This window comes from Leopardus geoffroyi, chromosome D4 (assembly GCF_018350155.1).
Source record: "Leopardus geoffroyi isolate Oge1 chromosome D4, O.geoffroyi_Oge1_pat1.0, whole genome shotgun sequence".
Taxonomy (NCBI): domain Eukaryota; kingdom Metazoa; phylum Chordata; class Mammalia; order Carnivora; family Felidae; genus Leopardus; species Leopardus geoffroyi.
In genome coordinates, this window is record NC_059342.1 from 69,291,237 (window position 1) to 69,435,415 (window position 144,179).

Consider the following 144,179-nt stretch of genomic DNA (forward strand, 5'->3'; position numbering starts at 1 on the left):
TAACACCTCTGTGCATGGAAGGTACTGTTCTTAAAATCATCCTACGAGAAAAGACACCATGACCTAGAGAACTCAAGTAACTTAACCAAGTTTGTATAATAATGCAACCAGGACTCAAGCCCAAGAATTCAGATGGCAGGAGCCAAACTCTTAATAAGCCCTGCCCTATATTATTACCTGGCTAGCCATGACATATTAAGGGGAAAAATGCAAATTTCAAAACAGCACATATACAAGGATCTTTAGTGTGATATATATTTCCTTGGTGTATGTGGACATATTTTATATATATATATATATATACATATATATATATGCATATATATGCATATATATATGCATATATGGGTATATGTATATATATACATATATAAGATATATGTGTATATATGTATGTATATTTTGATATAATATAAACATCAAATATGAGAGTTATTAGTACTTTCTGTAGTAAGCACTTCCTTTTGCTAGATGTTTCATATGCATTATATCATTTCTTCTCACAATAACCCATTAACATGGGCACTATTATCTCCCCCATTTTACAGATGAAGACAAGCTCAGAAAAGTAAAGAAATTTAACCAAGGTCAGAAAGCTAGCAAGTGGTTAAGTATCAACAATATAATGATACACACACACACACACACACACACACACACACACACTATACATGGATGTATATACACATACATATACATGCATGCATACACATATGTATACATGCATATATACATTTTTTTAATAAAAAAGGGACCTTCAACTAACATAGCTTGAAATATCCTTTCCCATTACAAAATGAGCTTCAAAAAATTAAGTTCCAATATGTGATCTTCACTGGCCAAGATCGCCCTTTCCTGAGTCACTTAGGAATGGGCACTGTCCCTGAATGCCTCATGAGACTCCTTTGTTTCCTTTGACCAGATCCTCTTCAGACAGGCACATACATTTTTCACTACATGGTGATAGTACTTTCAGTTAGATCACTATAAGGTCTTATGGACTGAGAGATATTTTATTTCTTTCTGGTGAACAACACACCTCTATTTCAGGGGTCAGCAAATTAGAGCTTTAGGTGTTTGTTTTGTACAGCCCATGAAGTAAGAATGGTTTTTGCTTTTTTTTAAATAGTTAAAAAATTAAAAGAACATATTTCATGACATATGAAAATGATATGAAATTCAAATTTCAATGTTCATAAATAAACGATCATTGGAACACAGCCATGCCCATTCATTTGTGTATTGTCTAAGGCTGCTTTTGTACTACAGTGGCGGAGTTGAGTAGCTGCAACAGAGACCATATGGCTTGCAAAGTCTAAAATATTTACTATCTGGCCCTTTACAGAAAATGCTTGCCAACCCCTGCTCTAGTCTAATGCATTGTGTGTTTATTTAAAGTTCAACTTTCTGGAAGCTTCTCTTCTTTCCAGATTCATTCAGGACACCTCACTATTGCCCCATGTCCTCCTTTAATCCCTCAAGGATAAGCTACTTTCAAACAAGCCTTTTCTAAAAAAAAATTTTTTTATGTTTTATTTATTTTTGAGAGCAAGAGCATGAGCAGGGGAGGAGCAGAGAGAGATGGGGAGACACAGAATCTGAAACAGGCTCCCCGCTCTCAGCTGTCAGCACAGAGCCTGGAGCCTGCTTCGGATTCTGTGTCTCCCTCTCTCTCTGCCCCTTCCATGCTCATGCTCTCTCTCGCTCTCAAAATTATTTAACCCTCTCTCAAAAATAATTTTAAAAAATTTAAAAAAAGAAAAGAAAACCTGGATATAATACAGTAGGCCATAGGTGGAGAGCCCAATTACAATCTTCCATCTCTCTGGGCCTCCGTTTTCTCATCTGTACAATGAGTGCCTTGGACTAGATCGCTGAGATGATTACTCAGCTGTTACTATGATATCCTGTACTGCAACAGTTCAAAAAATCAACACTGACTGAACATCAACCAAATGCAGGTAAGAAAAGTGAATGTAAACAGAGTCCCTGCTTTCAGTGACCTCACAGCCTAGCACCTGTCTGGACTGCCAAAATATTAGCTACCCAGGTATACTAGGTAGAATAATGCTTACCACCACCACCATACTGCTCCCAGATATCTATGCCCTAATTCCCAGAACCTGTGAATATATTATCCAAGTCACCTTGTTGACTACTATCCTATACTATCCTACCCATCTGGCCCCTGTGCATATTTGGATGTGCCATTTCTGGTATTATCTAATGCATTCAACTGAAAATTGTACTGAAGTCTGGGCACTTAGGTACTCAGAGGTAGATATGGATCCAAGAGAAATATCCCATCTATTTAACGAACATTTATTGAGTAGCTATCATGTTCAAGGCTCTGCTGCTGCCCAGTGTGTGATTCTCCCATTCCACTCCATCAATTGTTCCTAATACCCAAGACTTGGCTCACTTGTCCCCATAGCATGATAATGCTTTGAATGATTTCCTCTACCAGGGAAATAAATATGTAAAAATTCATCTTCCTCTTACTAACATCATACAAAAAATTCAGAACTACTGAACTGATAAATTCCCCTTCTAAGTATGGGAAAGCACACAATTCTGGGCAGTCATTTTGAAGTCTGAAAAGCCCCTTAGGGGCTTAGAAACCACAGACCAAGAACCACTGTTGTTCTCGGCTTGGATCACTTAATCGTGACCTCATAACTGCCCATCAGGACCAAAAAGCTAACAAGATATGCTGTTCAGTTGGGTCATCAAAAGTGAGTACATTCTCTCCCTCTCCCCTTTCCTCTTTCTAATCTGGAGGGAATAGTCACAGCCTTAAACCCTTGTCTGGTGTTCTCAGGAGAACTAAACTACTTCCATGCTCATTAAGTTCTTTGTATTAAGAAGGAAACGGGAAAACTGTGATGAGAGATAAACTGCCCTTTGGAATCTGAGTTACTGTTTCCAGCCTACAAGGATGGAGTTGAAAAAGGCTCAGAACATCAGGGTACATGTGACCAAAACAAGGGTGCCAAGGACTAGGATGGATTGCTGAGAATACATAAAGAACAGAGAGGGACTGAGGGACATTGCTCAGTCCCATGTCACTCATGCCAGGGCTGATGCATGCAACTTAGAAGGCCAGATTTTCTTTTGAGAAGACAAACACGAAATTTGCTTGCTTTTGGGTAAATGCAATGGTTCAATTATACATTATTGAATAAATAAATGAATGGATAAGTGAACTAAGAGGTATCACTAATTGCTATCATTTTGCTAGTCTCTGTGATAGATATTTCTCATATATGATCTGTTCAAATCCTGTAACAGCACTATAAAACTATCATTCATATCTTCACTGGTAGATAAGGATACCGATGGTCAGAGGGGTAGAAGGGATCCTGTTATTTGCTGGACATGATATGCTAAGGAATTTTTAAAAAACTTATCATTATTTAATCCTCATTAAAAAATGCTCCAGAGCCCCATACTATCTCCGTTTTTTTTTGTATGCAGAGAATAGGGATTCAAAGAAGGAATATAAGTAAATAATCAATAGCCATATGAATCCTGACTTCTTGTGACTATCTGGCTGTGTATCCCTGGGTCATCTAGTGGAGATACCCCGCTGAAAATTGGAAATATATCCCAATTGGATATATATTGGAAATATATATTGGAAATATATCCCAAAACACCAACAGATAGAGATATGGCATGCAGGCAAAATAAACAGGGGAATTTTTAATTAAAGCTGAGCCTACAGTTGAATTTGTTAGTGTAGTCAACTATGAGGAGAGAAGTGGCAATAATAAAATGTGACAAGGCCACAATAATGGAGAACGACCAGACATGAGCTTTCTTCTTCCCTGAGACGCCTGACAGAACTCACAAGCCCTTCACCTTTGCAAGTGTCATTTCCTGCAGCTCAATCAACTCTCTACCAGGAAACTGCAGCCTTTTCGAGTTATGGACACTTTGGTCACCATGGATTTCCAGTGAGCATTCATGAAAGAATAATCTACACTCATCACCTCTACTTACTGACATCTCATTCATTCCTCAGCCTGACTGATTTTTTATTCCCATCCTGCATCTGACATTGCACCCACTGGGGTTTCCATTTGTAGTAACTGTCAGCCACATGGGCACATTTCAGAACTGCATTTGCTTATTAACACTGCTGACTATCGATTCTTTCAAGAAACCACTTTAATTATGGGTTTGGGTGATACCATTTCTCCATGTTTTAACTTTCCCCTTGAGTTGTTCCTTTCTGGCTTTTTCAACATTTTTCTTCTGCCCATTCCTTAGGATTGGTGGATACCAGAGCCCAAAGGAGAAGACTCTCTACTCCTTCTTCCCTGTTGATATCTCATTTCCTTTGATGGCTTCAGCTATTACCTAACTACGAGCCTATAACTATGAAAGTTATATCTGCATATAAGCCCCTAGTTAGTTGTCTAATGCTCTAGCAGATATTTCAGTCAGACATCCTTTAGGCCTCTCAAACTCAACATGACCAAACTTAACTCTGCATTCTTCCCCTGACCCCAAGCCTTCTTTATCATCTGTATTGGTTTCCTATTGTTGCTATAACAAATTACCACAACTGTGGTGGCCTAAATATAACAGATTTGTCATCTGACAGTTCTAAAGATTACAAGTCCTAGAATCAAGATGTTGGCCAGGTTTCATTTGTTCTGGAAATTCCTGGAGAGAATGTTTCCTTGCCTCTTCAGCTTCTAGAGGTTGCTTGCATTCCTTGGCTCATGGCCCCTTTCCTCCAACTTCAAGGCCAGCAGTACATCATCTTTAAATCTGTCTCTCCCTCTCTCTGACCTCCATGCCTGTCATCACATCTTCTTCTCTAACTGTGACACTCCTGTGTCCCTCTTACAAAGAAACTTGTGACTACATGGGGCCTACCCTACCAGAATAATCTCCCTGTCTCAAAGTCTTTAATTTAATCACATCCACAAAGTCCTATTTGCCATGTAAGGTAAAATTCACAGGTTTGTGGGATTAGGACATGGACATCATGGGGGAGGGAAGCATTATTCTAGTTAGCACTCCAACTGTGCTTGCTTTTTCAGCAATGACACTATTCTTAATCTAGTCGTCCAAGCTAGTAACCTGCAGTCATCTCTGACGTTTTGTTCACCCCACCCCTCACATCTAAGTCACCACCAAATTCTACAAACTCCATCTCCTAAATCTCCCTCCATTATTCCTCTCCACACCCACTTTCTCTGTGCCATCCGAACCTTTCCTGCTCAGGTAGACGCCTACATAGTCTTCGATTCCAGTACTAAGCCCTGAGATGAAAATATATAAATCTTTAGATGTGCTTGAGACTTTTTTTTCTTGACATTTTAATAAGGAAAAAAAAAAAGCATTGTCACAGAAATCTAGGTAAGTGTTCCGTGGAGAGGATACTGTAGCAAAGCTGTAATCCCTATGGGTGAGGAACCAGAGGCTAATTTCGAGTTACAACTGGCTATTTCCTAACCCCATGACATCTGGCAAGTTATTTAAGTGCTCTAATTCTTGGTTTCCTCATCTGTAATACCTAACTTGTAAGTTATTCAGAGACTCAAACTGTAATGACGTAGGGATTTATACTGTTCATATGTAAGTTGTTAGTAACACACTTTTGATTCAAAGGACAAGTCATTATATAAGCATGGTCAGCCAGAGCCTGGAAACATTTAAATATTCAAAAATTCAGCCTAGGCAGTCTCAGGCCAATAAGCACCAACTTGTCTGTCCTTCAAATATTTATAACTACGCAAGGAGCAACTTTCTGCTCATTTTTGTCTAGGGGTCGATTCCATTGTTATTTTTATATGATTAGAGGGGCGCTCTTTAAAAAAATAGCATTGAATTATGAATACAACATACATTATAAAAGCAGGGATTTATTCAGAATGAGAAATGAAATTATAAAAAAATAGAAAATCTTTCTTTGCAAATATTATAAAATCATATGACCATGTGAAAGAGGCTTGAGCAAGTGAACAGCCTTGAAGCTTAAATTTTAGCAGCTTCAGAGTAAATCTCTTTCTGCTTTTTCTATTCCTGTATGTAAAAAAAAATCCACAACTCTTATATTCTTAAACATTACGATTACCCTCAACCCTGATACATATAAAGAAAAAACTTTCCTATTTGCAAAATTAAGGTGCTAAATATACTACTAACAAATGTTACAAATGAATGTCACATGGATTTTGTGGCTTGCTAAGCATTAAACATTCTTGCTGCAAATTCGTTTCAGTCCCGCATTAACACAAATCTGACTGGTATGGGGATTCATTCTAAATTCCAAACAGAGCCATGAGGAACAACAGAAAATGTTTGCTCCTTAAAGGACTAGATACACATACCAAGAGACAGCTGAACTTGTGTAATTGTTATACGTCCTGGGAAGCATAACTGAAATAAATGGATAATAAATAAGTCTAGTTTTTTTTTTTTAATGGAATTTGTGGAGCAAATGTCTCCTCTGCACCTTGTGCAGCAGTTTGGATGGATAGACACAGGGAAATGCTGTGGGTGGGTAGTGCACAGCCAAACACCACTCCCTGGAAGATGGAGGTGTCAGCTGCACCCCTCACTGGGGAGTGCCCTCAGCTTCAGGAAACTGCCTCTGGTATGGCTACATCCTCTCCCATTGGTCTGCTCCACTGCAAGAGTACAAATGCCCAGGTCCTTGCCTCAGTTTGGAATAACTCTGAAGAGCCATCCTAGCTCCAGAAATTTCCTAGGACCAGCTGAGGAGTCACTGGCAACCATATTGAGGGGCAGTTCCTCCCTCTTCCCAATCCTGCCTACCTCGCTGTGTGATTACAAGTACAACTCCTGAGAGCATGCGTCAATCAACTCTTCTCTCAGAGTCTATTTTCAGGAAACCAGCCCTGATATATCCTCAATAGATAGAATATATGGATCTAGAAACCAAGGGATGGAATCTAAAGTGGACTCAATTGCCATGATCCCCTATGACCCACTTGGAGGATTTATACTTCTTGTCTCTGAAGTCTTAGGCTCTACAGGTCTAGAGATCCTACTTCTCATAGGATAAACACTTCCACTTGGGAACACAATGGAAATCCCATTGAACTTTAAGCTCTGGCTACCATCTGGTCACTTTAAGATGCCCATACTAAGAGAACAGCAAATGAAGAAAGAAGTCACCACACTTACAGAAGTAGTTTATATTGATCAATAGCAGGAAGAGGCTGCTGAGAAGTCAGTTATCAATCTGTCAATTCTTGGTTGATGATCTTCTCTTTGAAACTGCTTTTAAGATATTTCCTTCATGTTCTCTACTCTCAAAATTTAGGTGCAGATATTTTTTTACTTGATCTTGCTTGAAATTTATTGAATCTGACACTGACACTGAAATAGTTGTTGTTTTTTTTCACCAATTTTGGAAAATTCTCAGGTATTATCTCTTCAACTTTGACTTTGTTGCTGTTCTCACATTCTAGAACCTCAATTAAACGTATGTCGAATACTATACTACTAGCCAGGTGCCACATTAAATTAAATTTATACTCTGGGGGTTTTGGGCCACAGAGGTAAAGCAAATTCTGGACACGTGGGTATAGACAGACTTGTGGTTAGACATTCTCAAGGGAAACATACACTCCCATCCCTCCAACTCTCTGCCTAGCCACTCCACCTAGAGTCAGGGCCAAAAAGGTCAAGGGTACGGCTCTCTCCCTCTGCAGAGCAGGGTTTACTTATATTACACATGTAGCACATCTTGGTGTATTCCTATTTCTTTGCAATAATTTCTATAATTACTTCTCACAATGTTCAAGTCCTAGACTTTGTCTCCTATGGTCTGCTTTCCTGACCTATTAAAACTAAGGACCTAATATCTGCAGAGTCTTTCAGGGCAATCTGCACTTATTTACACCTCTGGCATCACACTTTCTTGTATTTTTCTCCTCTGCTTTTCTTACTTTATCACAAGCTCGGTCATGCTTTTACAAAATGACTTGATCTAATTCTCTAGGTTACCTCTACTAGGGGTGCTTCTCTGCATATCTACTCTGCCATTTTGTTGCAAAAAACATGTCTAAAATTCCTTATTTTCAATAATTTCCAAAGTTACTCTTTTGATCCTCAGAAGACCTGATTTAGACCCTCTGTTTTACTACCTTCTAACTCCACAATGGGCCAAGTTACTTCACTTGCCCTTTTGTCAGCCCCCTATAAATACCTGGAAGAGAAAATGATCTTCCTTTGCAGGGCACTGTGAGAGCTAAATGACCCGGAATCTCTATGCTATTTTAAACTAGGGGCCCAATCTTATTCACTCTGAGTTGGAGCTGTGGGCTTCAATTAGAAGGAACTCATGTCCACTCAAGGCTCATTGACTGATTCCTTTCTTTAGCTATTACAGAGCTGCTGGGCTGCGCTGCGTCCTCCCACACATTCACTAGAGCAAGCAGTGGAGGAGTTACCATAGCAGACAGAGCTAGGACTCTAGCAGGCCACCGCTTGCAAGTTCTCTTAATTTTCCCTCGGGGGAAATGTATTAGGGCATTTGTTAAACATGTATGAACTTTTCGAAGTTTTCCTAAAAGTTGATTCTATTGCATTTTTTCCTTTCTTTTTAAACTTTGATAAAGCAGCTGAAGCTGCTCACATTCCTTGTATGTTTTCAGAACTGCTGAAGTTTCATTCTCATGTTGTGGCTTGCTGCTGCCAAAATGACCATGCTGTTCTTTGCAAGTCAGGCCAATCTATTCCCATATCAAGAACCTTCATGGAGTGATTAATGTTCCCCTTGCATCATCCTAACTTAGTTCAAATGCAGATGAATGGTAGGTACACGCAAGGGCTTTTCATTCCCTAAGACAAAGCTTAAAAGTCAAGTCCTCGTTGCAACTTTCCCTGACCTTACCCTACCACTCCCTGACAGTCACTTTCTCCTCGGGACTCTCTCAGGACTTCATGCAAACTTTATCTTTTAAAAAAAAAAAAACCTTACCCTCTTGGCTGGGTGTCCTGTCCTTATTTGTGTGCATGGCCCAGGAGATGTTCAGTCTCCTAAGAAAGGGCACCTAGCATCGTGTCTACCAGATAGAAGGTTCTCAATGAGAATTTATTGAGTCAAAACAAGAAGCTTTTAAAGTTAATATATATTACATGCCTACAATTATATAAGATGACTGCTTGAATTCAATGAAACTAATATGAAAAAATGTCAAAGCATAATTATCATACCCTAAGTAAGAGATAGTACTTTTTAAAATATACTTGAAGAGTTTTGAGGCATAATATTTTCTGAATGCTATTTGGTGTTATTTGGATGGCTTAACTGTGGGGTGTTTTTTCCAAAGGAAGAATTAACTGCATTGAGTCTACAAATGCCAGAGCAAGAAGGAGATTTTGAAATCATGCAACTCAACAGTGTCTATTTTTTTTCCTGCTTTATTTTCTTCAGAGTATTTATCATGAATTCAAAGTATATAAGTTTAACGTTTCCAGGCTCTTTTTCTATCTCAGTCGTTAGATTATAAGTTCCATGAAAGCTGGGCCCATACAATTATGTTCACTGCTATGTTCCTACTTCCTAAAATAATGCTAGAGGCACAGCAGTTTCTTATAAAAATATTTGTTAGATGGATGGATGATGAGATGGGAAAGAATGGGTGGTTGGGGGATGGGGGGTCGATGAGAGGATGGATGGATGGAGGGATGAAGGGATGTGTGGTAAGGTAGGTGAAAAGGTAGGGGGTGGGTAGATGGATGGACAGATAAATGACGTGCAGATGTGAAAAGAGAATGGTAGGCTTAGATTCAAGTATTCTCATTTCCAGTTCCCAGTCCAGCATCCTTTATACCTCAGAACACTGTACACCTTTATGTGAAATAGCTCAAATCCCCAGAACTGAACCTTAAAAATCTCTATTTTATTCCTTTTTTGAAATTTCTGGTGGACTGTCATAGTCCAGGGTCTGAAATTCTCACCTATAAATACATTTCTCTGTCTTAGACACCCTTACTAGATGTCAGAGCAGGGTGGTGTCAGTCAAGTATTCAGAAACAAAAAATAGGAGACCTTTTCTGCAGATGGCCCCAACCCATCCATTCACTGACCCAACAAACATTTAGGGAAAGCTTATTATGCACCAAGAAATAGTTCTAAGTATTTGGTTACCTCAGTAAACAGACAAAAATCCATTTCCTGGTGGAGCTTAAGTTCTGTTGGGGGAGAGGGATGGGGAGATGGACAAAAAATAAGCATAATGAGTAAATTAGTTTGGCTAGACAGTGATAAACACTATGGAAAATAATAAAACAAGGCCAGGTTGTTGAGAGTGCTGGGAAATTCCATTTTACTCGGGCCACTGTGTCGAGAATGATCTGTAGAGAAGCAAAGGCACAGGTATGGAGACCTGCAGGAAAACCAGAGAAAGTTCCACTGCACATTGCATGCTCCCCCTACCCCCCCCCCGACACACAAACTAACGAATAATCCAAGTATATAGGAAGCTGCCTTATGCTGAATTCAAAAAGAAGCCCTGTAGATTGCAGAGACAATACCTGCTCCCTAACCAATTAGCTGTGTATCTCCTCCAGTGATCAGATCCTTCGTAACATCCCGGCCACAGATATACACAGCTTTGTCTTACATTTCCAGGTACAGGGCACTTGCCCTTATCCAATGCAGCCAGCTTGACTTTCAGACATCTGGGACAGTTCTTACATGCTTGAGTTAATCTAACTGAAATCATTGTTTCCATCTACTGCCCTGGTTTAGCAAACACAGCAGAGTAAGATGGACAGAACATAAGCTTTGGAGCAGTCAAGGCCAGTGTTTGAGCTATTAAGTGACTTTCTGCAAGGCATAATTTTTTTCTGAGCCTCAGTTTTCTCACTTATAAAATAGGGAAAACAGTGACATAATAGGGACTCATTAAATGTTAGTTCCTCTATCTTGGCACTAATCTGAATATCGTATTTACCAAAATAAAAACAGCATGGGTTCTGCTTTCAAGGGGTAGAGACCTGCTCTTCTGAACGTCACCTATTCCTTCAGCCATTTCTCCTATATAATAGACTGAAGTATTCTTGCCTCCAGCCATGCCTAGCTTTGCCTGTATCTACTTGTCCCACTGTCTAGCCTTCCCCTATTTAGATTAATTGGGCTTAGGAAGCATCCTTTTGAAAAACTGTCTCTAACTTCAGGTTGGATAGGAGCAGCCTGAGTGATGGAACAATCTAGACTGAGATTCAGGAGTCCACAGGGCCCTGGCCCAACTCTATATCCAATTCCTTGTGCAACATTGGTAAGTCATTTTCCTTCTTGAGGACTTGACTGCCCTATGTGTATAGTGGGGGGCGGGGGTTAGATGCAACATTTGTACACTTGGAGTTGTAGCTCAGACACCCTACGATTACATAAATCAGAGATGGAGATAGAGACAGAGGAGAGGGGATCTATCCTGAACACTTATGGTGACATACCAATTCTTTGATAATTATGGCTTCAAGCAGAGAAGTGTTCCTGGCACTTCTTAAGCATCCTCACTTTCTATTTTGAAACTTCAGCAAGATTTCCACATGGTAATGCAAATGGCCTCTGATTAATACCAGGGAATGTTCGTGAGCTTCCTGCTCAGTGCCATCTATAACTGTAACTGCCTATTCCAAAAAAACATTTACTCCTTAATTACAAGGTCATGAACTGAAAAATAAAATTAAATCTAGCACATGGAATGAGAGATGTGTGAGTGTCTGAGGGGTGTGTGCACGTGTGTGTGTACATGTGCGTGTGTGTGCCTATCATGTCTATTTGTCTAATTTTAAGAAAGTGAGTCAGAAATCATTTAAAATCTTTACCAAGATTACACAGCCTGAATGATCCTAAAACGTTTAATGAAAATCCCGATTTAAGATAACCAAGCAAGATCAATTTCCAAAAGCTGCCTTTTCAGTTGAAACATTTCAACATCTGTTTTTAGACCTCCAAATGCTCATGTCCACAGTGGTTGCTCAAGTGTTTCTTTCCCTGAGAAGTGAGGATGAGGGAATATGAGGTCCCTGGGGAAAGGGAAGCCACCTGGTTTGGGTGTTTTATCCATGAGCAAGTAAGAGAAAAGCATCGTATTACAAGTCCTTCAAAGCGTTGATAGGAAAATAACTGTAGAAGAATTTTGGTTTATAATCTTCTTCTGTACAATAGCCCCTCCAAAAATGAAGAGAGGAGAGGAGTAGGTCTGGGACTTAAACCATTTCTTGTTTCTGGCTCAATTACCTCAACTGTGGTGGCGGGCATGGTGGCGAGTGTTGTGAAGGCCAGGGCAGAGCTTAATCTGAGTATTAATGAAATGTGGGAGCAACTCCCAGCACCAGCAAAATTGGAGAAGACTGTGGAGGTGAAAGCAGGCATCATGAAGGGAGCAGGAGTCACATTCCTGGGCAAAGAAGAGAGGTGTCACCAATCAGAGGAAAGGTGTGTCGCCAACACATCTGAGAAACATCTGGGACCTGGGCAGGTTCATGGTGAATAATTCAGACCAGTGAAGGTTTGGACTCATCCACTGGCCCCCAAAACCTGACTCTCGCTTACTAAGCTCTAGCTTCCTACCTCTAAGCCCCAATAACAACAGGAGAGGAGCCTGGCTTATGGAAGACTTCTAGATCCCCAACAAGCCATCTTCCAAAATCAGGAAGAGACACTGGTGCAAACCTAGGTGGGAGAATGGCAGATGCCAGCTCAAGTTTGAGTTTTGTGAAACAGGCATACATGAGAGCTCCTTAGGGGAGTAAACACAATGGGAAGATGACAGGGTTTGCCCTCCATTCTCCCCCTTCTGATTCCTACTCTAGGAAGGTTTGTTTTAATATGTCTCAAGTGACTGACTCAGCCTCTCCCACTCCTCCCTCATGGCTCCATCTCCTCAGTAACAGCAGGGAGTCGAGGATCTTCTTGATGTCCAGGTCTCCAGAACTGCCAGGAAGCAGAGCCAGGACTGGGGAACAATACATAGTTCTCATGGTGGGTGGCAGGCTTAGATGCCCACCCCCTTCGTGGGAGCTGTAAATCAGGCCTCTCCAGATCCACAAGTAACCCCAGAGCCACCTCCATGGTCTGTGTTCACACAGGGAAGCCTAGTTGTGAACATTCCAGAACAAGAGAAGGTGGCCTTAGCTAGAACTGAGAACTTTCCTATGAGAGTTCCTATGAACTTTCTACTTAGCCTATGAGAACTTGAACACTAGACTCTGATGCCTTTGGTTCTGGGCTTTTCCTTTAGTCCTGGGCTTCTACAACCAGCCCCAAGTCCAGAATATCTATGAAAATGCCATAGGATTTACTGAGTGGACCTGGAAAGGAACCAAACTAAAATGACCAGATGAAAATGGTTTCTGGGCTCGATCCATGTGGTAGTTTTCCAACTAGTTTGTCTGAAATTTTTGTTGCATAATTCCCCACCTGTAAATGTTCCTTTGAAAGACAATTTTCCTATGCTTCAGATAATAGACATCCTACCTATGAGTGGCTCTAAAACTAATATTAACCAGGAATTAGGAATATCAGTTTTGATGAAACTGAGAATGGGGTGAGCCAGCCCAATAAAATACATGCTTAAAATGTATTTTACATTAGATTTGCAACAGTAATGGTATTTTAAATGTCTGTTGAACAACCTTGTACCCAGCATCATGGACTGAATGCTTATGTTCCCCACAAATGCATACATTGAAATCCTAACCCCTATTGTGACAAAATTAGGAGGTGAGGCCTTTGGGAGTAATTAGATCATGAAGGCAGAACTCTCATGAATGGGACCTTTGCTCTTATAAAAGACACCCCAGAGCTCTCTTACCCCTCTGTTCCATGTGAGGCTACAACAAAAAAAAACTGGCCCATGTGCAGTCAGGAAGAGAGTTCTCACCCTGATCTCAGACTTCCAGCCTCCAGAACTGTGAGAAATAAATTGTTGTTGTGTATAAGCAGCCCAGTCTATGGTGTCCTGTTATTCTGAATAAGAAACCCCAGTAATAGTTTTATATAAGAAGTGGTAATTAAATGAATTAATGCAGTGACTTCCCAAGTCTCTCCATAGCCTACAAAGCCCTACTTGATCTGGCCCCTGGCTTCCTCCCCAACCTCCTCTATTGTCAATCTTACCTTCTCTTGCTCTGCGCAGCCACACTAGCCTTCTTGCTATAACTACAGCATCAGGTAGCATGACCTGACTTCAGACCCTCACCTCTTCCTCAGCCTGTATCACTCTCCAGGAGATCCACATAGCTCCATCCTCCTATCCCGAAGCGCTCAGCAAGGTCTTCCCTGGCAAGGCTACCTACAATGGTAGTTGTTTTCCCTCCATCTCTGGGTCTGGCTTCCTTCTTTATTATCACTTTAATCACTACCTGGCATGATGTTCCAAAGCTTTTTGTTATTTTGCATCTGACTCTTCCACTTAGAATATAATCTTCATGAGGCCAAGGACTTCAGTTCTTGCTTGATCCTCAATGCCTGAAATGGTACCTGGCATAGAGAGTCCTCTTAATAAGTATCCACTAGATTAATTTCTAAAAAGTTAGCAAGTGAATTTTTTTTAGTGTTTTAGTATTGTCAGATACCATGGTAAACATTTTCATTTATGTAATCTCAAAAATGCCCTCTCAAGGATTTTCTTTTCTCCACCTCCTCCATTTCCTTCCATCCATCTTGCCATCTCCTAATGGAGTTTATTGCCTAACTACCTATGATTTCAAAGAGTGTTGTCTGGTTTTCACCCACAAAACTTAACACGTTTATTTCTTCTTGCCTATACCTGTCTCTCCCTAGATTTTATGCTCTTGGAAGATAGCAGCATGTTCTTGTTGATCTGTTTTCCCAGAGCTGAGCCAATTCCCAGGCACATCTAAGTGTTCTACAAATATTTACTGAATGAACGAATAAATGAATGAATGACCTTCCACGTAAAGAGAAAAGAATAAGCAGAGGCACAGAGAAGACAAGTATCTAACTCTTTTTTAGTTTTCAGAGGTAGAGTATTTGGAAATGGAATTTAGAATCAGTTAGATTTATATTTGAACCCATCTCTTACACTTACAAATTCTTTAGTCTTGAGCAATTTACATATTCTAAAATTTGATATTCCCTTCTGTAAGCCAGGAATAGATCTCCCTGCTCAAGGATTAAGTAACATAATATAGGTAAGTACCTGGCATGCTAGTTCCTTTTCTTCCATGTGATGCAAAACAGTTATACATTCTCAGAGTGTCATAACCAATCTAGTTGGATTACAGCTCTGGAGAGAAGTGAGAGAATGGAAACAGAGAAGCTGATTACCCATCTGTCTCTATAATGGCTTTCCCTATAGGTGGTTTTTGCCACTTGCATATTGGTGACGACAGATGCAATTCTTAGGCCAGTGAGAGTTCCTCCATATTGCTTTAGCGCTGAGGGTCCCTTCAACCTGGAAGTGTACAGACATTCAAGATATTTCTATGGTCATATGAGGAAAGCCTGCTCCTCACAGGCTTCCTGGAAGTAAGACATGTACACAAATCTCTTCATGGGCCTTTCCTTTGAATTTAATTACCTGTCAAATAACAGAATCTTAAGAGGCCTTGGGAGAGTCTATCTTCAGTGCAGCATTTAAAAATCCTTCCAACAGTCATTTGTTTTAGTTCAAATTTTTTGTCTCAAAAGAAGATTCTTCTCTGGAGTGATCTATTTCTCCTGTATCTCACAATCATGAGAGGAAAGGTTTCTCCAACACTAAGCAACAATTCTGCTTGCAGAGTTCTTTGGAGGCTGAGTAGGGAACCAATAAACACACCTCTCCCATTTGAGTTCTGAATCTATTTAAGAAAGAAACACTGGGGTCAAACAAAAGTCTAAATATTACTGTTACTGATGGAAAAGTGGTATTGGAAAATGTGAGATGAGAGGTTTATATGAACTTCTATTCTTTTTTCCTAAGTTCTAGATCTTGAGACAAGACTTGAAGCAAGTCGGGTCTGGCAGCTTCCAGCTACAAGAGCATCGTCACTTGCCTTATTGAGTATAGAAAAGCCAAGACACAAAGGCCACTCGTGAATAGCATTGTTTATCTTATCCAAAAGAGAACTCTCCACCAAAGTAGACTTTTACTTTCTCACCAGAGTCAGGAGCCAAGAAGCAGAGCAATGCTTTTAAATGGGAAGAAGTTCCTATGTTATGGGCTGGCAGGAAGATGGGGATACTGCTCTGGTTGTCCTGGTGCCTTTATCCTGCCTTAGTAAATCCCGGGCCCCTCATGTGTTATTCCCCCAGAGTATAACAGAGCACATGGCCTCCTACTGAGCCAAGGCTTATTTACAGTATGCCAGATTTCTTCTTCCTCACATTCTCTTTTTTAGAATCAGTGATTGTTTTTGTCAGCTTATCCCTAGATCTTCTCTAAATTCCATATTTTTAAGTCAAAGGATCCTCAAAAATAACTGCTATGGCTAAGATCAACCATATGGGAATTAGGTTTTCCAACAATGGAAAAACTTTCTGCACACTGTCTGATGCCGACACTTGTGATTTATTGTGACTGAGTACTTCTTTCTTAGTCAATAAATAGTTTATTTCTCTCTCCTAAGTGACTATGTTGTACTTCCCCCAATGGTCTTCACCTACCCATTTGGCCAACCCCCAGGGTCAAGAACATTCCTAATTGTAGCCCAGCTTTCCCAAGGGCTTACTGTCATGCCAATTTATATAAGAGGCCAATTTAATGAGGATAGCTCCATTCATGTATCAAAGATGTTAATTAAATTGCCAAATACCCCAACTTCCTCCAATTCACTCAAAGGAGAAAAGAGCCCTTGAATAGCCACCAAGTACCTGATTGAATTCAGACCCTAATTTCTGAGAGCCACAGGAGCACATGAGCAATTCTAGAAATGAGTACTGTGGTCTCAAGGATCAAGAGAGAAAGGAAGGAAAGGTTTGACTAGCAGGAGGGAGACGGTGATCTGCTGAGGGTAAAGACGACCAAACACATCACAATTGTCCTTTGGCAACTAATAACAAGTATGGCAACAATGATAATAGCCCCCTACATAATATTATACCATAAGTCCTTCCTTTCCATGGGGAACCGTGAGTCTGCTACAATTATCTGGTTAATTAAAGAGGCAGCTGCTGTTAGATAGACTATGCACTAGCCTTGGTATCAATTTTCTGGGGCTACCATACCATTCTTAGAGCTGTGACCTTGGGAAAATTACCTTCCTCATCTGGAAGATGGGTATGGTAATACCTATGTCACAAGGTTGTTGTATTGCTCAAATGGGAATGAGGATATAAAAGCACTTTGGAAACTGGAGGACTACATGAACTGAAGGTATTTTTATTGCTAATAACAGCTATTATTCCACCATCACTGAAAGGCCTATAAAGGGATGAATATTACATTACCCATTTTACAGACAAGAAGGCAGAGGTACAAAGGACCCAAGTGATTATAACATTGGAAAGTATCATGAGCTTCAGAATCAGGTGGATTTGAATCCCATATACTAGCTGTGTGACCTGGGGGTAGTTACTTAACTTCTCTGAACTTTAGTTTCTTGCATAAAATTGGTGTTTTTGTGGGAATTGCCCAAGATAATACCAGTAAAGTACATGATACATTTATTTAACACCTAACAAGTATTTAAGAAATGGTAACTGTTATTGTTTAACCAAGTCTACTCCACACAGCAGGATTGTTTCAGCCATCCTTATCTTACTGAATCACTTTCATCACTTTTTGTTATTTCTGAAAGACCGAGATGTGCACAGCCCTTAACTACTTTTACTTCTTGACTCAATTTGTTTTCATGGAATACACTGCCAAAAAAACAGGGAGGCAGTCACACAATAGAAAGTTTAGGAGAGACTGTGTTTTAGCTGGACAAGCATGAATGAACAGTTTCCCCTTTGGATATCCACAGGCTCTTACTGGTAGCAATGCTTAAAGGCCGAGTTAATTGGTATCAACTATGTACTATGTAAAACAAAAGGGTTTCCCCCACCACTTAAAGATAAGTTTTTCAATAAAGGAGAAAATGATGTAACAAGAAAGAGCCTTTGCAGCTGCAAATGGAAAGGCTTGGGACGAAGTGGCCGGTCACCCCAACCCTTCCTCCAGCCTTTCCTAAATCACAAAAAGTAAAAGCTTAGCTGAGACTGGGTGAGGGTAAGCGTACCCCATAGTTCTGGGTACTGTGACTCTCAGCTCCCATCTGTTGGCTGTCCGGGTTCCCCACACCTCACCCACCTGCTATGATAGGGTCACACCGTGTCAGAGACTCTGGACAGCTGGTGAGATAATCTCATTTAAAACTTGTCTGTGCCTCCTAGAGAAAGGGGCCCTTGAGTATCAACATTTTAGGCTCAGCTCAAAGCAGAGTTCCACTCTAATCTGCACAAGAGAATAGCATGTGTGTGCCTGTGTGTGTGTGATGCACGTTTATGCAAGCGTGTGCTAGCATCTGTATGTATGTGCATTTATGCGTGTGTGTGCACACACATACAACTTCCATTTCTGTGGAGCCCACTTGCTGCCTCAAGAGAGCAGTGAAGAAAGAGGCTATGGTGAGGTGAACCCAGAGCCATGGGGTAAATGTGGCTCAGGGAGGCCCAGGTTCTGGCTGCCTCCCATAGCCTCCTGTGCCTCAGACGCTCTGCCTTTTCCCCTTTGCGCAGTGAACATCTCATCCTTCCCTTCTCCAGTCAATGGACCTTTTCCAGTGAACCATCCTTGATCTCTAAAACTTAGTCAAACCCTCCCTTATTTCAAACTCCAAAACTGTGTCCCTTTCCCTGAGTAAATCACTCTCCTTCATGACATTTACCAGGAGCGCGTTTTGACATTTTTTGAGTGATCTCACCCACGAGGTGGAAATCTTCATGAGAGCAGAACAACATCTGTTATTGTTTACTAGTGTGTCTAGGCACATGGCAGATCCTACAAAAATACTTGGTACTTCAGGGAACCTTGAGTGGAGTCATTCCTAGTCTCTGCCTTTAGTACCTCCTTCTAGTAGGCAGAGGAAACTTGCAAATAGATCCTTACATTAGAATGTGCCAAGGGCTAGGGTACAAGTTTGTACTAGCAGCTGTTAAGACTCAATACAGATAAGGAAAACTTTCTCTGCTTGGGTAGATTGTTCAGGGAGGGCTCTATAGGGGCCATGCATGAGTTCCACTTTGATACACAATTCAGAATCCACCAGGCAAGGGAAGTCTAGCCCAGAGAACTAACAGTATGTCCAAAGATGAGGGATGTGACAGCAAAAGCAGGCTTGGGACTTTTCCATATCTAAGAGCGGAAATGATGTAGGCTACAAGATGATATGGAAAACGATGCCAGAGAGGGCAACCTGACTTGCATTCCTGCTTCAGAGGAGCAAGCCGCTCCCAAAATTCTTTGATGGAAGGAAAGATCAGAACAATGGCCACCTGAAAGAATGTGAAAAATGATTTTAAAAAATCGGCTAGGGGCACCTAGGTGGCGCAGTCGGTTAAGCGTCCGACTTCAGCCAGGTCACGATCTCGCGGTCCGGGAGTTCGAGCCCCGCGACAGGCTCTGGGCTGATGGCTCAGAGCCTGGAGCCTGTTTCCGATTCTGTGTCTCCCTCTCTCTCTGCCCCTCCCCCCGTTCATGCTCTGTCTCTCTCTGTCCCAAAAATAAATAAACGTTGAAAAAAAAAATTTAAAAAAAAATCGGCTACCGGCAGCTCCTTAGACTGAAGCAGCTGGAGCAGATGGTTTAGACCAGTGGTTCCCTAAGTGTGGTCCCCCAATCGGCAGCATCTCTGGGGAGCTGGTTAGAAATGCAGATCTTCAGGTGCCCCTCCAGAACTGCTAAATCAGAAACTCTGGGTGTGCAGCTCAATCATCTGTGCTTTAACAGACCCTCCAGGTGATCCAACACAGTTGGAGAACTACTGGTTTATGGAGGTTCCCAGAGGGCTGTAGCTCTTTTTTTTCCTCCAGGATATAATTCACAGAGGTTGATATAAGAAGGAGTTCTTGAAAATAGCATTTTATTTATTGGCAAATAAACAAGGGCTTTGACATATCCAAGGGGCCTTCAGTCTTAAGGTACTTCCCCTTCAGGGAGACTGAGTTCCGCCAGCAAAAACAGTGCCTCCTGTTGCAAGACAGGTGCTTCTGCCTAACAGGGGAGAGGAGGAAGCCTTGCTCAGGGCATGAGGGCAAACCTGGGACCTCCTCTGGCCACAGCCTGCCAAGCCTGCCTATGGGTCTGGAAATCAGGACAAGACAAGATTCCCACGTACAAAATTAGAACTTGGAATCAGATTAGTTATCTTGGACAGACTTAGCAGGGAGGAATGTTATCACTGCACACATCTACACACAGGTCTATATGAAACTGAACTGAAACCATACAGTCTTCCAAGAGAAAGCCACCAGCCAGAGACAGCAAAGGAGCTACAGGATGCCTGTGCTACCCCTCGCCTAGAAAATTCAGGAACTGGGTTTCTATGGATTGTCTCAGGTCAGCCTCTCCCCCCTGCATTGCCATAGCCTGCTTTCCCATCCAGTCTGGGTTGGATGCAGCCTTCAGGGGACACTTCTAGATGTGTAGGACTTTTGTAATCACCTGTCGAAAGGAAGTCACATAAAGTCCAAGATACAGCAGCCAGTTGCGGTGTTTTATTTTTTAGACGAAGACTGTAATTACCCCTCAAAATGACTGAATCACAAAGCACTGTGGTGTGGCTTGACAACTGTGAAGGAAGCTTTGGATGTTGTATAAATATTCTTTTCTCTCACCCAGGTCATTAACTTTTAGCACCTCATTCTTTGGCTACCTCCCTTTCCACGGTGATCTGCCCACTTCTATGGCATAAGGGGGAAACACAAGGGGTTTAGAATGGGATGGACCTGGGCAGCTCCAACATTCACCAGCTGGGTGACCTTGGATAGGTCATTTCACTTCTCTGAACCCCACTTACCTGTGAAATAGGGAAAATAAGAACCTGCCATTTTTGTGAGGATGGAAGGAGATGATGTTTATGAAAAGTCCAGGATAATGACTGGTCCACTCTAAGAGATCAGTACATGTGGTACCTCTCCCTTCCCGGGGGGGTTGTTGTAAAGATTACCTGAGATCGTATGTGAGAGGCACTTAGTGTGCTGTGAACATGTTATGTAAGTGTTGGCTGTTGTTATTCCTCTTCTCCTCTTTCCTTCTAATTTTTACCTCCCACCTTTTCTTTACCATAGTTTTAGTTTTCATGGCAATTACACAATATTAGCTTTAAAAAGACACCCACTAAGTGTCATGCCCACAGCTACATGCGTCCCATACACTATCTCATTTAATCCACACAATGATTGGTTAATTCTCCCCCTTTTTTTAGAGCTAAGCAAATGCAACTCCAAGGAGTTACCTGTGGTTTAGGGGGCTCTGCAGTCAGGACTAGCTTTTGAGCCTGTCTCAGTCTGATGCTGCACATGGTCTCCCTGGGAGAGGCCTTGAAGGTCTTCGTCACCCAAGCCCAATGCTGTAGCCACAAGGGACTTGTCCAGGGTCACATAACAAATTACAGGAAGCACCAGGGTTCAACTCACAGCTCCCAATGCTCAGGCTCCAAGATCTCTGCTCCTATGTCTGTTTCGATCACACTCTCCAGACTCAGGAGAGGCAAGATCTAAATCATCCTTTCCCAAACTATCACCGAGGAGTCTCCAGTTTGACAAAGAATTCTCCTAGGGTGCTTTCTTTGTGGAGCTTCTAATCCCAGAGTGAGGTGGGGAGAGAGGTGGGGGGGGGGCAGGGGGTAGAGGGGGATCTTCAGGAGCTTAGTTCCTGTTTATCCACGTGTCATTCTTCTAGTCCCTGGGGTTATAATATCCATTTAGAAAGATTAAATCAAACAGGATTGGGGACAGAGAAAAGGGAGCTAAGACAGAGGCAGAGAGAGAAGAAAGTGGAATTCTCTAAGCATTAAAATAAAGAACCTAAGACATTACTAATTCTCAAATAGGTATCACTTCTTAAAGGCAAGCTGCTCCTTGGGAAATCACAGGCAGGTGAAGGCAGTTTGGGTGATTATTTTTGTCCATGAACCTGGCTTTTCTTTCCAGCATTCTCAGGTGCACTGGAGGCCCTGGGAAGAGAGAGGACTTTTTCAAAAGACACTTCCACCTCCTAATCCCTGTGCCTACAAACCAAATATTGATCTATTTAGTAAACCAGCCTGTGGGAGGAGAGATTGTAAAGCCCTGTTTACTCAGCAGTTGGGCCCCCCTGACAGCTGTTCAATGGGGGATTATGATGTCACAGTGGTAATTACACTATAAACAAGGGATGGGGAGAATAAAGCATGAAAGGAAACTGTAGGGCTAGTTACCAGGCAACGCAAAATATGTAACCTGAAACCCGACAAGCATGTTAATTTCCTTGCAAGCCTCCCAGATGTCCTCACTTTATGGCCAACGCTCAGTTTCAGTTTCAATTTGTTTATTTGCCCTTCTTCAGTCACAAATGTGGAGCTGAAAATACTGGAAGAGAGGAGAGAAAGCAAAGAAAAACGAGAAAAGGAGGGCTTGTGCTTTCCTCCTAGGATGTACGCAGTCAGGAGAAAGCTAAGAGGTTTGGACTTCTTAGAAAGATATGGAGGTCACTGCCGAAGGAGGGAGCAGAACCAGGTAAAGCCACAAAAGGCAACCGAGCAAGTGAGCCAGGGGAGAGAGGAGGAAGAGGGGAAAAAGGAACAAAAAGTGAGAAGATGAAAGTGATTAAATGAGAGAAAGAGAAGGAAGAAGACTCCACTTCAGGATCAGCTCCCAGAGGCTAGAAGGGGACCCAGAGCCCCGCTGCACAGCACCCCCCTAGTGGTTGCCCCCACATCTTCTTCCATCCCTTTGGTGCCGTAACACTCCTTATAACGCCCAGCAGTCCTGCAATCCTTTGGGCAGCTGCAACCACAAGTTCTTATGTTGAGCTGAAATCAGCTTCCCTGTTGTAGACACCTCCCTTCAGGCTCAGGAACAGTAACTCACAGGAACAGTAACTCACAGAGACTGGGAAACAGGAACGAGGTATACCCTGTGTTTTCCTGCTCCTGGATTCTCATCCTGTCCACAGTTCTCCCTCCCAAAAGTGTTTTTGTTTTTGTTTTTTCAATCAAATTCTTCCTTCCGCACCCCTCCCCCCCCAGCAATTTTCAGTTTGTCAATGTTCCTCTTAGAATCCTGGCTTTGAAACTAGACACCCCCTCAGGCGAGGTCCGGCCTCACAAAACTAAGTAGGATGGACCTCAGCCCCACCTTCAGGCCCCTCTCTTCAGACAGCTGCAGAGGTGTGCTGGCCAGGGCTGGAGCAGCCTCAGGAGAACTGTGAGGTTTCCAGCAATTCCGTGAGTTGGTTTTTAAATCACTGGTAGCTTGAAATCTACCATGGTGACAGTAGTTACACCGTAGATATTGGCAAACACGACAAATCATGGCTGCCCTTCCCCATCCTCCAGAGAGCTAATTTACCAGCTCACCGCTGTTCCTGGCCAATCACATTTGGCCTCTTTTGGGATTCAGTGATTCACAGGGGATTGACAGAAACCTGTAGCCGGGGACCCCTGCAAACCACAGACCTCCATACAAAAGCTACAGAAGAAGGATTTGTGCTAGGTAGATGTAAAGAATATGGAACAGGATTTTAATTCCCCTTGACTCTTTTCATCTATAGTGACCACCTTTGCTGACTGAGACCATTTCTCTTGGGACTGATTTCCACAGGGCACTTCCAGAGCCAGATGCCGAATGACCAAGTTGGGGGCCCAGAGGGAGGAGGGGAGCTCACTGAACTGAATTGTAGAGGCTGCGGTGCTCCTGGTATCGACACAAAAACAGCAGCGGGTACGATCAACAGCTTTTCTGCAAACTTGAGGATTCTGTCACATTTCTCCTCCTCCTAAATTCTAATAATAACTGTCTAGAATGACAGTTTGGTGACAAGGCTAAATTCCAGTCCTGGCTTGGCCACTCCCTCGGTGTTTGATTGGAAGCCTATGCTTGTCCCTCTCTGGGCCTCAGTGTCCCTGTCTGTCAGCAGTGAGGGTGGAGTCTGAGGACCTCTGAGTCCAAATGACTTTTGCAGCTGGCTCCAACATGGGCCACAGCACTGATATTCTCACAGGCACGGCAAGCTGAGCTCGGCACTTGGGGGAGGAGCGTTTTTCCACACAGCAATTCTCACTGTGAGGACTTGTTTCTCGCCTCCACTCCTCCTGTTGTCCTGGGGATGCTTTGTTTGTTGTGGCTCTCCTCAGATGCACTACAAGTCGTCCTTGATATTGCAGCCTTGGGCCACGTTCTCTCCCAGGGAATCTCACCCGAGTCCAAGCTAACTTCCAGTCACTTCCTTAAACCCAGCAACCAAGCCTCAGATGGAGCGGAGACCTGGAGGAACTTGGCAGAGATCTTCCCTTTGGCTCTTACCTGAGCTGTTCACAAGGGAAGATGCACAATGTTTTCCTCGGCCAACATTATGACAACTTAGGAAGCATCCCAGTCCTGGTGCTCGGCATCCTCAAGCCGCCTTCCTCTCGAGAGTCCAGGTTTTGAAGTTAGAGTTCAACATCACTTGCCAGCCCATGCTGATTTCCTCTCTCGTTGCAGCCCCTGCTTCCTGCTCGGCATCTGTATAGCTCTTGCCCCCACTTCCCGATCACTCTTCACACACATGTCCCTGTGACCTGATTCCTTTGAGGGTCTGTTCAGATGTTACGTCCCAGGCTTGCCTCTGACAGCTCTGTATGAATAGCAACCCTCCACACATCCTTCCTTACTCCCCTCCCGGTTTGGTCTGTCAGACTGTCACCATCAGATTGATGTATTTACCTGCATTTAACCCTTTCTCAAACATTAGATCCATGAGCACAGGAGCTTTGTTTTGTTGACCTCTAAATCCCCAGTGCCTGGAACAGTGTCTGGCAGATGACAGATATACTGTTAATACCTGCCAAATGACTGAATCTACAGTCCTCATTATTTGCAGATTCCATGTTTGTGAATTTGCCTTGTCCCTAAAATTTATTTGTAACCCCCCAAATCAATATTTATGGCCATTTCATGGTCATTCACAGACTTGTGCGGAGGGGTGAAACATTTGATTTGCCTAACGCACCTGTCCCCAGTTGAAGTTGAGCACAGTGATGCTCTGCCTTCTTATTTCAGCTCTCTTTTGTTTGCAGTCTATCTGATGGCAAGTTTTTCACATCTTTGTGCTTTTTGTCGGTAATTTCACCGTTTAAAATGGTCCAAGCACAGTGCTAAAGTGCTGTCTAATGATCCTAAATGCAATAAGTCTATGATCGACCTTACAGAGAAAATACATGTGTTAGATAAGTGTCATCCAGGCATGAATTATAGTGCTGTCAACCATGAATTCAGTATTAATGAATCAACAATATTAAATAATGTCCTTAAACAGAAATACACGTGAAACAAGGTTACGTATTGAATCTCCTGATGAAAATGTTCTGACCAGAGGCTCACAGCAGCCTAACCCTATATTTCCCTTAGAAGCAATGTTCATATTGTTTAATTCAGTGTCCACAGGCACTTTATAGCTATCATGAATAATGAAAATCATTTGTAGATGGGTTTGAATTTTGAGTGCTAACCCATTAAAAGCCGTGGTGATCTAGTGGGTGACTATGACTCTCTGAGCCTTAGATTCCTAACTGTCAGTTGATCATAATAGTGCCTATCCTCATAGCTGTTCAAAAGAATAAGTTAGATGATTAAAGTAACTAAATGCCTAGTGTAGCACATGGCTCAATGAGAGTAGACCATAATCACCAACTCCTCTTACCTTTCTCTTGTTCATAAACATATTTGCAGTCCACAGGACAAATACATTTTGCTTTCCTGCTTATCAAAAGCATTTCTCCATGTAGTTCTCAGGACTTTGAAACAGCCTATCAGTTTTCCTGATCCTTTCTCTTACTGTTGGACAATGAGCTTACATCAAATTTTGAATTATGCGATGAACAACTTTTTTCGTTGTTAATGTAACTTTTCCTCTTTCTTAAGGAATTTATTTCTTTAGATGAAAATTCTAGGAGTGGAATTACTAATTCAATGGGTACAAATAGCTATACAGTGCTGAGAGTAAGTTTTGATGGTGGTGATAAGAAGAGACTTCTTGGCAGATACATGGTTGGGTGTGTGTGCACAAGACTTAGAGGTTCACCAAGTGATTCACCCATTCTCCTGCAGCTTTCAGCTTCTCCAGAAGCTTCTCCAGACCTGGGAGAAGCCTTAGCAACTACCTCATTATATCAAGAGGGAAACTGAGGTTATAGAAAAGAAATGGCTTGTCCAAGGTGATATGACCAGTCAGTGCCAGATAAGGACGGGGCCCCAGGTCCATTGACTTTCAGATCAGTCTTCTTCCTACCACCCCTTGGCCATAATGAAAAGTAAAGTTTTCCTACCAGGCGTAGTAATGCTACTTTCTCAAGCTCTTAGGACCTATCACTTTGAGGAAAGGAAATGTGATAGATAAAGTTTGTTTCCTACTGAGAAATTTAAATGTGCTATTCTGTTCACTTCTTCCTTTAACTTCTGTGTTGACATAGTGACTAGCAGGGTAGAAAAAGAGGCTTTGTGTTCAAGAACATGGTTCAATTTCAGAAAGACTGAGGGAGAATCTAAAGCCGACCAACACAGTTCTGTCCCTGCACCTGTTGTGGAAACACTTTTCACTCAACTGTTTCCTGTAGGAGGTACCAAGACTACAACTTTTCTCACGAGACTGTGAAGCACAAACTAAGCAGCACTTTTCTGATATGAAGATAGCAGTATGCACATAAACCATCATGACAGTAATTAATGGTTCCTAGAAAATGACAAGGCCTTGAGGAGTCGTCTGCTCTATTAATACAATTTTCAAACCACTCTAAAACTCAGTTGTCTACTTTGCCTCAGAAAGTTCCCAGTGACATCAGAACAGAACAAAGCACAATTAGAACTGTTCAAGTTTCATATGGACCTTTTTTGATCTTAGAAAACAGTTCTTGTTCAATTTCAGTTAAGAAAGAAAATTCCCCAGACGTTCATGGAACCAGTCTTCCTGATGGGCCAAGTAAAGCCAATGACCCTCAGGTTGACATTGAGTATGAGAAGAGTTTCACAGAAATGAGTGCCTCACTTAAAATCTTGGGATGAGGATGAGATGGGTTTATCTGCCATCAGAATAATTGCAATGACATAAGAACAGGCTTTGCACCTTTTCTCTATAGAAGCTAGCAGCGCCATGTGTTTGCCTAAGGTTGCCTATCTTTAATTTTTTTTTTTTCAACCTTTATTTATTTTTGGGACAGAGAGAGACAGAGCATGAACGGGGGAGGGGCAGAGAGAGAGGGAGACACAGAATCGGAAGCAAGGTTGCCTATCTTTATAGGAAGGAAGGAAGGAAGGAAGGAAGGAAGGAAGGAAGGAAGGCAAGCAGGCACAGAGGGAGGGAGGGAGGGAGGAGGGAAAGAAGAGAGGGCAAAAGGGAGAGAAGGAAGGAAAGGACAACCTTTGAATTCCACAGAAATTTCTCATACAAAAGAAAATATACATTGACCGTACAAAAAGAAACTCATATCCCATTTCCTTACTATTTAGTAAAAAATATTTTCTTTTAACCAGAACCAAAGACTTCTTCTCTTTCCATTTGGATATGATTAACTGTCTTTTATTTCAATCAGCAGCTGCCACATGCATCTTGGATAAAGGGTCAACTTCTTCTCCCTAAAGCTAGTTTTTTTTCCATAAAGACAGGTGTCTACTCTAACGTTGGTACCAAGAATAATAGTGAAGATTTCAGCTATGTTTAATAAGGATCCATCAGCAACTATGTGTTTAGTATCCACTGAATACTCAGCACTGTCCTAGGCAATGGAAGATGTACAAAGAATTGAACAAAAAGTTATTCAATATTATTTAGCTCCTGCTCTATGATGACAAAAATGTTCCCATCCTAGATCCTGCTCTTGAGGACCCCAGAAGGGAAATGGACAGATAAGGGGGGAAATTAATATGATGTGACATAGCAATATAAAGGAGTATATGTTATAAAAATAAAAAAAAAGAGAAAGAATTGTCAGGGAAGTAAGGGGGGTGATTATAGAAGATTACATTCAGGAGGTAACTGCTGACTTGTGACTTCTGAAGAATAATTAGGAATGCTCCAGATGAATGACCTGGAAAGGGAAATCACATGACAGCCAATTGGAACCTTCAACATAAAGGCCTTGAACTGTCATCCAACAGAGGGAACATTAGATTGGAGGTATAGGTAAAGGGCCAATGATAAAGGCCACTGAATGTCATGGTGCACATTTTAGACTCACAGAAGAAGCCCCCAAAGGATTTTGAGAACTCTTTCAGGCAGCAATATGAAGGGTAAACTGAAGGGGTCAGGCACTAGAGATAAGATATTATAGGTAAGAAAAGGTCTTTGCCATGGCCTCATAGAATAGAAGAGAGGAAGGGAGAGCAGGGGAAACCATGTCAGGACACTCGACCACAGATAATTTCCCAAGGAGTGGAAATCCTATACAGCAGGTCAGCATTTCATAGCAGAGATCAGGAAATGCCCAAGCCCGGTAACAAACTGCAGTAGGGCGGTTTTAGACACCCACCTCTAGCCCCTGAGCTTTCCTTCCTTAACGAACTGATTCACAATCCTTCAAGTGAAAGAAAGCAGATACTGCTCATAGGTTTTCTCTGGGTCCAATGGATGTACAACTCTCTGACTTGGAAGGAGTATTAGTAGAAATCAGCCTAGGTTGAGTCTCACTGCACAACAAATGCCAAGGTGAGACCTCATGGTCAACAGGACTGTAATATGGCAACTGTCAATTAGAAGGTGACTCTGCAAGGAAATATTGAGAAGCCAGGAACACAGCCTTCTTCTCTCCATGCCCCGAGGCTAAAAGCCAGAGGAAGCTGGACACGGAATGCTTGCTTGATGGGCTTCCTGAGAGGAAAGAGATGGTAAGACCACAGTAGCATCTCAAGACTCTGCTTTGGTGGGAAATCTTCCATTTGATCCACTGCTGGTGGCTACTTTAGTAAATTATGTGTGCCTTTCTGAAAACCACTGGGAAATGCTGAAAAGGAAAAAGTACACAAATCAGGGTTCCAACACCAAAGATGGGAGTAGAGATGTAGCTCTCATGACATGTATACATCCCCTCCTCTTTAATCCCGTTGGTTCTATCAGGTGTCTCCCTAGAGAGTGACCAAGCAGACAATCCTATTCCTAGTTCTGAAAGTGATTGAGGCCTTATAAGACTAAGGTAACCTCACTAACTGTGCTGAATTCTATCCTAAAAGTTCAAAAGGGCATAAGGATAAAGTGGCTTAGTAAACAATGGGGCAAACAAATAATGAGGGTTATAAACCATCATTCTAGGTGATGCACCATAGAATATACTGAGAGCATTGTTAAATTTTTTATTAGACCAGTCTTTGAAAGAGCATGCCTTGTTGTTTTAATTTCAAGTACTATAACTCACATCAATGGATTCTTGTTATACCAGCCCTACTACTCAAAAAAGTTTACAACAATTGACAATTCTTTTACCTGAAGGCCCACAAATTACACTAAAAAGAATCAATAATTTTCCCTAATCATTTATTTTGAATAAGCCATGAATGGAGATGAACGTGGAAGCGAAATATCTTATGAACCTACCAATTTTGATCTGAAGGACAGATTTGTCACCACATCAAAGCACAGTGGGTAATTACCAGGTGGTTGAAATGACAATTAACTCCATCGTTAATAATTATAATTTGACAGACAATAAATCAAGATGGCAGCCATCTGTAAATAAACACCCACAGAGCCAGCTGAATAGTATTGCACAATAGCTTAACCTCATAAAACCAGCAAACTAGTTCTGACTAGCGAGCAAGTAAATCTCCCAAAGACCAGAGAGAAGCAAATTTTTGGGTCACCATGTTCCTACACTTGTCAGCTGGATACAATTGAGGGCCCAGTGTTGTTTTATTTTGTTTTGTTTTGTTTTTATTTGATTTTTTCTAAGACAATTATTGTTATTTTCCACAAAACACTCACTCATTTTAAAATATGGGATTATGACTTTTTGATGCAAATGAAACGATTCTCTCAAATAGCTCTACCCTGGAGCCTAATCTCCTCCCCAGGATACTTAGCCCTGACCACAGAGCAACATCTACAGAGTTTGCTGTTCCCTTTCTTGAAGACCTCTCCTCACTTACCTTCCATTACACTCCCCTACTTTTTCGACTTTTCAGGAGTCCTTCCTGGATTTTGATGATAACAGTGATGTTAGTAACAACAACGACTACTACCTATATTCTTTGTTACTGTCTGCTAACTGATTTCTATGCACGTTATTGGTTAATTCTCTTAACAGCCCTCTGATGTGGAGATCTTTTTTCTAATTACCCTTGAGGATATGGAGGCCAAGAATCATCCAGTCACTTCTCCATGGTCATAAAGCTGGTAAATGGTGGAGCAAAGGTTTTTAACTCGAGTCTGTAATTCCAGAGCCCTTGCTTTCAACTCTGCCACTTCATCTGTACAGTCTTTAATTATTACTATTTTTTTCCAAGTTTTATGTTGGCCTTCTTTTCTTTTCAAATCTCACTCAATATCTTTTCCTTGGTCTGTCTTAGCTACTCCCACACATCTGTGACCTCATTGCTAAGGATTCCAAATCTATCTTTAACCTAGATCTACCTGCTGAGTACCAGCTCCTTGCAGCAACACACTGCTATGGTCCCCACTTGAATTAATTCTTTCATTCAGCGGATATCTATTGAACAACTTGTGGTCAGGCACTATTCGAGGTATAGGGAACAGAGAGGGGAACAGTACAGGAATCAGGGCCATCATGACATATGTACTAGAGATAGATGCAAGAGGGTGGGGGGAGACAAATAATAGATAAAAGCTAATGGTAAATAAGAGTATGATAGATAGTGATATGTGCTAAAGAAAAAATGCAGAAAAGCAACGGATGCACTGGGAAATCAGAGGTAAGAGGGACCTGCCGATTTTAGTAAGGCAGTCAGAGAAGGCCTCACTGAGTAGATGACATTGGAGTGAAGACCTGAGGAGGCGAGGGAGATGATTAGGTGAGCATCTGGGGAGAAGCCGTTCTAGGCAGGGGAATAGTCATTGGAAATGCTAATAGGTAGAAGGATGTCACACATGTCTCAGGAACAGTAAAGAATCCACTAGGGCAGAGAGGTGCCAAAGAGGACGGGAATAGGAGTCTAAATAGCATTAGAGCCAGGAGCTGTGAGGGCTGCATCTTGCAAACCATCACTGTAAATACTTTGGGATTTTGGTCTGAGCAAGATGGGAAGGATATAGAAGCTGTGAACAGTGTAGTCATGACCTGACTTCTTTTTATGAGGACCACTCTGGGGGTGCCTGGGTGGCTCAGTTAAGCATCTGACTCTTGGTTTCAGCTCAAGTCATGATCTCATGGTTGGTGGGTTTCAGCCCCACATTGGGTTATATGCTGACAGTATGGAGCCTGCTTGGGATTCTGTCTCTCTCTCTCTCTCTCTCTGCACCACCCCTGGTTGTCTCTCTGTCTCTCTCTCAAAATAAATAAATAAACTTAAAGTAAAAACCTTAATTTTAAATAAACTTAAAGTAAAAAAAAAAAGAGAGAGAGAGAGGACCACTCTGATTCTGACAGTTTAGGGGACTATTTCAATAATCCCAGGGTGCCTGAGTGGCTTCATTGGTTAAGTGTCCAACTCTTGATTTCAGCTCAGGTTATGATCTCACAGTCATGAGACTGAGCTCTGCATTGGAGTCACAATCAGTGTGGAACCTGCTTAAGATTCTCTCTCTTTCTCTCTCTCTCTCTCTCTCCCTCCCTCCCTCCCTCCCTCCCTCTCCCTCTCCCTCTGCCCCTTCCTCCCTACTCTCTCTGAAAAAAAAATGACAATGTTCAATAATCCCATAAAAGATGATGGTGACTTTGAAGAGAGCGGTAGCCATGAATATGGTAAGAAACGATCAATTGCTGGATATATTTTGAAGAAAAGGAAAACTGAATTTGCTGAAGGATCAAAAATAGGATTTAAGAGAGAGGAATCATGGAGGACTCTAAAGAATAGAGCTGCCATTTGCTAAGAAGGGGAAATTTGCCAGGATACAAATCTGAAGGTAAGACTGGGGACAAGATCAGGAGCTTAATATTAAATATTCCCAAGTGGCTTTTGTACACATGTGTACAAAACAGACCAGATACTTATTGTTTCCAGTTGAAAACTCACACACACACACACAAACACACACACACACACACACACACACACACACACACACACACCATACATTTTTCTTGTATTTTCCTCACCTTCATTAACAACATCACACTATTCCATCCAGGCATTCATGCCAGATATAAGGGCTCTTTTTCACGCTCCCTTTTCCTTCAATCCCACATTGAAGCATCCCTCAATTCATCCCTCTCAGCATTAGACAAGTTCTCATGCCATGAATACACCTTGTTTTTCTGTTTCAGGGCACAAATCCTGCACTCGATCTAGATAATCCACCTAATCATGTACTGCCCTACCTTCCTTGGACAATATCAACTTATTCTTCAAGATACAACTTAAATATCTTTTCTTTGAAGGCTTCCATGAGCCCATCAGCAAAATTACCGGCTCATTCCTCTTACTGAAGTATTACTTATCCATGAAGCCAGTATAACTTTTCCACTTTGGGCATTTGTTGGTATTTGTAGTATAGCATACATGTGGGAGTGACAAGAGATGAGACCAAAAGAGGAGAAAGGATTGAGTTTATGAAGGACCCTGAATGTAATGCTAGGGGATTGTACTTAGTCCTGAAGTTGATTAGGAATAGTGGCATTGTTTGGAGAAGGTAAGGGGCCTGGTTTAATGCGAGTCTTCAAGGATTCACTCCACTGACAATGTGAAGGGTGAGCTAGACAGTAAAGTAAGTCAGGCAAAACTTGATGACTTCCTAAAATAAGGTAGGAATAATGGGGATAGAGACAAAAAAGAGAACTTTTCTGAACTAGACTCCATGCACTGAGGATAATAACATTTATTGAGCCTTGCCACTGAATCAGACACAAATTTAAGAACTCCTCTTGTATTAACTCATTTAATGCTCTTAATCATCTCATGAGGGAGGTAGTATTCCTATCCCTATTTTGCGAAGGAGTTAAACTAAGACATAGATTTACTAAGCTGCCCAAGTCACATAGCTATTAACTAATGGAGGCTGGATATGTATACACTCAGCTGCTCCAGGACCCATGCTCTTCTCCCCTACTCTATACCTCTTACAACATAATGGATTAATATAAAACTATAGTTAGCTGCACAAGAACATTTTATCACCCATATCAATCCAAATTGAATGTCTACTTCAATCTTTTTGCAAAATTACCCTGCCAAAATACACCATTCGTGAGCAGTATATTCTACAATTCATGTTTATATGGATGCTTACCCACTATGTGATGTTTCTCTTAGCCTTTTTTCTCCCTCAGTCAAATGAGGGGAAACATCCAGCATATGGAAGCATTTCCACACTGCAAGTTATACTGAAGGGGAATATTATGCAATTTGCAAACACTGTCAAATGAAATATAAATATGCATTAGAAAAAATGCTACACATAGACAAAAATATCTTTGTATAGAAGATTCATTTAGTCAATCATTTTTTCATTCAACCAACATTAATCAGGCACCAAATTTATGGCAGGGACAGTGGTCAGAAGTGAGAAGAGAGAGGTGAATAAAACTTATGCCTTGTCATGAAGAAACTCGCAGCCTTGTGATTTTTTTTTTTAAATGGCCACAGCTGGATGAAAATATTGCAGTTGATTCTCTGTAACCCTCTTAAAGATAAACAGAGTTCTGTGCTTTGATTCAGATAGAGCCATGGTCTCTAGTTCTACCTCTTAGAAGCTGGACATGCCCCCCCCCCCCCCATCTAATCTGATGAGCCTCCGTTTCCTCAAATGAAAATAAGATACTACCTTCCATGGTGGTTATGAGAATTAGGGATTATGCCCAGTACATAACTCCTAGTTTGAACCAATGAACAGTAAGTGAATGACTACTGTGGCTTTTTATTTTTCAATCACCAGTAAGCTTTCCAAGGGTCCAGCCAAAATTCACAATGAACCAAACATTCCCACCTGTTCCCAAACTAGCAAATAACAACATACAGCAAACAGAAACCTCCCTAGTGACTTCAAGTAGGAAGGAAATGGCCCTACTATCAGGAACTGAATTGACCAAGTTCTTGCAAAAGCAGCCAATGTCTTGTCAACAGCTAACGCACAACAGGAGGAAGGACAAACTTTTTCAGCATTAGCCTATGAATGTGGAATGAAAGTTGCTAAAGAAATGGTGAAGACTCATACAGCAATGCGGGGACCAGCTCCCTAAGCACCAATGCCCCTGTGGAGAGATGAAATCGGAGTCTTCCTAAAGATGTCCAGACAGGTTTTCTTTAAAAAGTGACACTAGGAAAACGGTCAGTTCTTTACTGATAAGGCGACCCCAGTAAACAAGTTTTTAAACAAGTCCCACCCACCTTTCCAGCTATGAGTCAACAGGGGACTCCCAGTAAAAAAGAAATAAATGGTCAGACTGGTTCTCCCACCTCCACAGGGCAGGCATCTCACCGTATAAGGGATAACTAATTGGAGGAAATCAACAAATGCCAAATACGTTCTAAGTGTCAAACATTATGTCAGGCTCTTCTCCTTGGGCAACTTGTTTAATATTCACAACAATTCAAGCAGGTAGGTAAGTAGGAAGCTATTATTTCCATTTTGCTGGAGGAAGACACTGAAATTCAGAGAGGGTAAGTTAGAACTCACGTGAAGCAGTCCAACAGGTTTTTTCCAGAAAAGACCCCAAGATATGACCATTAGTAGGTGGAATTTGGGTCTTGATCTTCCTTACATGAAAACCTCTGTTCATTCAGTTATGCCACTCTGTCTCTCAGAGTAAAATCAGAAATGGGTTGGTATTTCAGATTTGGGGTATATAGAGACCCCAAACAAGTCTCTGCCCTTCTCTATCATGGACCCCCAGCACGCTGACCTCATTGATGAGTACTCCCTGGGCTTGGCAAATGGGCAGCACCAGCAGGAGATTAGAGGGTGCAAGCAGAGAGAGGTCAGGCATTTCTTCTCCTGTTTCTACCCAGCCTTGCTTTCCTGAGTCATGCTGAATTCCAACAGCTATGGGGCCTGTGTCGGTCCACCCCTCTTCCAGGGGTCTAGAGTCCAAGGCCTACCTCCCATCCCTTTCCGCCTGGGGCAGCAAGTCCTTCCTGATGTTGACAACTCCTGGAGTACACCATGCCTTGCGTATTCCCTTAATGGTGCCCATGCCTCATAAATACTCTCTTCACAAAATTATATTCAGCTAAACCCTTGGAGTGTGCCATTAGTCTCCTGCTAAGATTCTAATGATGTATAATGAGTTAAAAACTGTTGTATATTTAATTCTACCACAGTTTAGATTCTCAAATTGGGTCTTTGGGTATCTAGTAAATAGCATCAACTTGTATCTTATGGAAATGAGTCAGCTGAAATCGAAGAGAACACATTTTGTTTGGATATGATGAGCTGGCCGGAGGGACAATACACTCCCCACATGTTATTGGCAAACTCTGTGGTGAATGAAGCTTCCCAGTCACACTTGGAATGTGATGTTTTTCATGAGGCCATGCTACAAAGATGAGATCCAAGGAATATGAAAACACACTTTGCAGACCCTGCCAAGAAGCTCTCTAGAATGTATGCAAAATGGAGCCGAAAGTATTTGTAACTCTGTCATAGAAAGTAAAGCTTCAGTTGGGAAAACTTGACTGAGATCACTTGAGCTCTCCTGTCGCTGGCTTTTGGAAAGGAGGAGTGAGTAATTTGAAAATGAATTGAGAAGCCTTTCAGCCTTAATGACCTTTTTGAAGTTTTCACAGGGCTCCTACACAACAGTAGTTTGTCCAGGAAACACATAAATCAAACAGGCCAAATTGTGGGGCTTGCAGTCATGCCTCAGTGGGTCTGCTCGGTGAAGGTTCAGCCTCTGTTTACACTATAAAAATGAAGTTGAGATTTTAGCTCCTGATCCCCAAAAGTATGCTTCTTGCCCCCACCCCAAAAAGTGCACCAAAAAACAATCACCAGATACTTCTCCTAAAAATTCCCTGCACGATTGTCTCCTTCTCTGCCTTCACCCACAACTAAACACCTGACTTGTGGTTAGTTACATGACGCACAGAAGGTGTTTGTCTTTGCAGAAGTTTGAGAGGACAGTTTTGTGGTTGGGGTTCTTTGGTCTTGCAGCTTTTGGCCTTATTGCAAACACACTACTTCAATTTTTATGCCTTCTTTCCTGAAGAACATTCTATAAGACTATGTTTACTTTTCTAAATCCACCTATGACTTGTTTAGTATCTATCTTCCCTCTCTTCCCCTCCCCCCAACCCCAACGAAGTTTTCCTACATGGACTTTACACCCACAGTACAGTACACAGTAGGTGCTCAAATATTTCCATGAATAGATGTAAGCGTTCCATTAACCTATTTATATTTTTAATCAGTGACCACTGTTGTGTGGGTTAGGGAATAGGGCTATAGCAAGCATGACAAGTTTTAATTGCCCTGAACACAGGAGGTATTCTTCTTTATCCATCTGCTAGCTGTGTGGCTTCAGGAAAGGTAACCCATCTCTCACTTTTCCCTTCCATAGAGCAGGGACATGAGCTCTTGTTTCACTGATCATTGTGGTGATTAAATACTATAAACTCTGTGAGGGGCATGACACAGCGATGGACTCATGAAAGAGGCTTCCTAAAGTCCAGCCCAGGCCATTCCTTCTGAACTGGTACCAGGGACACGCTATGTGAATAGAGTGAAGGATGGAGGAGATTAAGGGAGGTTCCTTATTTGGAAGAAACACGGTTTTAGTTTGACTTAATCTAATTTCATCCTACTCAAAGCTTTGCTGACGTTTCAGACCTTGTACCTAGGCAACTTTCTTCAGGTTTCCCTAGAGGGCAGATAGTATTGTTAAGCAGTTTGCTAATACATGGCTACCAGGAATATTTCAAACGACAAATTTTACATGTTATCCAATTTTTCCATCTCTGAATCCTCCCCTAGCTCTCTAGCAGATGCCAATTGGTCCCCGATAGTTTGAGAAGTCTCTAATTCCACATGCGCTTCCCACATTTGACTTCTTCATCATTTAGAAACACTTCCTGTGTGCCGGGCACAGTGCTATGGACTGAGGTTAGGAAGGAATAAGACATGACCCCTCAGCTAAAGGCGTTCACATTCCAACCAGGAAGACAGACCAACAAATAAAACTCTACAGTGTAATCATGATGACGGGTTGTAGGAAATGTTGAATCCAGGGTCAGGATAGGGGTGAGGCAAGCGAGGCACCTATGGGGCAAAGTTGAAGGAGCCACTCGCTGTCAGGACCCCGGGATATGCAGAGTCAGCACTAATACCACCCTGATAATGGAAGCCTGTTTAACTTTTGCACCCAACGCACGTCCTTAGTACCTTTGCCCTGGCCCTGGGAGAAACACAGCAGAAAGATGCAACACCTCTCTACAGAGTCTAGGAAGTTTCCTGGAGCAGATGACTTTGAACTCAAGCCTCTGAGAAGGGAAGGAGTTGGCCAGGCAGAGAAAGGTAAGGGTGGGGAAGGATGTGAGGGCATCCTTGGCAGACCGTCAGCCAAGTGCACACCTGTAGAGGTGAGAGAGAGCATTGCTCACGGGTGCACCTTCAAGTAGACTGACACGGACGGCTCGCTGCAGGGTGGAGGTGACAGTGCGGAGAGGGGTGGCAGGACAGGGACTGACTAGGAATGGGTCGAGGGCCAGTTCATAGAGAGAAACAGGGTGTATATTTGGGAGGAGTGAATAATTTATCATTGAAGTGGGACACTTTTGGGGGTGAAAGGAGGTGCTATCTCTACTTGTCAGAGCGGCGAGAGCAAAGTAGGATATGTCTGTGTACTGTGCATCCACAGGCCATGGCAGGCTGATGCCTCCCGACTCCGTCCTCAGGCAGGCTTTCCCACCCCCACCACGTGTTGCACACACATCACTCTTCCGTATCTAGCGCAGACCTGGGAGAAACAGAGGAGGTCAGACAAATGGCTTGTGACTAGGAGTCCAGTAAAACTCCCTCGTAAATGTGAGTTTTAGAACTGTGTTGAGGCCAGTATCACACCTTGTATGTAAAGACCATGTGGCCAGCTTGGCAAAGATCTTTCTACTCTTTAACAAGTGTGTACTTGCAAACATGAATATGTTATCTGAGTTTTGCTTTTCAAGTGGGAAAAGGACTGTGGTATTTTTGTGTATGGTAGTGAACAGGCCAGAAATTTAAAGAGTTTATCCCACCAAGCATGATGCCAGTCTGCCAGCTCACATCCCTATTACCCTCCAGGGGGTTCTAGTGATTTCTGAGTAAGCTCTGCTGAGGCATGGCTGGGGCATGCAATGCGATTCTGGATTTGAGTGAGGTTCCGATGCACTGACTGGAAGAAAATTGTGAAAGAGAATACTCATTTACTTAATGGCATTGAAGACAAATGAGGTCTTTTGAAACACATTGTCCCTCGAGGGGCGCCTGGGTGGCGCAGTCGGTTAAGCGTCCGACTTCAGCCAGGTCACGATCTCGCGGTCCGTGAGTTCGAGCCCCGCGTCGGGCTCTGGGCGATGGCTCAGAGCCTGGAGCCTGTTTCCAATTCTGTGTCTCCCTCTCTCTCTGCCCCTCCCCCGTTCATGCTCTCTCTCTGTCCCAAAAATAAATAAACGTTGAAAAAAAAAAAAATTAAAAAAAAAAAAAAAAAAAAAAACTTTAAAAGAAACACATTGTCCCTCGTCATCATAACACTGTGATATAGTTATGATTCTATTTCACTTTTTATTATTAAGTATAGAAAAGTAGAGAGAAAAAGTGCAATAAACACCTATATATCACCTGGACTTATATAGCAATAACATTTCACTACATTTTAGTTCATATGTGTATGCACATGTATGTACACATACACAATTTCCAAAGTAAAACACAGATATCAGGATATTTCTCCCTTAAATACTTGGCTTTGCATTTCTAAATGATGAGAACAAGTTCCTTCAAATACCTAATAAAATTAACGGAAAAAAACCACACTAACTCTGTAACATCATCTACTACAATTTTCATACCCAAATTTTCCCAATTACATTCCAAATTTTCCGAGTTGTACCTTCAAGCGTGTCCCAATCAAAGACAATGTATTGCATTTAGTTATTATGCCCCTTCTCTTAAATCTTTTGAAAATACAGAACAATCCCCATTTCCTTGGCCCATTGAAGAAGCCAGGCTAGTTGTTACGTAGAATGTCCACTTTCAGGACTTATTGTTCTCTTGCTGTGTTGTTTCCTCATGATGTCTATTCTTTTTGTCCTATTGACATTCCTAGGTCCTATTCCTTCTAGTAAGCTGGAAGTTGCATCTATAGGTTTAGTTATATTCTAGTTAAAAGTCTGTGGCAAGAATACATCATAGGTGAGTCTCTTTACTTCATATTAAATCACACTAGGAAGCACACTTAACCCAATTTACCATAAAGATATTAGTGATACCAACATCAATTTAACTGACCCTACTTAGGGAGGAGAACTCTAAAGTTAGGGAGATTACTAATGTACCTAACATAATGCAATTAGTAAGAGATTGAGGTGGAATTCAATGTGTTACCTGCCCAAGCAAGTCAGAGAGGGAGGGGCTGAGGGACAGATTCTCAAAATATCGTAAGCAGACAACTAGGACTATATGACAGGGCCCAGATGCAAGACTACAAGAAATGCTCATGGAAAGAGAACTGTCTTCAATGGCAGTGGGTGGGAATAAGACGATGAGTTGTGACCAGCTCAACATATGAGCTGATAAATGCTTAGTGGGAAACTTTCTTTTGAAAGCTTATATTACAGTCAGTTAGGCATTAAAGTAAACTTTTTAATGCTCTCTTACAAACAGACTTGTGTTACAGTGTTTGAGAGAAGGCAGTCAGAGATATGTGTAAGGAGCTCAATGAGCTGATCTGGCACATAATAGGCAGTTAATAGCTATTTGTTCATTGAATGAACCTATTTGTGTCCAGTGTTTAGCACTCATTCTGCCTCAACCCTGACAGCTAATCAATCCCAAGGCCACTGATGCTTGTTCTTCAGTATCTCCTGATTCCATGCACTCTTCCACATCATTCCTCCAAATGCCTTACGGTGAGCCACCATCTCTCCTGAAAATACTGCAGCAACCTCCCAATTGGTCTACTCTCTTCCACACGTACCCCTTTCCAATCCATTTGCCACACTGCTGCCAAAATAATTTTAACATTGTGAGTTGGATCGAAAAGAGGTTTAAACCCTCTCAGTAGTTTACACTCAGAGTAAGACTCAAGAGTCTTGCCTTGTCTGACAAGGCTCTGCATGATGTATCCCATCTACTTCTCCAGGCTCCTCTCTTTCTCCATTGTTCTACCTCCATTTGTCTTGCCTTCTTCCTTGAACACATCCATCTCTCTCCTACTTCCGAGCCTATCCACATGCTGTTCCTCTTGTCTGGTATCCTCTGCCTCCTACTCTGCTTTATAGCACAGACATCCTGACTATTTCACCTTGAATAGCACTTTTTCCAGGGTGCTTTCTTGGACTTTCAGATTGGGTTAGATCTCCCTATTACAGTCTTCATTTAATGCCTTCCTTTTAATTTGTAGGTCTAATCAAGTTTGTGATTAAATTACTGCTTACATATAATTGTATGCATGTTTGTACGTATGTCTTTCTAACTAACCTGTTAAGTGCCTATCTATAAGGAACCACCTATAATCCCCAGCACTCTGTAGAGATCTAGCACAAGGTAGGTGCTTAATAAAAAATAGCTCAAAGTATGAATGAAGAATGAATGAATGAATTAAGTTAGTGTTTCATGCTTCTACTCACATATCATTTCTAAGACTGGTTAGTGGTTTTGGTCCTCAGTCCTCCATACAGTGTGAGCTTTGCAAACCCTCCTTTATCGATCAGGATTCTACAACATTAGGGTCTTGGGTGCCCTAACATTTGGGCCGTAAACATACTGCAGAGCAGAACATTCCTTCTTCATTTATGTCAACTACCAGGGGGCAGGTGTAATAGTAAAGGATAGAGCAAGAGCCAGGAAAGCCCAAAGGCAATAACTCTACAGATTTGCTGTAGGGGAAGTGGGAAGTGGAGATAACAGAGGAGACTTCCTAAATAAGCAGACTCCTGACCTAGGTAGTACAACTCTTTATGAGTTGGCCAGAGGAATAAGAATAGAGAGGGTGGGCATTCTAGACAGATGGAACAGCATATGCAAAGGCATGGAGAAAGGCGAGAATATAGCACTTTCAGGGCACTGCAAGTAGCTTAGTGTGGCTAAAGAGTGAGCACTGAGACCAGAAGCTAGGAAGGTACATGAGATGTGAGTCTTCTAGCCATATAAGGGAGCTTAAACTTTATGCAAAATATAATGGAAAGCCAATGAAGGAGATATGGCAAGGAGTGAAATGAGTAGATACGAATTTTTAAGCAATTGCACAAACCATGTCTCAAACGAAGAAGAAAGACACACACTCCAAATTCAATTTGGTAAGTGTATTGAATTCGATTTGATAATTCTTGACTTTGTCAGGACATGTGTTTTTGTGCTTCTTTTTCTACTTGCCAAATCAAACATGCCTATAGCACTGTGTAGAAGTAGCATAATCTGCTACTTAACCCTTTCCTTCTCTAGTGCAGACAAGATTGAATTAATGCATTGCCTAATTACTTACATATGAGGCAGGGTCCCCCTTAAGTTGTCCCAGATAGTTGGGTTCTGCTGCTGGTTTTGTAGTTTTTATTTATTTAACCAGAGCTAGAAACATGGAAAACAACAGACTCTGAGCACGTGGATGGGTTTCCTTGCAGGAGTCTGAGCTGGCAGTTATTTTAATTAGCAACACATTTTATAAGGGCAGAATCAGAAATGGAAACATGTCAAGGCCTCTTTAGCTATTACGTTTGGCAGACTCACATGAGTGTGCCTGGGCATGGTAATCAGCTCCTGACTACCTTCCATCTCTCCCAAGGGAAACACGTGAACGTATGGAACTCTCCCCGTGCACAGGGCACCCCCTTGGGTGTCGGAGGACTTATCGATGTCACATACCAAATGCAGAGGACGCGGGAGTCCTCTCGGAGGTAGTTCTGGGAAATAAAGTCTTCTCAATTTAGGCCTTAGGTCATTCCTCTTTCATCTACCTCCAAGCCAGTTTCTCTGTTCTATTCCCTTTCAAGAAACAACCCTTCTAGATATGCATCCCAATTTACTACATTTATCTCTCTAAAATCTACTTTGCAGTTGACAAATGATTTCCTCTTCTTATTGCCACAGTGGTTTCCCAGAATCCTGGGGGGTGTATGTGTGTGAACCTACCTTCTAAAAATTACTGGCACCTATGTATACTGTTCTAATATGAAGGTCTCCTCAATGAATGAAGCTGACAGGGCATCATCTCTATTCCCTCATCCATTCATTGAATAGTCACTCAACTTCTTTCTGTGCCAGACATATGCTGAGTGTGGGGCATAGGAAGAAATAGGTCTGTGAATTTGAGAAAGTTTCAATTTAATGGGGAAAAGTGACCCACAGACTGGGTTAAAACAAAGTGGTTAGGGTGGTGATAGACATATACACAAGGTTCTCCAGTTTGCAAGTGTCAGAAACCAATCTGAAGCAGCTTGATGAAGACTGAGAATTTGCAGGCAGGCGAAAAAATATTCCATTAAATTCAAAGTCATATTTTGGGAGCAGACTGAAGGACTTTAGACACAGCCTCTCTCATGCTATCACTCTTTCTTTGTGTCTCCTTTATTCTTCTCTCCCTGCTGACTAGCTTTCTCTGCCTCACTCAAGCTCCTAACAATTCTTTGCGCAAATTCAAACAAATATCCCAGACTGAAATTAATCTCTTAGTTACAATTCAAACATTTCAGGGCAGAGAATCTGATGGGATTAAGCATCCATCCCTGGTCTCATCAGCTGTGGCCAGGTGGTGAATTGTCAGCTACAACCGGTAAGTGGCAGTCACTCCATGCAAACACAAATCAATATTCTGAAACTCAACATGTGCAGCCTCAAATTTGTTCTCAAGAAGACCAAAAATTATTTTCCTATTCCATGTTGTTTTTCTCTACAATAAGACATTAACATCAATAGATACCTTTCATGTGATTAGCTAGTTTAGTCACATTTCTTGGGAGAATACAAAGAATCCACGGGAGTCAGTTTTAAACTTTTAAAAGAGAAATAGCCGAGGGAGGAGAGAGAGGAAAGAGATCCTTTCATTCTAAAAAACACAATGCACCAAAATTTCTAAAATATCTGATGAAACACCGTTTTGCGCTATGTTCAGTTTTTAGGCCAAAGATGCCAAAATTGTGGCTTATCCAATGAGGACAGCTTAGCACCAATTGGCAGAAGTCCATAAAAGGAACTATCTGGTTAGAATGTACTGGAATCTTACTCCTGTAACTTGTAGATTCAAACAAGCCCTTGTTCTGCCCCATAAACCCCTCCTGAAAGCTATAAGGCCTTTTCAAGGCCATTGACTTAAGACCGTAAATTATTGTTTGTAAATATAATCTCTCCCTTCGCAGTCCAACAACACCTAAATTATTAAGACCTGTCACAGTGCCTCTGGAACCAATGAATTAAAAGCACTTGTCAATCCATTTTGGAGCAGACTGGGTCAAAACAAAAGAGAACAACCTTGACTTTGGGGCGCATAGCCTCCAGTTTAATATCTGTTGCTTTGGTATTAAAAAGTACTTTTAAAAGTATATAACTGCTTTTGCTTTGAGATGCTGGCAGCCACAGTCAGAACTGTAGCAGATGATCTGAGTCTTCCCAGGAGGTGGCTGCAGTAAAAAGCAGAGTTGGTACTGGCCACAAATCTCACTGGCATATTGGGTGGCGTCTACCTTCGTTCATTGTCAAGCATTCATTCGACCAGCACTTGGTTCCTATTGAGCCCTGCCTGTGAGGTTCTGTGGGGAATCCAAGGACAGGCAAACCACAGTTAGTAAACACACATCACTTCCAGTCTAAAATGAGGGATAGCTAAACAGCAGAGCAGAGTGTACTAAGCAAGGTACAAGGCACTTGGAAGGGAGTGTAGTGGGTAAGGACCCTGGACCTGCCATTCCTAGCAATGTGACCCTGCTCAAGTTTTTACTGTCATTTAACATTAGTGTTTTCTTTTTTTAAGTTTGTTATTATTTTTACTTGACAGAGAGAGAGAGAGAGAGAGAGAGAGAGAGAGAGAGAGAGAGAGAGAACATGCATGAAAATAGGGGAGGAGCAGAGGGAGAGGGAAGGAAAGAATTTCAGGTAGGTTCCATGCCCAGTGCAGAGCCTGACACGGGGCTCAATGCAGGGCTCAGTCTCATGACCGTGAGATCATGACCGGAGCCAAAATCAAGAGTGGGTCGCTTAACCAACCGAGCTACCCAGGCTCCCCAAACGTTAGTATTTTCATCTGCAAAATGAGGATAATAAGAATATTCACCTTACGGGGTTGTGGTGTATATAAAGTTAGCAAAGATGGAAAAAGAACATGATTGTTGTATGGAAGAAATATTATTTATCCTAGGCCTTAAGGGATGCTTTCTATATTGGAAAAATAATGTAAATGATATACCATTATTATACATATTAGCTACACAAAATCTGGAAAATTTAGTAAGTGTTAAGAAAAGAAAAATAAACTCCAATTCTCATTTCTAGAGATGACTACTGTGGCAATTTTGGTAAACCTCCGTCTGGCCTTCTTTCTTCTCATATGTTATTACATCTAACAAATAGATTATATAGTTAAATTTCCTATAGTTTAGAGTCACATAAACTAGTTTTTCTCTTTCTAATTTTCTAGTGCTTTTTATTTTGGAGAGCCTGCTCCATTCTACAACTTATACACTTTATTTTAATTTATACTGTATTACAGTATCCTCAGCTAGGGCTTCCTGAACTCCCTTGTACAACTCAAGGATAACAGGACAAGATGAAGTAATAGATGACAAATTAAGTAAGCTTTTCTTGGAAAAATAAAAAAGGAAAAGATCTATATTAAAACAGATGAAATAAAGTTGCTCACTCATTCACCCAATTTCTGTGGACACACTATGTGCTGTTGTATACATACTATGTGCTGCAGTGCTTGGCTCTGAGGATTCTGCAACTGCACTAGACCCTGTTCTTGTCCCAAAGAGAAACGCCCTCTCAGTGGACTCAGTCTGACCAAAGTCAGCTAGAAATCACTATTAAACTGTATGCCAATGGGAAAGGAAAGGAAACCAATGCATATTGAGCTTCTATTCTACATGCTGTAGTGAAATACCACCTACCTCTCATGGTGGCCCATTTCACAAGTGAGGAGACTGAGGTCAGAAAGGAGATGTGACTTGCTCTAAGTAACGGGGCAGGTGAACTAGACCTGCAACCAGCTGGTGTCGTGGACGCAGTTGCACAGGACCTGCTGCTCAAAAAGCCCCAATTGTCGCCATCTTGAAACGATCATTTTAAGTCATATTTTATTACAATTTTTATGAATAATTCATCTTTTAATAATTTTATCTCTGAATTTGAGTTTATAAGTGAAGCCTCATAGGACAATGGCACACGTTCTAGGAACTTAGAGCCCCCAACTCAGGGTACACTCTCCTCTCCCACCACTTCCCTGCCTGTCTGGATGGGTTCTAGGCCTCCTAATCCCTGATTCTGACCCTCAGCTGCCCAACCTTTCCCTCCCTGCCTACTACACTAGGCCTTCCACCCAGGACAGCAGCTGGGTCTTACTGGCAGAAAGAGATCTGTCTTCTGCCCTTGCCCTCTACCCCAGTAAAGGCCTGTGGCCATGGGGACAGTTAATGTCAAGCATCTCTAGATGGGGCAAGGCAGTGGTTATTCTTGCCATGGGCTGGCAGTGCCACATTCCGTCCAGCAAGCAACTCAGTGGGGCCCCCTTACTCAGTCCCATCCAGTTACTGACAATGTCCCTGCACAGAGACTGCAGTCCCTTAGGGGCTGCCCATCAGCCACTGGGACCATGATCCTATGGGGAGGGGAGACTGGGGCATCACATTTTCTCTTTCCACGGGCTTTGCCAACTATGAAGTGGCTCTGCCAGGAATCCAAACCAGAATGACCTTAAAGCCTTTGTTCCCTATAATGTCCCACAAAGTTAGGGATCATGTGAAACAGAGTGTGAGGTCAGAGGGCTTGAGCCAGCCACACGCCAGAAGTCCAGATGGGAACTTGTCAGCCCGCTGCAGCACCTCTGGGACTCCCCACCAGCTTCCAGGGAGAACATCCATCATCCTTTTGATCATGCATGTGCTGTCTCCCTCCTTTTCTCTCTCTTCCTGTGGGGCAGTTCCTTTGCTTTACTGTACAGAAGCAACTCTATCTACATGGCACTTCAGAGAAATCTTGCCAGTGGTAACAGGTGGGTGGAGTTGGGTGGAGACAGACCTGAGAGATCCTGGAAAGGCACAAATGCACAGTAGGAAGGAACTGAACCAGGAAGGAGGCAAGGGAAACAGAGATAAGGGGGAGAATGTTCTGGTTTTCACAGAGTTGAGTGTTTTCCCAGGACGTGGAACTTGCAGTGCTAAAGCAGGATTGCCCGTGGCAAATTCGGTTGGTCACTCTAGAGGGTCATCATAGAAACAGTGGCAACTAACAGGGCCAGTGTTTTACAGGTGCCAGAGCTGTTTCCCTTCTGTGATCAGATCTCATTCTGGCAACCACTGTGGGAGGAAGGCAGACTCGGTCACCCTCCCATTTATGAAAAAAACTCAGAGAATACAAATGACTTAGCCTGAAAAACTTAGTAAGTACTGGAACAAGACTGCAAACCCCTACCAGTTAACAAAACAGAAATAATGGAATCTGATAATGGATATAATGTTCAGAGGAAGAAAGAGAAGAGATGGGTTTTTGAGTTGACTGAAAGCTAGATACTTCCTTGAAAAGAAATTAAGAGGAAAGAATCATTTGGGTTGGAGTATATCAAGCTCTGAATCTGCTGAGTGACACAGAATTTCTTAGTGGTCCAACGTCTTAAAAATGCTCCACCAAAATCATGTTTGCCTAATCAGTCAATCTGTCTTGGATACTGCAAAGCTCTGCGACACGCCTTGGCAATGGATTTCTGCTTCTACTTGGGAAATATTCTGGGTCACCTTCCTGACAAGATAAGCGTAAGAACTGGCAGTAAACTACTGTGACTGTACAGTGAGCAGGAAGTAAGCAATATGCAACTAATTCTCTTAAAGGACCCGAGTATGGGAACCACAGAAGAAGCCCAGAAGTGAGGGGGTGTGGCGGCAGAAGTTGGGATTCTCTCTTTAGGATGTTTTTCACTTACATTTTTTTTTTTCATTTTACCATTACCCATCTCGTTTCTTTCTTTCTTTTTTTTTTTTTTTTGAAGTTTATTTATTTATTTTCAGAGAGAGAGCATGAGTTGGGTAGGAACAGGGAGAGAGGGAGAGAGAATTCTAAGCAAGCTCCGCACTGTCAGCACAGAGCCCAACACAGGGCTCAAACTTACAAACCGTGAGATAATAACCTAAGCCAAAATCAAGCGTTGGACACTTAACCAACTAAGCCACCCAGATGCCCCCCCCCATTTTATTTTCGTTTAATTTATTTCTTTGACAATCGATTTGCAGAAGCCATGCTACATTGAGAGACTGCAAAGTCACAGTCCTGCCATTGAGAAGCTCATTTATCTGTCACTGGGGTGGACAGCCTGTGACCAGTGCTATAATACAGATCTGTCCCTGTTTTGGTGGACAGAAGAATATTATTCTCCAGAAGAATAATACAAATGAAGCCTTGAAGAATGAGTAAAGACAAAAATACATCAGGTAAAAAGGTGTAGAAAAGTGCAATTCATTTCCTTCTTCATTTACTCAACTAAGATTTATTTAGCATCTATGGTGCGCCTGGCCCTCTTCTAAGTGATATTTCTCGGGATGCACGGCTCAGGGATTGTGCTCAAGCCTATCTTACTCCAATTTTCACCATACTGAGACTCCTCCAGAGAGGATCATGACCTTCTGGAAAAGGGCAGGGGCTCTAGGTGGAAGACAGGGGTTAGGTCCAAAGATAAATTTCCCTATAGTCCTCTACTTCAAGCTTACCTCAGGGTAGACATAGGTACACAGAGAATTTAGGGAACAAGTACAACAAATGTAGAAGCTACCAATCCCTAAGCACATACCACATGCCCAGCACTGGGCTACATCACATTTTAAACTCATTCTAACTTTGCTCCTTATGCCAAAATGCAAACTCAGAGAGACTATTAAATACCTTACCCAAGGCCACACAGCCAATAAGTAAGAAAGTCCAGTGTCTTTCTGACTCATATGCTGTGCTCTTACCCCAGCACTGGACTTTCCCTAAAGCATGTAACACGTGGCTGCCTATTTAACTGAAATTCTCAACCCTTCATAACTTACATTCCACCAATTGCTCTACTTTTATAATTATCATTACTCCTTCTGCTACAAAAATTAGTGACTAGCAAACAGGAATTTTTATGACAATCATATTTCACAACAGAACTACAACTGGGCTTTTCTAGGCTCTTCTAATACGGAAGAGCTAGATGAAATTAACTGCGTGAGCTTTAAGACCTCTCCTACTCTTAAAATGAGATTCCCTGAAAACTCCTAAATAGAGCTCGTAATTAACCTTGTTGAATTTCACTAGTGAGGAACACTTTTGAAATTTCCCCTCCCCACTCTCCCTGCTTTTTTGTTTGTTTTTTTGTTTTGTTTTTTACTTGTTTGTTTGTTTTACTGTGCCTTTGTTGAATTCTCCCAAAATGCCAGTTGAGGTTAGCAAAGTTGTGCAAGACCTCACATTATCAATCTAGGCTATTCAAAGCATATGCTAGTACTGACTGCTTTGTGGATATTATTCCTCTTGGTTACAATTTATGACAACCAAATAGAGCTTTTGCTACAAACAAAGTTGCAATTACAAATTAAAAAAAGAAAAGTATCTGGGCAACACACAGAGAAAGGCTGTATCTCTGAAATTGACTCTTGGTTTTTGGAAGGCGCAGTGGGGCAGGGAGAGGGGGAGGACAGAGGATTATGCCTCCTGAATTCAGAGATTCCATCCAGAGAGCAGCCCAGCCTCACTTCTGTGGCCGAGAACTTCGACTCCAGCTTCCATCTGGTTTCCATAAGGCAAGGGAACTTGGCGAATGGCTGGCCACGTAACTGTAGCACGTGCACATCCTGACCACGAGTACCAGTAAAAGGAGCCAAAGGGAATGAAGAAATTTCCCTCAGTTCCTCTGCACAGTCTAGGGCAGGAAAAGTTGCTTTCGAGAGAAATAGAGTGCTCTTCTGCCCTGCTGGGCAGGTTCACAAAGAACTAACTGCTGCACTGAATCAAAAATGCCCAGACCTAATGATGGGGTGTTACCAATTATTCTAGAAATGTCAAGTAAATGATTTAATACCACTGCTGCAATTAATTCTATACAGTTTGCACACAGGAAGCGGGATCTAAGGGAAAGAGCCTATACGTGCATCCAAATGGATATGACCGTTCTGTTAATGTGGAGCCTTGAACAGATTACTTAAACAGCCTGAAAAGTATGCAGAGTGTCCTTAACTTGTAAGATTTTTACTGATGATTTATATAAAACATCTTGTACACAGGGCATGCTTAATAAATGGTTAATTAATTAAGGTTGAGGTGATGCTTTCTTCTAAGACTTATAATGATTAAAACATGCTTACATGCTTTATGAAAAAGGTACATCTAGCCCAAGGATACTCCATCAATCTTTTTTATTAACACACCTTTGTTGTTTTTAATTTATACAATATGCAGTGCTTTAATTCAAAGAATCATGGAAAAGGCAGTTTGAAAGGCATGTCCAATTCCTTCACCTTACAGATGAAGGCACCAAGGATGTTACTTACAGCAGAAAAAAGGCCAAATGATCCCCAAAACAGATAGCAAGTCAGTGGTAGATCCAGGGCCACCCCCGTGTCCTGACTCTCAGTCAGACTCTCAGTCTCAGTTTTCCTGTTTACTATTCTACTTGATCTCATAAATCTTTCTGAGGCTACAATAATTTCACTTGTCCCTCATAAAGACGCATCATAAAATTACAGATCTGGGATAGGTCTGAAAAGTTCCTACAGCACTGTTTATAGCAGTGAGGTAGTCTGAATGATGGTTCCCAAAGATGCCTCATCCCTGGAACCACTGAATGTTACCTTCGATTTTTAAAAAAGGGACTCTGCACATGTGATTAAGTTAAAGATCTTGGGAGAGGGAGAGTATTCTGAATCATCCCAGTGGGCCTGATGTAATCACAATAGTCCTCATCATAGGGAGGCTAGAGGAGTCAGGGGCAGAGGGAAGACCATGTGATAACAGAAGCAGTAACTGTACTGATGCACTCGGGAGATGGAGGAAGGAAGGGGCCATAAGGCAAGGAATATGGACAGCTTCTCAAAACCGGAAAAGGGAAGGAAAAAGATTCTTCTCTAGGAGCCTGAGAAACTTAACAGAAGACCATGGGGGAGGGGATGGGGGGGAGTTACAGAGAGGGAGGGAGGCAAACCATAAGAGACTCTTAAATACTGAGAACAAACTGAGGGTTGATGGGGGGTGGGAGGGAGGGGAAAGTGGGTGATGGGCATTGAGGAGGGCACCTGTTGGGACGAGCACTGGGTGTTGTATGGAAACCAATTTGACAATAAATTATATATCTATGAACTTCCAAAAGGAACCAGCTCCATCAATACCTTGACTTTAGCCCAGTGAAACTGATTTTGAATTTATGGTTTCTAGAACTGTCAGGGAATAAATTTGTGTTGTTGTAAGTCAGTCAGTTTGTGGCAATTTGTTACTGCAGCAATAAAAAACTAACACAACACATAACATAGTATACAGAAATGTTGGCAGTCAAAATATCCAACAATCAGGAATTAAATAAATAAATTATAAAATACAATGCAGCCTTTTAAAAAGTATTGGTTCCTATTTATTGAAATAGGAAAATGTGTATAATTTTAAATAAAAAAGCAGTTTATGACACCACACATAGACTATGACTCCATTTTTAAAGAGAAAATAAGACTGGAGGTATATATTCCAAATTATTTACAGTGATTATCATTGATGGTGGAACTTTTCTATGTACTTTATGTAGTTTTCTGCATTCTGCAAATATGATGCAGCAAACGTGTTAATTTTATAATTAGAAAAAAGAGGTTCTTTTCTTAAAAACACAAGTCTATTTTTCCTTGATCCTTTCATTTTATAAAACAGGAAACATATATGTAAAGCAGACAAGTTGCTGACTCAGAGAAGGGATAGCTAGACCAAAGTTCTCAGTTTAGATCTGGAAGCTTATCCTTAACTTATAAAAGGCATAAGAAGCCCAACTTGACTCATTCCTATGAAAGCTCATAGAGATGACACACATTTCCTTCTCTGCCTTCAATTCCCTTCTACAGACTGTCCTTTAGTAATTAAGAGGAGTTAATAAGTGCTTCCTCCTCTGGTCAAGCCATGAAGAGTGCTACAGAGCATAATTACATGGAGCGTTTTGCAGACTTGCACAGAATCTCCCAGGGTGGATGTCATACCAAAGGATTCCACTCAGAGAAAAACTGAAATGTAAAGAGACTGATATTCTAGACCATTGTGATATTCTCATAAGCCGTGAGACTGAGGTGCTTACCGGTTCTTTACTACTCATTTCTACTCTGCTCTTACGAGTTCTTTGACTCTTCTTGCTTTTTCTCATATCTCTTTCCTCAGAGCATGGGATATTCCTTAATCAATCATCCCTGGATCATGGGATATTCCTTAACCAATCATCCTTGGATCTTTCTTGCTGTTTCCTGTCTAAGTCAGTCTGGAACATTCCTGAGTTCCTACAAAACTCCAAAGAGTGTACAGAGTTCTGGGGTTGCAACGGTTAATAAAACAGAGTCCTTGCCTTCAACTCACTTCCAATCTGGTGGCACAGCTAAGCACATGCAAAAGAAGTAAATCTCTTATACGGAAAGTTAATACTAGAGACTGTCAGGTTCAGGCAGCACAAAGGAGAGATTAGAGCTCAGTGTAATTCCAATAGAAGAGGAATGATTTCACAGAGGGGACCTCTGCTATTTATTTATGTGTCTCTTTGCTCTGCGATTCGTTCCTCACTCTCTTCCCTACTCTGCATTTTATCACCACCGGAGGGTTGATCCCTGAAAACTACATTTCCCAGGCTCCTTTGCCAACTAGCTAGATTCAGTCAGTGAGAGACTCAGGCAGGAGACTGGAGGAAGGCAGAAGGCCAAGTATTTCTGTGTCTCTCTATGCTTTAGGTAGCATCAATGGCTGTGGCTGAATCTCTGTCATGCTTCAGCATCCACTGGATGGCCCCCACTCCTTATCTCTAGGACCACCTCCTTCTGCTGTTCCTCCAGCCCTGGCGATAGCAGTGCAGCAGCTTCCCGTGGTGGCTCATCTCATAATTGTCTCGCCATCCTCTGTTGGGCTTTTCAGCTCTGCCAGCAGGTTTTTGACTCATTCCCCAGGTTAAATATCCTGCATTTAACTACCAGCTGTGGTTTCTGTTTTACAGACTGGACACTCAGGGGTTGAAGAGCCAGAAGATTCTTAATAGGTAAAAAAAAATAATAATAAATTAATAAATTTAAAAATGAAGAAATTAATGAATAAATAATCTAAGTAGAGATGACAGCATGGCCACAGTCCAAAGTGGAAAAAAAGTGACCAGGGCAATCAATGGAGCTGTGTCTCAGAAGTCATTAGAGAATATACTGGAGAGTTGATTGGCAATCTAGGGAGAATCAGATCACAGAGGCCCTTGAGTTCACAAATTGAGGAATATGGATTTTACTCCACATCGCTGGACAATTGTTGAAGATGCTGAACACAGTAGGATGACCAGACTTATTCTTTAGGAAGTTCAACCTGTAAGTGGCAAGAGATTCAACTAAGCAATGTTAAGGAGAGCCCAATGCAGGGCAATAGCAGTGCAAACAGCAAGGAGAGGGTGCATTTGAGCAGAGCCAGTTTAATTTGGCAAAAGGAAAGGGAAGTGTTAGGGGTGTCTGGGAAATGATGAGCGTGAGTGACTGAGTGGCCATACCAGTGACCAGGAGGAAACTGCAGAGGTGAGCCTGATCTGTGCTAATACGACAGGAAAAGCACTGCTTTGAAAACATGGACTTGAAACTCACAGTAGAGATACCTCTGGGAGAATTTTTTTTTTTAAACCCCTTTTGGTGTAGGCACCATGGGGTGGTACAGAGTACATAGATTTGGAATGAGGCTTTGTGATTTTTCTTTATTAAGTAAACTACCCGCAAAGCGGGGCTTGAACTTATGACTCCAAGATCAAGAGTCACATGCTTTACTGCCTGGTCCAGAGTACCCCCGGAGGAGATTATTTGAAAAGGCATTCTCACTCACTGACAAATCAGTTTGCGGGAATGAAGGAAATATTTAGAAGATTTATGTTGACAAGAAGCACTCACCTTGATTAAATTAATGTAATTTTTAATGTTGTTATTTAATTATTAATGCTAAATTCATAAGTAGATGGCATTTTCATGCCACAATGACTGTTCTGTTAACTTATTTTTATTAGTATTACAGGCAAAATACAAACTGCTTTCATGACCTATATTTCAAATACTAGAATGAAATCATCAGTTTTTAGTGATGATAAAAAGGAAGCTCAGCTGATCTTTTCCCTAAAGGTGACAGGGCTTTTGTCCTCTTCCTGTATTCCAGACCAATAATAGCTTATGTGTCAAAATAATTAGCTTATATGTACATGTGTGTACTCTTCTAACTTCTTCATTTGTCTTTCCAAACCCAGAGAATGTCTACTACATAAACAACTTCCAAATGTCATTATATGAGTAAGCACTCTAATTAGAAATTAAGTGCCAATAATTTGCCCTATTAAAAACTTAGCTTTTAAAAAAGGAATGATTTATTTCCCTATTATACCACTTGAATATTATCCTAAAACCAAAGAACTATTTTTTTCTAAGATTTGTCAAAATCAGAGTACTTTAAAAACAAACTCCCATCTAGTAATACGACTTTATGTGATTTGGGGTCCTGATGAGTCCATTTGTTCCAAAATTTGCAGGTGCTTTATGAAAACGACTGCCTGAACAATGTGCATTTTGGAGCTACAAGGAGCCATTGAGATCTTGTATTCAATTTTACAGAGGAATAAACTGAGACTATAGGAAGTTAAATAAAGTGCCTAAAATGTCAGTTAGTCACGGAGGCCAGCCATATTCCTATCCAACATTCTTGCTATCACCATCACATGGGCCTCTCAGCTTCTAGCACTATGGCCACCTTTGGTACCACCCTGTATGAAACCAGAGCCTGCTGCTTGACCCAGGGGAGGGAGCCTCCCAGATCCATCAGAGTTCCTGCCTCTGGTGACAGGTAGGCGTCAGAGCAGAACAAAGTCACTCAAGCTTCACCTTTGGGGAATACGGGTTTTATTAACTTCACACCCTCACTCCTCTGGCTGTACAGCTGCAGCTTTCTGAATACAGTCCATCAGTCTCCAATGGGTCCTCCTGCCAGTGCCACATCTAACAGCAGCAGACCTAGGATGACTCTGACCGCCTCTCTGGTGCAAATATAATGGATTTATGTCTCAACACACACATGCCACAGAACACTGAAGGGAGATTCTGGCTTGGGACAGAGTCAGGCACATGCTTGCAAACAGAGCAGGATGGGTGTGAATTATTCATTGCTCCCCTCCCTATGGACCCAGGACCACTCCCTTCACAGAAGTTCTTTTTTACAGGTTGCTGTACATCCTCCAAAATTCTAGAGCTGTCTCTAAACACAGTTACCAATCTACTTTCTTTTTCCAAAACCCTCTTTCAGGAGAGCTTCTGTATTTCACCTCTATGACGTGTTAGGGTCTAAAGATAGGTAAATGGCCATTTTTTTCTGTGTTTCCTCTCATAGGAGACATGAATCTCTCTTATTCTCAGTAATCCAGGGGTCTGGATTAACAATAACCACACATAATCTGCCTGAAACTTCCTGCTGCTGTGGGAGACAGGAGAAAATAGATCTGTTATTGGATCAGTTCAGATGCTCAGGTCCTCATAGGGTGTTAGGAACTGAATTGTGTTCCCAACCCCAAATTCACATGTTGAAGCTTCCATACCTTAGAATGTTACTATATTTGGAGACAGGGTCTTTATAGAGATAATTAAGGTTAAATGAGGTCATGAGGCTAGGGTCTTAATCTAATATGACTGGCATCCTTAAAAAAGGAGGGAATGTGTGCCAGGGATGTGCACACAGAGAATAAGCCATGCAAGGAATAGAGAGAAGGCAGCTGTCTGCACACCATGGAGAGAGGCCTCAGGAGAACCCAAACCCACCAAACTTTGATCTTACACTTCTAGCCTCCAGAACTGTGAGAAAATTAATTTCTGTTGTTTAAGCCACCTGGTCTGTGGTATTTTCTTATGGTATCCCTAAAAAACCCATCCATAGGGTGATATAGAAAGCAACATGGATCTTGATTTTGATTATAAAAGCTAGCACCCAAAGGGTGCAAGAGGCTTTGTGCTTTTTGTCATGGGACATGATCAAATCTGACCAGTTTCCCTGTGGATGAAGCACAAGCCAAGGTATTCAATCTCACAAGCAATGGAAAGGAAGAATGGCGACCTTGCAGCCAGGTGGATTTCTTTTTGGCAGGCATGGAGCAGAGTCGTATGTCATGGAGCTGGGTCACATTTCATAGAGCAACCTATATCCAAAGACTATCTTGCCTGAGAAAATATCTGTCCTATCAAATATCCTTTAGTCTATACATTATAGTCCTGGCATATATTGTAAGAGCTCATTAGTTCAAACCTTGCACTTACTTGAGTTTTGTGAAAAAAGTTATACTAAAGTTTATCTTTATACAAAGTACAAATGAGGTGATGAAGAAATCAATCGATCAACTTCAAGGAAGTGGTATATTTACTTAGAGCGGCTTCAAGAACCTTAGAAATATGCATCTTCATGTAAATAATGATTGTACCAAAGCGTGAGGTGTTCATCTCTCATCATAGTCCAGCTCCCTCCCTTTCTCTCTCACCCTAAAGAGCGGTTCTTAACCCCTGCTCACTTTGAAAGTTGATTTAGAGAAATTAGGAAGATGAATGAGAATACCAGAACCTACAGGAAGGACAGGATAGGATCAGTATGATTTATTACACATCTGCAAACATAGTCAAAATATCTACTACATAGTAGGTACTCCCTAAGTGTCCTTCCCAATCTCCTTTCCCACTTAATCTAAAAGTAAGCTTTACTACAGTGATTAATGTTGGTGCTGAAGGATCATGGAAGTTCATAAATTATACAGCTGAAATGAAATTAGAGACTATCAACTCCAATTCCTTTATGCTAAGTAAGATGTAGAAACTGAGGCCAACAGAGGTTAAGTGATTTCTTCAAGTTCATTCACTCATCAACGAATACCTGTTGTGTGGCAAGCATTGGGCTGGCTACAGAGTTGGTCGTTGACAAAGTCAGGACCAGGATCCAGGACCTTTGACCTTGAGCTCCTTCCACCCCTAATCCCAGGGCTGCCCCTGAATTAGTTTTGTTTCAGAAATCACCATGTGATCTCAAGCATATCTTGCCACCTCTGCCCATTATTTAGGGATAATTCTTACTCCTTAAATGCGGTAAAAGAAGATACATAAAATAAATCCTAAATGCTGACAGGATTACACTCAGAGAAAAGAAGAAAAACATCTACGAATGCCCCTTTGGGTGTTTGAGAATGCCTGACAGGTTTCAGTGACACTCTACTTTGAGTAGAACTACAGCACAGATGGAACTGAATGCAAAAGGGCCATCGAGAGGGTGTGGACTAGGTCAGCAGGAGGGATTCTGTGAGAGCAGTTGTACCAAGTGTGGAGGTAGACATGGGAGGTTGGGAACAAACTGAGATTATTGCTGAAGAATGACTCAAACTGCAGAGACAGAAAGGAGTGGTGTTCTAGGCAGAGGGAGCAGAACAAACACATGTGCATGGGAACATCTGTTCAATGTGGAATCTGAAAAGGCTTTAAAAAGTAGAAAGTAGGATACAAAAACATGTCATTATTAATAGCTTATAATCCTCCTGTCTAAGAATTTATGTAAATAGGCTATTTTCAGCCTGATTCATTTTTCTTGTAAACTGGCTTCTTCAAGCTCCAAGAGTGCCTTGAATGCAAACACAACAACTTTGTTGAAAAAGTCAATATTTACCCTTTTATGTGCTTTCTAATTTCAACTTCGTCATTCAGCTAATATTTTAGCAGGGCCTCTAAACTGGCCATAAGGAAGCTTGAGATGCTTCCCAGGCCTGTGAATGAACCAAACATAGCATTGTACCTGCTATGCTCACAAACTGAGCTCAGTTTACTAGTGCCAAATTTTTTTAAAAAGTGAGAGTGGTAAATTTCTCCAGAAGAAAATTTATGCGATCCAAGTAGCAATAACACACACACACACACACACACACACACACACACACACACACACAGCTTCCCATCTGTTTAATACTTTGGAATCTGAGACTCAAAAAATGTCTATTTTGTATAGTGTCCTGGAAACATTTTAAAAAGAAGAAAAATCTCAGTTCATAAGGAGATACTTCAACTTTCTCATGGTTATTATTAAAAAACAAATCTTGCCTCTGGCCTATGATAGAATATCTGGTATCAGACTAGTTCTCCTACTATAAACCTTAAAACTAGAAAGAAATCATTAGGCAGTGAAATTTAAAAATAGTATTTGTAATAACATCACAAACACAAAATTCTTAGAAATAAATTAATGAAAGATGGGAAAGGCCTTAAAAACTAAATAAATGCATAGGTATACTATGTCTATGGATCAGAAAACTCAATATTGTTAATACGTCCATCCTATACAAATTAACCCATAGACTTAATGCAATCTCAACCAAATTTCTAGAAGACAAGATGATTCAAAAAAATGTATGTAAATACAAAGTGGCAAGAATGCAAAGACAGTATTAAAAAGGAACAAAGACTGGGCGAATTACACCACCTAATGCAAAGATTTATTACAAACTTCATTAAGCAAGACATCATCCTGTTGGCTAAAAACACACATATAAATCAACAAGAAGGACTAGACAGTCCAGATGTAAACCCGAAAATATACGGCCAACTGATTTTTGAAAAATGCACCAACATAATTTAATGGGAAAGGAGAATCTTTTCAACATAGGCTTCTGAAATAGGTGGACCTCCACATGCCAAAATGCACATACACACACACACACACACACACACACACACACACACACACACAACACAACACCAGAATCTCAGCTCCTGTTTCACGCCATACACAAATTTAATTTAAAATAAATCACAGACATAAAAAGGTAAAATTATAAAAATTTGAGAAGAAAACGTAAGACAAAATCTTTATAACCTTTGTGTAGGCAAAGATTTCTTAAACAAGACACTACAAGTACACACCACAAAGGAATAAAAAAGTGATAAATCTATCTTCATCAAAAGTAAAATAGTCTGCTCTTCAAAAGATAGTTAGGAAATTGAAAATGTAAGCCACTGACAGGAAAAAAATATTCACAATGCAGACGTATGACAAAGTACTAGACTATAAAAACTCTACCAACTCAATAAGAAAAAAAATAAAATAAACCAAAAAATGCACGAAAGATTTAATAGACACTTGATAAAAGAAGATATCCAACTAGTCATAAGTGCATGAAAATATAGTAAACATCTTTAATCATCATGCAAATACAAGAATGGCTAGAATTAAAAGACCAAAAATACCAAGTGTTGACAAGGATTGGGGGGCAACTCATACAGTGTTATGGATGGTAAAATGGCGCAACCACTCTGTGGTTTCCTCTAAAGTGAATCATACACTTAGCATACTACTCAATGATTTTAATCATAGCATTTGCCTAAAAGAAATGAAAATGTATATTCACAAAAAGATTTTATGTGAATATTTAAAGCGGCTTTATTCGTAATAGCTCCAAACTGGAAATAATACAAATGTTCATCAGTTGGTGAACAGATAACTGAACTATTGTATATTCAAACAATGGAATACTATTCAACAATAAAAAGGAATTAACTACGGATAGACGCAACTACAGATAGATGAATGAATCTACAACATTCTGCTGAGTGAAAGAAACCAAACACAAAACAGTATATCCAAAATGACTCTAATTATATTAACTCCTTGATCATGCAAAACTAATTAATGGTGATGGAAATCAGATAAATGTTTGCATGAGGCAAAGATTATTGGCGGGGAGGGGGGTGCGGGGATGAAATGCAAAGGGCCATGAGAGAAGTTTCTGGAGTGATAGAAATGTTCTACATAAGGGGCGCCTGGGTGGCGCAGTCGGTTAAGCGTCCGACTTCAGCCAGGTCACGATCTCGCGGTCCGTGAGTTCGAGCCCCGCGTCGGGCTCTGGGCTGATGGCTCAGAGCCTGGAGCCTGTTTCCGATTCTGTGTCTCCCTCTCTCTCTGCCCCTCCCCCGTTCATGCTCTGTCTCTCTCTATCCCAAAAATAAATAAACTTTGAAAAAAAAAAAAAAAAAGAAATGTTCTACATAATATTGAATTGGTGGTTACTCTTGCGTATACATTTGTCAAACTCATCAAAGTATCCACTTGAAATGTCAATTATTCTGGAAGAAATTTGATTTAAAAAATAAAAATTATAGGAGTACCTGGGTGGCTCAGTCAGTTAAGCATCTGACTCTTGATTTTGGCTCAGATCATGATCTCACAGTTCTTGAGTATGAGCTTCATGGCAGGCTCTGTGCTGACAGTGTGGAGCCTGCTTGGGATTCTCGCTCTCCCTCTTTCTCCACCCCTCCCCCACTTCCATGAACACACACACACTCTCTCTCAAAACAAATAAGTAAATATTAAAAAAATAAAGACCATAAGATAAACAGAAACTTGCACAGTACAGTTTACAAAGGCATTTCATTGTTGGGTTGAACTTCTTAATCCCTATCACCACCTTGTGAAGTAAACATACTATAAGCTTCTCTTGTGAAAAAATTACAAAATCGCAGTCTGTTTATGAGCTACAGTGTCTCACTTGAGCATAGGTTTTATCCCAACACCCCCTGGAAGAGTGAGATGAACACCCCCACTGCCCCACTCACACAAACTATAAAAGCTGTTTCGGACGGAGCATCACCTAGATTTTCAGGGAGGGAGAGGGAGTGCTTATAATAATAATGGCCATATTGATTTATTATTTACTTATCAGGTCCTGTCGTGTGCCAGACATTGTGGCAAGCTCTGGTCAAGCAATTCTGATAACAGTTCTGGGAAGCAGGTATTATTATGCTCTCTATTCACAGATGAGGACGATGAGCCTCAGTGAAGTTAAGGGACTTTCCCAAGTTCACATAGCTAGTAAATGGCAGAGCTGGGGACACAGATCTGATGGACTCAAAGGTGCAGCTCTTCCCATACACAGCACCACACTGGCTCCATGTTTAAGCTAAATGGAGCAGTTTCTTTTTGGCAACTAAATTTACCCAAGGGAGCTGGCAGGGAGTTGTCCTTTGGAGATTAAGCTAAGGTCAAATGAACTTCAGGATTGAGATGATGTGTTCCATACCTGAAGGATCCTGTGAGTGCCAATGCTTCTCTTAACCTAGTGGACACTGAGCTCCAGAGGAAAGAGGGGTGTCACTGTGAGGGCACCTGTGCTGATCACCTCAATGGTTGAATATTGATATGAAAAAGCAGGGGAGACTTGAGCGTGATCATGCAGGCAGTACTTGCTGGTGTGAGATGATGTTTTTGGTTAGAGACCTGGAATCACAGAGTCCTAGATGCAAAGTATTGTGGCATGAAGTTTTCATGCTGACAAATAGCTTATGTAGACCCATTTTTCTTTTAAAGAAGAAAAATGAAAGAGGCATCAAAACATAATGGATTGTTATATATTTGGGGTTAAGTGCCAAATCTAACACTTGGTAAAAAATGAATTTAAAGCTAGAGAATAGTGGGTTAAGATCCTGACTCTGTACTTGCACTGTGAAATCTTGGGTAGGTTACTTCTCTGAGCCTCCCTCACCTCGGCTGGCAGATGTGATAATGGCACGTATTTCATGGCACTGATGATAAGGCAGATATTTGTCAGTGCCCGGCACTACGTAATTGCTTGACTCCTCCTTTGAGTAACCCATCTGGAACCTTAGGCTTCAACTTGGTCGTGAATCTCTAAACTTCAGTCCTGGCTGTACGAACTTGCCTGGAACCCCATCTATGTCCAGGGAATGGAATCTGCTAGCGGATTCTTCTCAGCTCCTTCCATCTCTCTCTTCCGGGGTCTTGCTTTCTTCCTGCACCCCAGGCTTAATACTATCCACTCCTTGCTTCTGGGCCTGCTGAGTCTGCCCAGCTGCCCAGAGACCTCAACTCTCTGTCATCAACCTGCCCATGTTCCCTGTAGCTGGCTCAGATGAGAGGGGCAGGTCTGTTCTGATAAAAACTCAGTCACAAAGCCTCCAGGCCTTTCTGCTGAATTCTTTCCTAACTGGACTTTTAAAAAGGCAAACCTGACCATGTTATGCTCTTGATTAAAGTCCGCTTCATTTTTCCTCAAGACAAAGTCCAAAATCCCTAGCATGGCCTACAAAATCCCACAGGATACAATTTATAGCAACCTACCTTCCGCTCTCTCCAATCTGCACCTCCACCTGCCCCAACCAGCCCTCCTCTACCTTCCAACCAGATTGAACTACCTACACTTCCCAAATGTGCTATACTCCTTCTTGCCTCAGGAACTTTGCATATCCTATTTCTATTTCCTCCAATTCTTGTCTCCCATTTCCTTCAAAGCTCATCTTTTCTATTCTTCATGAATCAGTTTAGCCATCACTTGGAAAATTATCTCTGATTGCCAGGGCTATTCAGGACCCATCCTGTCTGCATCCCTGAATCTGTAAGCTTCCATTACAGGCCTGATTACTGATTAGCCATTAATTGGCTTTCTTATGTCTTTTCTCAAAGAAGGTGAGTACTTGGAGAGTGAGACTACATTTGCATTCCTGTGCCTCCAAGTATCTACCAGGGTGTCTGGCATCTAAGGGGCACTCAGGGAGCATTTGTAGAACAAATACATGAAAAGAACGACAGCAAGTCAGGAATGATGAGTGACAATTTGAAGGAGGACAATTTGAAGGAGTGACAATTTGAAGGACCTTTGAAGGAGGCTACGGGCCCTGGAAAAGATAGCCCTTAGAGGAAAGAAAGCAACAGTGAGAATTTCAGCAATAAGCTTTCTGTGAGATTTCCCAAAGGATGCCAGCAAATGGGGCCGACTGCAGTCCAAGACCACTGCACCACCCTGGAAAAGCAAAGCCTTCTCAGAGTTGTGTGGGAACCCCTTCCACCTACATTGTGCTCTCAGCCCACTCAGTCTGGAAATGGAGTGTCACATATTTTGGTCGGTGCTGTGTGCTGGCCTGCTCCAAAGTTGAAGAGAAAGGCATTCTCTAGGCACAAAGAATGCACCCAGACCCACTGATTAGGAATGCATTTTTAAACCAAAAAGTTTGGGAAGAGTTAAGCAGCCTGGAAGCTTTTAGAGATCTTTGGCAAATGGGACTCAGCACAAAGACCTCCCAGGATGTAGAACTTGTCCCAGACAGGAATCAAAGCTGTCCCAGATCTGCTAACGATTTCTAGGGGCTTAAATAATTACCAAAGATCTATTTGTAGCAGGTCCCCAAGGTGGATCCTAAGACTCCTAAGATCTGCTCTCATATAAGACCTGCAAATGCAGGCTTCTTTGACCCAGCAGATGGGCAAATTTTGAGAAATATAGGCTGAGTTGAGACGATCACAGGATCCTTGAGATTACACTTGTATAGAAAGACTTCAAACCCATTTCTGGCCTGGTCATTATATGGATGTGTCACTGGTGACAGTCTCCTACAAATTCTATTTCTTCATCTTGAAAATGCAGACCCACTGAGACTATGTTCCCAGAGGACCACAAATCAGTACAGTGGACTTGACAGTGAACTGATACTGCACAGCAGTTGACATTCTCTAGGGTCTGAATGCCTGGATTCAACTTTGGCTCTATCACTCGTGTGACTACGAGCCTCACTTTCTACATCTGTAAAATGGGAATAACGAGAGGATATGTAATAGTAAAGATACAGTAGAATTCGAATTTAGTGTAGAATCCTTGCAAGCTCCTGGCACACAGTACAATCAGTGAGTTTTAAGTACCATTAGTGATGTGGGAGTCTCCTTAACAATCTGGGTGCAGAGTAGCCACAGGACTGACCAGAACACAATCTTTGCTCAAGTGGCTCACCTCATAACACTACAAAACAACTCTATAGCCTCAGCTATAAGATGGTCACTGACTTGGGTTTGTTCTCTGTGTTAATCAGCATATATTTACCGAAATTAATGTGCCCACCTAACGCCTGGCTCTGAGGCTACAAAGATGAAGAAGGAATGGTCCCTGCTTAATCCAGTTTTGTTAAATTCACTGATGGGCGGGAGAGTCAGATCCAAATAGATGTCACGGAAGAATAATATCTGTCTCATTACAGTGTGATAAGTTAAGTGAAAGAGGGAGGCAGGGTTGCTGTGGATGTACAAGCAAGGGCCGAGGGTGTGTGGAAGTCTTCCTAAAGGGCAGAGATTTGGGGGAGACACAAAAGAATGACTAGGCAGAGATCACCAGCTGAAGAAGGCAAAGGAAGCAGGTTCAAAGCAGTAAGTCCAGCCAGTACAAGGGCCCAGAGATGCCACGCACTTTGGAAACTATTGGAATGACTTGGAGATATGGGAGTAATTCACCTCAGCTAGAGGCCAGGATATGAAGGTAGTGATGAAGCTGGAGCTTGATGTAAGTAGAAGAGATCTCAGGGAGATCCCATGAGCTGAATTTGGGTTTCTCAACCTCGCCACTACCACCATTTTGGGGCAGGATGGTTGTTTGTTGTGGGGCTGTCCATGCATTGTAGGATATTTAATAGTATCCCTAACCTCCACCCTCCAGATGCCAGCAGCATGTACACATCCCCTTCCCCACTCTGATGACCAAAATCATCTCTAGACATTGTCAAATGTCCCTCAAGGGGCAAAATCTCCTAGTTGAGAACCAGTGGACTGAATTAAGGACTTCGCACTTTGTGCTGGGTTAGAGGTTCCTAAGGTAAGGCGATATGGCCAAATATGCATTAAATTTCGATTGTTTCGGATTAGAAAGAGGACAAAGACAAATAGCAATGTGGCTATTGCAACCATCTAAGAAAGGCATTATAAGTGACAGCAGAAATGCTAAAGAAGGGATGTTCTCTACATAGAGATATAAACATAGATGTATAGAAAGTTTATACATCTCTCTATATATACTCTTTATACAGAGATATACATATATACTAAACATATAATAATATATACTAATATTATATATATAGTATATGTAATACTAATTATATATTAAAATGTATAACATATAATAAACACACACGCTCATTGACTCTATAGGAAAATTGAGGGAGGTTAAGAGAGAAGGGGGTGATGAGTCTTTACCTCCTATGGACAAATATGAAAACTTTGTTTGAATTGTTTATAATCCTCCAGAAAAATTATGAATGGCACCATTATACTTTAAAATTAATAACACAATTTCACAAACACATTAGCTCGTGAAATTCACACAACAGTCTCCCAAATTGGGCTTTGTAATCTAAATACTTCATGTGAAGAAACTGCTATCTAGAGAATTAGAGATTTAGCCAGAGTCACACAGCCAGTTGACTATGGAGTGTGGTCTCACTTGAATCTAATCCCGTTCTCTTCCCCGCCCCCCCAACCATGTCACAAAAGATGTTTCATAACATCCGGCTTATAATATTCTAACCCATTGCAATCAGTTTGATCTGGGGCATTTTAAAACTAATTCCATCTAGTTTTTCAAACAATACATTTCCAAGCAGACGATCTCATGAAAATACATAGAGAAGAGAACCACAAAAAGTTCTGGAAAGTTTCGTATGCCTCTTTCTTTTTAATTTTTTGGTATGTGCTTTCTTTCTTTTTTTCCCTCTTTCTTATGGTGTTAATTAAGGATGCACTGTCCCTGTTTTACTCAGTTCTGGCTCTTATAACGAGAGCTCATCAGCCCTAGCTAAAGTATTCATCCCATACCCACCACGCTTTCTCCCCCAGTAACTCCCCAGGTTTCTGTGAGTTTGATGCCTAGAGTCCATGTGTCACAACCAGGCCATTGAGGGGCAGAGAGAATGAAGCCCTGCACTTAATTTGTTTGATTTGCTCTGTTGCTGACAAATCTTTCTGCTTTATCTTTAGAAAGAGGAAAAAAAAATGTTCCTTTTTTTTTTTTCATGGTGCAAAATTTACAGCTGATAAATCTGTCTAAATGCTGTTAACAGGTAAAGTGCACCTGGGGGCCAAACATGATTTCACCAGACCAATGAAGAATGTGTGCATTTTCCCCAGTTGTGCCCACACATCATTTGTTACACTGTTTGAAAGGCTTGGCCAGTGGCTGTACTCAGCTTCACTCGCACCCCGAGTCAAAGAGCCTCCACTTACACAGTTTTCCAACTATTGCAAGGGGAAAATTTCAGAGGCGAACATCAGTATTGTTCCGCACACTGGGAGAGAAACAGAAAAGTTACAGAATGTATTCAAACTATGCAGTTGCTCTATTTTTTTAAATTCAGATTTGCTTGAGAATTGCATTAAAAGTCAGAGGGCTAATATGGCCCCTGGAGGTGAAAAGAAACCAAAATTTATCCAGAGCTTTTCATGGGTTACGTCTTCTACTTGTCACTTTGCCTGCTTATCTCATCGATTCTCACTGCAATGCTGTAAGAGATTATCCCTTTATCCTCATTTTCTAAAAGGAAATTTGGAGGCTCAGAGAACATAAAAGACTTGCCCAAGACCACTCAGCAAATGAAGGTAGAATTAATAATATGTTTCACTCACTCAGCTGTTTGTTGAGTGCTTTTGCCAAGCACTGTTCTGGGCACTGAAGATACATCTGGGAGCAAGACTAAGACCTCTGTCTTCATGGAGCAAACATTCTGGACAGGAGACAGATAATAAACATGGTAAAGATATAAAATATCTAGTATGTTGAAACAACAAATGCTTCAGTAGTCATTGAGGCTGTTTACCAAATATTTCCTGTGCTCAGCTTTCTCTGCGTCTGGCTCTAGCAAATGAGTGATAGGTGGAATCGCTTCTGACTGGAGTATGTGATTGCTGGTTTGAGACTCTCCAGGACACTCTCTATCCCTTCCCATGCTGGTAGGCAAGGTTTTAGGTGATAATCATTCCATCAGTCTGGGTCCCAGGTAAGAACTCAAGAGCTCAGCACTACAAACAGGGTAAAGGTTGTATGCAAAAGAGAGGTTCAACTACAAGTGTAAGGAATGGACATTTAATTAGGAATAACACAGTAAGGGGAGCTCTGAGGCCCTGCTCTGGAGTTCAAATCCAACAGGACAAATGAGCCTAAAGCCTGAAGCCAAGGAAATAGGGTTTTACAAGTCACATTCCATTGTGGAAAGACCATGGTATAGTGCAGGAGATAGAGAAAGTGACTCAAGGAGATGTGGGTTCAAATCTCAGCTCTACCATTACTAACCAGCTGAACAAAAACCTTTGAAACAGTTGAAACAGCTAATAGATGAACATCAGTTTATTTGCAAATGCAAATGACAAAGTTGCTGTATAGAATTATTGTAGTAAGGGCTAAATACGGTATATTATGTGAAGTCAAAGTGCTTGGTCCCATGTTCATTAACTGTCAGTGCTGCACTATCCCTGTCTCCCGCACCCCAGTAGCCTTCTTCAGGCCTCCGTTCCTGAGAATTAAAAGTTGTGTGTTGTCTGCAACAGGCTACAAGCATGACTTTTCTCCAATGACTGTAATTAGAGTCTTTCCTTTTAAGAGTCTGGTTCTTGTATTCCTCACTTTGGTTTCTTGTTTTGTTTTGTTTGTGTGCTTTCTTTCTTCTTCTTCTGTTTTTTGTTTGTTTGTTTTGTTTTGTTTTTTGCTTCATTTGTCTTCAAAAAATCATTAATGTGTCCACTGTTCAACAACATTCCAAAGACTAAGCACTGATTCTCATTTCCTATGGCAGTCACTATATTTCCTTCTCCTCTTTTTGCCTCTCTCTCTTTCCAAAACAAAGCAAAACAAAAACAAAACAAACAAGCAAACAAAGAAACCAGTGAGAGCACAGCTTCCTAGCTCCCCTGCAGTGGTCTCCATCCTGTGCATCTTCCTCTCCTCTCTTGGGACCTTGTCTGTTGATTGAGACATATAATTGGATTAAGCAGGTTTATGTCTCTGTGTCCTGTTTCCTGTACAATTTATGTCCTTCACCACACATCAGTAAGAAGCAAAAAAGGAAGTGTCTTCCTTGTTCACAGAGAAAAACCAATTATCCTTCTTCTAAAATGAAATCATATGTATTTATTTGGTGGGAAGTCTTCAAAGAAACCAAAAGATCCCTCTAAAATATTCAGGCCATCTTTACAACCCCCTGGAGTCAGGCTTAATGTTTATTAACTAAAAGTTTATTGGTTACCTACTAGGCACTAGATATCAAATACAAACAAGAAGGGGTCACTCCCCTTAAGAAGTTCACAGTCTGGGAGGGAAGCAGACATGACTCATTACACTGCAGTGTGATTCATACAGTGTAAGACTGCAGTGGTCAGAAGTGGCCCAAGGGAAGGTGTGATTAATGCAGTGGTGCCTGGGGCAGGAATGGTGGGCTGGATGGGACGTAAGATGGCGATAAGGTTGGAGAGATCAGCCAGGCCTGGTCACGTAGAACTCCAATTATATGGGAGAAAAAAGTGTGGAGTTTTCTTGTTTTCCCCAAAGAGAGGAGAGGATTAGAAGATGTGGATGTGGAGGTTGATTCCATTGTGAATCTGGATTGGTTCTAATTCAAAAATGGAAAGAGGAGAGAATGGAATTAATTAGACACTGTGCTGGGAAGATAAACATATTACCTTGTTTGAACCTCAGAACACCACAGCATGTACCTGCTTTGCCCCAAGCTGTTCTTATTGCCCCTATTTTATACATGAGAAGACTAAGGTTCAGAAACATTTGTCTCACATCTGCCCACTGGCCTTGAGAGACATAGCAAAGCTCTTGAGTGCTGGTTGGGGAAGCAAAATGATATGTCCTTTCCGCATGGGTTTTCTTCTACTAGTCTATCCACGCCAAGGGCTTTTATGATTATGGCTTCTTTTTTTTTTAATTTTAAATTTATTTTGAGAGAGAGAAAAAGCACAAGCAGGGGAGGGGTAGAAAGAGAGGAAGAGAGAGAATCCCAAGCAGGCTCCTCGCTGTCAGTGCAAAGCCTGACACAGGGCTGGACCTCAGGAACGGTGAGATCATGACCTGAGCTGAAATCAAGAGTTGGATGCTTAACCGACTATGCCACCCAGGTGCCCCTATGATTATGGTTTCTTAAAGCCGACGGAAGCTAGATGAACGAATGGTAGCTGGAGAAAAGATGAATATTCAGTAAACTGTTCAGTTACCAAAGATGGCATAATTTCAGATAAAGATGTTAAGGCCTCTGAAACACCTTTGCTCTCTCCCACTGTTTGGAACTTCAACATTGATACACAAGAGAACCTTAGACCCCAGAAGATCATAATTGAATGAACAGTGCTTGCATAAAAGACATATGGCCATCACAAAGCTTTGCCCTACAGCACAAAGAAGCATTTCTTGGGGGTCCAAAGTGAACCATCTCATCATCACCAAGCAACCAGATCATATTCTCACATCTCCTTCTGACAGAGGAGACGGATGGTGGTGCTGGGGGCTCCAAACAACTCCCACGGGCAGGCAAGTTCTTCAGCAAGCTTCCTCCCTGGGGTCGACTACCTGGAAAAGGAGATCTTCTCCACCCTTGCTTCTGTGGGGTGAATCAGGAGGAGTGGACCAATAAATCTGGTCTTCCTCTCAAGTCCACATTCTCAAAAAGGATGGTGATTTTTATTTTGCAGTTTGCAGGCTCACCAGGACATATCACCAGGTGACTGGCCAATAAAGGCCCAAAACAACATGGATGTCAGGCAGGACCATGGCCACTGGACCAAGAACCTAGGTCTCCAGAAACCAGCTCAAGCCATCTCTCTGGATTACATGTGTGATAAGCAGTTGCCAGGCTGGCTGGCAATGTGAAGAAACTCAGATGTGCAGCCAAAGAATCACTACTCAATCTGTTCAGAGGGTTAGGCTTCCAAAGAGGGAGGAAGTAGTTCAGGGAAAGATGTTAGGGGTCATGGTGGCCCGGCCTATCGCTCCTCCCTACAGGTCAGCCAAGTCAGGCCCTGTTTTATCAGATGGGATGCAGCCTCTCTTCTTTCACTGCTTCCTTGAAATGTACAGCCCAGACTTAGCAATTCTTGCCTCCATTATGTTTGGACAGAACTGATTCTTTGGCTCAAGTACTGAAAAGCAGACATTCTGTGGGTTGCCTGGCACCCTTGGTCTCCCTTCACCCCCTAAAAGCCCTTTAGGTCAGATGACGCAGATAATACCAATGACCTCTCTCTGACAAATGAGGACTCTGACAGAGGGAGACTGCCTGACGACTCCAGCAGTTTTCTCCTTGCATGTCCTGCGGGATTAGACAGTGTGGCCCTGGTTCTCACTGCCACACACTTACATGCTGCAATTTTAAGCCAAATTAATCTCTCCTTTTTCAAACTGCTGTAGGGCAATAGCTTCATAATGCGGAGGAACTCCATCAAATTTGGATTTTATTTATAAGATGAAAGGTCCCCTTTGTATGCAGGCACAATGGGAAGAGGATACACGTCAAGACCATCTTCCTGAACTCTTATGGTTTTTTGTCCATCTCAAAGCAATGCTGTGTGTCTAAAAAAAGCCAAGAATCATTGCTATTATTGCTGTTTTTGTTAACATTCTTCTTATTGATTGATTGGTTGATTGATTGATAGTGGTGGTTGTTGTCGTCCTGGGCTCACTCTCAATCTCTCAATTCCTAATTCAAACGTTTGTTTTTCTGGCTTCTTTACCAAAACCTTATAATGACAAGAAATTTACCATCTACATGGCCCTGCTCTGCCTCCATCCCCTCCCTAATTTTTTCCTCACTATAGAAGTCATAAAGTCACACATTTTGCAGCCTTTATCCATTTCCTATGGTTGTAAAACTTCATGGCACTAGGATTTCTTTCCAACTATAAGATGTTCTAATTCAAAATTTTGTGTTCCTTTATCTCAGTGCTAAGCAACCTTTTTACTCTCAGGTAATTTAGGAAAAAAATAACATCTACATGTTATTCTTTTTTCTCTACAGTTCAAAATGAAGACGGCTGTATTGGGTCCTAAGACGCCTCCACTGCTGGAGGGACTGGAGAGCTGGGCCCCAGAAAGCTCTTCTGCCCCTTCATCACAATGGCCTTGGGAGTTGAGGGTCGCTCCAGGGCAGACTCCTCAATTTTTATGCATCCCCTGAGAGTCAGAAACCTAAGGACGCTTCCCTGGCACCACCCTCCGTGGTGGTACCAATGAGTTCTAGTGATGTCAGTGCTGCTGTGTCCTTGTTTAATATACTTCTGAGTTGGTTATGCTTATAAAATACAGTACATTCATTTGTCGATAAGTCTTCTTTAAAGTCTCATTAAGAATTCTATGGTGGGGTGCTTGGGTGGCTCAGTCAGTAAAGCATCTGACCTCAGTTCGGGTCATGATCTCGTGGTTCCTGAGTTCAAGCCCCCATCGGGCTCTGTGCTGACAGCTCAGAGCCTGGAGCCTGCTTCAGTTTCTATGTCTCCCCCTCTCTCTGCCTCTGTCTCTCTCTCTCAAAAATAAACAAACATTAAATTTTTTTTTTAATTAAAAAATAATTCTAGGGGCGCCTGGGTGGCGCAGTCGGTTAAGCGTCCGACTTCAGCCAGGTCACGATCTCGCGGTCCGTGAGTTCGAGCCCCGCGTCAGGCTCTGGGCTGATGGCTCAGAGCCTGGAGCCTTTTTCCGATTCTGTGTCTCCCTCTCTCTCTGCCCTTCCCCCATTCATGCTCTGTCTCTCTCTGTCCCAAAAATAAATAAAAAAACGTTGAAAAAAAAAATTAAAAAAAAAATAATAATTCTATGGTGAATGATGTATATAAAACTGATGGTCTGCCCTTGGGGCCCATTTGACTTAACATGGCTTCTCCTGTGGCTATTTCATAATATTTTTGAATTGTGCAGAAAGAAAGTAATTTTTTCTGTGCACATATTCCCACTGTTCTTTTTTGACAATAAAGTCAGTATGATGTTAAGGAGTCAGAAATAGGGTTTATAGCACTACTTGACTCATGGCAAAGTAAATGAAAGAATGATATTTGTTGTGATTTCTTCATCAATATAATTTTGGTGAAAAATGGATTGGTTTAAAATAGATGAAGTTTAATTATTTACTCAAGAAATATAGCCAGTGATAACAATGGAGACTTGACTCGAATTTTATTCCATAGCCTGGCTGTCTTGCACATTTGGATGAGGAAGCCAGAGCAGATATCCAGTTTGTTTTTCAGGCTACCTTTCTCCTTTTCATTCTACAAATGAAAGAACAGAGGGCACAATAGGGTAGGGGTGTCTCCCTAGTCTCACGGAAGGTTGATGGCTGGGATGCGGTGAGAAGGGATGCCTCCTGACTCCCCAGGCAGAACTTGTCCACTCTTCCAGGGCTCCTTACTAGCTCAGGACCATTTTCTACTGCTATTCCATGTGGGGCACCCCTTAACCCTCTCTCTTTTATTGTATTAAATGGTTGATTACTGAGGCTCAAAGCAACCTGTATAAACATAGTTCCACACCCCTGTGCACACATGTTCTTCTATTTCCTCCTAGGAACTGAATCTTTTAAAGTATGGTATAAGAAAACAAGTATGTTCAGTTGAAAGGCAATGTGATAGAGTTAAAAGGGTTTGGGCTTTAAAATCAGACCAACTTGGGGCGCCTGGGGGGCTCAGTCGGTTAAGCATCCGACTTCGGCTCAGGTCATGATCTCGCAGTTTGTGGGTTCGAGCCCCGCGTCAGACTCTGTGCTGACAGCTCAGAGCCTGGAGCCTGCTTCAGATTCTGTGTCTCCCTCTCTCTCTGCCCCTCCCCCCACTCGCTCTCCCTTTCTCTCTCTCTCTCTCAAAAATAAATAAACATTAAAAAAAAAACTTTAAAATCAGACCAATTTGGGTTTTAAAGCTGGCTATATCTCTAGCTAGCTGCATGACCTTGACCATATTACAGTGCCTCCCTGAGCTTGAGGTCACTATTTGGACCATGGAGATGTTCCATGTACATTCCTTAGCCTTCTTTCCCATCCATGACAGTCTGTGCCAGGCAAGATAGCAGACAGATCATATCTGAAAATTCAGAACAGAAAAGTGGCTCCACAAGTTCTCAAACGTGAGGACATTTTGAAGTGAAAAATGTTCATGTGCTATTTCGATATCCCATGTGTACATGCAACATGTAATACTGATCCAATCTATATGTAGTTCTTGGGACATGTATAAGTTTCTCAAATCTTGCCATAACTCTGCAGGTATACCTTCCCTACTGTCTACAATAAAAATGCCATCTCACCTTTGGTTCTCAGGATTCTGCCCATCTAGCAAATCACCTTTGGTTCTCAGGATTATGCCCATCTAGCAAATACCTGATTATTCAATAACCACTATTACATATCTGCATTTTCTGTAATGATATACCAAATAGAGAATATGTAGTATTAGAAAATATAATTTTCCGTACAACAAAAACTACTGTGTACTTGAAGAATAAAAGAGCACTTTTAATAAATGGGGAAATGCATATTTTTAGAAAATATAAATTTAGAAAAGATATTTATCTTTCAGCTGTTAAGAAAGCACAGTTAACAAAGTAAGCTTTTTATCAGTTTACAACTTAAATATATCCTTTGAAATGTAAAAGCTGCAATATTTTTGTAAATTCCCTTTTCTAAAACTTTCAGATAACTTCCACTAATATTTATAAGATTCTCATCAGGAAGGATAAATGCAGTTGTAACTGGATCTACTCAAATGAGGCATTAAAAAAAAAAAAAAAAGTTATGTTGCCTGACTGGCCCAGAGAGTCAACAATAGTTTGAACACTCTGAAGGAGGCAATATCCAGGCACTTCATGGTCCCTAGGCCCTTTGGCTCTTCACCACCCTCAAGCATGAAGAGGAGTTGGTGGTCACAGTGGTACCCTTCAGTCCAGAATCCGACCCAAGAGAAGTATCCTATGAAACAAGTCTGGTGAAAAGTCCTAAATAACCCAACTGGGCTCCTTTCTGCCATCGCTTTGTATGTGAACACAACCCCCCTAAACCTTTACAGACACTGGGGTTTAATTTCAAGCTTTCTAGTCACTGCTTCATTCTTCTCCGAGAGTCAACCATGTGAAGCTCCATCCAATTTCCTTGTCACTTCTAAGTTATACAAGTGAGTTTTTACTGCCGAATGACAATTACATTAAATGGAAACGGTCTGTACATACAATGATTTGATGTGAATAAGGAGGCCACTTTCCCTGATCTTGTGGGTCTCTGGGTATGCTAATGTCTTTGGGACAGAAAAGGCATATTGAATGAATGTGCTTGCCCATGTGAATTCTCTTGTCAAGACCCATACTGCCTAACGCCAGTTCTCAGGGAGAATTCTCCACTGCCAATCTCAAATTGCATATTGTTAATGCATGCCATTAAGATTAATCTTTGCTTTAGCTGTCAGTTCTTATTTACAGACCCCAATTTTCTTTGCTGCAGTTAACTCTAGCTATGAAATCTTCCCTCATTCTGAGGCCCTCATGCCACCTCAAATTGGCCTTAATTTGAGGATGGAACGTGTATGGAGGGGATTAAGACCCACCTGAATTCACCGTTCAGTTAATATAGATGAAACCTCCTTATCTAGTAGATTCTTCAAAACAGTATTAATAGTGTGGCCCCCAAATTTTATTGCACATACAAATTACAATGTTCTTGGCCGAACACAGATGACAAGAGGGAAGAAAACTATATTGATTGAAAACCTACCATATATAAACATTGTCATGCTCAAAGCTTTACGTACATTAACAACAACCCTATGAAGAAATTAATATTTTCTCCAAATTACAAATACAGAACGTTTATCTTACCCAAAGTACCCAAAGTACTTACCCAAAGTAACCCAAAGTTACCCAAAGTAACTTACCCAAAGTCACAAAGATATTAAATATAGTGGCTGAATTTTTTTTTAAGTGGGGTTGGGATATCTGTTCTGCTAGTGCTCTTTCACTAGAACAGATAGAACAAGAAGTTAAGAGCTTCCAATTTTCTCACTTTCTCAACTAATGACCATAAGAATTATGTTCTAGGAGTTTATATTATTTAGCACATAATGGTAAATAGTTGCATCTCATATTTTGAGCATATCTAATTCTAAAGGTTGTAAAGAATTAGGGAACTGATTTATTGGGATCCATTTTCTCTCTCTTGTCTCTCAACTAATTATTCATTAATTTCAGCCGAGGGGTTCTGTTTGCACCGTGTCAGTCACTCCCACCAAAAAAGTACTTGTGGGTAAGAGTTTTCAGTAGTGGACTTAAGGATCTATTTCACTAATTCAATTTCCTCAAGAAACCTGCAGCCCTCTGCATTTATTGAAAATGGACATTCCTTAGGTTGAGTCTTATGGAAATTCATAGGTGACCAACTTAACTAGAATGCATAAATATGACTTCTCCTTGTCAACAGCAGTTTGTTGGCTCTTAGCACAGTCTACACAGGACTGGAATCAGAAGAGAGCGGAGCTATCTCTATATCCTAGCCATGGATATGTAGAATCAAAGGCACTAAAACAATGACTTTTATAGACACAACTTCTCATTTGGCATAGTTATGCAGTTAGTGCTTTTGGGAAAGAATAAAAAAAACTCAAAGGGAGGAGGAGAGGAAAGAAAGATATAGCAGCTTCCCCAGATAAACTTTTCCTTGAAAACATCCAATTCAATCTCTGCTTAAAAATGTGGGGCTAAACATACATACTTAACCCCTTGCTCCCTCCTTCCCAAAAGGCACTATAATGTGTTATTATTGTTTGTTTGTCTGTCTACCCATCTGTTTGCTTTAAAGTATAGATATAGAAGGACAAAGAAAACAGAGGAGCTAAGAGAAAGAAAATTTGGGAAGGTGGAAAGTAACTGGATGAGTAGTAATAAACTACCAGAATCCTAAACTGGAGAAAGATGTAATTTCAAAACAATGGGAACAAAGAGGATCCTACAGATTTGCAGAGAAGAAATACAGCTTTCATGTAAAGGTTTAAGAGTCGTACTGGCATCATACTTCCTAACACAAAACGTGGAAACAAAAAAAAAAAAAAATTGAACAATGCCTTCAGAATTCTGAGGGAAATTATTTCTTTCCCTGAAGACTATGCCCAACTAAGCTATCAGCTATATGTGATAGGAATAAATGTTCAGACACACAGGTTTTAAAAAGATAATTTCCTTGAAACTCTTCTTGGGAAACTACTAGAGAGTAAAGCAAAGAGAAGAAGGCTTGAGATCCTAAAAATAGAGAATCTAACATGTATCAAAGGAATCTCCAGGATGATAGTGAAGGGACATTGCAAGAAAACTCTCCCTAGAGAGTAACTAGTTTGAGAAGCAGGCATTGAAGGGTTTCACATGCAGAATATTTATTAGCGATCAATACTTCTCAGATTATAGGAAGAAAGGAGAGGACAAGAGGACAAGAGGACAAGACAGATGCAAGACTGAGCAGACTGAAGAACTGCATTGTGATGCAGATAAAATAATACCTTGGCCACCCCCTCGGGAAGCTGTGGAATATTACAGCACGTTGAAGTTATCCCACAGTGGGCTGAAGTGCCTTTTATTCCCTCTCCATATTGATCTTTGGATACAGGCCACCTTGGGAAGGCCTTGGGAGGGCCAGCTCTCTGCAGGGGAGGCAGAAGACGAGGAAGCTGACAGCAGCTGGAACAAAAAAAGATCCCGCCCTTGAAAGGGCTTCTGGGCAACACATCTCCATGTTCACCACACCATCCCAGGTGGGAGCAGGTTAAAAGAATACAGAAGAAAGTTCTTCAAGGAGAGGAAATTAATAAACTATCTAATATGTTTTTGATTTTACACAACTGGGAGTAAATTTGGGGATGAACTGAAGAGAACATACAAACCTAAGCAAAGGACAAAAACAAGATTAACTCCAAGGACAATGAAATATTGCGTGAGAAAAGGAATCGTGCAATACTGCGTGCCCAGCTATGAATCATCTTTATACGGTCACATAATTATTTTGAAAGTGGGGAAATGCACACTGTGGATAGGGGTAAATCCTCATCTACCAGAGTGGGAAATCAACATGAGTACTTTAAAAAGTTTTTGCAAACCAAGAAATAGCAACATTCTAGTATTTAGTTGGCTTTCTGTGAATTACAAGTGTACAATAGAGTAATAGCGGTATTATTATTATATCATTATTGCTATTTATAAAAACAAACAAGAGGGCTGGATAGCTTTTATTTCGTGGCCTGTAAATCTATCTTACTAGAAATGATGCCTGCCTATCTATATATAATCTTCTGGACTATTCTATTCCAGAATATTTTAATACCTGACTAACAAGGGTCTCAGGTTATAAGTTCCACTTCATCAATTCTCATTCAATAAGTGGAATGATAGAAGAAAAACTTGCCGTGGCCCTGACAACAACCTGGATATTCATCAAATGCTCCGTGTTCCCAGACTTAGGGCTTTGCACATGCTTTTCTGGCTTCTTGGACTGGTCTTGGCCCCATTCTCTGCAGAAGTTGCTGCTTCTCTTTGAAGCTTGAATGTCAGCCGTAGCCTGAGGCCTTCCAGGAGTAGGACCCCTCTATCTCAATACGTCTTCTGTTACTCTCTGACTGAGTCCCCAACATTTCCAACAAGCTCCCGTTATTTTATTTATTCACTCATCCGGTTTTCTTCTTAACTCTCTCCAGCCTCAAAAGACATTTCCATACAACCGGGGGCCCTGTCTGTCCTTTTTACTCTGTATCCAGGTACTTGGTAGGTGCTCAATGAACAGGTATTGAAATAAGTACATAAATACATAAAATGAGCTTCACAGTTAAGATGATTAGGCAACCTTCTGATTTGGGGGTGTATTTCAGAGTAGTCACAATGTCGCTGATGGTGGCTGTTTGATCTCGTCACTGCAAATGTGGGACTGAGCCCTCTCAACTGAGTTTTCAAAGCCTCTAGACAGATAACCTCCTACATTCCAAACCACGCCTTTCTAAATGCCCAAGTTCAGAGCCACAGTTGGTAAGTCGTTCAGTATGTGCCAGCCATTCCACCAATACAGAAATTGACAGAGCGGAAAGCAAAGATACGAACACATTGTTACCATCATTTATTGAGCATTTACTACCAATAAGGCACTCTCTCACCCTCGTAATAATCCCGATAATTTTGTTTTGTTTTTTGATTCTCAGTTTAAGATGAGAAAATAGAGGCTCAGAGAACTTAGTAACTTGTCTAGGAACACACGGCAAGTAATTATCTGAGTGCTAAATGAGAACTCAGGTCTGTCATTTCTAAAGCTGGTGCTCTTTCTGCTATAAAATGTCATTTCTAGAATTTAAATTTGTACCTTTTCACACCCAGAAGATCAAACCACAGTAGCTAAAACTGTGCCATTATAATAACACAGCCCTTTTATAAAAGGAAAACTTAGGAAACCAACTCCTCCTTCAGTTTGTTGTCAAGAAATTTAAAGAGTTTTTTTGCTCATGGATCACTTACGCAATTTTATATAATGACCCTGAGAATCACGGCTCAATCACTGAGGCCTCAGCATAAATCAAGAGGGGAAATGATAATAAATATCTTTGAGCTAATAATGGAAAAGTACCAAAGTCTTCCAGGGTTACAGGTTAGCAGGAAAAGATATAAAATGTAAATGACACTTCATTTACTGTAAGAACAAGGTACAAATGTTCAGAGTAATTTCTTTCCACCATGAATTCCTAATGAAATGTTGAGATCAATGTCAAGCAGATTACGGAAACAGGACATGGAATTGATGTCAAAATAAGTCAAACCCAATGAAGTAAGTTAGAGGAAACGGGGCCATATGATCCTTTTGTCTTTGGTTTCAAGAACAAAGAACCACATTTCTTTCTCTTCTCAAAGCAACAGTATTTAGAAGTTATTAGTTATGCTGAAAATGCCAATTTTTTATGGTACAGTTATAGCTTCAAAAGATGCTGGACAAAACAAAACAATCTCCCCCTTAAAACAAAACTTATAAAAATAATTTTTAACACAATCTTAATTTCAAGTTTCCATATTAATTGTTATTTTGATAGACACACGAAGATAATTTATAGTGAAAAATATATGGAAAAAAATCTTTGTTTGTGAGAACAGAGTCCCAATTTCCTATTTTCAGAAGAATCATAATCACAATTTCTCTAATTATAAAATACACGCTCATTATTTGAAACTTGAAAAATGAGAAAGAAAACTCTTCCATAATCCTACATACCATGATAATTTTCCTATAAGAATAAATACATTTATATATTACATATGTAATAGACATTTCATGCTTCATTTTAGGATGTTCATAATCTACTCCCTACTCTGTGCTTGGAGATTAGGATTTTCCAGGATGATCATGATTTTATGTATTTTTTTTTTTTTAAATTATGGTGGTCTTTATTGAACATATGGTTGCACATGATGTGGTTCATATGCCCTCAAAAATTTTTTCATGTAAATACATTTGGCAGTCTTGCTGGATGGTGTTTTTACACTGAGTTCAAAATCTATGTTATTAAAACCCCACAATCCACCTTCACGCCACCCGTGTTATCAGACACCTGACCCAGAAGGACATGGGTTGAGGGTGTCGAACTGACACCCTAGTGAAGCCCCATCCTGCTGACGCTTCTCGGCACCATCCCCTTTTCTCTTTGCTCAGCAGCCATCTCCATAGAAATCTCTTTCAGAATCTCACATTATAGGTATCAATGAAAGGGAGTGGGTTTTGCCCTTGCCCATTACTGCCATAAAACCAACCCAGAGGCTTCCTCCTCTCTATCATCAGCTGCTTCTTTGGGTGTCATGGTGCTCAGCATCTTCTTTTCTTTTTTTCTTTTCTTTCTTTCTTTCTTTTTTTTTTTTTTTTTTTTTTTTTTGAGGAGGGTTTATAACTGTCCCAAGCCATGGAAAAGATGGCACAGACCATTTCTTGCACCTCAGCGAGATCCTGGGCTGAAGAAGCTGTAGAGGACCACTGTGTGGACCCTGCCACCCCACCACATGGACACCCAGGTCTGCCCCTCCACCTCACACGCCTCAGCTGCACAAGGTCACTTCTCCTCCTCCTCCCAAACCACGCCGAAACCACAAGTGAGACAACTCTTCTCAGATTTCCTGTGTTGGCATAAAAGTTCACACCCTGCTTCCCTCCAGCCTGCCCTTTGCGTCTCAAAAGCCTGTGCTGAAGGTTAAAAAAAAAAAAAAAAGAAGAAGAAAAAGAAAACCAAGAAAAAGAAAGCCTGTGCTGAAGGTTAAAAAAAAAACAACAAGAAAAGAAAACCTCTCTGTTTCTTACCCTTTCAGTCCTGTTTCCCCAGAGTCAGCGTGAAAGCCGCCAAGGAAAGGTCACGTGCAAGGGGGGAGAGGTTCATATTCCAAAACATCATCCCACTGATTCAATTACTGTCTGCTCCTCAACAACTGTGAGCAGCATGAGGGCAGAAGCGCCATTCCTGATGCCTGTAGCCCAGTGCTGAGCACCACTTCTGGCACAGCTGTGTGGTCTCAGCAACTCCCCACTAAACAAATACACACTGAGTTATCTATCACGATTTTTGCTTATCAGATATGGAGAAGTTTGGCTGCAACAAATGGTATTCTTAACAACTTCCAACAGTGCAAAGTTTCAATCAAGCAGAAACATGCTTTATTTCGAAGTGGAATACTGGAATACTTAGTGTAAACTGTTGAATTAAACAGATTTATGATAGTTCTGCAAGAGTAAAAGTTTACAAGGTGTTTTAAAGAAACTGATATCACACGCCATATAATTTCCACAAGCATTTCAATGTAATACTGTGTAATTCCTCTGCATCTGATGGTGATGTAAGTGCAGGCATCCAACACTCAGCCCTCCACCCTCAGTCAAATGGGACGACCAACGGATATAAAATTAGGGAAAAACCAGCATCAGCGTTGGAAAATAGGAAGGATGCCATACATATGCCCAACACGTTAGGGGATGCATATTTCATATAGGCTAATGGTAATGAACCCAAGGCACCATTTAGGCTCTATTCATGATTGTCCCTATGATAGAGAAGGAGTAGAAAGGAAGTAGAGGGACCAAGACAATCCCTAGAAGAGTAATTTGCAGGGATGAAAAGAGATCTTGGGATGGGAAAACCCAACCATCAAAATGCCAGTTCTGCTGCTAGCCTTTCTCCTTAAGTCAGGACCCATCTCAAGAAGAAACTGCTCACAACAGAAGCAAAAGGCCATATCAAGTAGGAGGCCATGCCAAACAGCGGGTTGGTCCTAGGTCCTCAAAAGAAGCTGCACGTAAGAATAAGAAAATCACCTTGAAGACATAAAATGCTTCTTTTGAAACATGTACTCTAAGAAATAACACAAATATACTAATTTGTTTCTCAGAAAGACTCTGGAGGGCTTCTGAATGAGTCTCTGATAACAGAGTCAGGAGTGGAAGTAAAAACAAAACAAAACAATACAAAACAACTGTTGGATGTGGCATAGATGACTGACTGTCCACCAAAGATTCATGGTCTCCCTTCCATTGTTATTCTTTGAAGATACCTTCCACTTCACATTACGGTAGAGCCATAAGAACAGTTGTTGCCAAAGGAATATGAGTAAAAGTGAAGTTCGACTAAGGCTTTTGAGAAACCAGTATGTCTTCTCTGTCAAATCTGCCTGCTTTGGCAGAAAGGTCCTCAGGAATGGAAGAAAACTGGGACTCTGGATCATCAAGGGGTGGAGGAGGGTAAAGAATAAACTTCTATTGTTAAGAATGTTGGAGTTTAATTCATGCAAATTGTTTAATGGCTGCAAATTCCTACTTTCCCAGCATCCATGCCCTGTTGCAATGTGACTGCAATGCCTTGGTGAGATAGGGAAACTAAAGAAACTCCATAAAGGACTGCTTTTTTGCTCCTTTTCCTGCTTCCATTCTTGTTAGGATCTGCATCCCTGCCTTACCCACACCTTATAGTACAGATAATGTTTGTCCTCCTTGTAAAGGCCAAGGAGTTGATTTCCTTAGAGCCTTCTAGCACAATAGACAACATCTAATGAGTGACAAGGAGGAGTTATCATGTGCATTTTCCAGGCCACTAACTCACCAAGACCCCTGGCTCTAGGGCACAAGTGGCTTACAGAAGACACCTAAATACTCACCTTTGCTCCTGGACACCTGAGGAGACATGTACACCAGAGCACAAGTCTCAATACAACCCCAGAACCCAGGTAAAGACAAGATTCACTCTTCTTTCTTTTCCCAGTCTCCCAGACACTCCGCACTCTCTCTAGGTCTTCAATAAACTCTGTTCTCGCTTTCCTTACACTTGCATTTGATTTCTAGGCTGCACAAAGCCAAGGACCCTCTTGGCTAAAACTGTGGAATTCCCTCTAATTCCTTGGACCTAGCCTGCATCATTGGGAAAGGAAAAATTCTACTTCTTCTCTATACTGTCTTTACCAACTAAAGGAAAACTCTGTTTTTCCATACTCTACTATGCTCACACTAATACTAATACTTCACTTCTGACAACAGATGTGTGAGTATTTTTCCATACTAAGCAATTCTTCAATTCTCTGTGGACAGCTGGGTATTCTAGCTACTCAGAGTTCACATCAGATCCCACAGGTTAAGGGCTCAGTTCCACAAGACTACCCCCACTTCAGATGCCAATCACAAGTTCAGGTTTTTATCTGTGCTTCTCACTGACTGGCAATAAATTGGGGGTCCCATGAATCCCTCCTTTGGTTCAACAATTTGTTAGAATGGCTCATAGAACCCAAGAAAACAATTTACGAACCACATTATCAGTTTATTATAAAAGAATACGACACAGGAACAGTTAGGTGTAAGAGACGCACAGGGCAAGGTGTTGGGAAAGGGACATGAGCTTCCACGCTCTCTCTGGCATGCCACCCTCCCAGTACCTCCATGTGTTTGGCAAAGTGAACTTCTCCAAACCCCTTCAGTTAGGATTTTTATAGAGGCTTCACTATGTAGGCAGGATTAAGTCATTGGCCATCACTGATTAAGTCAAGCACTAGCCCCTCTCCCCTCCCCAGGGATTGGAAGGTAGGCCTGAAAGTTCCAACCCCCTAATCATGTGGTTGATTCCCTTGAGTCTATTCAGAAGCCCCCAGCCACCACCTTCTCATTAGCATCCAAAAGATATGTCACTGTGGAGATTTCACAGGTTTTAGCTTCAGAACAGGGATAAAGATCAAATGTATATTTCTCATTATCAATCACAATGCCACACCCTCTATCCAGAGGTGGATAGAATCTGGCTGGCCTTGTGACTTGTCTAGACTAACAGGAAGTGTCAGAAGTAACGTGGGCAAGTTCTAGAGCCTAGGCCTTGAGCTGTGTCTTCACCTATTGGGACATCCTCATCACCATGTAATGTGGCCTGGGTCATTAGAGAGAGAGGTTGGAGAAAGACCCCTGTAACAGCCAATACCAAGGCCTCAGACTGCATGAAACCATCTGAGGCTATCTTAGACCCTCTAGTGCCAGGTGAAAAGATAAAGACAATAGCCATGGGAATGAGTCCAGGAGAAACCAGTAGAAGAATCACAGAAATCAAAATGAAGAAAAAAAAAATAACATTAAAAAATACAGTAGAGATAAAACAGACATCTTTGTATTGCAAATTTCCAGAAACAACGGAGTGCTGTCTACAGCATTTTGAGGGGAAAATATTGTGACAAAGAATTCTATAACTAAACAATTGAGTCTGTATATGAAGCTAAAAAAAAAAAAAATCAATTAGTGATTTAATCAAGACATAAACCAAAATTTTTACAATTTAAGAATGTGGAAGTTGTGGTAGAAAAGCTTCAGTGATATAATTAAAGTTGTTTAAATAATTATAAATATGGTTTTAAAACCTAATACAGACATTAATAATAATTCTCAGAAAGGAAGCTACATGATGAAAATGATAATAACTTGGGTCAAAATCAAAACTTATTTTCAATAAAAATTAGGACATGAGGGAAAAAATATATGCAAGTATGTTAACTTTCTTATGCAATGGAAATAAACATAGCTTAATTCTCGACATCAATAATTAGAGAAAATACATTCAAATTTTTTTAATTAAAGGAAAAATACATAAGCCAAATTTAAAAACTGACCTTCTTATTTTTATCAGTGAGACTTCGAGCAATACATCTCCGCTCCAGAGATTTTTTTTTTTAAGTTTGTTTATTGTGAGAGAGAGAGAGAGAGAGAGAGAGAAAGAGCACAAACCATGAGATCATGACCTAAGTTGCAGTCAAGAGTCAGATGCTTAACCAACTGAGCCATCCAGGCACCCCAGGATTATTAATAAATTAGATATAAATACACGTACCATTGTATGTACATGTATATGTACATTCATTATAGAACATACAGTAACAGAATCATGAAAAGCATGAGATATAACCTGAAATTAACATTAATTTAAAACAAATTCTACTAATAATACAAACAACTTTCTGGTTTCACTAAAATAATAACTTTCATTGGGAGAAGAATGATTAAATTTGCTTTCAATGTTTTTGAAAATCTTGGTTCCATATCTTGCAATGTGGCAATTCAAAGGTGCAATTCTGGGTCCGTTTTTATTTCAAACTTGGTTTTCATGACTAATAACTAAATAAGATCTTTCAAGGAGATTAGACAAACTCAAGGCAAAGAAACATGTCATTGGCTACACTTAAAAATCATGACACTTGTGTTCTATTTCCCCCTCTACCAATTATGTAATTGTTATTGTTGAAATGTGGTAGTAAATTTCAACTTTCAATTGTTCTTGAAAAGGTACCAGTATGTCTTATATTTTTATTCTTCAACAAATGGTTTTAAAATTCTCTAAAACTTTTAAATAGGATAAAAATTCTATTTCAAGTTTTTAAAGTATGTTGATATGAGAGACTATTTTTTATAAACGTAACATTTATATTGATTTCAGCAATGTATCAGATAGCAATGGAAACACCAGGAAACATTTCCAAACATCCGTTTTGAAAACGTTCTCTATTACCTCATAATGTGGCTGATGGTGAATTCCTGCCAGGAAAAGGGAAAGTATTACCTAGTCTACTTTTTTGGGGGGTGGTGGTGGTGGTGGAAGGGAGAGAGTTGTTATTATCGTTCTCTTGTGTTTGTGTTTGCACAATGGACGTTACTTTTAACCTGCCTTTCTTTTTTTTTTTTTTCCAGGAATTATTTTTAAGATTCTTGCCAATTTTGTGAATTAGCATAGATAAAAGTAAAAGAAATAACCTTTAAAACCACTTACTTGAGCACACTTAAATTCCAGTGAGTCAAGAAAACTGAGCAAAATGTAAAAGTGTCACCATCATTCACCCTGACTCTAGAAATCACTCTCTTCTACCTCACTCACTGTGAATAAACAGAGTGGGTCTGCCTTACATGTGGACCTGAGCAAAATACCGGTATCAAAGCATATTAAGTATTAGTAAAGCTTAATATCTTTCTTATTTTTAAATAAAAAAATATTTTCTTCTGACTTTCCAATGAATGATCTTATACACCAGCTGGGACATATGCATCCCACTCTGGAGAATAAAACTCTAATAAAATAAATCAGTATGGAAGCATAATAGAAAGAAGATCATAGAAATGAGACTAAATGTATCAACTGTGACAGTAAATATAAATGGTCAGAAATCAAAACATAACTGGAAGATACACCTATAAATCCAAAGTATTAAATTATTTTAAAAGATTAAACATACAAAGAAAGGGAAAGCATTCTTATGTTTTAGCAAGTCCAATCAAATAGGAATTAGGACTCACAATAAAAATTTCAGACAAAAGAGAATATGCAGCAAGTAGTATTAAACAGGACTGGGAATATCCTTGCATATTGACAAAAAGCACAGTACACAGATATTTCAAGAATAAAAATGCATATAAATTAGAAATACTAGGTAAAATATTCAGAAACACAACTATTAGAGACTAAAATACCAACCCCACTTTGGCCATTCAAGTAGATAAAAACCAACGAAAGATATAGACAATCTGAATAACAAAGTTAATAAGTTAGTATATACATAGTGATTTCAGGGGAAGAAAAGAGAATATACCTTCATTATAAGACCTTAAGGAACATTTACATATGTAGGTCATATATTTGGCTACAAAAATAAAGGCAAGATAAATTCCCAAAAGTAGAAATTGTATATATAGGTCATGTTCTCAGAGCACACTGAAATTGAAATGTAGAAATTAGTAACTTATATGGTGTCACTGGCTTTTCACTATAAGCCAGTCTCTCTAAACCTTTCTAAAGCTTTCCACCAAAACATCATAGAAACTACTGTCATCTAGGAATACATAAATTTATCATGTTCTTAGAATATTCCTCTTCTAAATTTATGGAAAAGGGTAATTCAAGGCTTAGTCCACTTCAAAGTTGAAGAAATACATGTATATTGTAAGGAATTTTGACAATCAATAAAAGTGAAAAAAAAAAAAGGAAAGTAAAAATCATCCATAAGCACACCACCCTGAGATATTTTTGAGATATAACCACTTCAGGCTTTTTCCTACATACACACACACACACACACTCACTCACGCAAGCACCCACATGCTTTCCCCCCCGACACACAAAATAGAGTCATAGTGTAAGTTTTTAATTTTCTATTCATTGACTAATGTATCACAGGCATATTTCCATGCAATGAATGACAAGCTACACTACTGTCCCCAAAAACAGTGATTTTCTACGGTGCACGAATATACCAGGAGTTAATTCACAAATCCTCTGTTGAACTTCTTCTTTATTCATTGATCTATTAATATTTAACCACATTGCTTACATGCGTGCCAGTGTGTCATCTGACGGTGTTTTCTGTGGATTTTCTCTGTTGTTGCTTGGTTGATCTAGTTTAATTTGTAATATTTTGTATTTTGTATTTTATTGGATTGGTTTGGTTTTACTAAAATATTTTTAATTTTTATACAGTCAAATCTTTTTTTCTTTTATAATTTCTGATTTTAATGTCATTTAAAAACACCTTACATATCCCAAAATTATAGAAAGATTTTTTTTATATTTTGGTTTTAAATGTACTTTAAAAACTTCAATCTGTTTGAAATGTATTTGGGTGCAAGTCATGAGGCTGTGAGAAAGTAAAACATAATGGTTAATAGCAATGAACCCAGAGTCTAGACTGCCTGGGTTCCAATTCCAGCTCTACTTCTGACTACTTGTATGATCTTGGATGAACTACTTAGCTTGTCTATATCTCAATTTCCTCATCTGTAAAATAGTGATAATAATAGTATCTACTTATGGAATTCCTGTGAAAATTAAAAATGTTAATTGGTATAAAATATGGAGAGCTATGCCTAACACATAGCACTAGCTACCATTTTTCCAGATGACAAGCCAATTGTGCCAATCCATTCACTAAATAATCTCTGCTCTTATTCCTAATTTGAAATCTCATTTTTATCACTTACTAAAATCTAGTATACTATCCATCTGTCTGGCCCTATCCCTGTACCAACAATTTTTTAATTACTTTGTAACTTTCTAACATGCTTTCATGTATCTGTAGTAGCAAGCCTTCATCATTCCTCTTTTCCAAGGTGTTCTTGACTCACGCTACCCTGATATTTTTCTAGATGAACTTGAAAATATCTCACCAAATTCTAAAAATAATTCCATTGGACTTTTAATTGGAAATGGGTTGAAGCTATGGGTTTAGGGGTAATTAGCCTCTTTACATCAAAAAATTTTAATGACAAATAGTTTACATTTTCCAAAAATATACATTGCCTCCATTTAACAGACACACAAGGTTCAAAAAAGCTCAGGAGCTCACAGAGCAAATAGGTCTCCAGATTTATATCTGGATCTAGGTTGTCCTCTACATGAATGTGTAACTTAGTTATGTGATTTATGATAGTTAACTTGAATAAAAATATACTCAAATATAATTTTAAGATTATTTTTTTTTTACCAACATGTCCACATTTTCACATTTTCCTAGCCATTCTCTTCCTATTTCATGGTGTGCATTCCAAAAGCAACATGTAATCTTGGATGTCAATAAATTCTGTAAGCAGTGGCAATGTTCTCTTCCCACAGCATGATTGTAAGCAGAGAAATCTCATTAAATGCTGACATTTATTTCTTTTTCGTAGGGCATCTAACCTAGAGACAATATGCAAATGTGTATGAGTTTTTTAGCTATATAAGGTATGTTTAATAAAAGAATTTTTCAGTGTTGCAAGTTTTTTTCACTGTTTGCTGAGAAAGCCTTTGACAGTCTACTGTGTGTTAGCATTTATGCAGGTCCTGCAGTAAACAGATGAAGAAGACACAGTCTCCTGTCTCAAGGACTGTAGATTTAAGTGGTTAGATATGGAGAAATAATTTAAATACACTTGGATATTATTGTACTTCACTTCTTAGAAATATGGTCAAGGTAGAGGGAAATCTCATAAAGAAGAGGAGCAGAGAATTCTCTGGGACCTACTGGGGCCTTCCTTGAACATGTGATCTTACCTGGGGCTTGATGGATGAGTGGGAGTTCATCACTGGTTAACAGAAGAAAAGGAAATCTAGGAAGAGAGAAAAACACGAGGAAAAGTTGTGAGGGCAGAAAAGCAGGTTATAGTTGAGAAACTGCACATGATTTCATATTCTGACCATTCAGTATAGATAGTTTCCATCCCCAAAAAGATGTCTTAGAACTTCAGTCTATGAAGACTTAATCAGACTCCTGTCACCCAATCAGCCATCTTTTCTCAAGGTCACTGTTCATACCATCGATTACTTAGTCTTATCTCTCTTCTGACTTGATACTTCCCTAATCTCTTCTTTTATAGTTTGGAAATATCCTGAGCAAAAAAATTCATAAACACCTTCCAGCTTCTCTTTTGCTGAGGTGAAAATTTTGACTGAGTCTTACCCATTTGTACTAGTCAATTGAAAAGTATGGTCAATGTTATGCAGTATTAACACATTCATCATTAGAGTAACAGTCCCCTACATTTTGTTTGGAAACCTATCCAATCCCAAACTCCCAGTCTTTCGTAAATCTGGATGCAGGGCCTGGGTTTCTGCATTATCTCTGTAAGGGGACAATAGCAGGTCAAAGAAAATATATAGGTTTGGAGAGTGAACTTAGGTTCCAGTCCCAGCCTTGCTATTTGTGCTGTGTGTGACCTTGGGTAAGTCATTTGTCTTTCTGAGCCTCCATTTCCTCAGCTAGAAAAGAAAATGCCCTTGGATTTGCTTACTTGGGTCTCTACGAGGAACAAAAATGAATTATGCACATGAAAAGTCCAGGTAAACTCTCAACTTTTGGAGGATGTCTTAAAGCCTGAGGAAAATAAAATCCTATGAGTGAAAAAACTGGATAACCTCCAGCTCAGTAAAAATTGCCAGTCTTTGAGTGCATTTGATTCTATCACATTGGTAAGTCAGTTTATGAAACTCAGCTGCAACACATACCACATGGTATAAATCATAATTCCTGGGCAGCAAATGTTCCTAAATTGTGTCCATGATGATTTTATAATTAGAAACAACACATGTGGGAAGCAGAGACTAAGTACCTAAAAACTGCTCAAAAAACCTTGCAGGAATCCACTAATCTAGGTCCTGCCTTGGTCCGTTGTAGATCCAAAAAGACAAGATTAGGGACTTGAGGATACTTCATGGCAAGGGTTTGTCTTCTGTCTGTGCTGATGAGAGTCATCAGGGGGCATTTCTGACTCTGTAGCCCTCCACTTCTGTCTCCTTTTCTATTTCCTTTTGCCTCTCTCATGCCACTAGCATGGCAAACCCCTTGGGCTTCATTCCCAGACTTATTTTGGCAAGGTGTCCACGTTCCTGCTTCCAGTCTCATGCACTGATGGTCCTAGCCAGAGCAATAAGGCAAGAAAAAGAAGTAAAAGTTCTGCAAATTGGACAAAGAAGTCCAATTGTCTTTTATTTACAGAAGCCATGATTGTCTAACTAGGGAATTTTAAGGAATCTATTAAAAAAAAAAACTACTAGAACAAAGAAATAATTTACCATGGTGACAGGATATCAGGTTGATATATAAAAATAATTAATATTTCTAAATACTGACACCAAGCAATTAAAAATTTACAATAGCAACAAAAACATAAAATACTTAGAATTAAATTCATTTTAAAAAGAGAAATTTTGGGGGTGAAAGAAATGTTCTACATTTTGATTTATAAGTATTTACATTTGTTAAGACTCTTTAAACTCTATACTTAAAATCTGTGCTTTTTATTGAATGCAAATTTTACCTTAAAATAAAAAAAAAAACAAAAACAGATTGCTAGATTTTTTTTTTAAAGATTCCTCTAAAACACTAGGCTCAGTAAAAGAAGCCAGACACAAAAGGTCACATAATGAATAACTACATTTACATGAAACACCCAGAATAGGTAATTCCATAGCCATAACTCAGATTAGTGATTGCCAGGGGCTGGGAAAAAAGAGAAACGGAGAGACTGCTTTATGGGTAGAGGTTTTATTTTGGTGTGATGGAAATGTTCTGGAACTAGACCAGAGGTGGTTGGCTGCACAACATTGTGAATGTATAAAAAGCCACTGAATTGTTCCATTAAAATGGTTAATTCACTGTAATGTGAATGTCACCTCACTAAGTTATGTAAAAACAAACAAACAAACATAGAAACAATGTCGGATTAGAAAGTGGATATGAGTGTGCTTGCGACCTGGAGTTGGTGACTTCCCCTCTCTGAGCCTGAGCTCTCCTAACTACGGCCTCAGGGCATACGCAGTGTGCCTGGCCCTGCTTTACATGCTTTTCCTCATTCCATCACCATTTACAGATGAAGAAATTGGGCTTAGAGAAGTTGAATGATTTGCCCCTCCTCTGTATTACAACAAAGCTGGACCCTGTATCTCTCATCTCTTGAAGCACTAGCTCTCCTTCTATGGTTGGATCAGCAGACAGCCCCACTTCCGCATCCTTCCGGAGCTAGGTAATGAAGTGGATCTCTGAGACCTAATCAGATGTGGGAGCTCTAAAGGGGCCTCGGAATATAAACCAAAATCGGACCCTCAAATCTCTGGCCTAATATCAATTCCAACCATCCCTGGCTATAGGCTTTATTTATCGTTGTGAAATTCCAAGTATCTATCCTTTCTGGAAATTAAAGCAGAGAGGGAATTCTTCAAGCGCTTTCTCTGTGATTATATGCGGAAATGAGCACTCTAAACTAACTAGAGTACTTTATTCTTTTGAGCACCCTTTTATTTTATGTTGACCGGCTTGTGTGCAAATTGCAATCTAAGTTCTTTCTTCCCAAGCTTCTGCAGTTTTCCAGTTTGCAGCTTACTTATTATTCCTTGCAATGTCATAACAACAGGTTAAATCCAAGCTCTTGCAAGGTTTGTGCCAAGATGAGATTTTTTTTAAATCGTATCTAAATTACTTCATGAAACAATGTTCCTATCTGCCTCCAAGCTGCTGTCAGGGCTGAGGCCAAAAGCTGTGCTAGGAACAGAGCAAACTGAGCCAGAGGTCCCCAGGGAAATAGCAGAGTAAAAATCAGCTCTGGGGAGAGCCCTCAGTAGACATCGTCTTATTTCATATTTTCCTCCAAATGGTATAGGTGGTGCCCTTGCAAAGTATATTTCCTAATCAGACTCTGATTACACATGGGTTAGAAGCCCCCAATCCATGTACCCGTGGCTTTCCTCTAAACCTCTATTGTGATAAAAATGAAATAAAAAGAAAACATCTCTGTTTTCTTAGACTAAGACTCCTCACCCTTAATATAAAATTTTGTCATTCATTTATTCAGCAAACGTTCTCTGAATGCCTGCTAAATTGCAAGCGCTGGGTATAAACATATGGATGAAAAACAATGTCCCTGCCCTTCAGAAAGTCACTCTCTGATGGGAGTGGTAATAAAAACAGATTATTACAGTACGAAGTGATAGAAGGTATTACTGTCGAAAGGTGGATTAGTGTTGCTTTGAGGGTCAGTGCTATATTATCCTTTCTATTCTCATTTGTTTATTCATTCTTCATTCGCTCAGCAAAGATTTACCAAGTAACCAGAGTATGTAATGTGCTATTCATTACTCTGGGGTCCACAAAAATGAATTGGTAGTCTCTTCAACAAATGGTATGGGGAAACTGGACAGCTATATGCAAAAGAATGATCCTGGACCACTTTCTTACACCATACACAAAAATAAACAAAATGGATTAGGTCTCACCTAAATGTGAGACCTAAAACTATAAAAACCCTAGAAGAGAGGAGAGGCAATAATTTCTCTGACATTGGTCATAGCAATACCTTTCTAGATATATCTCCTGAGGTTAGGGAAACAAAAGCAAAAAAAAAAAAATGATTATGACTTCACTCATATGAGGACTTTAAGACACAGAACAGATGAACACAAGGGAAGGGAAGAAAAAATAATATAAAAGCAGGGAGGGGGACAAAACATAAGAGACTCTTAAATATGGAGAACAGAGGGTTACTGGAGGGATTGGGGGGGGGGGGATGGGCTAAATGGGTAAAGAGCATCAAGGAATCCACTCCTGAAATCATTGTTGCACTATATGCAACTATTTTGGATGTAAATTTAAAAATTAAAATCAAAATTTAAAAAAATGATTAGGACTACACAAAATAAGAAGCTTCTGCCCAACAAAGGAAATAATCGACAAAACTGAAAGACAATCTACTGAATGGGAGAACATACTTGCAAATGACACATCCAACAAAGGGTTAATACCCCAAAAATAGTAAGAAATTATACAACTCAACACCAAAAAATCCCAAATAATCCAATTAAAAAATAGGCAGAAGACATAAACAGACATTTCTCCAAAGACATACAGATGGCCAACAGACACATGAAAAGATGCTCAACATCACTTATTATCAGGGAACAGAAGTGTCTTGCTGTCATTAAAAACCACCTTCATGGGGAGCCTGGGTGGCGCAGTCGGTTAAGCATCCGACTTCAGCCAGGTCACAATTTCGCGGTCCGTGAGTTTGAGCCCCGCGTCGGGCTCTGGACTGATGGCTCAGAGCCTGGAGCCTGTTTCCGATTCTGTGTCTCCCTCTCTCTCTGCCCCTCCCCCGTTCATGCTCTGCCTCTCTCTGTCCCAAAAAAAATAAATAAACGTTGAAAAAAAAATTAAAAATAGAGTTGCCATATAGTCCAATAATCGTTCTACTGGGTATTGACCCAAAGAATACAAAAATGCTAATTCAAAAGGATACATGCACCCTTATGTTTACTGCAGCATTATTTACAATAGTCAAACTATGAAAGCAGGCCAAGTGTCCATCAATAGATGAATGGATAAAGAATGTGGTATATATATCTACAATGGAATATTATTCTGCCATAAAAAGAACAAAATCTTGTCATTTGCAACAACATGGATGGATCTAGAGAGTATAATGCTAAGCAAAATAAGTCAGAGAAAGACAAATACTATATGATATCACTCAGCTGTAGAATTTAAAAAACAAAACAAATGAGCAAAGGGAAAAAAAGAGAGAGAGAGTCAAAAAAATAGCCTCTTAACTTTAGAGAACAAACTGATGGTTACCAGAAGGGAGTGAGTGAGGGATGCGTGAAATAGGTGAAGGGGATTAAAAGTATACTTATCACCATGAGCACTTAGTAATGTAGAGAATTGCTGAATCATTATATTGTACACCTGAAACTAAAATAACACTGTATATTAACTATAGTTAAAATTAAAAGTGAATGGGATAAAATTGTGTGTGCAAAGTCTTTCTTGATTTATTAGAGAGACAATGCAAGTGCCAGATATCTTCTGTTGCCCCTCCGGATCTGTCATTCACTTATTCCACTCTTCCCTGTGATGCACAAAGTTCACCTTTAGTGGACTTCAACTGATGACTTTTCCTCCAGATCTGTTTTCTATAGACAGACCACTCTACCATTTGAATTCCTTGATCGATGTTCTCCTAGCAAAGTGACAGCATACACATTTTTCTATTTCAGTATTTTCATAAACCATGTCCACAGGGTCTTTTCTGTATGCATCACAATAGAGATATTTCTTAATTTTTCAGGTTTTCTGCTGTATTAAATTTTATAAATTATACCTTCTACAATTGCAATCTGTTGCTGAGATTATTTCACCAAGTCCATTTTTTTAAAAAGCTAAAAATTTAGCCTAAAACACCACATTAATCTCTTATCAATTTTTAATCAATAAGCTTAAATATATGTATATTTTCTGTTATAAATATTACTTTATGTTGACCATTTCTATGTGTAATACTTAGTTGTGATGTCATGACTTAAAAACAAAATTAATATTTTTTAATTCTTTAACTTAAGAAGAACTTTTCATTTTACCTCAGTAGGATTAAAATAGCAACATCAAAGGAATGCAATCAAAATATTTTGCCTTACATTGGACAGTTTCTTATATTTCTACATCTATAAAAGCACTGAGCACAGTATATTGGGATTCATGTCTGCCTCCCTCAGGTAAACACATGCTCCTTAAGGGCAGAAATTAAGTATTATTCACCTCTAGGAGAACAATGCCTTGCCTGGCCTGCTCCAGATGGTGTTAAGTGAAGTGAGTTGATTGTAGAGTCATAAGTTGTTGTTGTTGTTGTTGTTGTTGTTGTTTTAATTATCTTTGCATACTCTGTGTATATGACTTTCCAGGTGTTCCATCTAAAGAAGTAAGCAGCTTAGTGTTGTCAACATTCTTAGATGTGGAGAATACTCAAGTTCAAGTTCAGCCCTGGTATCCACTTACTTTGATTAACTCTGTTCCTACTCTTGTCACCATTGAAGCTCATTTATCCACACCACTTCCTAAGCCCTGCGTAAAAATATTCAAAGTCTCACACACTAGTCCTCCAGCCTTTGACCTATCATTTCTGGGGTTAGATTCTCATCAGCCAGGATCTGCACCAGGAGCTGAGAGAAAATGGGTTGAAGAGGAGGAGGGAAGAGAAAGCCAAGGAGGAAAGAAGGGGAGAAATGATGTGCCAGCATGCATTCATTGGTCTGTTTATTGAAAGTTCCACACAGGTAGTGAATTTGTATCTTTTATTCACTATTATGGACCCAGCTTCTAGAACACAGCTTTTCACATAGTAAGTGCTCAATAAACATTTTTAACAGATGGAAGACCTGATAAAGGACACTGGGATTTCTTGAAAACCTACTATTTGATAGGTTCGGTGCTAAAGACTTTCACCCATGATCTCACTTTAAATGTAATCCTCACACCATCTTTGTGAGGTAGATCATCTTACCCCTATTTTACAGAGAAGCACACTGAGCCCTTACTACTATATACAAGCTGTTGGTAACATTTCACAGATCAGACATCATGGAGTAAAGGATTTGTCAGAGTGAAAGGGAACTCAGAGATGAGCTAAGTCATCTCAATTTACTGATGGAAAAATAACACTCAGATGGCTGAAGCTACTTGCCAAGGTCTCACTGGGATTAGGGTTGGAGGCTAAACCTGAACTCAAATCTCCCACCTCAGTTGAAGACTTGCCTGTTCTTGAGGCCTCTTGCTGTTCTGATTACTGCTACATTTACAGGAATGGAAACCACCAGACATACTCCCAAAGAGAGCTAATTCTAAGTGTTCTTTGAATCATGTCCTACAATCACCCACCACCTTCTGACCACCACCAACTCCATGAATTTTGTTTATCCACCAGGGTGACCCTGCATGCAGCTCTCGGCCCTTTAAGCCCCTACTTGTATTGGTCCTAAAAACAGAGGAACTTCTATACTTGGCAGAGAAACATTTACCAAAGAACAGAACATGTTCTTTTTCTTGTTTTAACTTGACTCCATTGTTCACCAAATATATTTTTCCTTCTATGAAGTATACCTGAACAGTTTATGACAGGATTTAACATTAAAACCTGTAATATAAAGATCTCTCTTTGTCTCTATACCCTGACGGTTTGTCAAATAAGGTTAATGTAGATTGCTAAAGGCATAACTACATTATTAGACAATCCTTCAGGTTAGTTCTTTGCGTCCGTGCATGTTGCAGACAGCAGAATCAACAAGAGGAATGGGGATCAGGAAGCAAAGGAAGGGGAAATGCAAATATGAACTTGTAATTCTGACAGGCACCAGTTCTGGCTACTCTGGAGGGCCACATTCTGGATTCCTGAGGTCGACATTACACAAGATCTACCTCATTTCTTGGGCACTCCCCTACTTTGCATCTCAAGTAAACACTTCCCTATTGCTGTCACTTATGTGCTTCTTTATTGATCTAAGAAAATGAGATTATTTGTCATTCAGAACTAAATTTGATAGTATTTATGGATGCATAACATGAGCTAGGTGTTTTACCAAGCAAATGAGACAGTAAGTAGATGCACCAGATGCTGGTTAATGCTGAATTCACACCCACATCATCTCTTGACTGGACTGTTCCAAGAGTCTCTTGACCAGTTTCTCTGCTTCCTTTCCACCTCCAAAGCATCATCTCAAAGTGATCTTTCTAAAATACAAATTACATCATGTCACACACACAGCCCCCACTGCTTATAACACTTGAATGTTACCTACAGAAGGAAGTACCGACTCGTCAACATGGTAGATAGACAGGTGCTTGAAAATCTGGCCTCAACCTACCAGCTTGATACTCTCCATCTGACACCACATTGTTTCTGCTACCACAACACTTCATGACTCATTTCTCAACAGGACAAGCTGTTGCTTCACAAGGATTACTCTTGTGCCTTTTTTCCAGATCTCCTACTCATACTTCACGACCCTGGGAAGCATCAAGATGTTTTCAGGTAGAGCTAGTCATGTGTTTCTTGCATTAGAACTGTGATAGCACCAAAACCTAGTTATCGGATTCCTTATCCATCTACCCTATTGGACTGTGAGCTCTTCAAAACAGGAGACTATGTTTTATATTTACTTATCACCCCAGCAATTATCACAGTGCCTGCAAAAGAGTAGGAATCAAAAAAATATTCATCAAATGGTCATATACTGTGTTCAAAGCACTGGGCTAATTGCCACAAGGAATGCACCGAAGGGTTATTCAAAGCCTATCCTTAAGAAACTGGTACTTCATTAGGACAGCTAATACCCACATTAATTTTTAGACTATGTGTGCAAATACATTTTGGTGGCAAAAATCTCATGGCACCCTATTGGAATTAAATTACATTTATGGCGATTGCCTTTCACTTGATCACTCTTCAGCATCTTTTGAGAGTTTTTACTATTCTGATTGTCCTCTCCTATCTCTCTCAGGCAAAGCACTATGTGTGTTCCAACCAACACAAAATCATACTTTAATATTGCCTGAATTTTCTCTGTACCACTTGTCTGAAACAGTATATAGTCACAGCTGAAGTAAAATTGAATGTACACAGTGACTGAAATTTGACATAACATCTGAGATGTTACATCTGGTACATCTGGGTGACAAGACATGCCAAATGAGCAATGCTGACCTACCCAGGCAGCTATCATATGCATATAGTCTTTAGCTTAAGATGCATACTATAGACACTAAAATAAACAAGTTAAAGGTCTAAAATATAGAGAAAAACAAACAGGAGGATCAAGGAAGGCTGTACAGAAAAGGCACTATCTGAACCTAATGGGAAAATGGAACTTATTGTTAAACACTGTAAATAATCTAGAAATTTTATTTGAGTCACCTTTTGGCATTTCGGTAAGAAAGGGAACCGTCACAGAAGATTTCAGTCAGAGTAATCCGGTGAGTAAATGCATGCAAACCAAATAGAAAGTCAATCCAGAGATACAATTAAATAGCATGCGAGGGAATCTTTTGAGCAGTCCAGAGCTGGTCGTGAGGTTTTACCTTAGAGTTGTGTTCCGTGCTTAGTAAGATAAAAATCTTAGTAACATTGATCCCAGTTAAGGTGATAGAAATGAACAACAAAAACATTTTCAGGGCAGAAAACATTTCCTCCCCACAACCCATAACCCCAATCTAAGATTGAGAAAAACATCAGACCAATGAGGGATATTCTACCTAACCTGTACTCCTTGAAACTGTCAAGGTCATCAAAAACAATGGAAGTCTGAGAAATTATCACACACCAAAGGAGGCAAAAGAGACATGACAATTAAATGTAACATCGGATCCTGGATGGGATCCTGGAACAGTAAGGATATTAAGGAAAACCTAGTGAAATCAAAGTAAATGTAGAGTTTAGCTAAAAGAAATATAGTAATTAATAGCTAATAGTAATATGCCAATGTTGGTTTCTTAGTTACAACAAGTGTACCATAGTGATGTAAACAATCAGGGAAACTGGAGGAGGACAACATAGAACTCTCTGTGATATTTTTATAACTTTTCTGTAAATTTAAAACTATTCTAAATTAAAAAAAATACATTTACTAAAAAAGAAATTGTGGGGCTCCTGAGCGTCTCAGTCAGTTAAGTGTCCGACTCTTGATTTCAGCTCAGGTCATGATCTCACTCACTGTCATGGGATCAAGCCCTGTGTGAGGCTCCATGCTGAGTATGGAGCCTGCTTGGAATTCTCTCTCTCTCTGCCCCTCTCCCCTGCTCGTGCTCTGTCTCTCTCAAAATAAATAAATAAACATTTCTTTAAAAGATATGAAAAACAAATTGCTGCCAGCCTTTTGAAACTAGCTCAGTGGTATAATCAACTTTCAACAGATATATGTGCAAGGGAGAGAAACATTAATGGGCTAGTGAAAAATCACAACTTCAAATCCATCCTGGGACCTTACCAGGGGAATAACCTTGAGACTCTATGAGCCTTCATATTTCTCCCCTCTAAAACACTTGTCCTGCCTACCTATTTGAAAATAAAGAGGAAAAAGAGAAATACATTTTAAGTGCCGATTTTGTACCAGGCAGGCAGCTTATATATCTATATCATATTTAATCTTCACAAGAGCACACACTATAAAGTCTATTTTGTAGACTAAGAAGGTTCAAAGAGACTATGTAACTTTCCTGAGGTCATTTCATAAAGAAGTATTAAAGTCAGATTTCGAACAGAGGGTCTCTATTCCATAAGTTGCTCCCTACTGCCTTCCTTTTCTCCAGGCTGCCTCCCATGGAATATAAGCACAAATGCTTTGTAGACTGTCATACAGCTCTCTGTCTCTGCATGAACACTGCTTCCAACACAGATGTCTGAGAGCTCAACTGAGTGCCCAAGCACAAATGTCGGAAAGGGTCTTTCACCATTTGCTAGTATTGAATAAAGAGCTTCCCAATGGGGCAAGGAGTACTTGAGCAGCCTTCCAAGGTACCATGAGCCTATGCCTCCTATGAGCTCTCATGTTCCTCTTTTTTAGTCTTTGGTGCTGCCCTGGGGAATGCTCAGTCTGCCTTTTGGCAGCTTCACAGACTCCTTCTTTCTGCTGCAGAGTGCTTCATATCAGGGGTGTCCAGGGCTGGAGCCTGAAAGGCGTATTGGTAATGCGATGCGATAATAGTGTATCGAATTCAAATCGCCACTTCTGCCAAATGGAATTTAATTAAGCACAAAAGTGGGTTACTGCAATGAAATGCACATGTGTTCTTTACAGTCATGCGTGCCTTTGGGTATTTGGAAAATACCCTAAATGCGTGTTATTACAGGAATCTTGTTATCAGCCAGAAAGAAGGCTTTAGATCCTAGGTATAGGTTTTGAAATATGTGAGCATCTTGGAACCTCAGTGTTAATGTGTCAGTTTATCTGCATGAGATAAGCTGCGTTTTGTGCCCAGGCCAAGACATAATCTTTCCCCTCACTAATCAAGATACAGTGGACTCTTCTAGTTTAAAATTTCAGCTTTGCTTACAAATCCAGACCAAGCTCTCCAAAATTCTAGGCAACTAAGAGAGTTGCTATTGTAATTTTCACATTTAATAAGGGCACTAACTGCCTCTGAACACAACTATTTGTTATCATGGATTCATAAAGAATCATGAATTGTCTAATCCAGAGGGCTATTATAGGTCATCTAAATCCATCTCTTCCTGTTATAAATGAGGAAAGGGAGTCCCAGAAGGGTAACTAGCCCAGGACGGCACAGTGAATCAAATGGCAGAGCTGAGCCTACAACTCAGGCTCCAGACTGGTGACACACAGCCCCAATTTGGGACCAGGTGACCCACTAGATTACTATATATGTGACAGTGTCTCTTTCAAAAGTCACGTATCCAGTGGAAGATGAATAACACGAATCTAACTAGAAGGAAACATAAAATGTATCCCAAGTGAGAAAAGTTTTAATTTTAAGAGAGCAAACAAATTATATCCTCCAAAAACATCAGTGTGATCAAAGATCAAGAAATGATGAGGAACTGTTTTTGATGAGAGGAGACTAGAGACAAGCCAACTAAACGCGTGACCAGATGGAACTGCACTAGAGGAGATGCTGGAAAGGACATGCTAGTGCTGACTGATAATTGAAATATACACCATATGCTGGATACACCTATTGTGTCACTGTTAAACTCATTGAGGTTGATTTCTGTACGGTGCTCATGGAAGTGAATATCTTTATTCCTAGGAAAAGAACAGCAGAGTATTTAAGGATAAATGAACACGACATGCAACTTACTCTTAATTTGGCCACAAAAAAATTATACAGATAGATAAAACAAATAGGGCAAAATGTTAACAACAGACGAAGCTGGGTATAGGCTATAAGAATGTTCTTTGCTCTATTTTTGTAAGTTTGCAATTCTTCCAAATAAAAAATTTTTTAAAAAATTAAGCTATGCAAATGATTACCACCAACACCACAAAATTATAACCACTCTCCATTCAAAAGCAAAAGAGGGCATTTTAAGAACATCTCCAAAAATACAGTCATGACATCCTTCATGCATATTTACTACAGAACCAAAATCTCAATACTGAAAGCAATGAGCAGGGTCACCTCAGAAGGCCTCCCAACTTGACGCTCATTCTTAATTTTGAGCTGGCACTATCCCTTCTGGGAGTGTTGCCATTCACCCATTTTGTTATGATCTTTCATAACAAAAAAAATTTCCTATTATCCTAAAATTTGCAGTGAGAAAATTGATACCTATTGAAGTCAGCAAAATCATTAACTCACACGTGTTTCCTTTAAAAAAGCAAAAAAGCTAAAAGTTACATTTCTGGATATGAAAAGGAAAATGGTCAGATCAGGCCATGCTAAGGGTCCTGATTCTAATGAGAAAAGACAATAACAATTTCCCTGATGGCTTGAACAATCAGCTTCATGACAAAGCTTTATTTACATAGTCATTATTTACACTGGCCTGCCCATCCCAATGGAAAACAAGTCCTCTTCTCTGAATTTGCCATCTGACTGGGCAGTGTCTGTCAATTGTCTGCTTCATGAGTCCATGTCAGTACTGACTGTCCACACAAGCCATGTGGCTTTGGTGTTCCCTGAGAATAAAAACAAATTCTGACCACCACTCCATATCCTTGGATCCTTGGAGAATGTACTAATTGAGGTTTTCTGTTGATAACAAAGTAGCTTTACTAAGGCATTCGTAGATAAATTTATACCAGCAGATCTTGCCCAGTATGTTTGGAGATCTTGGAACGTGCTTTGTTCTGGAGAAGGAACTAAGCCCCAAAACTGGGTCCTGCCCTGAGGGTGCTTGTAATCATACTGAAATCACAAAGAACATGTAAGGCAACCACAGGCAGTCACACAGACCATGCACCATAGAGCCTGGGATCCTCTTTGCCCCCAAAACAGAGTTCTTCCATACAGTAACCCTGCAAAGCAATGTTTCATATTGATTAGCCATCTATGATTAGCAATCGGGTATCATCGTCTCTCTTGTCTTCTGGCCTCCATACATACTGTTCCTTCTGTTTAAACATTATCTTCCACCCCATCCACACCACCCAATATCCCACCCTCTGACCACCAACTCACCTCCCTTTCTTTGGTTAACTCTTACAGCCTCTAGCTTGGATGTCATCAGCCCTAAAAAGTTTCCCTGACCCCTTTCCTCTCGGCTGGGTTAAAGGTCTTTCCTGTGTTTTCCCACTAAGCCATACATTGACCCATTATATCCCTCATCAAATTGCACAGCAAGGTGGTTATAAGGGAGCCTGTAGCACCAGACTGCTTGGGTTCAAACCCTGGGTCCACCACTTACAGGCTGAGGCCTAAATCAAGTTAGTCAAGTGCATAACCTCTCTGTAACCCTTACAGCATATTATCTCATTGAAATTCAATTCCCTATGAAGAGTGTTACCCTCACTTTACAGTTGAGGAAACTGAGTCTCGGAAAGGTTAGGTAACTTATCCAGTGTAACACGCCTTGGAAGCAGAGATTCAAAGCCAAGTCGTAGAGGATATTAAAGACAACAGTTTTAAGCACCATCCCAAACTTTCTCAATCAAGTGATACTAAAGGTTCTGCTACTATCAGGGAGGAGTCTAGATAGATGGAGTTGGGTGTGCATTTCTGAAAGAGATCAGGCAGAAGTTCTAAGGGATAATGAACTGAAAACCTACCCCTGGGACTGTCTTCCAGGCAGGGAAATTCCAGATGACAATTCTAAGAAACTGTTTGAGAGCCATTAGTTTAAACATTACATTTAGTGATACACTGTCCAATTTTTTCCACTTCTATTTTCATTTTCATTAGAAGTAGCAGAGGGAGGGAGAGAGAGAGAGATGAGTCATGCTGACAGAGGACCCCAATCCCTCTTTCCCACAGGAGTTTGGAATATGTTCCCCATTTCCTAGAGAACAGAAATGATAGGAGTTACACAGAAACCCACAGGATTTACAGTTGAAGTAAAAGGTGGTAAAGCACAGACCTTAAAATCATGGGTTTTGGAGTCAGAGCTAACCCAGCCGCTTCATAGCTCTGTGACCTTGAGAAAGAAAACTTAAGAATTCAAGTTTTCTCCAACCAGAGTTAAGCTGAGTATTCCAAGTCAAATGGGTGTGTCAGCCAGATAATCAAAACAGGGAAAAGAGAGGAATACAAAGATGAGGGTATAGTGTGTGTAAAGACAGTATATCCTGTGCATCTGGTAACACCTCTAAATGGTGCGGGAAGAACCCCACTCCTGTTCAGCATGATGCATCTACTTCTACTTCACAGATGACCCCCAATCCTTCACTGGTAAATATGTTGCTGTAATTTCATCCCAGCTGTTTGTTTAGAGGTTTTGAGTGCTAAATTTTGATGCTGAGGTTAAATGATCCTTTAAAAATAGTTTCAAGATGCCCTAACTTGTGCAGCAACTAAAAGCGAATAATTTAGTGTTGTAAGCTTGTCTAGTCAAACACTAGGATCTTCTTTTAAAACTCTTTCCTCCATCAATAATACCTCTCCAGAGAGCTATATTGTAATCATCTTCATTTTCTATACTTTCAGAATCACCTTTACTCACTGAGGAAGAAGTAAAGGAAATGCAAATACCTTTGTTGATTTGGCACATAATCTCATTTTCTGAAAGTTGATTCGTAGGTCTTTTATAGGACCAGCAAACTGCTTGCTACACAATTAGTAATGGTAACAAGAGAGGCTGCAGAGGGAAGCAATCTAAGATGAGGCTTTGGGAATGGAGTCACATGGTCGGTTTGGACCAATGGGAGAGTAATGCTGGGCAGAAAGTCATGGAGATCTACCAGGAGGTCCCTGGCAGGCAGAATCCAGTCCTTGAATCCCTGCTTGATTGCAATGGTATTGGACAGACTCCTGCATGTGATGGGAGCCTCTAACAAGCTGGCACATTCTGCTAAGCTTGTGTTAGCGCCTTGATATATCACTTGATATTCTGGCCTAGGTCTATCTGGTCTATCTGGTCTATTCTATCTAGGTCTATTCTGGTCTATCACTTGTGTTAGTGCCTATAATATCACTTGATATTCTGGCCTAGGTGGTAGGACAGAGCAGTTGAGAAATATTGAGTTGATCCCCCTTCCAACAGCATCAACTGAGTAAATGAAAAAAACTACACAAGTAAAAACAAAATTTTATTTCTTCATAATTGCCCATATTTTAGGGCACGTACAATGATAAGCATGGAAGCATTTTTTGGCTTTTTATTTTTAATTGTGATATCAAAACATTTTTTGGTATGTAAGATATTTTAAATTATTAGGTAACTAGCCAGCACTCAGGTGTTGCTGGCACAATTCTTTTTCTACCATTAAGTATATAAGTACTTGCTCAAATTCACGGTCAGTTTCACACATAGAATTATACCTGCGAGAAGTCCCATCGTAAATGCCTAGAGTTTGAAGTATCTGTCAAGTGACTATTGACCAGGGCTCACATTGAAATTATTTGTCTTCTCTGTCCACAGCTTAACAACCCTGGACTGTGACTACCTGGTTCTATGAGGGACCACACTAGGACCTCTCCAAGAGAAGGTCATGAATGTAACATAGCCTAGATTTTGAGTCGGATCTACCCAGACATAGTTTTAAATTTGACAATTTATTCTGTCATCTTCATAGGGCATATGTAGAGGAAGGAAAGAACCCCGAAAATTAATTTTATTCACACAGATAATACTAGGTTAATAAAGTTTGTTCACAGTTTTTGTCCTCCTCATTATGAATTGTGAGGACATAGCATTGTACTTAGTGATACAGGGCTCTTGGATTCCCAAGACTTTTATATTTTTTTATTATAAAAGCAGTGGCAACACTAAAGGACATTTTAAAGAAAAGTCATCCCTAATCCCAACACTTCATCAAAAAAAAATTATTTTTACTATATCCCCATTCCTATCTTTAGTTTACATAATTGCAATCATAGAACACATAAATTTTTATAATCTGCTGCTCTGCTTCACTCTCAATTGCAAATATTTTCCATGTTGATATATAATTGTTGTGTTTTTATTTCATTTTTTCGTATACAAATCTATAATTTTTCTGGCTGCACAGTTCATCAAACACCGTAACTTACTTAGGCCTCTGGTAATTTGGACACTGGATTTGTTTCCAATTCTAACTTATTTCAAAAAAAAAAGCTGCAATAAATAACATGGAAGTATAGTTTTCCCTTAAAATAAATGCCCAGAATTGAGATTTGTTAGATAAAGGTAAGAACATTTTTTGGCTTTTGACCAAAACCATTAATTAGCAGCTCTGGAGGAGCCCTTGATGAAAAGCTTTGCCAGGTCTCCTCTCTTCGGTCTAGGATCTGACTTCTCTGAGCTCCTGAAGTCCCCTTGGCTCTGTTGCCGCCCTTGCACTCCCAGCCCCAGCTCAGGCGAGGGAAGGGTGCTGGCCAGCACTGTAAGATTTGGCTAAGCCAATCTCAGTCAACTTCACACTTCATTACTTTATCTCCACCCTCATTTCTTTCTAAAGAAATGCAATTCCTCATAATGAATGGGGTGCGTATGAAACTTGGTTGTTTGGTGTGCGCGTTTTAAAATTCACAACTATGGCAACTGAGCAAGATATCTGAACTATGGATGTTACTGACAAACCCATGGGGCTAATGCTACTCCACACACATTGAATAGGATTTGGTGAGGAGCAAAGAAAACAAAATATGGGAAGTACCTTCTAAATAGCAAAGGAACATGCAAAAAGTTTCATTACTATGCAGCACCTCTAAATTTACCTTTACACATGTAGTATAATGGAAAATATATATATTTGGGCTTTGTTGCTGCATCCTGACACAGAGATCCTAAAACACTAGGAATTTCCTGAGGATAGAATTAATAGGAGTGCCTTTTGTTATTTATAACAAGTCACTTCAGATGAAACCTGGGTTTATGTTAATGAGGTGACTCTCTAGAGGCCCCCAGATAATCTTCAGGATGGAAGATGGTCACTGGAAAGGCCAAGCCATGATTAGAGGATTGGAACTTTCAGCCATCACCCTCACTTACCAGGAGGGAAAAGGCGGCTGGAGATCGAGTCCCATCACCAATGCCCAGTGATTCCATCAACCATGTCTACATAATGAAGTTTTTAGAAAACTTCCTGAAAGATAGGTTCAGAGGACTTCTGGGTTGGTGAACACATGGAGGTGCTGGGAGGAGGGTATGCCTGGAGACGGCATGGAATCTCTGTACCTCTTCCCACATAACACCTCACTCCCTGCATCTCTTCCATTTGGCTGTGCCTGAGTTGTATCCTTTACAATAATTCTGTAATAGTAAGCAAAGTGCTTTCCTGGGGTTCTGTGACCCTGCCCCCGGAATCAGGGGCCTGTCCTGATTCGAAGCAAGAGGGATTTAACCAGCCCCAGCTCAAAAATAGGAAACATCAGGGGTGCCTGGGTGGCGCAGTCGGTTAAGCGTCCGACTTCAGCCAGGTCACGATCTCGCGGTCTGTGAGTTCGAGCCCCGCGTCAGGCTCTGGGCTGATGGCTCAGAGCCTGGAGCTTGTTTCCGATTCTGTGTCTCCCTCTCTCTCTGCCCCTCCCCCGTTCATGCTCTGTCTCTCTCTGTCCCAAAATAAACAAACGTTGAAAAAAAAAAAATTAAAAAAAAAAATAGGAAACATCAAATACCCTCTGGCCTCTTCAAGCCTTGACTTGGAGCCCATTGTCATGTTAGAATCAGACAAACGTGGTTTCAATGCTGGCTTTGCCTGTTTTTACTGTACGTTCTGTGAAGTTACCTCACCTTTTTATAACTTAGTTTATCTCACCTAGTAAAGCAAAGACAACAATAGTTATCTCATAGAACTACTGTAAGATTTAATGAGAAAACATAATTATAGTAGCTAACAGGGTATAAAATGAGCCAGGCTCTGTGCACAGCTCGTTACATGGATTTATTCATCCATTCATTTGATGCATCTTTATTGACTACCTACCATATACTGGGCACTATTTTCTGCAATCTGGACTAACAATAGTTAATATTATTGAGCACTTACTATGAGCTGGGTACATTTCTAAACAAGTCGTTTCTTCTATTTTTTTCAGATTTATCGGGGTATAATTGGTATACCAAAAAAACTGCACATAAGTAATGCATACAATTTGGCGAGTTTGGACATATGTGCACACTCATGTTATCATCACCGCAATCCAGGTGGTAAATTCCAAAAGTTTCCTTGTGTCTATCTGTTGTATAATAAATTATTTCACAACAGTTCTTGCTTCTAAATAGGCTGAATCTTTACAGTACCCTTCTGACTTTCTTTAATCCTCACAATAAGCCCCCAAAGGGGTAACATATATCATCTTCCTCTATTTTTACAAATGGGGAAATTGAGGCAAAAAAGATAAATAACTCACCCAAAGGCACACAGCTAGCTAATAAATAGAGGACTCCATAGATCATACTCTAAACTATTCAGGTACAGTGTGTGATGGATATGGTTAAACTATATAAAATCACCAATATTCCATTATTGATCCATACAGTGATTTTATATGCTTTTATCAATACCTTTTTAAGGGGACTTTGTAGAGCCTGAAATATAAGCAGGCTTCAGTAAAAGGTTGTTTGTATTCTCTTTTGCTTTTTGTTTTGTTTTGTTTTGCTTTGCTTTATTCATTAGAATAACCCCTCTGCCATATTCCCCATACCCAATTTTGACTTTGTCCCCCAGGTCTAGTATTGGGCCTCTGTCTTCTGTGTGCCTGAACTGGGTCCTGGGCATAGGCTTCCACCTTTCTTTTAGCCCACCAGACCTCCTGACTCGGTCCCCAAGAATTGGCATCCTGAAGACCTTGCATTAATGGGGACATACATTAATTACTATGTAATGTTAATTACATAGTAATATGAGTATGAAGATTATCTACTGAATGCTTACTCTGTAGCAGGCCCTGTTCTAATAGTTATTTATGTACTTAATCCTTAGAATAATCCTATCAGGTAAATGTTATTATTTTTCCCTTTTTATAAAGAAAGTGAGGGAAAAGTTAGATGATTTGGCCACATTTGCTCCGTTCAAATAGATATCCCTGTCCAGCTGCATTTCCAGACATCACTTGATCCAGATTCTCATTCTGTATCACTCTAATCATCTACCTATCTGGACCCCTGTGTCTCTAGGTTCTACCCGCTCCCACACCCTGTTTCCATTTTTGTCTTTTTCTTTCCATATCTCATTCTGCTGACCACTGTGGGAATCCTTGAGAACATCCCTAACTCCTGCCTCACCCCACCTGGCCAGGCTAAGGCACACACCAGACTCCTCATCAAACCAGACCCTGAGCTAAACCCAACCCAGATGTAAAACCTGCCCAGCCTTTTCTTGAAAAGCTCTTCAGGACTTAGGGTCTTTGCAGCTTTCACAAATTAAAGCTAAATTTAAAATGCTCAAAAGGCTTCGGGGAATAAAAGAGGTAGATCAACTTTAAAAAAATAATTCAACAGCCCAGATGTACTCTAAACAACTAAGGATATGATATTTCCTGGGGGAAACTAAAGTAGTTTTTAATGCTTATTCATTTATATATTTTGAGAGACAGACAGACAGACAGACAGACAGACAGAGAGAATCCCAAGCTGGCTCCATGCTGTCAGCACAGAGCCCTAGGCGGGGTTTGATCTCATGATCTGACCTGAGCCAAAATCAAGAGTCAGACACTTAACCAACTGAGCCACCCAACATCCCAGAAACTACAGTATTTTTAATTATTTCATCCATACTTCCACTCAAAAGAAATTTACCTTGTATCTGTTCTACACTAGACCCAAAACAAAATTCTGGGGACACTGAGATGAATAATGAAACAGTGACTTGTCCTTTAGGAATTTCCAGTCTAGTGTGGAGAGTTAGGTCTGTGAACAAAGCATTTCTACCTAGTGTATTAGTGTTAAGTGCTTCAATAGAAGGGGACACAAGCTGCCTGGAGGCCCAGGAGAGAAAGCAAACAACTCTGAGGTACACCATGGGAGATTTCTCCAGGGACTAACTCTTTAATATGAGAAGGGGCTACCTGCCTACTATCAGGCAGGAAAGAGAGAAGAGCATTTAGGCATTAGAGAAGGATAGTCCAGATAGAAGAAACAGCATGAGCAAGGATGAAGAAGTGTGTAGGAACTACAGTAATGTAGGTAATAATACAATAAGGGTAAAGCCTACGGCCAGAGAAGGGAGAAAGGAGAAGCCATCAAGAGCTAGGTCATCATGGGCTTTGTGCCACTGGCTGAGGGACATATGGATGATAGAGAGTCTTTTCAAATAGGGCAGTTACATCACCAGATCTGGGTTTGGGAATGGCCATGGCGGTAGTATGGAAGGTGAGTAAAATGTAGAGACTTTGAAAGTCATTGGAATAGTTCAAGCGAGAGGTAAGGACACAACAAAAGCCTCAACACTGGCTCTGGCTGGGAGATGAGGGAAAGGGACAGAGACAAGAACTCTAGGGGACAGAAGCCACTGATATCAGTACCACTGGGTGGAGCAGGAGTGAAAGGAGAATTTTGGAAAGACTCTTTTTTCTCCATGAATACCTCTATTTTCAAATGAGGATAATTTGATAAATTAATTATAGTCACTAGAATAAAGAATCAATCGGGGCGCCTGGGTGGCGCAGTCGGTTAAGCGTCCGACTTCAGCCAGGTCACGATCTCGCGGTCTGTGAGTTCGAGCCCCGCGTCGGGCTCTGGGCTGATGGCTCAGAGCCTGGAGCCTGTTTCCGATTCTGTGTCTCCCTCTCTCTCTGCCCCTCCCCCGTTCATGCTCTTTCTCTCTCTGTCCCAAAAATAAATAAAACGTTGAAAAAAAAATTAAAAAAAAAAGAATCAATCACCAGCCACTGAGCAGTCTTTTTATTTAGCTGTAAGAGTGACTTCTATCTGTGTAAGAAGGGCAAATTTTCTCATAAAATCTCAGATCTAAGGGTTAAAAAGGATTTCAAAAGGTAATTGTTTTTTAACTTCTGCATTAATTGTTTATTGCTGCATTACCAATTACCCCAACACATAGTGGCTTTAAACAACAAATATTTATTATCTCATTAATTGCTATTGGTCAGATATTCAGAAGCAGCTTAGCTGGGTGGTTTTAGTTCAGAAAGTTGCAATCATAATGTCATCCATGATGCAGCCTGGATAATGGTGGATCCACATCCAAGATGGCTCATTTGCAGGGCTATTGGCTACATGTGTAAGTTCCTTTCTGACTGTTGGCAGGAGGCCTCAGTTTCTTGCCATGTGGCCTCTCCATAAAGATGCTTCAGTGGCCTCAACACACTTCCTCCAGACTGTTTTCCTAGCCTTGAAAGTGAGATACTATCATTTCCATAGTATTCTACTGGCTTACCAAGGCCAGCCCTACCCAGTGTAGGAAGAGACTACATAGAGCACAAAAACCAGGAGGGGAAGCTAATATGGGCCATATGGAGACTAGCTAGGCCATTATGGAGGGTTACCCCCTGATTTCAGGTAAGTTATTGTCGTGAATCCCATTTTGCAGATGAAGTAGCAAAGGCTAAGTACGAAGACAATGCAGTGTGGTGGAAAGAGAACTTGGTCAGGAGTCAGATGGCTAAACCTCCATTCTATTGTTATCTGTGTGACCCTGAGGAAGTCACTTGTTTCTTGGGCCTCAAATTCAACTACAATATCAAGCTAGCATGTTTACTTCCAGGAGAGGAATACTGGGGCCTGACATTTGGGGCCCCTGAATGCCAGAAGAAGAGGCTGAGTAGGTTTCCTGTGGGTAGGCAGTGAGCCTTAAAGGTTTTTAAATTAATAATACAGGGAAATCATTTATTCTGAGGACTTCTCTGGAAGCAATATGGAGAATTAAGAAGAAGGACCAAGACAAGAGGTTATCACAACAGTGACACATGATATTCAGGCACAAGAGCCCATTATTCTCAGCTAGTTGTGTGAGGAATGAAAGCACAGAATCCAAAAGCCTTGCGAACCCACCCATCACATTACTGCCCTATTTTTATTTGTGCAGCATTTACAAGGAAAGATCTACTCAGTGTCAAACAGCGTGTAAATCTCTGTCCTCCTTCTGCTTTTTTTTTTTTTTCTGAAAGGACAACCTGTGTGCTGATGAAGTTCCTGGTTTTATAGTATAATTAATCTTTTGCCTTAGGATCCAGGATACACTGAAGACTGCAAGACCAACAGGGAGACTGAAACCATAAACAAGGTTGTTTCATTAGGTGGCCTGCATTTCACTTCAAGTCCTTTCTCAGACTTAGTGAAGGCTTTTATTCCAGTCCTGAAAACATGAAAAATAAAACAGTTCTAAATTGCAAAATAAGATATAGTCATCATGCAGGCAGAGAGAGGAGGAGGGGAGGGAGAGACAAGGAGAGAGAGGGAAAGGAAAAATAAAAGACTGCAATCTGGTATCCATTGAAAATATATGTCTGTTCTTTTTTTTTCTCCCTGAATTCAGAAGGAGTTTAAATATTTGCTATGTACAAAGTGCCAAAAATGAGCTGATTGGGTCTGTGTCTTAAAGACATAATGGAGACAAGTATGAGTTCAGAACTAAAGCTTTTACTGTGAGTACAGCTAATATTATCAGTTTAATTTTTTTCTTATTTGTAGTGTACATAAGGTGGGGGATATAAGCTACTTTAATAGCTTCTCTTTGAATAATAGGAATGTCTCCTATTAAATGCAACTCTGGAAGATTACAGCCATAAAGAATAATTTTAACAGCCATGATCCCCTGACTTCCCACTTAAATAAACTCTTTATTCTATTAATTATTGTATTACACCATAAGCTACAGAGATAGAAAACTCCCACTCTTTCCACAGACTCATTCATGCATAGAAAGTTTGTGATTGATGGACCAGTGAGGTTGAAAGGTGCAAATGGAGATGGAATATCCTAGGATTAAACATCTTCCCGGTGGGGGATTGGCACCTTTCCAGCATTTTTAGCTTGGCCAGGCTTTGCTGGGATGAGTATTCAAGGAAAGATGCTTGGTCTTGAGAAGAGACTGGAATAACCTGTCCCCTTCCTGAACCTCTAAATATGCCCCCAACAACTTTCTCTTCCATGATGTATACTCATATATTCAACAATTATTGACTTTGGACCTGGGAAACCAATGGATGGATGCTTTTGAAAAGCTATTAGTCCTCTAAAGAGTTTATTACATCCCATTCCTCACTGGGGCCTCACTATCATCAGCTAGTCATGTATCTTCTCCTTCCCAATTCTTGTTCCTGACTGAGTGAGAAGATACTCTAGAGATACCTGAAAGTCTATCACCCCAAGCCAAGGAAGCTGAGAAACAACTAGTTTCTCCTCTCCATAAATATGATAGAACTATAAGACAATGGGTGGGAAGATTTGGGGAGGTCAGATGATGCAGAGAACAAAACCAGATACATAAAATTATCTGAAACTGGTTCTGTAGATTAAAAAGATTGCCTAATACCTTATGACCAGCAATTTCATTCTCAGGTAGATCCTTAAAAGAAAAGCACACAGGTGGTCACCAAAAAGCATGTACTAGCGTGTTCATAGCAGTATTATTAGTAAAGCCAAAAGCAGGAAATTACCCAAATATCTATCAGAAATATAATGGATCAACAGATGAATGATCTGCAATTACACAAAACAATATGGATAAATCTCACAATCATAATGTGAAGCAAAAGAAGTCAGACACAAATGAGTATATCCTGCACTATTCCATTTATATGAAGTATAAAAAACAAGTCAATCTAATCCTAAAAGTTAAAAAAAGTAAGCTATTAAAAGTAAGGATAGTAACTAGGAGACTGGGGAGGACCTAGAAAATAGTGACTGGAAGTCAGATGTGGGGTAGCTTCTAGAATACTTCTCAGGTTCTCCTTCTTGACATGAGTGCTGGTTACATGACTATGTGTCATTTGTGAAAAGTCATTGAGCTAGGTACTGGTAATATGTGTATATTAAGATTCAAGAAAAAGGTTTTAAAAATCTATAGCTGGGATTTATAGCTAGATTTTTCTTGCCTGTATTTTGATAAATGAAATGAAGAATCTTATGTATGGGAAACAGTGGAAGGAAAGAATAATGAGTTCAATTTTTGGTATTATGTATTTGAGATGTGTTTGAAATGCCAAAGTAACAGTATCTAATAGACATTTAATTAAATGAATTGGTTGCTCAGAAGAAAAATTTGTAAGAGTGCCAGGGTAGCTAGGTCGGTTAAGCATCCGACCCTTGATTTTGGCTCACACTTCATGGGATCAAGCCATGCATAGGGCTCCCTGCTTGGGATCCTATCTCTCCCTCTCTCTCCACCCCTCCCCAACTTGCTTGCTCTAAATAAATAAATAAATAAATAAATAAATAAATAAATAAATAAGCTTTTAAAAAAAGGAAGAAAGATTTGTATGAGAGCTTCATGAAAATAAAAAGGGAGCTTGTTCTTGCTGTCTTTTTGAAAATACACTGCCTAGAACTGACACACAAAGTGAATTATCCCTTTAACATTGGTGCTTGCCTCTGAGTAAACCCCACTTTTTTCTGTTCCTCATGGGTGTTTCTGCAACAGCATTTTCCTGATGACAACAGCTCCTGTTTAGCAAGAGGCTGGCTATTTTGAACTATTACATGCATATTCTCACGCAGAATATGAATGGTACACACAGGCCATTCTGTATTCTTCATGCACTAAGACAGAGACTGGGGAGGGCACACTGTGAGATTACCATTCCTAGCCTCCCTTGCAGTTAGACATGGACATGAGACTGGGTTAGAGACAATGTAATATGTAATATGTAATATAAGTAATGTAATATAAGAAGTGATGGATGCCATTTCCAAATATAACTCAGCAAAATCTCTCACATGTAATCAATCTTCTATGTGCTTCCCCTCCTGCCCGCTTGAAGCAGACATGCTTGGCAACCTTAGAAGTCACATAATGAAGGTGGTAAAGTCACAAGATGGAACTAAATCCCTGATGGTCTGCCATGAGAGAGCCACACACTGACCAGGAACACCCATTTTAAACTTTATGAGATGAAGAAGTAAACCTCACATTCCACCTTCCCCCACTAGCCTTTCCAGACATTCCCACATGAAGATACTCTCTATAGCTACCTTCTTCCCCAGATGCTGATAGCACTTTATTTGCCCTTATCTCATTTCCATACCTTCTATTTTGATCAAGCATACCCTTATCTACTAGACTAAGAAGCTGTGAGATGAGAATTGGCCCTTTAATTTCCAACGGAGAGGCTAAGATGTTTCCAAGAACTTTTAGTCAGTCACTAATACTTGCAGAATGAATCAATAAATGAATGCATGTTTGGGGGCATTCATGCAGATACAGATGAATATGAGTGGCAAGGGAAGGAGGAGACGCCTGATCTCTGAAGCCTGGAAAAAATGGAAGAAGCTAACAAACTACTAACTACTAACAGAAATAAAGTCAGAAAAGGAGAAATCAACCTGTGTGTATTCATTCGTTTATTCATTCCCCTCATCCATTCCCTCATTTATCCCCTCCACTCACCTCATCCTCCCTTAATGAAAACAACCTGATCAACTCTTACAATAAGAGATAGCATTTGTTGAATATTTATATTTGAAAGATTGTGCTACGCACTTTTGATGAAGTAACTCATTAAATCTCCATAACAACCCAGTTAGGTGTGCACTATGATTCCACTCATTGCATAGATGAGAAAATGGAAAGTTAAATAAGTAACTTGTCAAAGTCACACAGAGAGCAGTAGAGCAGAAGCTCAGACCCAGATGATTTTGGTCTATAGCCCAAGCACTCAATCACTATGCTAGAGCAACTCCTACATGTCAACCGTGATTTCCCTCAGTGGGAAAAGAAGAATAAGGACAGTCATTAAAACCTCATCATATAATAAACTAGTAATCTCATTACAATGTCTAGTGTGACATATAGTGGAGATGCACAAAATGCTGGTAAAGGGGGTGGAACAGAAAGGAAAGCTTGGGGGATTTCATCCAGAAGGTGGCATTTGATCTGTTCCTGGAAGATGGCTGAGGTACTTTTGTGCAAGGAGAAGGGGAATTCTGCAGAGAGTAAAGCAGATAGATTACCAGGAGCCAAGGCACATAAAGTGTTCCCATGTGGCAAAAGTGTATGACGCTTAAAGTTGGAAGGGGGTAGAAAGAAACAAAACTTTAAAGGCAGTTTGCATCCAGATCATAAAGATCCTCAATTTCCAAGTTAAAGGATTACTCTTTGGCTGATAGGCAATTAAAGAAGAGTTTCAGGTATGGATTATGGCATGATAAAATTTGTGTTAAAAAAAAATTCTCCTGTGTTGTGTGGAGTAAAAACCATGGAGTAAAGAGACATGAGATCAGGGTGTATAAATTAGTTGAACAGTACCTGCCAAAAATGCAGGTCTACCTGGAACTTCAGAATATGACCTTATTTGGAAATGAGGTCTTGGCATATGTAATTAAGGTAAGGACTGAGATGAGATCATATTGGATTAGAGTGGTCCCAAAATCTAATGAGAAGCTCTTTATAAAAGACAGAAAAGGACAGAAAGAACAAGGTGACATGAACATGAAGGCAGAGATTGGAGCAATGCACCTACAAGACAAGTAATGCCAACAATTGCTGGCAAAGCCAAAAGCTAGGAGAGAGGCATGGAATGGCTTTTCCTTCAGAGCCTCCAGAAGGAACTAACCCTGATGACACCTTGATTTCAGACTACTAGCCTCCTGAACAGTGAGATTAAAAATTTCTGTTGTTTTGGGATGGCTGGGTGGCTCAGTAGGTTAAGAAACCAACTCCTGATTTTGGCTCAGGTCATGATCTCACAGTTTGTGAGTTCAAGCCTTACGTCGGGCTCTGCACTGACAGCGTGGAGCCTGCTTGGGATTCTCTCTCTCCCTCTGTCTCTGTCCCTCCCCAACTCTCACAACCCCCCACCCCCAAGTAAATAAATAAACTGAAAAAAAAATTCTGTTGTTGTAAGCCACCAAGTTTGTGATGGTTTGTTATCATGGCCCAAAGAAACACACAGGGAGATTAATCAAGTGGTTACTACTCTGGTCTAGGAGAGAAAACATCTCCTGAATTAAGATGAAGCCACATGGACAAGGAAGAGAGGCCAGACTGAAGAAATGAAGTAAAGTGAAAATGGACAGAAAATGGTCACTCGTTGATTGAGGAGGAAATAAGACAAGAACATCAAAGATGGTTTTGTGGTTTCTGTCTGGGTCATTAAATGAAACTGTGACTATACAAGGAAGAGACGATGAGGAAAGAGGAAGTCATACTTTAATAATGAAATTAATATAGTTTATTGTTCTTCAAGCTTTGCATTAAAAATAAGATGGGTAGGCTATTAGGCTTTCTCTATGTGCATTAGAAACCGAAGGAAGGAAGGAAGGAAGGAAGGAAGGAAGGAAGGAAGGAAGGAAAGAAGGAAGGAAGGAAGGAAGGAAGGATGGATTCAGAGCAGGCAAGCGCAGGGAAGGGAAGGAAATAGGGAAGGAGGTGAGGGAAGGAAAAGAAACTTCTTTAAATCCTGCAAATTATGAGGTGGTGTGGTATAGTTTATAAAACAATCTCTGGCTCAGAGCAGGCACTCCTGACTCATAATCCGGAAGCCAAAGTATAAAGTTGAATATTTCAAAAGAACAGGAAGACCCGGACAACTCTCAATTTCATTTCTCCAAACCAACCGTAATTGCGCATTACATGTGAGATGTATCTGTGTCATTGAAAAATAACAATGCATGACTGCCATATTTAGTATGGACATGCTATTAAAATGACGGTCAGAAGAACACTGTAAAGTTGATGGTAGAGAGTGGGTTGCTGGCATAGGGAGGAAAAGGTAGGAAACACCTGGCCAAATGGTGTGAACAAGAGGACTGAGGCTCTATTAGAGATACTATAAAATATATCAGAGTCTGTTTTTTAGACTCAGAAAAACTGGGTGGATTAAACTACTCTTGCTCAGCCACATTTGTGTCTGCTCTCCTTGGATGCTTGCATGACTTCCCATGATTCATGCAAAGACCAAAAAAAAAAAAAAAAAAAGAAAAGAAAAAGAAAGAAAGAAAGATGAATTACTATGATAATGTTTGTAGTCAATATAACTAAGGGCTTCTTCATTTAAGATTTATTTTAACTCCACTCCACAAATCATATTCAAAACCTAAATGACTCAGACAATACTTCAAGTATGTTTCTCATGAGCATCTTAAGGATTATTATGGAAGATTATGCCAAAACTACTTTTTTTTTTTGCATGTGACAAGGTACTAAAGCATATGTTAGGATGAATAATTATGAATTTTATTCATTGGGACATAATTTTAAATTGGAAACACAAAATTCTAAATTGGAAAAGTTTACAGGATTGGTTGGGTGGTTTTTTTTTCTTTTTGGCATAAGCCATACGTGGCTACATGAATTTTCCTCTTATGACTACTTGTTCAGAAAACATAAAGATAAAAATGCATTTTAACCAAATTGGAAAAGCAGAGTTTATTTATTTATGAAATATAAGGTACAGTCAGAGAAAATTTTTTTCTAAATCTTCATTAATCTGACTCTCAATTAAGCAGTTCCCAATTCAGAACACACATAGATAATATTTATTTTTGTTTGATTATAATTACTGGTTAGTGTCCAAACACACTGAATGATAGTTAAATCTTTCTCTTTTTTCCCCCAGCCTCATCCTCTTCTTATATGCATATCTCTTATAATAAAATAAAGTATTAATAAATACAAGTAACTATGTAATTTAAAGGTGGGTCTAGAAAGAGAATAAGTCATTTTATCCCCTATTCTCCACCTTTAAATCACCCGCCCTAATACACACACTCCCACACACATGCACTGTCACACACAGCACAAGCTAGCATGACTAAGCACCTGGCAAAGACAGAGAGGGTTCTCCAGACACAAGACTGCCATTGATAAGACTCGGAAAGTCTTGAGAAAACCAAAAATCATTTAGTTACCCTAACACACACCCATATGACACACATATGAATTTTATTCTAATTTCAAATGTTGTAATTACATAAAACCCACTGTATAGTCCACTGTCTCTACTCCTATGCAGCATTGTATTGGAGGTCCCAGTCAGCGCAATAAAGAAAAAGAAACAAAAGGAATACAGATTATTAAAGAATAAATAAAACTGATTCTCTTCATAGACTACATGTGTGTCTATATAAAAAGTCCCAAGGAATCTTTTTTTTTTTAATTTTTTTTTTCAACGTTTATTTATTTTTGGGACAGAAAGAGACAGAGCATGAACGGGGGAGGGGCAGAGAGAGAGGGAGACACCGAATCGAAACAGGCTCCAGGCTCTGAGCCATCAGCCCAGAGCCTGACGCGGGGCTCGAACTCACGGACCGCGAGATCGTGACCTGGCTGAAGTCGGACGCTTAACCGACTGCGCCACCCAGGCGCCCCCCAAGGAATCTTTTAAGAAGCTACTAGAACTAATAAGTGAGTTTAGTAAGATTACAGGATATAAGGTTAATATAACAGAAATCAATTTATTTTTATACACTAGCAATGAACAATTAAAAATTAAAACACAAAATATTTAGAAGTTTAACAAATAAGATCTATACATATCTATCTATATATGTAGATATAGATATAGATATATATTAAAACAAAATGCATATTAAAAAATCAAAGAAAGGCTAAGTAAATGGAGACAGTATGCTCATGTGTTGGAAAACTCTATATAGTTAGGATGACCATTCTACTTGAATTGGTCTATAGATTCAATGCAGTGGAAAAGCAAAGGAATAAGAATAACCAAAACAACTTGGAAAAGAAGAACAATGTTAGAGGACTCACAGGACCAGATTTGCAGACTTACTATAGAAAGTTATACTAATCATGACAGTGTAGCACTAGCAAAAGGACAGAGACACAGATCAGTGGAACAAAATAGAGTCCAGAAGTAGACTCATACATCTGACTTCTAGCAAACATGAAAGTACCTTTTCAACAAAGAATATAGAAAACTTGGAAATTCATATGTATAAAGTAAACCAGAACACATACTATGCACAACATATAAAAGTTGGAAGTTAATTCAAAATGAATCACAGAACTAAAAAAAGTAAAAGTAAAGCCTAAAACTATAAAAATTCTGAAAAAAAATAGGACAAAATCTTTGTGACCTTTTGTTAGGCAAAGATATCTTACAGACAATAACAAAACATAATCCAGAAAAGATCAGTAAATTGGACCCCAATAAAATCAAAAACTTCTTTTCTTCAAAAAACACTATTAGGAAAATGAAACGACAAACCACAGACTGAGAGAAAATATTGGCAAAACACCCAGCTGGTAAAGTACTTGTTTCCAGAATATATAAAGAACTTTCAAACTTTAACAATAACAAATAGGCAACCCAACTTTTAAAAAATAAGCAAAAATGTGAAGATACTTTGTCGAACAAGAAAGACAAATGGCAAAAATATGAAAAGACACTCAATGTCACTAGGAAAATGAAAGTTAAAATCACAGTGAGCTAGCCATTGTACAATTATTAGAGTGAAGGAGGAGGAGGAGCAGGAGGGAAGTGGGAAGAGAAGGAAGGAAGAAGAGGAAGAAAGAAAACAAAGACCCTACTCAGACAATACCAACTGCTGGAAGTGCTGATACAAATGCAAACAGTGGGAATCCTCATACTTCGCTGGTGAGAATGCAAATTTCTAACAGTCGCTTTGAAAAACAATTTGGCAGTTTCTTACAAAGTTAAAAACACAATTCTTGTACCACCCAGTAATCCCACTCCTTGGTATTTATCCAAAACAAATGAAAACTATGTTCACAAAAAAACCTGAGCATTAATGGTTATGGTAGATTTATTTATAAGCACTCAAAAACTGTAAGCAACCTTAAAGTCCTTAAACCAATGACTGGATAAATAAACTGTGGCACATTCCTAGGTGGAATACCTCTCATAAAAAAAAAAGAAAATACTGATACATGCAACAATATGGTGAATCGCAAGTGTATTATTCCAAGTTAAAGAAACCAGACTCAAAAGGTAGTTTAAAAAAAAGCAATATACTCTCTATGATTCCATTTATATGACACTCAGGGAGAGGAAAACTTACAGGAACACAAATCAGATCAGGGGTAACCAGGGAGGGGCTGGAGGTCAGGGGAGGAGCCGACCACAAAAGGACAAGAGAGAATTTAGGCAGGGTGATGGAGCCTCACTACATTTTGATTAACATGGTGGTTATATACTATACACATTTTTCAAAACTAGTAGAAGTGTACAATAAAAAAAAAGATGAATCATACCTTTAAAAAATGTTTCAAGTTATAAAGGATCTTAAGAGAAGAGTTATCTTTTTTCTTTTTTTTAAGGGAGAGAAAGTGTGAGCAGGGGCAAGGGGTAGGGAGTTTGGGGATTTTTTGTTTTTGTTTTTGTTTGGTTTGTTTTGTTTTGTTTGTTTGTTTGTTTGTTTTCTTTTCCAGGGCTACTTCAAGGAACAAATCAAAGCACACCTAGTGGAGGGAGACAGAATATTAAGCAGGGTCCAAACTCCCCACAGAGCCCTACATGGGACTCAATACCACAACCCTGGGGTCATGACCTGAGCCAAAATCAAGAGTCTAGTGCTCAACCTACTGAGCCACCCAGACACCCCTGGTGAGAGTTATCTTTTTAAATATTGTTTGGCTTTTTTGAAACTCCTGTCAAATAAGTATAAAAGGGAAACCATTGTAATTAGTTGGAACTTCTCTAAGAAAGAAACATGGAATCAACCTACTTTTTTCTTTAATTTAGAACTTATTTTCTGATAGTAAGAACATGTTAATGAAGAAAATGTTGAAACTGTGAAAAAGGATAAAAAAGAAAGCAGAATTTCTACAGTTTCACTCTACCAGAGGCAACCACCATTAATATTTTGCTTTATTTACTTTTGATTTTTACTCTAAATTAATTTTTATTTTCTTTTTTAAAATGTTTCCTCATTTTTGAGAAAGAGAGATTGGGGAAGGCGCAGAGAGAGAAGGGGACAGAGGATCTGAAGCAGGCTCTGTGCTGACGTCGGGAGCCTAATTTGGAGATCGGACTCACGAACCATGAGATCATGACCTGAGATGAAGTGGGACATTCAACCAACTAAGCCACCCAGGGGCCTCTTACTCTAAAACTTAAACACAATCGTTCTGAGTTTGGTGGTTCTGAAAATAAGCTTTGGAGTCAGGTAACCTGGGTTTCTCATCAGAAAACTTGACACTCAGTTTGTATGATGGAGCTAATAATATCTACTTCAGAAATTATGGAGATTATATTAGTATAAAGTATTCAGCACAGTTTCTGGCACATATAATACTCACTACAAATATGGAACACAATTTTCCATTTCAGTAAAAATGTTTGTAAACAAAATTTTATATGAGATTCCAGGATATGAAAGTACTATAAACATACCATTCTCCTACTTACGGATGTTCAAGTTGTTTCCAACTGTTGTTTATCATAAACAACATTATAAAAAGTATATTTTTGCTTCAAACTTTTCCTGTATTTTGGATTATTTCCTTAGTATTGACTCCTGTGTTAGGACATATAAACATTTTTAAGGCTCTTGGTAATTCTTCTCATGTTATGTTCTCAAAAGGCTGTGCCTATTGACATACCCACCATCAGATGAGTGTTTCAGCACCATTACATTGCTCATATTATTAATTCTTTTTTTATATGCATGTTATAGAAAATACAATTAATACGGAGATGTTTATCACCCTGCCAAGATGGTGGCCAGCTAATGAGGTTCTCTCCCTCTCTACAAATGCATAAACATGTTGCATTAAATATAACAACTAAAAACAAGAACAAAAACACAAACAGCCAAGTTTCAGAGAAAAAAAGAAAGAAAATCCAACAAACAAAAGGGGAACTCAAAGCCTGACCAGTAAAGTTCAGTGAGCAACTTGATATCCCACAAGTATTAAGCCCAAAGATAGGCCAGATGGGCCAAGAGATTGGAAATTTAACATCCATATTAGGACAGGGGACATGGCCAGTTGAAGAGGTATGTACAGGTATTAACTTGGACCCTCAAAAGGCTGCCCTTTATATGAAAAGAGAATTAGATAAATCCTGAGCAATAGTCCTCAGATAGATAGGCCCAGAAAGTAGAAAAGGAATAAAAGGAAAGAGGGGTAGTCTCTGTAAGAAGTCGAGACTCCCAGTCCATACTACACATGGGTGTGCATTAGATGACTGGCTCATCCCCGTTTGCTAAACTCTTCTGGTTTTAGCCCTGAACATCCTATATCTCAGACCATCGTTCTGTCCAAGTTCAACCTGCAAGTATGACCATCCAGCAACCAAATTTACATAACCCACATTTAATAGCAACCCTAAGCCGAGAAAGTGTGCAAAAACTGGTTTGACCCTTGGCAATACCTATGGATTCAACTGTACTCAATGGTACACTCACTGTACAGACAGGCTTCCAAAAAGCAGGGTACTGAGGACCCCCCAGACAGAGTTGTCAGATAAAATACAGTTCCTCCAGTTAAAGTTGAATTTAAGTTAAATAATTTTTTAAGTTGAAATTTGAGGGCATACTTATACTAAAGGCATAGTCATTATTTTTCTGAAATTCAAATTTAACTGGGTATTCTGTATTTTATTTGCTAAATTTGGCAACACTGCAGCCCCAGAGAGAAACACCAGCAATTAGCAAACAACCATGTATCCTGGAGATAAACTCACTGGCAAAAATGCTTAAATTACCCAAGGAAATGAGCCACTGTGATAGATAACAGATGCAGCAAATGGAATAATTTGCACTCCAAGAATCAGAAATTATATAGAAAACTCAGATACTACAAAATAAATGCTTTAAATTATTGAAGAGCTAAAAGAAGGAATGGAAACTATAATGAAAAAACAGGACAGCGATAAAAAGAATGGATGGATCTGAAAAAGAACCAAATAGAACTTGTACAAATGAAAAATATGGTCATTTGAAACAAAAAAACTTGAGATCTAGGTTGGATGGCAAATTAGACAGTTGAGGAGAGCTGAGTGACCCTGGGCTAGTTAATTAACTCTCTGTGCCTTGGTGTTCTCATTTGCAAAAGAGGGATAATAACAGCACCTATCTTATATGGGTGATGCATAGAAATAAATATAATACATGCAAAGTGCGTAGAATGGTGCCTGAGCTGTAGTAAGTTCTCAGCAATCTATTAATCAATAGTTACTATTTAGTCACGACTTAAAAAGTATCTAGAACATCCTCATAGAGCAGCATTCACCAAATGTGTGGCTCACAAAGTTAGCCCTCTGAGATGTTTTGAGAAAGAAGCACTCCATGGCGAATACTCATGGGAAGTCCTACATTACTCTCACAATCTGTTGGAGACTCACAGTGGACACTGCCGTATGAAAGCCCCTAAGAAGTTCTGCTGTAAAGGCACCTGTGTAGCCTTGTTGTTTGGATGACAAGACTGAGGCTCCTGGAGGTTCTGCCACTTGGCCAAGGTCCTTCAGCTCCTCTGTGGCAGACCTGGTCTGCAAAACCAGGGTGGTCTGGCTCTAAAAGCCATGATTTCAATGATTGCACAATACTGTAAAGTTGAGAAGGAATTTATGATAATCTTTTTTTCGTAAGACGGCTTCTTTCTGAAAGTACAGAAGCCCAAGAGAAAACTTGCCCTGGAATCCCTACATACCAGCTGCTGCATGTCGCTTCAACAGCCCCCAGCCAGTGCCCTGAATGCCAGAGCACAAGCTAAGGGCCTTTGAGTATATTTCCTCTATTCTTGAGGTGGAGGTGGGGGATGGTGGGAGAGCGATTGGCTTCCAGGGCCCTGCTTGCAAGAGGTCCCACCGAGCCCCGAGCCCCATTCAGTCACATTGTGGGTTTTTTCCACAACACACAGCTCAAATGGCTTCCCAGCCAAATGGATGTTGGGGCTCCCTCAGTAAAGAGCATTTGAAAGCAGAAGAATAAGACGTGAATCCACTAATATTGTTGGTATTTTTCACCTCAAAAAATTTTTTTTCAGGTACCCTACTTGAGGGAAATGAAAGTAGAATTTTCTACATTTCATTTGATTCGAGGCAGGCAGGGATCTGCATTTCATAAGAACTGACAGGACCTGAGCAATTCTATTAACTGATTTCCATTAAAGGCTAATTCTACCCCAGTTGTGAGTTGAGTTGGAATTTACACTCTGGGTGTATCACTTTTGTTTTCCTAAAGCTGTGCTTTTACATAAGACTCTGTTAAAACCTTTTCAACTATACTCAGAAGTCCCAAGGTAATCGTACTTATGACTATGGCTCATTGGTATTAAGTTGAAGTTAGAAACGCTAACTAATGATTGTCAAAGATTTTGACAACATGGAAACTCTTCCTCAGAGAATCCTAAGTATCTATAAAAGTGGCTGCTTTCTTCATTGGCATCTCATTCCTCTCAAGTCAACAAAATTTTAATTGAGCACCACTATTCATATCATATTTTCAATCCTCAATACAAATTGCTTAAGCGCTTTTTAAGTGGGAGCCTCTAAACTTGGCATTGTAGATTCTAATATTAATAATGGGTTTGGCCTTCAAGGTACATACTGTAGATAAAGTAAAAAAAAAAAAAAAAAAAAAAAAAGAAAAGAAAAGAAAAGAAAAGAAAAAGGAAAAGAAAAAAAAGCAGTTAAAAGTAACCAATTTCCTCACCAGTGTAGGCACAGCAACATAAACAGATCTTAAAATACATGTTAGGGAGTTAATTTAAAAAGAACGAGGTGTATAGAGCACTGGTATTTGTGTAAAATTTAAAAGCATCCATACAAAAATATAATGAGCATTTTACAAAAACATAGACAAAAGGATACACAAAAAGCATATTTGGATGGATTCTTATGGGAGAGGAGAAAAAGGAGAGTGAAGGAAGGAAGGAAAGAAGGAAAAGAGGGAGAGAGAGATGAGAGGCTGAAGGAGGAAAGGGAAAAAAGAAAGGAGGGGTTTAACATTCAAGCAGCTGGCATGACCATCTGGCACATAGTCGGTATTTCTTAGGTGTCAGATTTATGAACTAACCCCTTCCTTCTTTGTCCTGAGTCCCTGATTCTGAGGGATTTTCTTAATCAGAAAAATGGTTAAAGAAATAAATTAATAAACGGTGCAACCACTGATTTTAATAAGACAAGGTGAGCTTGTGGGTGAGCAGATGGACGAATGTACTCACCAACCTTTTGTAGACCCCAGCTGTGCTCTAGAATATGATCATCACAGCAGAGCAAGGAGACCTGGCTGCCCCCATCCTCCCGCCCCCAAATATGGTGAATGCTCACTGCCTGAGTCAGTTTATCTTGACTCAGATTGCAACTTGCACTTCCTTTTGAAAGATCATGACTTAACCCCACTCCTGGTTTTCTGGTAATTTGGACTCTCCTTCTTCAAAGCTTTAAGCTTGAGAGAGAGCAGAGGAGAGTCTTCCTGAGCCCAGTCCATCCTTTCTTTCCCCAAGATTGGACCCAATCATCAATCAACAATTATTAACTGTTCTCCTCTCCCAACAAAGTCAAGTTCTTCTGGTAGGTCCCCAAAGTATCTTGCTGGATAAAATACAGGATGCCACATTCAATTTGAGTTTCAGATAAACGCCAAATAATTTTTTAGCAGAGGTATGTTCTAAATATTAGAGGGGACATACTAAAAAACTTATCATTGTTTATCTGAAGTTCACATTGAATTGGGCCTTCTATCTTTTTAGCTAGATTTGACAATCCCACCCTAAAGTGAGGGAGCAAGGGCTAGAAAGCTTGGTCTTTTCAGAGTTGCTGGGGGTCAGCAGGATGGGGCTAAATTCAGGAGGTAAAATATTTCACATTCTTTTATTTGTTTTGTTTTTCTTTTTATTGTATGTATCATTGCAAATAGAATGAAACAGGTTAGTCCTATAAATGAACGATAATTTTTCCACATGGTACATACCTGGTAAGAAAAGCAATGTCAAATAGGAGGCAAAACAATGGTTTGGAGTCCAGAAAGTCTAACTTTAGTGCCAGCACTATTTCTAACTAGATCTGTGGAAATAGGCCATTTATGTCCTGAATTATGTCCTCAGGACCTTCCCTAAGGTCCTCAGTCTCCACATCTGCAAAATGGGAGTGGGAGGGCTAAATGATTTTTAATGATTCCTTCTGCTAGAGCCTTCAGCAGTTCTATGGTATTCATCATATTTACTTAATTTAATAAAGACAGTTTTGCTGCTCTTAATCCATGGAGGAATAATAAAACAATAACACAAATGAGAATTTCTTCCCTTTCCCATATTCCAGTAAAAATTCCTCTTTGAGGTATTGTGGTTGTTACAAAAACTGAAACCAGAAGTTCAGGCTCACTGAGGAGGCCAAAGATTGCAAATGCCCTCTTACCAAAATAGAACCAGCAGAAGCTTTGCTCTAAACAGCACTGCCTTCTGGCAGACAGGGAGGGATTTAATCAGAGGAGATCTTAATTTGGCTTAACTGGGCAGCTGCAGGCAGGAAGGGACCCTTACATGCTCCCAAACAAACCAGTTTTCTGTACAATGGGACTAACAATCCCTCCTACTTCCCCTATGAAATTGTCTTGAAGGTTAAATGAAATAATGTCTGTAAAAGCATTTCCAAAAAATGTGAAGTTTCATACCAAACAATTATTTGTGTTATTGTTTGGGTTCAACCTGATACAGATATTTAATGTTTATTGGCCATCCCTCATCTATCTCTCTTTCTTTTGTTGACCTGTTTTACTTGGGGGAATCAGCTCCTCTCCCATTCTTACATAATGTGATTTGGAAAGAACTGAATCAATACCCATTTTCAGGAAAGGGAAGGTATCATAGGCCTTAGCCAATCAGTGTATTACAGGACTCTGGACACAGGAATTGGTTCAAGAATAAAAATGTTACCAAATAGGAGCCAGTGAAAACCAGGCCCAGAAATTTTCCTTCAAACTATTTTAGAAAAGGATTCATCTTCTGAAGATTCAGAATTTTATAGATACAGGCTGAGAGATCGTGGCAGCCATTTTGTCACTATGAGGGAGATACTGGGAATGAAATCAGCACAGGAAAGCCAGAGGAAAGATAGGGAGAGACTGGTTTGCAATATCCTTGAGTTCCTATATCTAGTCTTGTCTAAGGCTACATGTACTCTTAGGTTTCTCCATTATGTGAATAAATAAATTTCCTTTTTTGCTCTGTCCAGTTTAACGAAATTTTTCTATCATTTGCAACTAAAAAGTCCTGATATAAATCCTACGCTTGATGTGTTCCACACAAGTCCAAGTTCTATCTCAAATTCCTTGCACAGCAAGCAAATACTTACTAAGGAGGCTGTCAATTTTTAAATTTTAAATATTTAAAAATATTAAATATTTTTTTAAGTTCATTTATTTATTTTCAGAGAGACATAGCGGCACAAGCGGGGGAGGGGCAAAGAGAGAGGATCCCAAGCAGACTCTGTGCTCAACGTGGGGCTCAAACTCACAAAACTATGAGATGGTGACCTGAGCTGAAACCAAGAGTCAGACCGAGCCACCCAGGAGCTTCCCCAGAGAATATATCTTAATTAACGAGGTTTGAAAGAGCAAAAGTTGGATCTACGTATGGTAAGAAAAAGCAAACAGACTGATAAATTGTGTGTCCTCACATTGCTAGCCAAAATTATTCTGTGTATCCCATGAACTATTCGATATAACACCATTTAGAAAAAAATTTCCATCAAGAGTATGTAAAATCATGGCACAAAAACAGACACATAGACCAATGGAATAGAATAGAAACCCCAGAACTAGACCCACAAACGTATGGCCAACTCATCTTTGACAAAGCAGGAAAGAACATCCAATGGAAAAAAGACAGCCTCTTTAACAAATGGTGCTGGGAGAACTGGACAGCAACATGCAGAAGGTTGAAACTAGACCACTTTCTCACACCATTCACAAAAATAAACTCAAAATGGATTAAGGACCTGAATGTGAGACAGGAAACCATCAAAACCTTAGAGGAGAAAGCAGGAAAAGACCTCTCTGACCTCAGCCGTAGCAATCTCTTACTCGACACATCACCAAAGGCAAGGGAATTAAAAGCAAAAGTGAATTACTGGGACCTTATGAAGATAAAAAGCTTCTGCACAGCAAAGGAAACAACCAACAAAACTAAAAGGCAACCAACGGAATGGGAAAAGATATTTGCAAATGACATATCGGACAAAGGGCTAGTATCCAAAATCTATAAAGAGCTCACCAAACTCCACACCCGAAAAACAAATAACCCAGTGAAGAAATGGGCAGAAAACATGAATAGACACTTCTCTAAAGAAGACATCCGGATGGCCAACAGGCACATGAAAAGATGTTCAGCGTTGCTCCTTATCAGGGAAATACAAATCAAAACCACATTCAGGTATCACCTCACGCCAGTCAGAGTGGCCAAAATGAACAAATCAGGAGACTATAGATGCTGGAGAGGATGTGGAGAAATGGGAACCCTCTTGCACTGTTGGTGGGAATGCAAATTGGTGCAGCCGCTCTGGAAAGCAGTGTGGAGGTTCCTCAGAAAATTAAAAATAGACCTACCCTATGATCCAGCAATAGCACTGCTAGGAATTTATCCAAGGGATACAGGAGTACTGATGCATAGGGGGACTTGTACCCCAATGTTCATAGCAGCACTCTCAACAATAGCCAAATTATGGAAAGAGCCTAAATGTCCATCAACTGATGAATGGATAAAGAAATTGTGGTTTATATACACAATGGAATACTATGTGGCAATGAGAAAAAATGAAATATGGCCTTTTGTAGCAACGTGGATGGAACTGGAGAGTGTGATGCTAAGTGAAATAAGCCATACAGAGAAAGACAGATACCATATGGTTTCACTCTTATGTGGATCCTGAGAAACTTGACAGGAACCCATGGGGGAGGGGGAGGAAAAAAGAAAAAAAAAAAAAAAAAAGAGGTTAGAGTGGGAGAGAGCCAAAGCATAAGAGACTGTTAAAAACTGAGAACAAACTGAGGGTTGATGGGGGTGGGAGGGAGGGGAGGGTGGGTGGTGGGTATTGAGGAGGGCACCTTTTGGGATGAGCACTGGGTGTTGTATAGAAACCAATTTGACAAATTATATTAAAAAAAAAGATTGGCTGTAAAACAGAACAAAACAAAATAAAGGTGGCCTATTATAAAAAAATAAATAAATAAAATAAATAAATAAATAAAGCATAAAAAAAAAAGAGTATGTAAAATCAGAAATGTTTTGTCATGTATAGCAATAAGCTTTAGTGCCCTGAAAAATTAATTCACAAAAAATTCTTCTATGGCTTGATTTTTCATTTTTTTAAAGCAGTAAAAATAGACTGTAATTTGGCCAACTATTGTTTTGTGGCTGGAGGCATAAAACATGTGTAAATTTAACCAGCTTCTGAATACTACGACTCCCAAAGTATTTTATTATGGCCTCAAGATTCTAAATTTAAAGACTTTTCTTATGTCCCAAACTTAATTCTCATTCCTCTTAAGACCAATGGGAGGCAGAGAACCAAGATGTCCAAGTCAATGGACAAGCTGTCACATCCACCTGAAATCCACTCTTCAGTCAGTGACTGTGTCTTGCCCTAGAACATGGGCATCTGTCCATGAGAGCTGTGCCCTTCCCAACACAGATTTAAGTGAATATAAGCAAGGAGTTTCCTCTGAGGTCACATCATTTAAGCTGAAACCATTTCAACTCCGTGCACACCACTGGTAAATGCTATAGATATACTCTGTGGATCCCCCCGATTTCTTCAGATCTCATTTCTTTTGCCTTAGATCACAGCAATGCCTCGACTGTACTGAGAAAGAAATCAGGAATATGTTGCACTCATGAGTTTGTTTCTACAATAAGGCACATTCAGTGCTCAGAAAGCACACCCCAGCTCTGAAATGTCTCCACCATGCAGAAGCCTCCTGTAGTAGCTGCTTTTACAGGCATCATGAAATACAATGGGGATAAGCCACCACTGGATTACATAAGAGTCTTGCTTTCATTTTTTAGTGACATGATTGAATAGAGGTGGTCATACAGTACTACCACTGATTCTATCTCATTAATTTTTATTCCCGGTGTAGTCTATTAGAACCAGAAAGCCATTTAAAACAAAACGCAAGGTAATGGCTTCTTCAAACTCAGAAAACACATGAAAAATAAACATCACCCATTTGTTGCAGTAATGAGGCCAAGGAAAGCGTGCCACCTAGGTTGGAATCCTGGCTCTGCCATTTTTTTTTTTATTTTTATTTTTTTTTTTACAGTTACTTCATCACTTTAAGTCTCCAGTTCCTTAATTATAAAATGACATTTAAAAACATTTATTGAGCACCTGCTCTATGTTTGACCCCTTGAGTATCCAGCAATGAGTAAGACAAAAATTTCTGCCCTGACTGAGCTTACAGTTTAGGGAGACTATATTAAAATAAGTTAGTAAAGCACAAATTTTTGACATTACTCCAGCAATTCGTTTCTTATAAAAATAACACTTTGGGCCTTTTCACATTACAATAACAACAGAAAAGGTTTTTTTTGTTTTTTTTTTTTTTACATAAAGTGCATGATGAAATAAAACTTTAAAAGGAAAAAGATAATTGGAGCTCCTGGGGGGCTCAGTGGGTTGGGCATCCAGCTCTTGATTTCCACTCAAGTCATGATCCCAAGGTCATGGGATTGAGCCCCACATCGGGCTTCATGCTTAGCATGGAGCCTGCTTAAGATTCTTTCTCTCTCCCCCTTTGCCCCTGCCCCTCTCATGCGCACACTCTCTCTCTCTCTCTCTCTCGCTCTCTCTCTCTCTATTTATCTAAAATTAAAAACATATACAGAAAGGAAAAAGTGAATTATAAAATCAGGACTTCACAAACACCAAGGTAATAATTGTTCACACAAAAATCATCGATGAATGCTAAAACTGGTAGGTGACAGTTTGAAGAGAAACAATATATTTATATAGTCTCAAGTACTTTCCCCACAAGATGCATATTAATTTAAAATAATTAGTTGGGGGGTGCCTGGGTGGCTCAGCTGGCTAAGCATCCAACTTCAGCTCAGGTCATGATCTCGTGATCCATGAGTTCGAGCCCCGCATGGGGCTCTGTGCTGACAGCTCAGAGCCTGGAGCCTGCTTCGGATTCTGTGTCTCCCTCTCTCTCTGCCTCTCCCCTGCTCACGCTTTGTCTCTGTCTCTCAAAAATGAATAAACGTTAAAAAAAAATGTGCTAATAAAAAGAATGAATGAATGAATGAATGAATAAATAAATAAAATAAAATAATTAGTTGGAAAGAGCTGAATCAATACCCACTTTTGGGAAAGAGAATGTACCCTAGGCCTTAGCCAATCAGCGCATGACTGTACTCTGGCTGCAGGATTTTTACACTGAAGAAGGCCAACAGAATCTGCTTTCATTAATCAAGGGATCACAGACAACGTTTCTAGTAATTGGAAGAGTAGATAGCATATGCCTCCTGATAATGAGGCACTTCCTGAGAAGGACACGAAAATGTCTTCTGTGGTGCTCCTATCAAAAATGCATAACCTGAATCCCATAATGAAGAAATAATAGAGAAACTCAAATTGAGGGGCCTTCTACAAAACAACTGACCAGGTCTCTTCAAAAATATCAAGGTCAGGGCACCTGGGCCAGTTAAGCATCCAACTCTTGATTTTGGCTCAGGTCATGATCTCATGGTTCGTGGGGTCAAGCTCCCACATCACACCCCAGATCGAGATCCACGCTCACAGCACAGAACCTGCTTGGAATTCTCTCTCTCCCTCTCTCTTTGCCCCCCTCTCTCAAAATAAATAACTAAACTTCAAAAAAAAAAACGTCAAGGCCATCCCTAAAAAGAAACACTGTACAACTGTTTCAGATTAAAGGAGACTATAGAGGCATGACAACCAAACTCAGTATGATTCAAGATTGGATCCCAGACCAAAAAAATACATGCTTTTGTTCTAATGGATATTAGTAGGACAATTGGTAAAATTACAAGGTTTGTAGGCTAGATAATAATACTCTATCAATGTTAATTTTCTAATTGTGACCATTATACTGTGGTTATGTAAAATAATGCCCTTGAATTTAGGAAATACACATTGAAGCATATAGCAATAAAGGGGCACTGTTGTCTGTAACTTATCTCAAATGGTTTGGAAAAAAAATTATATATTTTTTATATCTATAAATTACATATATAGACAGAGACATAAAGAGAGAATAAAATGATAAAGCAAATATTTTAAAATATCAACATTTGGGGAATCCAAGTGAAGGGTATATGAGAATTCTTTGTACTATATTTTCAACTTTAGCATTGGTCTGATCTGGCAGTGATCAACCTAATCAATTAATCAAAATTAGCACCACTAATAGTGAGACAAGCTGGTATTTTGTGCCCCCTGATGTGATGCAGTATGAAATATACAACATTACTTAATGTTCTACTCTTGTTAAAAATGTTTGCCCTGAATCCAATTAAACCTTTAGACATAGTTTCCAATTTATAGGAAATAAAAGGCATACAGGGAGGAGTTAAATGATATCAATTGAAAATAATCAGCAAAATCCAGAATGCAATAGAGTCTATAAGACAACTAGCCTGGGCTCACCATAATGTAAAATGTCAGGGAGTTAAAAAAAACAAAAGAAAAGAAAGAAAAGAAAAGAAAAAGAAAAAAGACAGTGTGGGGAGGTGGGGTGTGGAGTGTGATTATTCCAGATTAAAAGGGTCTAAGAGAAATAACAACCAAGAGCGCTGTGGGATCCTAAATTGGATTCAGTTTCCAAAAACAATTTTAAAAGCTCCAAAAAAATTTTTTGAAACAATTGGAAAAATTTAAATCTGGCCTGGATAGTAGATGATATTATGAAATTATTATTAATTTTCTTATGACTCATAATAGTATTATGATTATGTAGGAAATTGTCCATATCTTCAGATGTCTGTTTCGAAGTATTTAGAAATGAAATGTCATGATGTACTTTCAAATGGTACAGAAAATTTTATGGAGCAAGAAAGAGAGAGTAAACAGAATGGCATGTTAACAGAATGGCCATGATAAAGAATATATGGATATCTATTATGTTATTGTTTCAACTTTTTATATAACATTTTTCATTTTAACTTTGAGGAAAAATAAAATACTAACACTTATTTTCATAACATATAGGAGGCTAAAGATTTTAGGGGGTTAAAGATTTTAAAATGAACAAAGAAATGAAAAGGGTTTACTAAGTTTGTTCCCAAACCCTCTAAACTTTTTTAAAAGTTTATTTATTTATTTTGAGAGAGAGAGAGAACACAGGGGAGGGGTAGAGAGAGAGGGAGAGGGAGAGGGAGAGGGAGAGGGAGAGAAAGAGGATCCCAACCAGGCTCCACACTGTCAGCACAGAGCCCAACAGAGGGCTCAGTCTCACAAACCGAGAGTTCATGACCTGAGCCGAAATCGAGTTGGACGCTTAACCAACTAAGCCACCCAGGTGCCCCATAAACTCTAAATTTAAAAGGATTAATAACATTTATCTCAGGGTTGTGGTTGTAGCATAGATTAAGGAGGGCTGACCAACTACAGTAATTCCCTCAGCAGCCAGCAGGGGAGGGAAGGGGATATTACCTGTGGCTGCCCCAAAAGTCAACTCCCTCCAAACCTGGGAGTGACTGTGAGATTTTCCAATCTGACACTGTCTCCACATCTGAGGTATACAACTCAAGTGGGTGGAAAATTTCTAGTTCCTTTCTGCCTGGTGGAGTTGTTCTATTTCTAGACACGAATCAGCCCCAGATCATTTCCCAAAACCACCCATCTACGATGAAGATTAATACCCTTAACTTCCAATGCTACTGAGTATTTGTGCATTTTCCTGTATTTTCATGAAATTTTTATGGTAGGATGTGGGTGGTTTTATCACTGGAAAACAAGAAAACAGCATAACTGCACACCTTGTTGTCTGCATGTGAACTAAATAACATATTCATGGCGTCCAATCATGGACAGCCTTTGAAAGAAGTGATGTGATTGGTCGCTGATCGTGACATTAATCTGTTACTTATGTAGAGATTTGTGGAATGAAAAGCTAGCAGCAAAGTCTGCACTTCATGCAATTACTAGCAATTAATATATCTTGGTAACTAAAATTTGAAACATGCTGTTGGTGTGCATAACCATATTTGTCTGTGGTGCCACTCTAGCCTGTTTTCTATATTCCTTGAAGAACCAAGAAAAAAAAAATGTTACCTCAAGGTCTTTTATACTGGGTATTCCCTCTGCCCGGAACACTCCTCCCCCAGATACTCACTTTTGCTCATTCTCTCATATCCTTCAGGCCCATGATAAGCAGCATCTTCCTGACATTTTCACCCCTGGTCACTTCACCTTTTTCTATCTGGCACTCCTTATCTCCTTATACTGATTTACTTACCCCCATGGAATTTTCACCCCCTGATACATTAACTGTATTTTAAGGTCTTTTCCAAGTAAAAGGAATATATATTCTATTGAGGGTAGAGGCCTTGTCATGTTCCCAGTGCCTCCAACACAGTGAACATGGTAAGCACTCAAATACTTTTTTAGTCAATGAATGATCAATCATCTAAGACAGCTGGAAAGCAACATATGTTGTAATCACCTGAATCAGTGTTACTGAGCAGTAGGAGAACCTGGAAATAAAACCCAAATCATTCACATCAGTGACTAATCCATGGATTTTTGGTTTGTTTTGTGTTTTGAGGGATAGCCATAAAGTTCCAAATCAAGTCACACTCCTACAGAGCCAGGAAAATCTCATTTAAAAAATCTAGTAGTCTACCAGCAGTGTACTAAGATTTGTGTATCATCTATCTATATGACAATCTATTTCTATATCTAATAGCTATTGAAAAAAAAGTGATGATGTTTTAAAGAAAGGAAGAAGAAGGGCTCCCGGGTGGCTCAGTCCATTGAGCGTCCAACTTCGGCTCAGGTCATGATCTCACGGTTCGTGTGTTCAAGCCCTGTGTTGGGCTCTGTGCTGATGGTTCAGAGCCTGGAACCTGCTTTAAGATTCTCTGTCTTCCTCTCTTTCTGCTCCTCCCCCACTTGCACTCTGTCCATCTCTCTTAAAAAGGAAGGAAGGAAGGAAGGGAGGGAGGGAGGAAGGGAGGAAGGAAGGGAGGGAGGGAGGGAGGGAGGGAGGGAGGAAGGAAGGAAGGAAGGAAGGAAGGAAGGAAGGAAGGAGACACTCATATTTCTAACAATTTAAATGTTTTCATATTTAAAGCAGGGCCTCTCTTTATATAAAATGCTTGAGAAGGATTCCTTCTAAGTTGAGTTTTCCACAGTTTTTGTGTTCAGCAGCTAAGGTTCAGCTGAATGTAGCTTCACAGAATCACTTCAGTTAATGAGCACACAAACATTTACTGATCAGAGGAAAAAATACATATCTGTTGATTTATAAATGCTTACAATGACAGGTGACAGGCAGGTCATGATAACTGTATGCACTGTATAATTTCTGAATAGTAACTTAATTTTTAAGAATAAGTTTAAGTTTCTACAGCAGGTAACAGATATATGTCATATATTTTTATCATAATTCAGTGCATAAACGTACTTATTACAATTTTATGTAAGTCTGAGTTAGTCAAAAGAACTAACTTGGCTGAATCTGTTCATGGTTAATTAAATTTATATCAGTCATGGAATAATATTCGTTACTTTGTCAAGAACAACAGAAGAATGAATTAATGAGATTATTCTTTGTATCTCAAGTGACCTATATGGTAAGATGTGTTTAATATTCCATTATTAAGTGTGAAATTATATAAATATTAATCCAGGGGTTTAGGGGTGGTTTAGGGGCCTCCTAAACTTTCTTCGCATACCTGATACTAGGATCACCAACATGCCTCTGCTTCCTCTATAGTAAAACAAGATAAAACCAAGTTCTTTCTTGCTACATCCTAGTGATGGAGTATGAAAAGTCTTAAACTTGACCAATTCCACTATTCATCAAAGGGAAGGAGTAGAGTTATCCAGTACTATTTCTGTTGAAACTCCACCAAGAGCTCTCAAAAAATACCCTTTGTTAAAAGATATCATTAAGTCCTTTTAAGAATGTAAAATAGGAGGTGTCAATTCAAACATCATTTTATGACCAGTTGCTTCATTTGGCTTCATTACAATGTTAGTTATAAAAGCTATGAACTTGAAGATAAGAAATCTAGGATTTAGACTTAAACCCATCCCTTACCAACAGTGTGACCTTAATGAAACCTTTAAGTTCTATGAGGCTTAGTTTCACCACCTGTAAAATGGGATAGCACTTCCCCTGCTTCAGGGCTTCATCATGAAAACCAAATAAATGGCTGTTAGAGATGAATACATAGTAGGACTCTCTTCAGATGTGAATGACAAAATGAGCCAACCTCACTATGTGAGCTAGTATGAGAAGTTAAAATAAAAATGCAGTCCTTGCTCAGGAGGATTTATAAAATAATGAGCAAAATCTGAAATTGTCCATAATGCTCATTAATGAATCTTTGCACACAGTGATCAGTTCCCAGAGAAATAACCCATTTCCTGATCTTTGAAAATGGTTCGTGTTTCATTTGAGACACAAAAATCCACCAGGCTTAGTTTGTACTCCAAAAAAAACATGGCATAAGCATTAACATGAAGAAATGCTTAATCCCATACAAAAGGTACATTATATGGCTGATATAACCAGCTTACCATGTCTGTTACCACTACAAGCTGACTCTTTCAATGATTCAGAAGGTGCAGGGTGGTCATGAAGCCAAATTTCAACTGTCTTGCCCACTCAGTGTTGGCTATTTCACTTGTTTCCCATGTGTGTGTTTCTCCCTTGAGGAAACCTCCTCATACTACAAAGGTATCTCTGTGGTTGTACAATACATATCACAGATGTGCAGGCAAACAGGAGAAAGCTGGATTTAGTTTTCATATCTGAAAAAGATCCAGACAAGTTTCATGGATCATTCTTTTAACAGTGGTTAAATATTGCCAACTGTCAGAGCCCTGGTGAAGATGTGAGAGACTAATTATCCACTTCTAAGCCTTTTTCTGTGAGTGCAGCCCATTGTCGACTGGCAGAATTAGCAAATTTACACAAGTTGCCCAAAAGCCTAAGCTCATAACTTGTCATCCCTCGATGAATACTTGTCATCTTTGGCTAGGCAGCATCTACATACCCTTTCTATATAGGTGTGAGGAGTAGGGGAGGGAATCATCATAGGGTGAGTCCCCAGAAGAGGCAGGAATTTCCTTCCACTATGAAATCAACATCGCTTCCTATCTGCCATCCCCACATTCTGGGACATCAACAGTGACCTAGGCTTGCCCTCGCCAACCAGAGGATGAAATACGCCTCTCTAGAAGTCTGAATCTCAGGGAGGTGATGCAAACATGCAGCATCACTTGGGAAATTATTCACAAGGGAGGCAAGAGCACCGATAAACCAGAGGCACAGACCTGAAATTCCAGGGCCACTCGTGCCAGTAATAGAGGCCTAAGGAGACTACTCCCATGGCTGTTCCCCAATGGCAGTCCTCCAGTACTTCTGTCCATCCTCTGAGCTTGATTCTCTAGCCTTTGAATGGTCCTTCATCCAATATCTATGATAACCTGACCACATGACAGGCTTTCTACTAGGGAATTAGCTGGAGGTGTGCAAGGGGGCACTGCCAGTATAAATATAAATAAGACATGTTTTGCCTTGGAGAAGCACAGTGCAGTGAGTCTGGTGATGAACTAAAATTCAGTCCTGATCCCATTTCCTCCTGGATCCCCATCTTTTCTCCTTTCTTGCAGCTCCCAGGTTCTATGACCAATAGCTATCTCTCAAAACTTACAGGTTTCTTTTTTAATTTTTTTTTTCAACGTTTATTTTTGGGACAGAGAGAGACAGAGCATGAACGGGGGAGGGGCAGAGAGAGAGGGAGACACAGAATCGGAAACAGGCTCCAGGCTCTGAGCCATCAGCCCAGAGCCTGATGCAGGGCTCGAACTCACGGACTGCGAGATCGTGACCTGGCTGAAGTCGGACGCTTAACCGACTGCGCCACCCAGGCGCCCCAAAACTTACAGGTTTCTAACCAGTTTCCTAGGTATTTCTTGTCAGCCCCATAAGATTGTGAGCATACTGGGCATATAAGCCCTGTAGGTGTTATTGTTAAATCATCACAGCACTCGGCCAGTGTCTGAAATACAGGACATCCTTCTCACAGAACCATTTACTGCCAATTTCCCTGAACATCCCTTGCATCATAACATTGACACTAGCCCACCTTGTAGAGAGAATATCAGATTCCAAACAATTCAGTTATGTGAGCACCATAAATGTCTTTATGTCAGGTTCTCACTTTAGCACAGCTAATGAAGAGCCTCCACAATCTGATGATCTTCCACCCCACAAACATGTCATACTGGCACCTCCTCAGTGCAGGCCCTGAGCTAGGAAATGGGGATTCAAAGATATATCAGAGTCCTTCCACTCAGGGAGTCTACAACCACATGGAAATCAAGACAATACAAATGCCCCTTATTCTCAATAAGAGACACAGAATGGTGATGGGGTTTATTTCAATTGTCTGTCAGTAAAGACAGAGAAAAGTTGGGAAAGCTAAAAATTATAAAGAAAAGTCATAGATACTAAGAGGTAGAAAGAAACTAAAACCTTGAGTCAAGCAGTTGCTGTGAATGAATGAAGGTCAAGGACCGAATCTGAGACAAAAGAATCCTCAAGACTGACTAAGCACAGGCCAAGAGAAACCAAAAACCTAGGACAATTTCATGATCAGGACTGGCAGGACTGGCGAGGACTAGGACAAGGGAATGACGATGTTAGATAAGCAATTACTAAATTCCACGGACAGTATTTCTTGGGCTTACACAGCAAGGTGGGCAAGTTACTGGTAGATCACGGTCATGGTTCTCTGAGTCCATCCCCTGGCATTAAGCGAGCATACAGTACTCTAGTGGAACAATGGTAAAGCCTGAAGTTCAAAAGTGATACTTCAATTAAGAATTTATCAGGTAGATAAAAGATGAACAGCTAGCAGCAGAAGAAAAGTATGTAATTAGGCAAAGAGGACAGAGTATTCAATTTGGGAAGAAGAAACCAGTAAAACCTTGGTTTGCGAGCATAATTCGTTCCAGAAACATGCTTGTATTCCAAAGCACTTGTATATCAAAGTGAATTTCCCCATAAGAAATAATGGAAACTCAGATGATGTTCCACAACCCCAAAATATTTATATAAAAATGACTACAATACTATAATATAAAAATAAACAAATTAACAAATTAACCTGTGCTTACCTTTAAACCTTCGTGGCTGGTTTGAGGGAGACAAGAGAGGGGAGGGTTATTGTGTAGGACGACTTTCACTCTCACAAACAGAATCACTGCTATCTAATGGCTCAGTGGAATCTTTTTCTTTTTGTGCAATTTTAACAAGGAACCTGTCTAATGACACTTGCTTTTGCCTCCTCTTGAAGATCTCACAGAACTTTGACATTGCAATGAAGATCACCCACAATCCCGCAGCTCACATGTGTGAGAGAGAGAGAGAGAGAGAGAGAAGAACCATTGGTTCAGGTGTGATCACATGACATTCAGTGTCATGTACGACTCATATTACAAGACATGGCTCATTTATCAAGTTAAAATTTATTAGAAATGTTTGCCGATCTTGCAGGACACTCACAGAACAAGTTACTCTTAATCCAAGGTTTTACTGCAGTTTGGGATTCGACTTGAGAAGGGCCTTGAAAGACATGCTAAAGAACTTGAACTTCATACATGGAATCAAGAGAAAGTCTATCTAGGATTTTACGTAGGAGGGTGTTGTATTGCGGGTGGGGTTCCCTGAAAGCCAGCTCAGGGACAGAGATTTATATGCAGGGAGATTACTGGAGAATGCCAGAATGCTCAATGCCCATGGTGGAAGAAAGAAAGTAGCACTGAGCAGGGGGAAAACGTGGGCTGCAATGACATCACAACAAAGGCTTTAGCTGATTCCTTGGTGCCCAGAGTGAGACATCACCTGTGCTCTGTTCATGGATATACAAAGCAAAGCCACGTACCAGGGTAAGCTCCCTCCATGTCTGTTAAGACACATTTCATACTATGCTTTGTTTAATCCAGCCCCCCAAAATCCCATATATCATTTCCATTCAACACACCAGATTCTTAATGACTTCAGAAGTAAATTCGTAAAATCAGTAAGAAACAATCTTGCTGTGACCACATGACAAAAGGATAAAAAGAGAGAACCCAACAAAAACAATTTTGTGGGATAATTTTTTAAAGAATAATTTTGAATCTTGTGTAGAAGAAAGGGGGTGGGAGGTTTTGGGTTTTTCTTGGGGAATTTTTTGGTTTTACTGTTTGTGAGAGCAAGAGGAGGAAAACAAAGGAAACCTTTTGCAAAAAAACGGCTGCAAAGTGTCAGATGGCTTTCCCTGAAACAAAACAAAATAGAACAAAAGGGGGGAAAAAGACAAGAAAGAAAGAAGAAAAGGAACTACAGCAGTGTTTCAGAATAGCTTTGGAGCTATAGTTAAGGCAGAAAAGAAATAAGTACATAAAATGGCTAAACACAATTTTACTTAGATTTCTGACCCCGCAGATGTATGTGCATGTGGGTGACATGCACCGTGTCTTGCCATCGAATTTAATGATTATTACAATGACTAACATTACTGAGCACTTATTTTGTGCCATTTACTCTGCTGAGACCTTTACGTTCATTTCCTCATTTAATCCTGTTAGAAAATAAACTGAGGTATATTAAAAATTTTAAGAGTTTATTTGAGCAAAAATTTTGGACTCGGGCAGAGCCAAACTGGAAGTAGTTAGGAGCTCTCCTCAGGCGGGAGCCAGGGGAAAGACTTATATATAGTTCAGGAACCAAAGAAAGGCAATAATTTGAATGGCTACAGCTTTGAGCCCAGCTGGCGGTTTGTGACTGGTTGTCCTTAGTGTTCTGAATTTGTATCCCCGAGGCATTTACTGGCTTAGATTTTTGGTTTGCTTACATAGGCCACCAAGGCATTAGGGCCACATCAGTCTAATGGTCTTTTTGTTTAATTAATTTAACAATTCATACAGCAGCTCCACGGGCATGGATATGTTTTTAAAACCATTTTATCATGTTCTTATCACCATGCACATGCTTTATTCACCTTTTTTTTACAGATGAAGAGAACATATCTCAGGATGGTTAGAAATCTGCTGAGGTGATGATAACCTTTCTGAGTAGAGAATCTGCTCATTCAACCACTCTGCAGACATTCCTACAGAATTTACAGGTATAAGGCACCTTCCCAGCCCTCTATTCATGTGCTCCTCACAAGGGTACATGTGGGAATGTCAGTCAGCACTTTGTAAACAGGCACAGAAAACTTGAACAACTTGTCCCGATCACACAGCAGGTAAATGGGGAAACCAAGGCTTAAACAAACCCTGGTTTTGTTGTTGTTGTTGTTGTTGTTTGTTTGTTTGTTGTTGTTTTACTGATGCTATATTTAAGAAAGACAAAAGACAAGTTTGTTAGTTAGATGCTTTAAAGATACAAATACCAACCATGATTAACTATAGGCAGATGATAATAAAAGTGCTTGCCCAAAAGAGTGATTTCTGTGAAATATTAGTCATATAGATCCAGAAGCAACCCTGGGAAAAATCACTTCTGGCTGACAGAGGAGCAGACCAGTACAACATTTCTGGAATGCTCTTCAGCAATATGTGTGGAGAGTTTTAAGTGTACACAGTCTTTGGCCCAATAATTTTATTTCTGCTTTGTAATGGCATCTGGCTAGCAGCCGCAGCCAGAGCTGCTGCCATTAAAATGCACATGAAGTCAGAGAAAAAGAGGAAAACCTCCATCAACACTGAAAATTAAGCCTGACAGGAACATCCAGAAGACTTGGAAATCCCACTCTGTAGCATGGGTGTTGCTTTTTGAAGTAATCAAAATGCTGGTTGTACCTATTTGAGGACTAAAAATCTAAGCAATCAGATATGTCAGAACATGAGAGCGGGTCTATTAGTGGCATGGTGCACCTGGGAGGTGAAGCCCTCGCCAAGACAGTGGGTGCTGTGGGCAGGGTCGGCAAGAGGAAGAGCCAGACAGCAATGCGTGCTGGGCCCTAGAATGCCAGGTCACCCATCAGTTCCAAGTGCCAAATGACCAGGAGGTGAGGGAGGAGAGCGTTATACCCCAGCCCAGCAGAATCACTCTCATTAGAGGCTGTATCCGTGTGGAGTCTTCCTTATGAGAATTCAAAGGAAAAGTCAACCTAGTCCTATTGAAAAATTCTACAGAACAACTCCAAAAGAATATTAACCATGTAACTCAGAAAATAGATTGCTTCCTTAAAATGATTTATGACAGGAACCAGAAGAATTTTAAAAGCTATTTGGTATCTTTTATAGGAATAAAAAAAAGATTGTTTTAAAATGGGAAGGGGGTGGGGGGGCAGGAGGGTGAAGCCTATAAGTAGAGAACAGGATGAGATGAAAAGAGAAAAGAACAAGATGAAAGAAGAAGAGGATGAACCAAAGAAATAAGACAGAATTTTTTAACAAACACACTAGGAGCAAAAAGAGGTCATAACTTGGACACGTATGCACATTGTACATAATCTGTCTTGTGGAGAAAAACATGAGAAAAGTAAAACTACAAATTAAAAAAGAAAAATAGTAGGATATTAGGCAAAAGATATGAAGAACATAGGATCTACACTAAGGAGTTTAGGTTTTGCTCAAAAGGACACTAGAATAATCAGAGAAAACAATTAAAACACATTTTCTCTCTCTCTCTCTCCCCCCACCACACACACACACACACACACACACACACACACACACACGCCCCACACACACACACAAACACACAATTATTCTGAATAGAAATCAAGCCAGTTGCCTCATATTAGGCCAAAGTAAAGTTAAGGCACTTGTTTCTAGACACTCTGACAGCTGTTTTAAAATTCTAACTACAGAGAAAATACTCAAACATTCAGGTAGAATTAATAGGTTAACAGTAAAAAAATAATTAGATTGATAAATATATAAGCTTATCTCAGACTTCTACACATCATAAATTACAGAAAACAATAGAAAATGTCTACAAGTACAGCGAGGCCAAAAATTTAGATCGAGAATTTTTACACCAAGTCAAAATTTCATCCATTTGCGAACAGACGAGAGATAGATGTTGTACATTCTCCGAAAATATGTACTTTTCAAAATATTTGCTGAAGATTTACACCAACCAACAGAAAAATAAGAACCCAAGAGTGAAGACATCAGGGTATATAAAAGGACCAGTCCTAACTACTGAAATGTGGCAAACACAGAGCTCAGTTAAAAGGTTGTAAATATGGCTATAAAACGAATCAGCTGTAGGAGTTGTTTAAAGATAACAAGTACAAGGCAAAACTATTAATACTTTTAATCTGGTAACCAAGCCTATGATTCTATTAATAAAGTCCATGTATGGGGAGGAAAGGAAATTACGGAGAAAGTAAAGGGTGTTAAATTCTTAGTGTAAAATGTTTAACTCCCAAGATGCTAGAGGTTGGGGGTCTCAAAGTTGAGGGACTCCCAGGCTGCCATCTTACAGAACAGGACACAAAGATGCAGAAAGGGAAAGAAAATGGCCAATGTCATAAATCTTCCCCAGGTGTTGTGAAAATACAGTGCTCTCTTAATTTTCCACCTTCAGTGTAGTGCCAAAGAATTTTATTGACAGGATTTCTGGAGAAGAAGAGAATAAGAGACTTGCTTTTATTGATCTCTATGAAATCAGGGAAGAAGTGTTAATAGAATGAGAAATACTGACGTCAAAGCTAACAAATGTAACAGGAAATGTTCTTCATAATTTACTTTGTTTTAACTTAGAAATGGATCCATTGAAACAAATGCTTCCACTATCCAAAAACTTTTGGGAACCAGCAAATATAATCACTTCTTTTTTGTTTTCCCCTTCCTCTTGTCCAAGCCTCATATTACAGAAAAATGCTTTCACTTTTCCCCCAAGATACTTCCTTTAGGAATTAAAGGAAACGTTACCTATAACTTAAAAGTTATTAATTAGCATAGGATGACTTACTTATGAAAAGACATACATTCTCATTTGCTGAAACAGATTCTAATTAATTCTAATCAGATTCTAATTAGCAAGTAATTGCACTTGCTTTATGTGATGGTCAGGATTAACCTGAGTACTTTCACTATCAAGTTAAGAATATGCACATCAGCCTGTATTTGGGAACCCATCAAATAATCTAAGACTATTCATGTCAGACAATTCATGTCACTAAGTTTCTCATTTTCTCAAGTTCTTTGCTGGCTCTCCATTTTTAACCTCCTGGGGATTTTAAAAGACATCAAATACTGCAGTATGTTTTGAATTTATTTATACTTAAATCATCAAAATGCTCTTTTGTAAGAGTCATTTGATGTCCAAGTATCCTTATGGGGCCTTTTCATTAGCCATGTCCCTGCCCCGGAAAAAAACAGGAAGTCACAATTTGCCACAATTAAAAAGATTGAGCCGGAAAACAAGGTTTGAATTCAGTTCCACATTGGTCTCAGAACACACT

General features: G+C 40.1%; 2 long non-coding RNA genes across 3 annotated transcripts; one reads left to right on the forward strand and one right to left on the reverse strand.

The window, feature by feature from the left end:
* The first annotated feature begins 31,890 nt into the window (after positions 1-31,890).
* On the forward strand, positions 31,891-70,934 carry LOC123592819. 2 transcript variants are annotated; one of them, XR_006709952.1, is made up of 5 exons: positions 31,891-32,180; positions 52,786-52,827; positions 60,526-60,594; positions 66,869-66,873; positions 70,640-70,934. It is a non-coding gene; the product is annotated as an uncharacterized LOC123592819 (long non-coding RNA). The 2 variants fall into 2 exon arrangements; XR_006709951.1 differs by lacking the exon at positions 66,869-66,873.
* On the reverse strand, positions 66,261-88,296 carry LOC123592820. Its single transcript, XR_006709953.1, has 2 exons — positions 88,173-88,296; positions 66,261-66,355 (listed from the first exon to the last, which is right to left on the reverse strand). It is a non-coding gene; the product is annotated as an uncharacterized LOC123592820 (long non-coding RNA).
* Between the last annotated feature and the right edge of the window lie 55,883 nt (positions 88,297-144,179).